This window comes from Protopterus annectens, chromosome 12.part0 (assembly GCF_019279795.1).
Source record: "Protopterus annectens isolate FY-2018-M chromosome 12.part0, PAN1.0, whole genome shotgun sequence".
Lineage (NCBI taxonomy): Eukaryota > Metazoa > Chordata > Ceratodontiformes > Protopteridae > Protopterus > Protopterus annectens.
The window spans coordinates 1,415,271,607-1,415,415,785 of NC_056746.1; the positions used below are offsets into that span (position 1 = coordinate 1,415,271,607).

The 144,179-nt window shown below is 39.8% G+C and overlaps 1 protein-coding gene across 1 annotated transcript; it reads right to left on the reverse strand.

Annotated features, from left to right (window-relative positions):
- Positions 1-15,050: 15,050 nt before the first annotated feature.
- Positions 15,051-88,440, reverse strand: LOC122816291 (testis-specific serine/threonine-protein kinase 4-like). The gene is made up of 4 exons (XM_044089026.1): positions 88,192-88,440; positions 86,324-86,538; positions 66,992-67,307; positions 15,051-15,263 (listed from the first exon to the last, which is right to left on the reverse strand). Exons 1-4 carry the CDS (start codon positions 88,438-88,440, stop codon positions 15,051-15,053), a joined length of 993 nt encoding a protein of 330 aa, XP_043944961.1.
- Between the last annotated feature and the right edge of the window lie 55,739 nt (positions 88,441-144,179).

Genomic DNA, 144,179 nt, shown 5'->3' on the forward strand with positions numbered 1-144,179 from the left:
GACTGGTTTAACAGGGCTCACAGTTAGCTGATGTATTTGTCTAAGTTTTATTGTTATATACCTGTTTGTATCATCCATGGGATTATCTTCTTTCCATAAATGTCATTACTTTTCTTAGATTCATCACCCACAGCCTAATTAATTGCTGAACCCAAAATAGTCAATTTATTTAGAATATCCAAGGATAATATTTATGCTTTATGCATAATGTGTTTTCTCAAGTTCAGCTTTTAATAAAGTCCCTGTCTGTACTGCATACCTTAGACTTCCACACCTGTTTCCCTCTCCAGTGTTAAATTCATACATTCCATATATGGAGTCAACATTACAACAGCACTGAATTAATTTTCTGAGGACACTGCAATACATAATTTTTCAGTTCTTGCTCATTACATCCCACATTGATCTATGTTTTCCTGTTACCAAATATTTTCAAACATTAAGTACTGCAGGAAAGAGCCCAAATGAAGAAAGAAGCAGTATGAGGCAGCAGTATTACTAACTGTTGCATTATTGTGCTGCTTCTCAAACTGAGTCTATTCTAGCTCTACTAGTCCTGCTAGTACTAAAACTGTTACTAGTGCTGCTACTACTACTACTGTTGATACTTTTCCTACTAATACTAGTAGCAGAAATACAAATACTAGTATTCCTAATACTATTATTGCTACTACTACTAACAATACTAGTACTCCTGTTACTAATAGTACTTTGTTGCTACGACTACTATTATACTACTACTACCAATACTAGTACTACAACCTTTACTGCTACTACTACTAATGCTAACACTACTAATAATAATAATACTACTACTAGTACTACTACTACTGATACTTCTACTACAACTACTACTACCAGCAATATTAGTACTCTGACTACAACTGCTACCAATACCAGTACAACTGAAACCAATATTAGTACTGCTAATGCTGCTGCTAATATTAGGACTAATTCTGCTACTTGACTACTAATACTGTTGTTATTAAGACTATTGTTAACTAGGGGATACAAGTGTGAGTGAGAACAGAAGAAAAGTATGCTGTATGCAGATGGTATAATTGTAACCATTACTAAATGAGAGGAGTATGATAAGGATAGACTTTGTCCAGTTTTGAAAGGTTTGGGGGAGAATTCAGAGTGTAAATGTGTAGAAAATCAAAACACTGTCATCTGTGTTAGCATGTCTCACAGGAGATTTGTGCATATTCTCAGACTGACTTGTATTGCATGCCAGCATGTCTAATTGTGAAATATAAATGGGTTTTAAAATGCTGAGGGAATCTGTCAGTGTTTGATGCATTTCAAACTGCGCATGTTTGATAGGGAGTTTCTAAAGTTCTGTGGAGAATCAACTGAGCAGTGAGTGATGTCCTTAGAATTTTCCTGGTTACTAGGTGAATTTTTGACAGGAAAAAGACCTTTTTCAAACAGCTGTTATTTTTTAAAATAAGACAGGTGAGACTGCAGTTTGTCATATGCTGAGCAATTGTTGAAGTACTGTCAGTTACAGTGCTATGCAGTCAGTGGATACTCAAGAAAGAAAACCCACCAAAAACTGTAAGCATGCTTTTTGCCTTGCCGTTATGTATTAGATAAGATCACAAACAGTATTCTTTAGTTAGATAAGGAAAGCTTAGTTATTAAGATAGAGTTTTTTCTAGAATAATGAACTCATATCCTGTAGTTTAATTTTACATTTCTGGTGATTGAGTTCTGGTGCTTATTGAAAGCTATTGATTTATGTTCTTGTAATCATTTTACTTATTATTAAATGTTTTTTATTACTTTACATTGTAGCTGGAAATTTGTGATTTTTTTTTAGAGATTGGAGAGTGTTTGTAGGTGTTTGATATTCCCCAGGTCACCTTGAATGCTTGGTTGCTTATGGTCATAGTTATCATTTACTTTAACATTTGATTTTCATAACTGGACACCCCTTTTGAAGGGCATGAAAACACTCTGATTTGTGGCAGCATTACCATATTATTTCGGGGAAGGGCCACAGCTGGAAATCTGTGTCAAGCTTTCCCAGAAGTGTTTGGATGAGTGAGATTTAAATTTACTTTGAGGGTGTGTGTATCAGAGGTCTTAAACTGGGACACATTGCTCTGAAGTGTGTAATAAGAAAATACATTTGGGGTGGATAGAGGTATAATGTCCAGTCCCATAAAAATAGAGCATGTTCATGTTGTGCTCTTGGAAAACTGTGAAATATTTCTTCTGTTTAAGTGACAGTCTCATATTGGAATTAGTAGTGAGGACTGAAGCTCCTTAGTTACTGATTCAGAATAGTAAGGGACGTCATTTAATTGTTGGCAGTCCAGTGGGATATACTTGGAAGTCACATTAATTGGTGCCAGTGGTGTCAGATTTTTAATTGGATTACAGTAGCTTGTGGGTAGTTGTCATTAAGGTGTGCATTCTTGACAGCCACAAGGTAAACATTCAGAATTTCAATCCACCACAGTTTTATTTATTTTTAGTTAGATAGATGGGCATGCCAACTTGACCAAGGAAGCAATGATTTCAGCCTTGGTTGCACCCATAGCTCAAACCAGCCATTCAGAGGATATCCAGTTTGGTTCTGGTGATGTGCAGCCTGCTGAGATAGGAAAGCCCACATTTTCTTCAGAAGACCTGAGAATCCATCTGGTGTTAAGGAGATTGGAACTGGAGGCCCAATGACTGGAGGCCAATGAGCAAATGCAATGTCTGGAGACTAAAAAGAGACTGTGCCTGGAGATGCAACATCTGGAGGCTGAGGAGAAACAGCACCAATATGAAATGGAGGCTGAGGAGAAATGGCATCAACATGAAATGGAGGCGAAACATCTTGAACTGGAATCAGCGGAAAGACTGACGAGTTTAGAAGCCGATGACAATAAGAGAAAGCACCAGTATGAAATGGAGCTTCAAACCATTCAAGAGGGTGATGGAGGTAATGGGGAAGGGAATAACTGGACCCTAGAAGCCATGCAGATCTGTAAACTTTTTCCTCAATACAGGGATGGAGATGATTTTGACAGTTTTATTCATATATTTGAGAAGGTATGTAGACAATACGATGTTGACTGTGAACTCTGGGCTCTGCTTCTGACTCCCATCCTCCATGGTAAAACTGTTCAGGCTGTAGCAAAGTTAAATGATTTAGATTGATTGAATTATACTAAAATCAAATATTGCTTGCTTGACTGTTTTAAGCTAACACCTGAAGCATATAGAAAAAAGTTTTGTGAACACAAACCCAAGGCAGATGAATGTATACATGATTATATTGCCGACTTAAGTACTTACTTCCACAGAAGAGTGAGTGGGTGTCAGGTCACCACTTTTTAGGGACTGGTAGAGCTTTTCGTCAGGGAACAATACATCAGTACTTTGCCTGATGGGATGAGAGTCTGATTAGCAGACCATGAGCACAACTCTTCAGAGGATTTAGGGAGAAAAGGGGAATCTAATTGGCAAGCAGAGAACCACTGCATAGCCAGTGCTATACATGGATAGAAAGGACCCCATGAGGGGCAAATACGGAAACATTCCTGCAATGGGGCCAGGCCAGGCTCATGGGGAGGATGGCCCTCCCTGTTGTAGAAGTAAGCAGCAGTCCACAAAAACAACAAAAATTGATTAGGCAAAGAAGAGCCATAAAGATGACAGAGTAGACTATTGAGGATAAGAAAGAAAGTATGTATTGTTACATTATGTAAAAAGCCCAGAATTTCCAGACACAAGATATACAAAATGATTAAGAGAGAAATTGGAGGAAAGAAAAATACTTCCACAGGAAAAACTGTCACAAGCTTCAAATAAAAATTTGTGTTCATTAATACAACAGACTTTTGAAAAACAGTATATAGAGCAAGAAACTTTGATCTCTTTGGAAAAAGAAGCCTCTGAGGAAGTGGAAATATTTAAACAACAAAACCTAGAGATATTTGAAAAATATAAAAAAGAAATATGAACATGAGAAAGAAAGAGAGATTTGATATGGTGCAATATTTAAGCAAAGGAGAAAGCCATGTTAACTAATATAGAGAAGGCAGTCTCAAATATATTTGAAGAGAAATGCAGGCAAAGGCATCCATATATGGAAAATTTCACAATAAAAAGATTAATAGCAGAAATATGTAATGTAGAAAAGATGATTAGTAAAGCAGAAGTTAAAGAAATAGAAGATGAAGTTATGGAGTGCCCGAAAAGTGAAGGATTTAATGTAGAACGTCTAAAACAGACTACATCACAGCATGATGGAGTGAGTCCCCAGAATAAGTAAAAGCAAGCAGATCAGGAGACATGTGAATAAGAAATATGGACATGAGAAAGGAAAAGAGATTTACTAAGGTGTAATATTTATACAAAGGGTAAAGCAGAACTAACTAATACAAAAAGAGCAGCACTAAAGATATTTGAAGAAAAATATAGGCAGAGGACTCTGGATATGGAAAACTTTACAATGCAAACAATAAGAAGACTAAGAGGAAAAGTAGAAAAAGTGATTAGTAGTGGAGAAGTCAAATAAATAGGAATTGAGGTAATGGATCAACTGCAAAGAGAAGGATTCAGTGTAGAAAATCAAATGCAGAAAGCACCACAATAGGATAAAGCAATGGATATCCAAATTAAGGGGAAGCCAGTGGAACAGGAAGCAACTGGTCAGGTGCCATATCAAGATATTTTGGAGCTTCCACAGGAAACCAGTACAAACATTCATTTGAAGCTAGACATCAACAGGAAACTGTGGAAACTCTGATGCAGTCAATGTTGAGGAGTGCTAGGCCAGTGAGTTCCCATATGACAGAACAACAGATGACACAGGATGAAATTGAAGAGAATGTGCCACAGGAAGATGTTATAGAAGTTTTTATAGAATGCTCGCAGGAAACGGAAAACAAGGGATGTGCCCTCAGTATGGAAGAAAATGAGTTAAGAGAAGAGTTGCTTGATTTAATAGACAAAGACAGATATATCAAGATCAATGAGAGAAATAGACTGCAGAAGGTTAATAAAACCTCAAAAGTCAGAAGCTTGATAAAACAAATGAACACAGTAATTAGGACTGTCCATAGAGATCCATACGATACAATAGAAGTAAGCAGAATATATTACTGTGCTGCTAAATTAGTAACCGATAAAGTTCTACCATAGGAACACAGAGTAGCGAGGAAAAAAAACTGGGCAAAAGTGAATACCATCATGGAAATATCGAATAGAGAAAACTATAAAGCAGCTAAGACAAGAAGTGCCATTGTTAGAAGAGTATAGATGAGAGAGTAGATCAACCAAATACTAGGAAAGATAGATGTAATAAAAGCAATGTGAAGTATTAGAACAGACCAGGATCTATTATGCACTATTGGAGATAACAAACTAAAAATTTAAAAACAGGCGGAAAGACTTAGAAGATACAAAGAGAAATATAAGGGAAAAGCACAAAATAAGCAATTTATTGATGACCCAAAAAAGTTTTATAGAGAATTGGCAAATAAGTTAAAAGGAATTGAAAGATCACCAAAAAAGAGGAAGTCGATACATTTTGGAGAAGTATCTATGAAGATCCTGTGGAACACAACAAAGATGCTAAGTGAATAGAAAAAATAAAAAAAAGAATAAGAAGTTTAAAGGTACAGGATATGAAACGGGATGAAATAACATCCAGAGAGATTGAAACAAAGTTAAGAAAAGCTTCTAACTGGAAAACCCCAGGCCCAGATTCAGTATTTAACTTTTGGATTAAAGTATTAACTTCTCTGCACGAGGATCTAGCCATGAGTAAGAACTATTTATATGCACACCCCGAACAGACACTGCACTGGTTAACAACAGGAATAACAACGCTCTTACTTAAGCGTGAACCTGCAAGCTACTCTAAAAATTATAGAACAATAACTTTTCTTCTGACGACGTATAAACTATACACGGGAATTGACGCTGACAGAGTTTATTTAGAAAAAAACTCAATTCTGACAGTAGAACAAAATGGCGATAAAAAAAGTCATATGGAACAAAGGATCATTTGTTGTTAAGCAAAGTTATAGTGGAGAACTGTAAGAAGAGGAATAATCTAAGTATGGCATGGATTAATTACAAAAAAGCATTTGATAGTATCCCACATTCATGGATAAGAGATTTCTTAAAATGTATAAGATGCACCCTACACTGATTGACTACAGTACAGTAACCATGAAACAGTGGCAGACCACTTTGCAATTAAGCCATGATAAAGGACAGATTTTTGTCCTAGGGATAAAAATCCAAAGGGGGATATTCCAGGTTGACTCTCTGTCACCATTCCTATTCTGTCTTTCCATTAATCCATTAAGCTGTTTACTTAACGGCTTAGGCCATGGCTACAATTTGGCTTCTAGAAAACAACAAAGTCTAATGACTTTTCATCTTCTCTTTGTCGATGATTTAAAACTGTATAGCTCATCAGATAAGGAACTGAAAGCACAGCTACAGGTTGTCAAAACTTTTTCAGATGATATTGGAATGTCATTTGGTATTGATAAATGCGCAGGAAAACTGCAGCACCAGGAAAACATTAGTTTGGGACACGAATGTGATATAAAAGAACTTGAGCAAGAGGGAGTGTATATATACTTGGGAACTGATGAAGAATCAGCAATAAAACATGAACAAAGGTGAATAAAGCTCAGTAAGGAGTGCTTTTTTAATTCTGGAAACAGCATTGACATCTAGGAACAAGATCCAAGCCATAAATCAATTTGCTCTTCCTATCCTAACTTATAGTTTTGGAGTGATTGACAGGCCCCAAAAAGTGTTGGATAGATTGGATATTAAAACAAGAAAAATGCTTCATGCTCACCAAATGATTTTAAAAAAATCAGTGTATACCAAGATTATATATTCCCCATTCCAAAGGAGGGATGGGCCTCCTTGAAATTGATTACATGAAGAAATCTGCAATCATGGGACTCCACACATATCTGCAGACCTCATGGGATCCAAATGTAGTGAAAGTTTTGAAACATGAGGAGAATAAATCAAAGATGACATCTCTGCTTAATTTAGCAGAAGCATATCAATGTCAAGCAGGAATGGAAATCAAACCAGAATTAGATAAAAAAACAAATAGGCAGAAACTGAATGTGTTAAAAAACAAAAGAAGGAATATACAGTGAAGGACCAAATAAGAAGGCAAGAAATGTGGAAAAACATAAATATAGTTGCACGAATAGAAAACTTCTGGAAGAGCCTCATGTTGATCAAGAACGAACACAGGAATGGTTAAGGAGAGCTGAATTCACATCAGGAAATGAAAGGTTAATATTGGCAGCTCAAGATAGTGGGCTACGTACATGCTGGTTTACAAAGTCCATTGAACATGTGGGAGAAACAGACATATGCAGGTTTTGTAAAACCTAATTGGAAACAGTCACACACCTTATTGCTGGTTGTGATGCACTAATGGCAGAGGGACTGTATACTGAAAGGTATAATAATGTGGCGAGACTGTTACACTGGTGGTTGTGCAAACATAATGATATTGAAGTGGCTGAAAAACACTGGAAACATGAGCCACAAATAATCATAGAAAATTATGAAGTTTATATCACATGGGATCACCCTATACCAACAGTTCAAAAGACAGATACTAGAAAACCAGATATAGTGGTCCAAGAAAAATAGACAAAAGTAGCATTGATCATTGAAATTGTCACACCAAGTGACTACAGTGTATTGCGTATAGAGAGACACAAAATCATAAAATACCTTGATCTGCAGACAGAAACGAGAGCCATGTGGAAAAAAGATACCTAGACAGTTCCAATAGTAGTAGGAGCAACTGGTCTTATAAAAAGAATTTACAATCATATTTAGATATGTTACCAATTCATGTAACACGTTACAAATTCCAGAAGGAGTCATTACTGGGCACATTGTGGGTGCTGCTTAGAGCACTTTTGGCTAACATCAAAGAGTGAATCAATACTAATTTCATGAACTTTAATCATACTTTGACTTAGGAATAGGGTCCATTCCTGTCATGATGTTAGAAACCCAAAAGACTTGGAGAAATTAAAAACGGCAGTCTAAACCACTCCAACAGAGTACACCAGTAACAGGGAAAACTACTAGTCCAAGTACAAGGTTAGAGATTAGATGTTTCAAGTGTAACCAGAGGGGACACATAGCAGTCAATTGTCCATTGAGGCAAGGTGAGAAACAAAAGGTGAGGGAGCCAGCAAGTGGTGATTACAAACTGCCAATGGTAAGTTGTTTAGAAACAACTGGGGTGCTAAATTATCACCTCAATTTCTATCTAATCTTAGTAGATGGTAAACAGGTAACTGGTAAGAGGGACACAACTTCTGATATAACCATTGTGAGGCCTGCAGTGATTAAAGAAGAGGAGTACTTGCTAGGGCAGTTGACTCCAGTCTGACCATTGGGAGGGACTCCATTCTATATACCTTTGGCTAGGGTTCATCTTGACTGGGAGGGTGGAAGAGGAAGCAAGTAAGTAGGTGTGTTCAAGGATATTCCTTCAGATGTCCTGGTAGGGAATGACTTTGATGATGCAGTACCTTGCATACATGTAATGACATGCAGTCAGGCTTGGAAAAAGGCATGTACACCCGGTAGTCTGGGATAGACCCAGAAAGATCTCATACCTGAAGCTGGGACTGACATGGTGGCTGTTTCAGAGAAGATGCTACCTGGTAGTAGCAAGTCTGAATGTCAGCCACAGCTGCTTGTCAGTACTGATGTTCCCTTGGACAAGGTGACTGTGAAGACAGAGAAGAGTGGTGGTACCCACAGTGACAGTGAGGTGGAGCTGTCAGAAGTGACTGGGCTTCCTGTAGAAGGGGAGCTGCAGAAGATCATGAAGGTAGAGTTGAGACAGTCTCAACTTACATATCCTATGTTACTAAGCTTGAGGGAGATGGCTAAGAAAGTACCTGAGGCTCAAGGAAGAGTGGAGTCTGTTTACTGGAACAAAGGTTTGTTGTATAGAAAGTGGAGTCCTGGTGATGGGCTAGAAGGTGAAGTAATATGGCAGTTGGTAATGCCTAGAGCTTACCATCTGCCCCTTTTAGCCATAGCACATGACATTCCTTTCTCAGGTCATATGGGCATAAGACGTATTAAGAGACATATTGTGCAAAATTTCTTTTGGCCTGGGATTGTGACGGATGTGATAGGATATTGTAGGACTTGCAAACAGTGCCAAAAATTTGGTAAAGCAGGGGCAAGGGTAAGGCTCCATTAATGCCTTTGCCTGTTATTGAAGAGCCATTTCTGAGAGTGGCCCTGGATATTGAGGGGCCCCTGAGTATTCCAAGTTCTACAGGAAAGAAATACATCTTCTTGGTAGTAGACTATGCTACCAGATCTCCTGAGGCAGTGTCTCTGTTGTCTATTGAGGCAGAGAAGGTGGCAAATGCTTTGCTATAAATCTTTAGCAGAGTAAGTTTTTCACATGACATACTGACTGAGGTGTCAACTTCATGTCAGACCTGCTCTCTTTTTTGTGGAAGTGTTGTGGAGTGAAATGTCTAAATACCACTCCCTACCATTACCAGACTAATGGTCTTGTGAAGAGCTTAAACTCTACATTGAAGACTATGCTATTGGCATTTGCAGACCAGTTTAAAAGGGAGTGGGACAAGTATTTGCCCCATCTGTTATTTTCACACAAGGATTTACCACAGGAATCTACAGATTTTTCACCCTTTGAGTTGTTATGCAGGCATAGGGTGAGGGGGCCTTTAGATTTTATTCGAAACAAGTGGGAAGTTGAGAGTGAATCTCACAAAGAGTGTTGTGGCTTATGTTCTCAACATTTGGACAAGACTTAAGAAGCTCATGGGTTTAGCTCAAGAGAACCTAGCAGTGGCTCATCAACAAAAAAAGGAGGTGTGGTATGACAAGAATGCTTGAGCCTGACAGTATGCTGAGGGACAGATGGTGATGGTACTTGTTCCTGTTAGACATATGAAGTTACAAGCAGCTTCAGGGGGACCCATTGATGTGGTGAGGAAAACAAATGATATGAACTAAATGGCAAATTTGGTATGTAGGAGACAAGATCACTAAATGTACCATGGGAATATGATGAAAACTTATCACAAAAGGGAGGCCCTAGTACTGAGCAATTATAGTGGATGACATGAGGAGTCTGAAAGGGATATGGTAACCTATCTTTTGGGTAAGGCTAGGATTAACACCTCTGTGGAAGAGATGGCCATATCGCAGCAAACTCCTAATCAAGTCCAGGAGATGAAAAGATATTGCAGGAATTCGGGGATATGTTCACAGGGAAACCTGGGTGTACTGACTTAGTGCAGCATCATGTGAACACAGGACCCCAAAATCCTATTAAGCAGGTTCTTTATAGAGTACTGGAGAGAGTGAAACAGACTCTGAAAGAAGAAATAAGGGAAATGCTAGAATTGGGGGAGATTCAAAAGTCCAACGGTCCTTGGGCTTCCCCAGTAGTGCTAGTGCCAAAGAAGGCTGGTAGTATGAGATTCTGTATAGACTACCAGAAATTAATGAGTTGCACAGAGGCAGATGCATACCCCATGCAAAGGACAGACAAAGCCCTAGAACAGCTAGTTGGGGCTGGGTACCTGACCACTACTGATATGACTAAGGGGTACTGGCAGGTACCTTTGACTTCTGCTGCTAGAGAAAGGTCAGCCTTTTTAATCCCTTATGGATTGTATGAATTTACTAGGATGCCTTTTGGAATGAAAAATGCCCCAGCAACTTTCCAGAGGCTGGTAGGCCATATCTTTGTAGGAGGATGGGAATATGTTCTAGCATACTTGAATGACATTGTTATTTACAGCCACTCCTGGCAGGAACATCTCCAACATGTAAGGGAGGTCTTGGATAGATTAAGTAGGATGGGATTAACCATTAAACCCAGTAAGTGTCAAGTGGGTATAGCAGAGGTCACTTACTTAGGACACAGAGTGGTAAGTGTTAACATTAGGGCAGAAATGGTCAAGGTGGAAGCTATTCAAGCATGGCCAGTCCCTGTTACTAATAAACAAGTGACAGCATTTCTAGGGACAGCAGGATGCCTTACTGACCTAACTAGGAAGAATAAACTGGAAAATGTAGTGTGGACCACAGATTGTGAACAGACATTCCAAAAACTAAGAGATTGTGTTAGCCAACCCAGATTACAATAAAAGATTTATTGTACAGGTAGATGCTTTAAATTATGGGGTGTGGGCTGTGCTCAGCCAAGTTTCCGAAGAAGAAGAAGAGAATCCAGTAGTTTATCTGAGCTGTAGATTCCAACCTGGAGAAGAGTGTTACGCAGCTGTGGAGAAATAGGGTTTGGCCATAGTGAGGGTATTGCAAAAGATGCAGAGCTATCTTTATGGGAGAAATTGGGAAAGCTATTTATTGGACCAATAGTTAGTTTTTGGAGATGTGCTTTGAGGAAAGAGGTACATGGACCCACCTTTTCTAGAGTTCATGAAATTAGATAGACTTATAGAAAAACTAGGAATGACTTTAGGAAAATTGAAGCCAAGTATAGTGAGATTGAATAAAATAATTTTTTAATTGATATTGGCACTAAGAAAAATGAGACAAGATTGATTAAACATCTTGTAAGTATTAGAAGATTGAAAACAAGAAGGTGGTGCACAAGCCAAAAGTTTAGGATGTCAAAAAGGGGAAATTAAAGCTCCAATAAAATAACAATCATTTTTATTGCATTGCAGTAAAGATATGACCTTGTAACTATTTCAGATGATAATATGGACACTGTAGACATGTGTAATTCCCAGTTCTGGTTTGTTGCCAATGTTGGTAATAAAAGAGGACAATTAATAACTAAATGGACAATGTGAGTCAGTCACTTGGAGAATAACAAAAGTGCACCATGCATAAAGATTGCACTTTGTGTTGTATGGTATTAAAGCAGATGGATATTGAAGGGCATATTAGCTGCTTAACAAAATAAAACAAAAAGACTATTGCTACTAATATCAGTGCCATTCCTCTCAACCTGTCAGAGCAAGAAATTTGGACAAACCATCAATAATGGGGGGCAAAGACCCAAAAATAGGGACACTTTTTAAATATTGCACTTATAAACTTAGAAAATTGATAGAATAACAGATTTTGCATTAGTTTGAATTTTCTGAAGGGTATGAAGTCTGACACTCAAATGACTGTCATTAATTTCTGACTTTAACCCTCAATGTTCTGCCAGAAAACCACAAGTTTATGAGAAATGGACTAAAAATATAAGGCAAAAATCTGGACATTCTGCAAAAATCTCTACAGTTGAGATGTATGTTCAGTACTACTACTAATATTAATACTATCAGTAATGCTGCTAAAACTAGTAGCACTACTACTGCTAATACTTCTTCTACTACTGCTATTATGACTTCTGGTATTGACACCAGCACTACAACTAATACTGATACTAACACTTTAAAATGAGGTTGATGCTGCTATATGATATGATGTGGTATGATATGAACATACTTCTTTTAAACCCCCCAACTGTTTGCTAAGTTAACTGCCTCTGGAAAGGAATGAATCTACAATAGTCACTTGCAGCATTAAGTCACCAACCAAAGTGTCATCTGATCTACCTTTTGAAGATCTTTACTTTAGTGGTGGTGATACAGTAAGTACAAGGCTTCCTTTGAAGGATTTTTATCATAATTATACTGATATGAGCTTTTGTCCCTGGGCCTCTGTTGAAAATGAGTTTCTGATCTAGTTGGACTTTTCTGGTTACCAAATGTCAATAAATAAGTATATATATATATATATATATATATATATATATATATATATATATATATCCCTCAATAATTATCCAGAGAGGAGTTCTGCAAAGCTGGAGAGGATACCAAGGCATATTTTAGGCATGTTCTCCACTTAGTAGGGTGTAGAATACATCTATACATCTTAGGAATAGGCTTCTTAGAAACAGCTGATGAAGGGGACAATCTTGTCAGTGATGTGGAAACCAGAGACACTTAAAGTTTAAGCAAAACAGAAGTGTCTGTTTGTTCTTGTTTTTACCATACATTCACCCATAGCAACTCTCTAATTGATTCTATAGGTCATTACAGAAAGGATTCCAGTAGGTTGCCTACTGAAGTCAGTACAGTGCTTTGGGAATGTGTCATTCTGCTGACACCACTTCCTCTGAGTCCTGTTTCAGTGCAAATATTTGCTGAATCACTTTCAGCAATGGTGGTGAATTCCCTTTTCTCCACTATTCTGTGACTGTGGAGTAAGTATATTTAAGTTCGGGGTTTGGGGGGCTTATCACTATCAACCTGAATCCAATTGTTTTTTTAGAGTGGCCAGAAAAAGAAGAGCTCTTGAAGAACTGGCTATTACAGTGAATACTGGTACCAAATATTCTATCTTGAGGTTTACTAGAAATGATAGTCTGTGTACTTTAAACAAGCAGTCACCACAGATCCTGATAAGAGCTATTTTTCATAGGAGCAGTCTAGTCTGAAAATGTTATGCTATAAATTGCTATTATTTTTTTTTCTAAAAACACATTTTAATTATGTTTTACTATTTTCTTGATAGTATACAAATCTACCTTTGTATTTAAAAAAAAATAGAAATAAGGTACTATTCACATCACTACAACTGTTCCCATCAATATACCTAACTGATCTTTAAAACAATATATTTTCTGCAAAATATTATTTTTTCTGCATGAGTCTATCAAGTAAATTCTAGAATTTCACTCAGTGTTTATTTTTCATTCATTCATGCATTCTTGCTTGACTGAGACAACTACATGAGTACTAGATTCCTTTTAGCACCTCACTCAATCTAACATGTCTGGACCAGCCCAGGAAGTAGAAACCAGCATTTTTTAATGTCTTTCTGACTATACTGCAGTCCTTCCCTTTGGATATATAACATGTGTTCTGTAAATGTTTTCAGCACAATTCATAACCAGCATACATCTGTCCCTGGAGGCTTTACTAACACTTGTACTCCTAAGAAGAAATTCAGGGGACAGGGATATCATATTTAATTGCTGTGTGAGGGAGATTAGTTTGGAGAACACACTTACACTAAGAGCTAAGCAAACGAAAGACAAGGATATTTGACAGGAAGTCATTGCTGTATTACTGAAATAATTTTGCATATGTTTATTATTTTATTTTGAATTTTTGTATAAGATTTTGCTACCAACTGTTAATACTCTACAAATGATCAATATGAGATGCTGTTAATACTGCTTTTGGTAAAATACCTGTAAATAAAATGTGTTTACCCCCCAAAAATAAATAAATAAAAAAACATGCATGCACATAAATCATGCTTGTATACACACACACACACACACACACACACACACACACACACACACACACACGCAAACGCACACACACACGCACACACATACACACACATATGCACATACGCACTCACACACGCATATGCAGAAACATACACTTCCCCTATAGAAAGCATGCATTTACAGTTTTTCTGTGAGCTTCCGATATATTCATATCTGTCATTAAGCTGCTGATACCATGTTGTCATGCCCACAAAATATATCAACACAATTTTAAGCTTACTCATTGTGCATTTAGATCTAAGATATTCCAATGAAAATGATAGTTTCTGCACTAAAAATCATCAAATCATCATTTCCCTGGCCAACACAGAGGCAGAGATTTGGCCCATTTTGAATTACAGACGTAATGGATAAAGAGTCAAGAAATCATGGTTACAGCCTTTATTGTTGCTGGGTTCAAAATCTAAAACGTTCCCTTCCAGACAGATATGTTGTCTCTGGCCTGTTCCTAAAGTCAGAAACCATTACATATTTCCTCCCATGTGATCTGAAGCAGCATAGCACATAGAACGATTTCCAAACTTGAGATAAATCCATCTGAGTCAAGTCCAGGTGAAATGTTGGAGTCCAGAGTTTCTCTTGTTATGAAAAGTTTCCACCCAGTGTTAGGGAGGATGTTGGTTATACTGAAGGTATGTAATCATCTGTTGAGGAACAGCAGTACAAGTACTGCTGAGTTGATTTGTTATGTTATAAATTATTCAAATGCTAGTGTCTTCAAAATGTAAGGTACTGCAATCGAAATGGAATTGTCCTTGTCATGGAAAAATAAGAGAAATGACATGACAGAATATGATGGAGTATAGAAAAGTGTTTCATAAATTCCAGAAATGGTACTGCTTGAATATGTAGCTGCTGGTGCCAAAGTAAGTTTAATTCTACGAACATGTAATATGTGTATATTGCTGAGCTGCACAAAGACAAATGAGAAAAGGGTTCCTTAATGAAATGTCAACACTCATACTGCTGAGTGTTGACAAACCAAAAAAGAATAAAAAACATAGGGAATGCATTAGAAAAGTGAATGCCGATCATCACTCTTCTTTAACCTTCTTTTCTGCAGGGGAGCAAGCCTCCTGCACACCCGTGAACATATAAATATCTATATCTATATCTATGTATGTATCATATCTATTCTCAAATGGACAAACTTAGACATTTGCTAACTATTTCAGTTAGTTGAGTGATTTGGTTTTCAATTAGTCTTTATATATTAATGGCAAAAAACCTTATACTTCAGAGATTACAAGTATGTTCAAGATAATACTAATAAATATTACATTAACATTTGAGTGTTTTCATTTATTTCATGGTTACAGATTGAACTTCTTCAGAAATGTGACTCAGGTTGTGAGAATACAGAGTTTTTTAGAACAATAATTGGGTGTGTGAAGATAGGGATTGCTTGCATGACTTCCTTCCATTTAGTGAGCATCTTATATAAATTATATAAAAAAAAAAACTATCATACCTTACAAGACCAGCACAAACAGAATCCTAAACATTTCTGGAGCTCAATCAGCAGACTACTATCCCTAGGATCATAACAACAATCCCTGTCCAAATCCAGAAAAAAACCTTACTGAAATAGCCACACTTTTCAACACATATTTCATAAATGTCATAGCTGATCTCACCACTGGCTTCCCCTCAAAATCATCCCAATTTCTCTGACCCTCCATCTACAAATACCTGCACCCCCAACCCACACAAATTCTCACTATCACCTATCCCTACAGCCACAGTAAAGAAGCTACTTCAAAACTGAAACCATGCAATAATGCCGCTGAAAACTTACCCCCAGAATTCCTTCAAAAAGCCGCTAAATCCATTGCCTACCCAGTCAGTATCCTTCTTAATAGGTCCATTCAAGAGTCTTATGTCACCACCATTTGGAAAAAAAAGCATTAATCCTCCCACTGCACAAAGGCAGAAACAATAATGACATTTCTAACTTTAAACCCATTACCATTCTGTCCCCTATCTCTAAGGTTCTAGAGAAATGTATTCACAGCCAACTCCTTACCTATATAGGAGGCAAGAACCTACTGTCAGCAACCCAACATGGTTTTAGACCCAGGCATAGCACCAATACAGCTCTTATATCCTTCTGTGACTCTGTCAATTGGTCTCATGAAGCCAGGAATCTCATCTCCTCTCTATTTCTTGACCTTTCTAAAGCCTTTGATACTATCTCTTACCCTCTCCTTCTCAGAAAACTACCCAACTTAGGATTCTCTACCACAACTCTTCACTGGTTCCCTAACTACCTCACTGATAGGCAACAAGCCACCAAATGGCAACACTCTTTTTCTCCTTTTCTCAGTACCACTACTGGTGTTCCCCAAGGATCCATCTTAGGGCCTATACTTTTCAGCATCTTTATCAATGGCTTTCACTCCTATCCCACTAAAAGCTCAGTCATCGTCTATCATCTGCACTGCCAACTGTCCACCCAAACTCCTGAAACTTACCTAATCTGCCCTCAGCTCCACAGAAATATAGATAGCTAACAACCACCTTGCCCTAAACCCTAAGAATACTAAGCTTATGCTATTCACCCCTAAGAGGTCCTTTACTATAAACAAAGACTCTTTCTGTATTCTCTCCCAAAATAATACTACCATTGAGATTGTCACACATACTGCACTCCTAGGTGTCACCTTAGATGAACACTTAACTTTTGACATGCATATTCTCAACAACATTAAAAAAGCACACTAGAATCTAGGAATGCATTACCATCGCAAAACATTCCTCAACTACTCCTCAAAACTATCCCTTGCCTCCTCCTTCCTGCTACTGTCCCTTCCCTATGGTGCTCCTCTCTTCATACACATACAGGCCAGACTCAAATCCAAACTAGACTCATGCTGTAACAAAATTGTCAAGTTTGTCACAAATGGAAAACACCTATCCTACCACTGTATCTCTCTTCGACTACTAAACTGGCTAGAACCTCCTAATAATCTTACATATATTCAGCTAACAACTGCCCATAAACTAATATTCAATCCATCCAGCTGCCCTGCACTTACATCTGTATTTACAGTTTACCACCCTAATAGACCGCTGTGCTCTGAAAATCAAACACTCTTGCTAATAGAAAAACCTAACCTCGGTCGGTTGCTACACTCCTTTTCCACAGCTAGCCTTTAGAACTCACTCCCACCTTCACTTAGATCCACTGCTAATACTTCTTTCTTTAAAATATCTTTGAGATAACATTGTTCCTCCCAATAGCTATGCTCATGTGCTAGCTGCTCACAAACTATAACCTGACTATTTCTCTCCTACTCCTACCCCCACCTTTCCTACCTTCTTCGTATATGCCCTTCAAAAACCTCCATCTTTCCTGGTTACAAACTAATTTCTGTACCTTGAAAACATCTACTGTCTCCTGACGGATTTATGTACTGCCACTTTGCCTTCTAACTCGGTGGAAAACTGCATTCTGTTCAAAACTTTGTTAAACTTTGTCTGCTGTTTAAAACTTGTGTTGTAGCTACTTAGTTTGTTATTCAAATGTATGTATTATATTTCATTGTGGAAGCTTTCTTCCCGAGCCACCACTGAAAATGGGTACTTTTGGCCCAGTGGACTTTCCTGGTAAACAAATGCAAATACATAAATAATAAATAAATAATATGAAGGTCCCATGTGAAAGCTAGGGAATGCTTGCATTACTTCCTCAATTTTAGTCTGCACCTTTTATTAAGGTTCCCATTAGGACCTATGTGCATGTCTGCTTTAAGCTTAATTTGACACCGCAGTTATTTTACCTCTAGCATATATATATATATATATATACATATATATATATATATATATATATATATAGATGTTTTCTTTATTTGAGACTGAGTGTTTTCTTGTTCTTTTATTATTTATTGTTAAATATATTTAAACCCATCATTGTGGCTGATATCTGTGAGACATATTTAAGTTCCGGGAGTACTTGCATATTTATTTGGTAACACTGTGGGCCACTCCTAATAGCCTTGCTCTTGGTCAAACTACCATTTAGATTAATAGTAACATTACACAGTAAGATTGGCACCATTTGTTAAGGGCCTTAAAGTAGATGATAAGGAGTGGCTGGTTACAGTCAAAACTACCGTATAGCCTCAGCAAAAGGGGACATAGCTAGTGAACCTGTGCCAGCCTTTCCCAGGTGTGTGTGTGTGTGTGTGTGTGTGTGTGTGTGTGTGTGTGTGTGTGTGTGTGTATAAATCAAATCTCAAAGAGTGTCTGTGTCAGTTACATGGGCAGAGACACAAAGCACTGGTTGGACAAAGACGGTGCTGGATGTCTTGTTTTGGCCACTCAGCTGAGATATCAACTCTATAGCTGTGCGAGTGGGGAGTCTTATTGGGCATCTGGAGAAAGAGGGAGAAGCCAGCCCCAGGCACACTGTGATCTTTGTGTGCTCTTAAGGGAAATTGCACTTTACCGTGTGTGTACTTGTCCCCGGCATCCCCATCTCAGTAAGTGTATCTGAAAATTGTTATGGTATAAATTGCTATTAATTTTTTTTTTCTAAAAACACATTTTAATTCTGTTTTACTATTTTCTTGATGGTATACAAATCTACCTTCGTATTTAAAAAAAATGGAAATAAGGTGCTATTCACATCACTACAACTGTTCCCATCAGTATACCTAACAGATCTTTAAAACAATATATTTTCTGTAAAATGTTAGTTATTTTTTTCTGCATGAGTCTATCAAGTAAATTCTAGAATTTCACTCAGTGTTTATTTTTCATTCATTCATGCATTCTTGCTTGACTGAGACAACTACATGAGTACTAGATTCCTTTTAGCACCTCACTCAATCTAACATGTCTGGACCAGCCCAGGAAGTAGAAACCAGCATTTTTTAATGTCTTTCTGACTATACTGCAGTCTTTCCCTTTGGATATATAACATGTATTCTGTAAATGTTTTCAGCACAATTCATAACCAGCATACATATGTGCAAAAAGCAGAAACCTGATCAACGCGCGTGTAGTTCAAAATGACGGTTGCTGTTAAACAGGTTTATCAAGTCCACAATTCAAAAAAGTTTTCGGCAGCCGTAGCATACATATGTCCCTGGAGGCTTTACTAACACTTGTACTCCTAAGAAGAAATTCAGGGGACAGGGATATCATATTTAATTGCTGTGTGAGGGAGATTAGTTTGGAAAACACACTTACTGTAAGAGCTAAGCAACCAAAGTCACGGATATTTGACAGGAAGACATTGCTGTATTAAAGAAATAATTTTGCATATGTTTTTTGTTTTATTTTGAATTTTTGTATAAGATATTGCTACCAACTGTTAATACTCTACAAATGATTAATTTGAAATGCTGTCAATACTGCTTTTGGTAAAATACCGGTAAATAAAATGTGTTTACCCCTAAAAAATAAATAAATAAATAAAATATGCATGCACATAAAACATGCTTGTATATATATATATATATATATATATATATATATATATATATATATACACACACACACACACACACACACACACACACACACACACACACACGCATGCACGCACACACGCACACACATGCACACATATGCACACATGCACTCACACGCATATGCAGAAACATACACTTCCCCTATAGAAAGCATGCATTGACAGTTTTTCTGTGAGCTTCCGATATATTCATATCTGTCATTAAGCTGCTGATACCATGTTGTCATGCCCACAAAATATATCAACACAATTTTAAGCTTACTCATTGTGCATTTAGATCTAAGATATTCCAGTGAAAATTATAGTTTCTGCACTAAAAATCATCAAATCATCATTTCCCTGGCCAACACAGAGGCAGAGATTTGGCCCATTTTGAATTACAGACGTAATGGATAACGAGTCAAGAAATCATGGTTACAACCTTTATTTTTGTTTTGTTCAAAATCTAAAACGTTCCCTTCCAGACAGATATGTTGTCTCTGGCCTGTTCCTAAAGTCAGAAACCATTACATATTTCCTCCCATGTGATCTGAAGCAGCATAGCACATAGGACGATTTCTATACTTGAGATAAATCCAATTGAGTCAAGTCCAGGTGAAATGTTGGAGTCCAGAGTTCCTCATGTTATGAAAAGTTTCCAACCAGTGTTAAGGAGGATGTTGGTTGTACTTAATGTATCTCTAATTATCTGCTGAAGAACAGCAGCTCAAGTACTGCTGAGTTGATTTGTTATTTTATAATTTATTCAAATGCTAGTCTCTTCAAAATGTGTGGTACTGCAATCAAAATGGAATTGTCCTTCTCACAGAAAAATAAGAGAAATGACATGACAGAATATGATGGAGTATAGAAAAGTGTTTCATAAATTCCAAAAATGGTACTGCTTGAATATGTAGCTCCTGGTGCCAAAGTAAGTTTAATTCTAGGAACATGTAATATGTGTATACTGCTGAGCCTGCACAAAGACAAATGAGCAAAGGGTTCCTTAATGAAATGTCAGCACTCATACTGCTGAGTGCTGACAAACCAAAAAAGAATAAAAAACACAGGGAATGCATTAGAAGAGTGAATGCCGAGCATCACTCTTCTTTAAACTTCTTTTCTGCAGGGGAACAAGCCTCCTGCACACCCGTGAACATATAAATATTTATATCTATGAATTTATCATATCTATTCTCAAATGGACAAACTTAGAAATTTGCTAACCATTTCAGTTAGTTGAGTGATTTGGTTTTCAATTAGTCTTTATATATTAATGGCAAAAAAGCCTTATGCTTCAGAGATTACAAGCATGTTCAAGATAATACTAATAAATATTACATAAACATTTGAGTGTTTTCATTTATTTCATGGTTACAAATTGAACTTCTTCAGAAATGTGACTCAGGTTGTGAGAATACAGAGTTTTTTAGAGCAATAATTAGGTGTGTGAAGCTAGGGATTGCTTAAATGACTTCCTTCCATTTAGTGAGCATCTTATATAAATTATATAAAAAAAACACTATCATACCTTACAAGACCAGCACAAACAGAATCCTAAACATTTCTGGAGCTCAATCAACAGACTACTTTCCCTAGGATCATAACAACAATCCCTGTCCAAATCCAGAAAAAACCTTACTGAAATAGCCACACTTTTCAACACATATTTCATAAATGTCATAGCTGATCTCACCACTGGCTTCCCCTCAAAATCATCCCAATTTCTCTGACCCTCCATCTACAAATACCTCCACCCCCAACCCACACAAATTCTCACTATCACCTATCCCTACAGCCACAGTAAAGAAGCTACTTCTAAAATTGAAACCATGAAATAATGCCGCTGAAAACTTACCCCCAGAATTCCTTCAAAAAGCCGCTAAATCCATTGCCTACCCAGTCAGTATCCTTCATAATAGGTGCATTCAAGAGTCTTATGTCACCACCATTTGGGAAAAAATGCATTAATCCTCCCACTGCACAAAGGCAGAAACAATAATGACATTTCTAACTTTAAACCCATTACCATTCTGTCCCCTATCTCTAAGGTTCTAGAGAAATGTATTCACAGCCCAACTCTTTACCTATATAGGAGGCAAGAACCTACTGTCAGCAACTCATCATGGTGTTAGACCGGGGCATAGCACCAATACAGCTCTTATATCCTTCTGTGACTCTGTCAATTGGTCTCATGAAGCCAGGAATCTCATCTCCTCTCTATTTCTTGACCTTTCTAAAGCCTTTGATGCTATCTCTTACCCTCTCCTTCTCAGAAAACTACCCAACTTAGGATTCTCTACAACAACTCTTCACTGGTTCCCTAACTACCTCACTGATAGGCAACAAGCCACCAAATGGCAACACTCTTTTTATCCTTTTCTCAGTACCACTACTGGTGTTCCCCAAGGATCCATCTTAGGGCCTATACTTTTCAGCATTTTTATCAATGGCTTCCACTCCTCTCTCACTAAAAGCTCAGTCATCCACTATCATCTGCACTGCCAACTGTCCACCCAAACTCCTGAAACTTACCTAATCTGCCCTCAGCTCCACAGAAATATAGATAGCTAACAACCACCATGCCCTAAACCCTAAGAATACTAAGCTTATGCAATTCACCCCTAAGAGGTCCTTTACTATAAACAAAGACTCTTTCTGTATTCTCTCCCAAGATAATACTACCATCAAGACTGTTACATATACTAAACTCCTAGGTGTCACCTTAGATGAACACTTAACTTTTGACATGCATATTCACAACAACATTAAAAAAGCACACCAGAATCTAGGAATGCATTACCATCGCAAAACATTCCTCAACTACTCCTCAAAACTATCCCTCGACTCCTCCTTCCTGCTACTGTCCCTTCCCTATGGTGCTCCTCTCTTCATACACATACAGGCCAGACTCCAATCCAAACTAGACTCATGCTGTAACAAAATTGTCAAGTTTGACACAAACGGAAAACACCTATCCCTCCACTGTATCTCTCTTCGACTACTAAACTGGCTAGAACCTCCTAATAATCTTACATATATTCAGCTAACAACTGCCCATAAACTAATATTCAAACCATCCAGCTGCCCTGCACTTACATCTGTATTTACACTTTACCACCCTAATAGACCGCTGTGCTCTGAAAATCAAACACTCTTGCTAATAGAAAAACCTAACCTCCCCGGTGGTCGGTTGCTACACTCCTTTTCCACAGCTAGACTTTGGAACTCACTCCCACCTTCACTTAGATCCACTGCTAATACTTCTTTCTTTAAAATATCTTTGAGATAACATTGTTCCTCCCAATGGCAATGCTCATGTGTTAGCTCCTCACAACCTATAACCTGACTATTTCTCTCCTACTACTACCCCCACCTTTCCTACCTTCTTCATATATGCCCTTCAAAAACCTCCATCTTTCCTGGTTGCAAACTAATTTCTGTACCTTGAAAACATCTACTGTCTCCTGACGGATTTACGTACTGCCACTTTGCCTTCTAACTCGGTGGAAAACTGTGCATTCTGATCAAAACTTTGTTAAAACTTTGTATGCTGTTTAAAACTTGTGTTGTAGCTACTTAGTTTGTTATTCAAATGTATGTATTATATTTCATTGTGGAACTTTTCTCCCTGGGCCTCCACTGAAAATGGGTTCTTTTGGCCCAGTGGACTTTCCCAGTAAACAAACGCAAATAATAAATAAATAATATAAAGGTCCCATGTGAAGCTAGGGATTGCTTGCTTCACTTCCTCAATTTTAGTCTGCACCTTATATTAACGTTCCCATTAAGACCTAGGTGCATGTCTCCTTTAAGCTTAATTTGCCACTGCAGTTCTCTTACCTCTAGCAAGGTATTGTACTCGCCAAAACCTGTCTGTGCTTTCCAATAATAGGAATTTGAACTGAGGGTTGTTTGTGCAGGTAAATGTGTGCATAGCTAGAGCATTAATCTCTTCTCTCTTTCTTATTTCCTGTCTATGTTCCTTTATTCTGTCACTGTGTTTTCTGATGGCTTTGCTGTTACAGAAGGAATTGCAAGAGAAACAAATAGCTAAGCAAACCAGGTTCATGGAGTGGAAGTTGTAGGAGCTATTTACAGAAATAGTGGTGTTTCTGCTAGACAGCCTGTATTCAGAGCATTCAAGTATGGAGAGGCAGCAGCAGCAACTATAGTATTTCTTCATGCCTCTGGGTTTGTGGGCAAAGTTAATGATAACATTGTCTGCTTTCTCTAACAAAGACTTCAGGGAGATGGTGTTTTGATAGCAAAACTCAGGGGTGTCTCCTAGCACTCACCCTAGTTCTTGGCTGTCTGTAATGAGATCCCAGTTTTTCTCTATAATCCCTCTAAGATTCATAGTGTTTCTTGAGATAGGAAGGGGGAATCTGAGGTGAGTTCCTCCACTTACCTGGGTTTCATGGTGAACCCTGCTTTTAGGATGGGGGAAATTTGGAGTGTCTGTGGGAGATGATTTCTTTTTCCACTGTCTGCAGTAGGTGTGGAGGGAAATGCCTTTCTAGGAAAAGTTATTTTAGTATCTGGCTTTCTTTGAGGAAGGACTCATCCTCACTGATGCATCTGCTAAGTCTAATGTACTGGCCCCCGTCAATATTCCTTTTCATGAAGGGAGGGTGCTGGCTGTTATTGTCCAAGTAGTTGTTCCTGAATGACCCTTTCCCATAAATGTTGGAAGTGAATTTCCTGGAGGGGGGTCTAGGTCAGGGAGATGTCTAGGAACTGCACCTCACATCCATTACCAGACAATGTAAAATCAAAGAAAGGAATGCTTTCTTTCATAGCCCTTATGAAATCTTTCAGTTCATTTTCTGTGCCTTGCCACAGAAAAAGAAGATATCGTGTATATATATCCCTTATATGGACTTACTTTTTCAAAACCTTATAGGTGTTTAAGTATATCACTGTCCCAGCTGCAGAGAACCAGATTCTCATAAGCAGGGGCCATTTTGCCTCCCATAGCTACCCCTTTCTTCTGCTGGAATATTATACCATTGAAAGTAAAAAAGTTATTGTGTAGTTCAATATTGACCAGCTCCCATATGATGCTGATTTTCTTCCTGCTTAGTGTAGTGTGTTTTCTCAGGTAATTAGCTGTGAGGGTGATAACTTCCTTGTGAGGGATGTTAGTGTGTGTGTGTGTGTGTGTGTGTGTGTGTGTGTGTGTGTGTGTGTGTGTGTGTGTGTGTACAAATCAAATCTCAAAGAGTGTCTGTGTCAGCTACATGGGCAGGGACACAAAGCATTGGTTGAACAAAGACAGTGCTGGAGGTCTTGTTTAGGCCACTCAGCTGAGCTATCAACTCTATAGCTGTGCCAGTGGTAGTCTTATTGGGCATCTGGAGAAAGAGGGAGAGACTGGCCCCAGACAAACTGTGATCTCTGTGTGCTTTTAAGGGAAATTGTACTTTACTGTGTGTGTACTTGTCATCCTTCCCAGTGTGTATGTCCCACACTCTTGCCAGTGGTGAGAACTGAGGGTCCTAGATTCCTGGGCCAGTGGTGGGGCGTCACATATTAACAGGTTAGCAGTGGTGGGATATCCACATATTACGACTGAGTACTGTGGATATTGAATTCCTGTAGCCTGCAAACACTGGTAACTAAGGAAGGTGTTTGTACTCTCAATCAGCCACACAGTCAACATTCAGAGTTTCATATCACAATAGTTTTATTTTTTTGTTATCTTAGTTAGTCAGGGATTGCAGGCAAGGATATCAGCAGAGGATATGGAAAACTGACAAGCAGCCATTTGGCTGTGGTGTGCCAAGCCAAAGGACAGGGGCATGCAAACCTGACTAAAGCAGAGATTATTGTGGCTTCAGTCACAACTGCATCACAGACCAGCAACCAGGAGGACAATCAGACTGGCCTTGGGGAGGTACAACTCTCAGAAAATGGACAGTTTATCCTTTCCACAGAGGACTTAAAATCCATCTGGACTTAAAGAAACTTGAACTGGAGGCCAAACGTTTGGAAATAGAAGCAGCAGAGAGACTGAGATGTCTGGAAGCTGAGGAGAATGAGAGGAAGAGGCAACATAAAGGAGAGCTGACTCTTCACCAGAGTCATGGAGGTAATGGGAATGGAGAAACTGAACCCCAGAAGAAAGAAAGTTCAGTAAATTTCTTCTACAATTTACACAGGAGGATAATTTTGATAGTTTTATTCATCTTTTAAAGGGTATGTCAGCAGGATAATGTTGACCAAGGACTCTGGGTATGGTTCCTGACCCTCTTACTCCCATGGTAAAGCTGTAAATGCTATTTCTAAATTGTCTGATACTGATTGCTTAAATTATAATACTGTTAAAAATTGTCTGTTAGAGTGTTTTAAGTTAACACCTGAAGCTTATAGAAAAAAGTTTTCTGTCCATAAATGCAAGGCAGATGAAAGTGTGTGTGAATATATTGTTGAGTTAAACACTTATTTCCATAGGTGGGTGAGTGGGTGTCAGGTCACCACTTTTGAACTGCTGGAGACCCTCTGGTGAGGGAACAAGCCCTTAGCACTTTGCCTGAGGACATGATAATCTGGTTAGCTGATAGGCAATGCAATAATGTAGATGAGTTGGGGAAGAAGGGAGACCTATACCAAGCAAACATCACTGCACAGGAATGGGATACCCAGTGCTGCTCATGGGTCTAAGGGAACCCATGGTGGGCAGCATAATCCACCCAACAGAGTCCACCAGTAACAGGGGAGGCCACTAGTCCAGGTAAATGTCCAGGACCAAGGGTTAAATGTTTTAAATGCAACCAGTGAGGCCATTTAGCATATAGATGTCCATGCAGGCAAGGTGGGGAACAAAAGATGGGAGAACTAGTAAGTGGGAATGACAGAATGCCAGCAGTAACTTGTCTGGAGACAACAAGGGTACAAAACTATCACAAAGGGTTATGTTGTATTTTAGTAAATGTGAAACAGCCCACTGCTAAGAGAAACACAGCCTCTGACCTAACCATTGTGAAGTTGGCAATGGTAAAAGAGGAGCACTACTTGCTTGGCCAGTCTCCTCCATCAGTGCTTTAGGAGGGACGCCATTCCTGTTACCTTTTGCTAGGGTTCACCTTGACTGGGAGGGTGGAAATGAAAGCCAGCAAGTAGCTGTATTTGAGGATATCCCTGCAGATGTCCTGATAGGGAATGATTTTGATAATGCAATACCTTATGTGCATGCAATGACTCGCAGTCAGGTTGGAGACAAGCATATGGATCAGTTAGCCGGGGGGGACCCAGACAGACTGCAGACTTGAACCCAGGACTGGTGTGGTGGTTACTTCAGGGAAGGAGCTACCCTGTAGCAGTGAGAGTGAAGGGGAGCCACAGCTGCTTGTGGGTACTGATGTTCCCTTGGACACAATGACTGCAAGGGCAGAGGTGAGGAGTAGTACCCAGGCTGACAGTGAGGCAGCACTGTCAGAGGATGCCCGACTTCCTGTAGAAGAGGTGCTGGGAAGGGTTACAAAGAGACAGTTGTGACAGGTTCAGCTCTCACACCCTACATTACAAACCCTGAGGGAGGTAGCTAGTGAGGCACCTAATTCTCAGTGGAAGCAGGTATCTGTATACTCGGGCAATGGGCTACTGTACAGAGAGTGGACCTCTGAGGGAGGGCTAGAGGGTGGGAGAATACAGCAGTCAGTAGTGCCCAGAGCCTACTGTCTGCCACTTCTGGCCATAGCCCATGACATTCCTTTGCAGGTCATATGGGTATAAAGCATACAAAGAGACATATTATGCAGAACTTTTATTGGCCTGGGATTCCAGAGAGGTAACAGGGTACTGCAGGTAGCAGTAACAAAAAGTAGGCAAGGCCTGGGTGAATGTCAAAGCTCCTTTGATGCCTTTGCCTGTGGTTGAGGAGCTATTTCACAGGGTAGCTATGGATATTCTGGGGCTTCTCAGTACCCCAAGTTTCACAGAGAAGAAGTATATCCTAGTAGTAGTAGATTTTGCTACCAGAGACTCCGAGGCAGTGGCTCTGTCCTCCTTTGAGGCAGAAAAGGTGGTAAATGCTTTGTTAGGGATTTTCAGCACAGTCGGTTTCCCCAAAAAAATACTGACTGACAGAGGTGTCAATTTCATGTCACACCTGATGACTTGTCTATAGGAATGCTGTGGGGTGAAGCACCTAAAGACCACCCCCTAGCATCCCCAGACTAATGGTCTGGTTGAGAAGTTGAACTCTATATTCAAGGCTATGCGATGGGCATTTACAGACCAGTTTAAGATGGACTGGGACAAATATTTGCCCCATTTATTGTTTGCTTACAGGGAGGTAGCCCAGGAATCCACAGGTTTTTCACCCTTTGAGTTGCTGTATGAGCATAGGGTGAGGAGTCCTCTAGATTTGATTTGAGATGAGTGGGAGGGTCAGTGTGAATCCCTCAAGGAGATAAGGAGTCTGTTGTGGCATATGTCCTAAACTTCAGGACAAGGCTCAGGAAGCTCATGGGCTTCGCCCTGGAGAACCTGACAAAAGCCCAACAGCAAAAAATGGTCTGGTATGACAGGAATGCTCGAGCTAGAAAGTATGCTGTAGGGCAGCAGGTAATGGTTCTCATTCCTGACAGACACAACAAAGTGCAGGCAGCTTGGAGGATCAGTGATGTTAGCTAGAACTGCTAGGCAGGAGACAGGGGCACAAACTGTACCATGTTAACATGATGAAACCTTACCATGCTAGGGAGTCCCTGCTGTTAAGTATTTGCAGTACAAAGCAGGAGGAGTCTGAGGGAGAGCTATGGCTACAGGGTGCCAGCCAGCCAATTCCCAAATTACTCTGGTGGAGCCTAGGGTTACAGGCATATGATAGGACAGTGCAGCACTGTACTCTGGTCAGCAATGCCAAGGCAGCCGGAATCTCAACACAAGGTATGAGATAGTGTATTTCCAGATAGGCTCTCCCTCTCAAGCAATGTTTTTCAAAGGTCACTTGAAAAACTAGCTTGAGTCTTCGGGGGATGAGAAGTGTGACAAAAAGAAATATTGCCAGCTTAGCTATCTGGAATTTTGTAAATAATTATATGTCATTTATGAATATTAATATGAGTTATTCAGAAGTGTGACAGAAGGAGATGCTGCCAGCCCAGCTCTCTGGAATTTTGTAAATAATTATATGTCATTTGTGAATGTCAACTTGATTCATATGCTTGTTTTACAAATATATTAGAACTGCATGTTATGTGTATATCAAACTGCTGGTACAGAAGTGTGTGTGTGTGAAAAGGGTTTGTACAGTAATGAGTTTAGAGGTGTGACCACATTGTACTCTGCTGGATTACAACAGAAATGTATATACACTATTGTAACTGTTTGGCTGTATGTAGTTTGATAGTGGAGGCTGGAACACAGGAGGTTATTTTCAGAAAAATAGCTGAAAATCTATATTACATCATGACCATGTAATAAAAAGAGATGTTATCTTCCAGTTTCAGTGCAACAGGAGACATAATGTCTAGAACTAGAAGTTTTTTGTATTGTCTTTAATTTTGGAGGAATGTGAGTTATTTTACAAATTCCACCATTTGCCAAAAGATCTGAGGTCTATGTATTTTCACAGAGAGATGCTAAATGTTGCCAGCTGCAGTGGGGGTTTTCACCTGGGATAGTCAGATGACAAGAAGTGATGCCATGCTGCAAGTATCCCAGCAGCAATATTTGAAATATTAATTTAAGAACTCTCTGAAACAGAGGGCATTTTGTATTTTGTCTTTGACCTGACAGCTTCAGCTGGAAAACCCACTCACCACATTTGTCTTGCCTGGCTCTGTAAATAAGTTAACTAAGGTTCAGTAATTTCTCTTAGATACAGACAGGAATATACTGAAGTATAGCTTAGATGCTTTCTTTATTTATCTGAGACTGACCTGCAATGTTGTTTTAAGTATTTTCTGTGATTTTTAACTCTGATGTAACTGTGTTTATTTACTGAGTATTTTCTTGTTCTTTTATTATCTATTATTAAATATATTTAATGCATGTTAATTAATGCATTTAATGTTTGCATATCTGTAGTACGGCTGCTAAGCTGGAATGTGTTATTTTTTACTAATCTTTTGCATTGCCTTGTATACAATACAATCTTGCTAATATCTATTACATTTTCTATCTTCAAGAAATTTGTGCTGTTATTTGTGGTCTTACCTGCTGCTGTGTACATAAAACACTTTAAGGCATTTTTGATTATGGTGCTCTGAAAGCTGTACTGTATGAGGAAATTGCAATTTGTGTATTCTAAATCTGTAATAGCCATACAGTTTGAAATGCTATTGGGTTTGATTGGCCCTAAGATGGATCCTAAGAATACTAAGCTTATGCAATTCACCCCTAAGAGGTCCTTTACTATAAACAAAGACTCTTTCTGTATTCTCTCCCAAGATAATACTACCATCAAGACTGTTACATATACTAAACTCCTAGGTGTCACCTTAGATGAACACTTAACTTTTGACATGCATATTCACAACAACATTAAAAAAGCACACCAGAATCTAGGAATGCATTACCATCGCAAAACATTCCTCAACTACTCCTCAAAACTATCCCTCGACTCCTCCTTCCTGCTACTGTCCCTTCCCTATGGTGCTCCTCTCTTCATACACATACAGGCCAGACTCCAATCCAAACTAGACTCATGCTGTAACAAAATTGTCAAGTTTGACACAAACGGAAAACACCTATCCCTCCACTGTACCTCTCTTCGACTACTAAACTGGCTAGAACCTCCTAATAATCTTACATATATTCAGCTAACAACTGCTCATAAACTAATATTCAAACCATCCAGCTGCCCTGCACTTACTTCTGTATTTACACTTTACCACCCTAATAGACCGCTGTGCTCTGAAAATCAAACACTCTTGCTAATAGAAAAACCTAACCTCCCCGGTGGTCGGTTGCTACACTCCTTTTCCACAGCTAGACTTTGGAACTCACTCCCACCTTCACTTAGATCCACTGCTAATACTTCTTTCTTTAAAATATCTTTGAGATAACATTGTTCCTCCCAATGGCAATGCTCATGTGTTAGCTCCTCACAACCTATAACCTGACTATTTCTCTCCTACTACTACCCCCACCTTTCCTACCTTCTTCATATATGCCCTTCAAAACCTCCATCTTTCCTGGTTGCAAACTAATTTCTGTACCTTGAAAACATCTACTGTCTCCTGACGGATTTACGTACTGCCACTTTGCCTTCTAACTCGGTGGAAAACTGTGCATTCTGATCAAAACTTTGTTAAAACTTTGTATGCTGTTTAAAACTTGTGTTGTAGCTACTTAGTTTGTTATTCAAATGTATGTATTATATTTCATTGTGGAACTTTTCTCCCTGGGCCTCCACTGAAAATGGGTTCTTTTGGCCCAGTGGACTTTCCCAGTAAACAAACGCAAATAATAAATAAATAATATAAAGGTCCCATGTGAAGCTAGGGATTGCTTGCTTCACTTCCTCAATTTTAGTCTGCACCTTATATTAACGTTCCCATTAAGACCTAGGTGCATGTCTCCTTTAAGCTTAATTTGCCACTGCAGTTCTCTTACCTCTAGCAAGGTATTGTACTCCCCAAAAAACCTGTCTGTGCTTTCCAATAATAGGAATTTGAACTGAGGGTTGTTTGTGCAGGTAAATGTGTGCATAGCTAGAGCATTAATCTCTTCTCTCTTTCTTATTTCCTGTCTATGTTCCTTTATTCTGTCACTGTGTTTTCTGATGGCTTTGCTGTTACAGAAGGAATTGCAAGAGAAACAAATAGCTAAGCAAACCAGGTTCATGGAGTGGAAGTTGTAGGAGCTATTTACAGAAATAGTGGTGTTTCTGCTAGACAGCCTGTATTCAGAGCATTCAAGTATGGAGAGGCAGCAGCAGCAACTATAGTATTTCTTCATGCCTCTGGGTTTGTGGGCAAAGTTAATGATAACATTGTCTGCTTTCTCTAACAAAGACTTCAGGGAGATGGTGTTTTGATAGCAAAACTCAGGGGTGTCTCCTAGCACTCACCCTAGTTCTTGGCTGTCTGTAATGAGATCCCAGTTTTCTCTATAATCCCTCTAAGATTCATAGTGTTTCTTGAGATAGGAAGGGGGAATCTGAGGTGAGTTCCTCCACTTACCTGGGTTTCATGGTGAACCCTGCTTTCAGGATGGGGGAAATTTGGAGTGTCTGTGGGAGATGATTTCTTTTCCACTGTCTGCAGTAGGTGTGGAGGGAAATGCCTTTCTAGGAAAAGTTATTTTAGTATCTGGCTTTCTTTGAGGAAGGACTCATCCTCACTGATGCATCTGCTAAGTCTAATGTACTGGCCCCCGTCAATATTCCTTTTCATGAAGGGAGGGTGCTGGCTGTTATTGTCCAAGTAGTTGTTCCTGAATGACCCTTTCCCATAAATGTTGGAAGTGAATTTCCTGGAGGGGGGTCTAGGTCAGGGAGATGTCTAGGAACTGCACCTCACATCCATTACCAGACAATGTAAAATCAAAGAAAGGAATGCTTTCTTTCATAGCCCTTATGAAATCTTTCAGTTCATTTTCTGTGCCTTGCCACAGAAAAAGAAGATATCGTGTATATATATCCCTTATATGGACTTACTTTTTCAAAACCTTATAGGTGTTTAAGTATATCACTGTCCCAGCTGCAGAGAACCAGATTCTCATAAGCAGGGGCCATTTTGCCTCCCATAGCTACCCCTTTCTTCTGCTGGAATATTATACCATTGAAAGTAAAAAAGTTATTGTGTAGTTCAATATTGACCAGCTCCCATATGATGCTGATTTTCTTCCTGCTTAGTGTAGTGTGTTTTCTCAGGTAATTAGCTGTGAGGGTGATAACTTCCTTGTGAGGGATGTTTGTGTGTGTGTGTGTGTGTGTGTGTGTGTGTGTGTGTGTGTGTGTGTGTGTGTGTGTGTGTGTGTGTGTACAAATCAAATCTCAAAGAGTGTCTGTGTCAGCTACATGGGCAGGGACACAAAGCATTGGTTGAACAAAGACAGTGCTGGAGGTCTTGTTTAGGCCACTCAGCTGAGCTATCAACTCTATAGCTGTGCCAGTGGTAGTCTTATTGGGCATCTGGAGAAAGAGGGAGAGACTGGCCCCAGATAAACTGTGATCTTTGTGTGCTCTTAAGGGAAATTGCACTTTACCGTGTGTGTACTTGTCACCATTCTCAGTGTGTACATCCCCCACTCTTGCCAGTGGTGAGAACCGAGGGTGCTAGATTCCTGGGCCAGTGGTGGGGCATCACATATTAACAGGTTGGCAGTGGTGGGATATCCACATATTAGGATTGAGTGGTGTGGATATTGAATTCCTGTAGCCTGCAAACAGTGGTCACTAAGGAAGGTGTTTGTAGTCTTAGTCAGCCACACAGTCAACATTCAGAGTTTCATATCACAATATTTTTATTTTTTTGTTATCTTAGTTAGTCAGGGATTGCAGGCAAGGATATCAGCAGAGGATATGGAAAACTGACAAGCAGCCATTTGGCTGTGGTGTGCCAAGCCAAAGGACAGGGGCATGCAAACCTGACTAAAGCAGAGATTATTGTGGCTTCAGTCACAACTGCATCACAGACCAGCAACCAGGAGGACAATCAGACTGGCCTTGGGGAGGTACAACTCTCAGAAAATGGACAGTTTATCCTTTCCACAGAGGACTTAAAAATCCATCTGGACTTAAAGAAACTTGAACTGGAGGCCAAACGTTTGGAAATAGAAGCAGCAGAGAGACTGAGATGTCTGGAAGCTGAGGAGAATGAGAGGAAGAGGCAACATAAAAAGGAGAGCTGACTCTTCACCAGAGTCATGGAGGTAATGGGGAATGGAGAAACTGAACCCCAGAAGAAAGAAAGTTCAGTAAATTTCTTCTACAATTTACACAGGAGGATAATTTTGATAGTTTTATTCATCTTTTAAAGGGTATGTCAGCAGGATAATGTTGACCAAGGACTCTGGGTATGGTTCCTGACCCTCTTACTCCCATGGTAAAGCTGTAAATGCTATTTCTAAATTGTCTGATACTGATTGCTTAAATTATAATACTGTTAAAAATTGTCTGTTAGAGTGTTTTAAGTTAACACCTGAAGCTTATAGAAAAATGATTTCTGTCCATAAATGCAAGGCAGATGAAAGTGTGTGTGAATATATTGTTGAGTTAAACACTTATTTCCATAGGTGGGTGAGTGGGTGTCAGGTCACCACTTTTGAACTGCTGGAGACCCTCTGGTGAGGGAACAAGCCCTTAGCACTTTGCCTGAGGACATGATAATCTGGTTAGCTGATAGGCAATGCAATAATGTAGATGAGTTGGGGAAGAAGGGAGACCTATACCAAGCAAACATCACTGCACAGGAATGGGATACCCAGTGCTGCTCATGGGTCTAAGGGAACCCATGGTGGGCAGCATAATCCACCCAACAGAGTCCACCAGTAACAGGGGAGGCCACTAGTCCAGGTAAATGTCCAGGACCAAGGGTTAAATGTTTTAAATGCAACCAGTGAGGCCATTTAGCATATAGATGTCCATGCAGGCAAGGTGGGGAACAAAAGATGGGAGAACTAGTAAGTGGGAATGACAGAATGCCAGCAGTAACTTGTCTGGAGACAACAAGGGTACAAAACTATCACAAAGGGTTATGTTGTATTTTAGTAAATGTGAAACAGCCCACTGCTAAGAGAAACACAGCCTCTGACCTAACCATTGTGAAGTTGGCAATGGTAAAGAGGAGCACTACTTGCTTGGCCAGTCTCCTCCATCAGTGCTTTAGGAGGGACGCCATTCCTGTTACCTTTTGCTAGGGTTCACCTTGACTGGGAGGGTGGAAATGAAAGCCAGCAAGTAGCTGTATTTGAGGATATCCCTGCAGATGTCCTGATAGGGAATGATTTTGATAATGCAATACCTTGTGTGCATGCAATGACTCACAGTCAGGTTGGAGACAAGCATGTGGATCGGGAAGCCTGGGGGTGGGAGGGGGGGGTGACCCAGACAGACTGCAGACTTGAAGTCAAGACTGGTGTGGTGGTTATTTCAGGGAGGAAGCTACCCTGTAGCAGTGAGACTGAAGGGGAGCCATAGCTGCTTGTGGGTACTGATGTTCCCTTGGACACAATGACTGCAAGGGCTGAGGTGAGGAGTAGTACCCAAGCTGACAGTGAGGCAGCACTGTCAGAGGATGCCCGACTTCCTGTAGAAGAGGTGCTGGGAAGGGTTACAAAGAGACAGTTGTGACAGGTTCAGCTCTCACACCCTACATTACAAACCCTGAGGGAGGTAGCTAGTGAGGCACCTAATTCTCAGTGGAAGCAGGTATCTGTATACTCGGGCAATGGGCTACTGTACAGAGAGTGGACCTCTGAGGGAGGGCTAGAGGGTGGGAGAATACAGCAGTCGGTAGTGCCCAGAGCCTACTGTCTGCCACTTCTGGCCATAGCCCATGACATTCCTTTGCAGGTCATATGGGTATAAAGCATACAAAGAGACATATTATGCAGAACTTTTATTGGCCTGGGATTCCAGAGAGGTAACAGGGTACTGCAGGTAGCAGTAACAAAAAGTAGGCAAGGCCTGGGTGAAGGTCAAAGCTCCTTTGATGCCTTTGCCTGTGGTTGAGGAGCTATTTCACAGGGTAGCTATGGATATTCTGGGGCTTCTCAGTACCCCAAGTTTCACAGAGAAGAAGTATATCCTAGTAGTAGTAGATTTTGCTACCAGATACTATGAGGCAGTGGCTCTGTCCTCCTTTGAGGCAGAAAAGGTGGTAAATGCTTTGTTAGGGATTTTCAGCATGGTAGGTTTCCCAAAAAAATACTGACTGACAAAGGTGCCAATTTCATGTCCGACCTGATGACTTGTCTATAGGAATGCTGTGGGGTGAAGCACCTAAAGACCACCCCCTAGCATCCCCAGACTAATGGTCTGGTTGAGAAGTTGAACTCTATATTCAAGGCTATGCGATGGGCATTTACAGACCAGTTTAAGATGGACTGGGACAAATATTTGCCCCATTTATTGTTTGCTTACAGGGAGGTAGCCCAGGAATCCACAGGTTTTTCACCCTTTGAGTTGCTGTATGAGCATAGGGTGAGGAGTCCTCTAGATTTGATTTGAGATGAGTGGGAGGGTCAGTGTGAATCCCTCAAGGAGATAAGGAGTCTGTTGTGGCATATGTCCTAAACTTCAGGACAAGGCTCAGGAAGCTCATGGGCTTCGCCCTGGAGAACCTGACAAAAGCCCAACAGCAAAAAATGGTCTGGTATGACAGGAATGCTCGAGCTAGAAAGTATGCTGTAGGGCAGCAGATAATGGTTCTCATTCCTGACAGACACAACAAAGTGCAGGCAGCTTGGAGGATCAGTGATGTTAGCTAGAACTGCTAGGCAGGAGACAGGGGCACAAACTGTACCATGTTAACATGATGAAACCTTACCATGCTAGGGAGTCCCTGCTGTTAAGTATTTGCAGTACAAAGCAGGAGGAGTCTGAGGGAGAGCTATGGCTACAGGGTGCCAGCCAGCCAATTCCCAAATTACTCTGGTGGAGCCTAGGGTTACAGGCATATGATAGGACAGTGCAGCACTGTACTCTGGTCAGCAATGCCAAGGCAGCCGGAATCTCAACACAAGGTATGAGATAGTGTATTTCCAGATAGGCTCTCCCTCTCAAGCAATGTTTTCAAAGGTCACTTGAAAAACTAGCTTGAGTCTTCGGGGGATGAGAAGTGTGACAAAAAGAAATATTGCCAGCTTAGCTATCTGGAATTTTGTAAATAATTATATGTCATTTATGAATATTAATATGAGTTATTCAGAAGTGTGACAGAAGGAGATGCTGCCAGCCCAGCTCTCTGGAATTTTGTAAATAATTATATGTCATTTGTGAATGTCAACTTGATTCATATGCTTGTTTTACAAATATATTAGAACTGCATGTTATGTGTATATCAAACTGCTGGTACAGAAGTGTGTGTGTGTGAAAAGGGTTTGTACAGTAATGAGTTTAGAGGTGTGACCACATTGTACTCTGCTGGATTACAACAGAAATGTATATACACTATTGTAACTGTTTGGCTGTATGTAGTTTGATAGTGGAGGCTGGAACACAGGAGGTTATTTTCAGAAAAATAGCTGAAAATCTATATTACATCATGACCATGTAATAAAAAGAGATGTTATCTTCCAGTTTCAGTGCAACAGGAGACATAATGTCTAGAACTAGAAGTTTTTTGTATTGTCTTTAATTTTGGAGGAATGTGAGTTATTTTACAAATTCCACCATTTGCCAAAAGATCTGAGGTCTATGTATTTTCACAGAGAGATGCTAAATGTTGCCAGCTGCAGTGGGGTTTTCACCTGGGATAGTCAGATGACAAGAAGTGATGCCATGCTGCAAGTATCCCAGCAGCAATATTTGAAATATTAATTTAAGAACTCTCTGAAACAGAGGGCATTTTGTATTTTGTCTTTGACCTGACAGCTTCAGCTGGAAAACCCACTCACCACATTTGTCTTGCCTGGCTCTGTAAATAAGTTAACTAAGGTTCAGTAATTTCTCTTAGATACAGACAGGAATATACTGAAGTATAGCTTAGATGCTTTCTTTATTTATCTGAGACTGACCTGCAATGTTGTTTTAAGTATTTTCTGTGATTTTTAACTCTGATGTAACTGTGTTTATTTACTGAGTATTTTCTTGTTCTTTTATTATCTATTATTAAATATATTTAATGCATGTTAATTAATGCATTTAATGTTTGCATATCTGTAGTACGGCTGCTAAGCTGGAATGTGTTATTTTTTACTAATCTTTTGCATTGCCTTGTATACAATACAATCTTGCTAATATCTATTACATTTTCTATCTTCAAGAAATTTGTGCTGTTATTTGTGGTCTTACCTGCTGCTGTGTACATAAAACACTTTAAGGTATTTTGATTATGGTGCTCTGAAAGCTGTACTGTATGAGGAAATTGCAATTTGTGTATTCTAAATCTGTAATAGCCATACAGTTTGAAATGCTATTGGGTTTGATTGGCCCTAAGATGGATCCTAAGAATACTAAGCTTATGCAATTCACCCCTAAGAGGTCCTTTACTATAAACAAAGACTCTTTCTGTATTCTCTCCCAAGATAATACTACCATCAAGACTGTTACATATACTAAACTCCTAGGTGTCACCTTAGATGAACACTTAACTTTTGACATGCATATTCACAACAACATTAAAAAAGCACACCAGAATCTAGGAATGCATTACCATCGCAAAACATTCCTCAACTACTCCTCAAAACTATCCCTCGACTCCTCCTTCCTGCTACTGTCCCTTCCCTATGGTGCTCCTCTCTTCATACACATACAGGCCAGACTCCAATCCAAACTAGACTCATGCTGTAACAAAATTGTCAAGTTTGACACAAACGGAAAACACCTATCCCTCCACTGTATCTCTCTTGACTACTAAACTGGCTAGAACCTCCTAATAATCTTACATATATTCAGCTAACAACTGCCCATAAACTAATATTCAAACCATCCAGCTGCCCTGCACTTACTTCTGTATTTACACTTTACCACCCTAATAGACCGCTGTGCTCTGAAAATCAAACACTCTTGCTAATAGATAAACCTAACCTCCCCGGTGGTCGGTTGCTACACTCCTTTTCCACAGCTAGACTTTGGAACTCACTCCCACCTTCACTTAGATCCACTGCTAATACTTCTTTCTTTAAAATATCTTTGAGATAACATTGTTCCTCCCAATGGCAATGCTCATGTGTTAGCTCCTCACAACCTATAACCTGACTATTTCTCTCCTACTACTACCCCCACCTTTCCTACCTTCTTCATATATGCCCTTCAAAACCTCCATCTTTCCTGGTTGCAAACTAATTTCTGTACCTTGAAAACATCTACTGTCTCCTGACGGATTTACGTACTGCCACTTTGCCTTCTAACTCGGTGGAAAACTGTGCATTCTGATCAAAACTTTGTTAAAACTTTGTATGCTGTTTAAAACTTGTGTTGTAGCTACTTAGTTTGTTATTCAAATGTATGTATTATATTTCATTGTGGAACTTTTCTCCCTGGGCCTCCACTGAAAATGGGTTCTTTTGGCCCAGTGGACTTTCCCAGTAAACAAACGCAAATAATAAATAAATAATATAAAGGTCCCATGTGAAGCTAGGGATTGCTTGCTTCACTTCCTCAATTTTAGTCTGCACCTTATATTAACGTTCCCATTAAGACCTAGGTGCATGTCTCCTTTAAGCTTAATTTGCCACTGCAGTTCTCTTACCTCTAGCAAGGTATTGTACTCCCCAAAAAACCTGTCTGTGCTTTCCAATAATAGGAATTTGAACTGAGGGTTGTTTGTGCAGGTAAATGTGTGCATAGCTAGAGCATTAATCTCTTCTCTCTTTCTTATTTCCTGTCTATGTTCCTTTATTCTGTCACTGTGTTTTCTGATGGCTTTGCTGTTACAGAAGGAATTGCAAGAGAAACAAATAGCTAAGCAAACCAGGTTCATGGAGTGGAAGTTGTAGGAGCTATTTACAGAAATAGTGGTGTTTCTGCTAGACAGCCTGTATTCAGAGCATTCAAGTATGGAGAGGCAGCAGCAGCAACTATAGTATTTCTTCATGCCTCTGGGTTTGTGGGCAAAGTTAATGATAACATTGTCTGCTTTCTCTAACAAAGACTTCAGGGAGATGGTGTTTTGATAGCAAAACTCAGGGGTGTCTCCTAGCACTCACCCTAGTTCTTGGCTGTCTGTAATGAGATCCCAGTTTTTCTCTATAATCCCTCTAAGATTCATAGTGTTTCTTGAGATAGGAAGGGGGAATCTGAGGTGAGTTCCTCCACTTACCTGGGTTTCATGGTGAACCCTGCTTTCAGGATGGGGGAAATTTGGAGTGTCTGTGGGAGATGATTTCTTTTTCCACTGTCTGCAGTAGGTGTGGAGGGAAATGCCTTTCTAGGAAAAGTTATTTTAGTATCTGGCTTTCTTTGAGGAAGGACTCATCCTCACTGATGCATCTGCTAAGTCTAATGTACTGGCCCCCGTCAATATTCCTTTTCATGAAGGGAGGGTGCTGGCTGTTATTGTCCAAGTAGTTGTTCCTGAATGACCCTTTCCCATAAATGTTGGAAGTGAATTTCCTGGAGGGGGGTCTAGGTCAGGGAGATGTCTAGGAACTGCACCTCACATCCATTACCAGACAATGTAAAATCAAAGAAAGGAATGCTTTCTTTCATAGCCCTTATGAAATCTTTCAGTTCATTTTCTGTGCCTTGCCACAGAAAAAGAAGATATCGTGTATATATATCCCTTATATGGACTTACTTTTTCAAAACCTTATAGGTGTTTAAGTATATCACTGTCCCAGCTGCAGAGAACCAGATTCTCATAAGCAGGGGCCATTTTGCCTCCCATAGCTACCCCTTTCTTCTGCTGGAATATTATACCATTGAAAGTAAAAAAGTTCTTGTGTAGTTCAATATTGACCAGCTCCCATATGATGCTGATTTTCTTCCTGCTTAGTGTAGTGTGTTTTCTCAGGTAATTAGCTGTGAGGGTGATAACTTCCTTGTGAGGGATGTTTGTGTGTGTGTGTGTGTGTGTGTGTGTGTGTGTGTGTGTGTGTGTGTGTGTGTGTGTGTGTGTGTACAAATCAAATCTCAAAGAGTGTCTGTGTCAGCTACATGGGCAGGGACACAAAGCATTGGTTGAACAAAGACAGTGCTGGAGGTCTTGTTTAGGCCACTCAGCTGAGCTATCAACTCTATAGCTGTGCCAGTGGTAGTCTTATTGGGCATCTGGAGAAAGAGGGAGAGACTGGCCCCAGACAAACTGTGATCTCTGTGTGCTTTTAAGGGAAATTGTACTTTACTGTGTGTGTACTTGTCATCCTTCCCAGTGTGTATGTCCCACACTCTTGCCAGTGGTGAGAACTGAGGGTCCTAGATTCCTGGGCCAGTGGTGGGGCGTCACATATTAACAGGTTAGCAGTGGTGGGATATCCACATATTACGACTGAGTACTGTGGATATTGAATTCCTGTAGCCTGCAAACACTGGTAACTAAGGAAGGTGTTTGTACTCTCAATCAGCCACACAGTCAACATTCAGAGTTTCATATCACAATAGTTTTATTTTTTTGTTATCTTAGTTAGTCAGGGATTGCAGGCAAGGATATCAGCAGAGGATATGGAAAACTGACAAGCAGCCATTTGGCTGTGGTGTGCCAAGCCAAAGGACAGGGGCATGCAAACCTGACTAAAGCAGAGATTATTGTGGCTTCAGTCACAACTGCATCACAGACCAGCAACCAGGAGGACAATCAGACTGGCCTTGGGGAGGTACAACTCTCAGAAAATGGACAGTTTATCCTTTCCACAGAGGACTTAAAAATCCATCTGGACTTAAAGAAACTTGAACTGGAGGCCAAACGTTTGGAAATAGAAGCAGCAGAGAGACTGAGATGTCTGGAAGCTGAGGAGAATGAGAGGAAGAGGCAACATAAAAAGGAGAGCTGACTCTTCACCAGAGTCATGGAGGTAATGGGGAATGGAGAAACTGAACCCCAGAAGAAAGAAAGTTCAGTAAATTTCTTCTACAATTTACACAGGAGGATAATTTTGATAGTTTTATTCATCTTTTAAAGGGTATGTCAGCAGGATAATGTTGACCAAGGACTCTGGGTATGGTTCCTGACCCTCTTACTCCCATGGTAAAGCTGTAAATGCTATTTCTAAATTGTCTGATACTGATTGCTTAAATTATAATACTGTTAAAAATTGTCTGTTAGAGTGTTTTAAGTTAACACCTGAAGCTTATAGAAAAAAGTTTTCTGTCCATAAATGCAAGGCAGATGAAAGTGTGTGTGAATATATTGTTGAGTTAAACACTTATTTCCATAGGTGGGTGAGTGGGTGTCAGGTCACCACTTTTGAACTGCTGGAGACCCTCTGGTGAGGGAACAAGCCCTTAGCACTTTGCCTGAGGACATGATAATCTGGTTAGCTGATAGGCAATGCAATAATGTAGATGAGTTGGGGAAGAAGGGAGACCTATACCAAGCAAACATCACTGCACAGGAATGGGATACCCAGTGCTGCTCATGGGTCTAAGGGAACCCATGGTGGGCAGCATAATCCACCCAACAGAGTCCACCAGTAACAGGGGAGGCCACTAGTCCAGGTAAATGTCCAGGACCAAGGGTTAAATGTTTTAAATGCAACCAGTGAGGCCATTTAGCATATAGATGTCCATGCAGGCAAGGTGGGGAACAAAAGATGGGAGAACTAGTAAGTGGGAATGACAGAATGCCAGCAGTAACTTGTCTGGAGACAACAAGGGTACAAAACTATCACAAAGGGTTATGTTGTATTTTAGTAAATGTGAAACAGCCCACTGCTAAGAGAAACACAGCCTCTGACCTAACCATTGTGAAGTTGGCAATGGTAAAAGAGGAGCACTACTTGCTTGGCCAGTCTCCTCCATCAGTGCTTTAGGAGGGACGCCATTCCTGTTACCTTTTGCTAGGGTTCACCTTGACTGGGAGGGTGGAAATGAAAGCCAGCAAGTAGCTGTATTTGAGGATATCCCTGCAGATGTCCTGATAGGGAATGATTTTGATAATGCAATACCTTATGTGCATGCAATGACTCGCAGTCAGGTTGGAGACAAGCATATGGATCAGTTAGCCGGGGGGGACCCAGACAGACTGCAGACTTGAACCCAGGACTGGTGTGGTGGTTACTTCAGGGAAGGAGCTACCCTGTAGCAGTGAGAGTGAAGGGGAGCCACAGCTGCTTGTGGGTACTGATGTTCCCTTGGACACAATGACTGCAAGGGCAGAGGTGAGGAGTAGTACCCAGGCTGACAGTGAGGCAGCACTGTCAGAGGATGCCCGACTTCCTGTAGAAGAGGTGCTGGGAAGGGTTACAAAGAGACAGTTGTGACAGGTTCAGCTCTCACACCCTACATTACAAACCCTGAGGGAGGTAGCTAGTGAGGCACCTAATTCTCAGTGGAAGCAGGTATCTGTATACTCAGGCAATGGGCTACTGTACAGAGAGTGGACCTCTGAGGGAGGGCTAGAGGGTGGGAGAATACAGCAGTCGGTAGTGCCCAGAGCCTACTGTCTGCCACTTCTGGCCATAGCCCATGACATTCCTTTGCAGGTCATATGGGTATAAAGCATACAAAGAGACATATTATGCAGAACTTTTATTGGCCTGGGATTCCAGAGAGGTAACAGGGTACTGCAGGTAGCAGTAACAAAAAGTAGGCAAGGCCTGGGTGAAGGTCAAAGCTCCTTTGATGCCTTTGCCTGTGGTTGAGGAGCTATTTCACAGGGTAGCTATGGATATTCTGGGGCTTCTCAGTACCCCAAGTTTCACAGAGAAGAAGTATATCCTAGTAGTAGTAGATTTTGCTACCAGATACTATGAGGCAGTGGCTCTGTCCTCCTTTGAGGCAGAAAAGGTGGTAAATGCTTTGTTAGGGATTTTCAGCATGGTAGGTTTCCCAAAAAAATACTGACTGACAAAGGTGCCAATTTCATGTCCGACCTGATGACTTGTCTATAGGAATGCTGTGGGTGAAGCACCTAAAGACCACCCCCTAGCATCCCCAGACTAATGGTCTGGTTGAGAAGTTGAACTCTATATTCAAGGCTATGCGATGGGCATTTACAGACCAGTTTAAGATGGACTGGGACAAATATTTGCCCCATTTATTGTTTGCTTACAGGGAGGTAGCCCAGGAATCCACAGGTTTTTCACCCTTTGAGTTGCTGTATGAGCATAGGGTGAGGAGTCCTCTAGATTTGATTTGAGATGAGTGGGAGGGTCAGTGTGAATCCCTCAAGGAGATAAGGAGTCTGTTGTGGCATATGTCCTAAACTTCAGGACAAGGCTCAGGAAGCTCATGGGCTTCGCCCTGGAGAACCTGACAAAAGCCCAACAGCAAAAAATGGTCTGGTATGACAGGAATGCTCGAGCTAGAAAGTATGCTGTAGGGCAGCAGGTAATGGTTCTCATTCCTGACAGACACAACAAAGTGCAGGCAGCTTGGAGGATCAGTGATGTTAGCTAGAACTGCTAGGCAGGAGACAGGGGCACAAACTGTACCATGTTAACATGATGAAACCTTACCATGCTAGGGAGTCCCTGCTGTTAAGTATTTGCAGTACAAAGCAGGAGGAGTCTGAGGGAGAGCTATGGCTACAGGGTGCCAGCCAGCCAATTCCCAAATTACTCTGGTGGAGCCTAGGTTACAGGCATATGATAGGACAGTGCAGCACTGTACTCTGGTCAGCAATGCCAAGGCAGCCGGAATCTCAACACAAGGTATGAGATAGTGTATTTCCAGATAGGCTCTCCTCTCAAGCAATGTTTTCAAAGGTCACTTGAAAACCTAGCTTGAGTCTTCGGGGGATGAGAAGTGTGACAAAAAGAAATATTGCCAGCTTAGCTATCTGGAATTTTGTAAATAATTATATGTCATTTATGAATATTAATATGAGTTATTCAGAAGTGTGACAGAAGGAGATGCTGCCAGCCCAGCTATCTGGAATTTTGTAAATAATTATATGTCATTTGTGAATGTCAACTTGATTCATATGCTTGTTTTACAAATATATTAGAACTGCATGTTATGTGTATATCAAACTGCTGGTACAGAAGTGTGTGTGTGTGAAAAGGGTTTGTACAGTAATGAGTTTAGAGGTGTGACCACATTGTACTCTGCTGGATTACAACAGAAATGTATATACACTATTGTAACTGTTTGGCTGTATGTAGTTTGATAGTGGAGGCTGGAACACAGGAGGTTATTTTCAGAAAAATAGCTGAAAATCTATATTACATCATGACCATGTAATAAAAAGAGATGTTATCTTCCAGTTTCAGTGCAACAGGAGACATAATGTCTAGAACTAGAAGTTTTTTGTATTGTCTTTAATTTTGGAGGAATGTGAGTTATTTTACAAATTCCACCATTTGCCAAAAGATCTGAGGTCTATGTATTTTCACAGAGAGATGCTAAATGTTGCCAGCTGCAGTGGGGTTTTCACCTGGGATAGTCAGATGACAAGAAGTGATGCCATGCTGCAAGTATCCCAGCAGCAATATTTGAAATATTAATTTAAGAACTCTCTGAAACAGAGGGCATTTTGTATTTTGTCTTTGACCTGACAGCTTCAGCTGGAAAACCCACTCACCACATTTGTCTTGCCTGGCTCTGTAAATAAGTTAACTAAGGTTCAGTAATTTCTCTTAGATACAGACAGGAATATACTGAAGTATAGCTTAGATGCTTTCTTTATTTATCTGAGACTGACCTGCAATGTTGTTTTAAGTATTTTCTGTGATTTTTAACTCTGATGTAACTGTGTTTATTTACTGAGTATTTTCTTGTTCTTTTATTATCTATTATTAAATATATTTAATGCATGTTAATTAATGCATTTAATGTTTGCATATCTGTAGTACGGCTGCTAAGCTGGAATGTGTTATTTTTTACTAATCTTTTGCATTGCCTTGTATACAATACAATCTTGCTAATATCTATTACATTTTCTATCTTCAAGAAATTTGTGCTGTTATTTGTGGTCTTACCTGCTGCTGTGTACATAAAACACTTTAAGGCATTTTTGATTATGGTGCTCTGAAAGCTGTACTGTATGAGGAAATTGCAATTTGTGTATTCTAAATCTGTAATAGCCATACAGTTTGAAATGCTATTGGGTTTGATAAGTGTAATTAGATATATGTGCTGTTTCTACTGTCATGTCTTCCACTGCCTAATATCACTTTAGTTCCATCCCATTTTAGCTTTATCCCAAACTACCTGACCAGTTAACCAACACCAAGAGTGTACGGCCCAAAGCATCAAAAGGGAATCAAAAGAACCCTGTTCACACAAGATCTAGTAATTGTATGCCATAGCTTTGTAATACAGCTATTCTACTCTGTTAGTCTTGTAAGTTTTCAAGGAGCATGCTGCTATAGAACTTCTGAAAGGGCCACCCCCCATTTTTGGTTTCCTACATATTTGTTGGTCTCCCTAATTTTAAAAGAGTCTTACCCCACTATATGCCTCCCCAGTTCTTAAAACATCCCTCATCCTGTTGTAGTAGTGTGCTAACATACTCTATAAATCTGATTTTTAAAACATTTCTTGTGTTTTTTTCCTTTGCCCAATATACTGTTCCTCCTACTTTGGCCTTCTGCTCGTGGTGATTTTTTTCCCCTTCACTACACTTGTAACCCAGTGCAACCCACTCCGGGCTCACTCCACTCACCTACCCCACCCCCATTCCCACCCACCCCCCCAATTTATCTATATTTATACTTCCTGAAATACCACCCCCTCGTTTTTTAACCAACACTGTAGCCCACTTTCTAACTGTCCCCTCCCCCTACCCCACCTCACCTTCTCTAAATACTCAACTCCACCCACTCACCTACTCTTGATATCTTGATACTATCACACATTTCCTCCTAATTTAACTATGTATCACACATCAGACCTTTCGTCTCTCTTACTCATCCTTATTTCTCTACTTCTAATATTATCTGTATCCACCTCCACTCTCTATAAAATAGATATTTCCCCCCCACAATCCACAACACTTAACACTCACTCACATGCTAGCATAAGTAGTTACTCTAACATCTGTCCATCCCTACTAGTACATAACACCCTATGCTCAGCCAAACCACACCTCATCCCCACTACCACTAAACTGAAATTAACACTACATTACCCACACTTACCATCACTAAAAAATCACCAGCCACACACTCTACTCCATCTCCTCATAGTATTACCCCAATGTGGAGATGTTCACCCCAACCCTGGACCTGAGAACTTACCTAAACTTTCCCACAGCCCTAAAGCCTATGATTTATACTTTGTAACTATTAATGCTCAAAGCCTTTGCAACAAGATTACAGAATTCCAATCCGTGCTCAGCCACCACTCTCCAAACATAATAGCAATAACTGAAACATGGCTTAAAGCACATATACTAGACTCAGAAATCCTTCCACCAGGCTACAACATTATACACAAAGATAGGCTCCAGAAAAAAGGAGGGGGTGTAGCCATTATATATAAAGACTTCTTAACAATAAATATACATCCAAACTCAGTCCCCACTTTTGGTTGTCTGGAAATCTTAATGGCAACCTTCCATATAAACCCTAACAAACAACTCTGTATTGTCTCAATCTATATTCCCCCCGGTCTTAAAATCACCCATTTAGAAGACTTCCTAGAATGGACTAACCATACCATCCCCAAGAAACTATCATTCTAGGAGATACTAACATTAAATGGCATAACATAACCTCCAAAGCTCCTAACACTAGCATTAATCTCCATAGTTTCACTCAACTTGTCACTGAGCCTACACATGCATTAAACACCCGGGCCAAAGCTATATTAGACTGGATCCTAGTATCCCATCCCCACTACTATACCAATACTGGTACCCTCCCCAACACCCTAAGTGACCACCTACCTGCATATACCCTCAGAACCCATTTACACATGCCCAAACCTCACACCTATAAATATACCAGGAACCCTGTTCACTTTAATCAAGAAAAATTCATAACTACTCTTCAAGCTCATAACTGGTCCCTATTAAAATCACTGCCCCTGGATGATGCTGTACAGTACTTCAGCAACTTCTTCCTAAACACACTAAATAACCTAGCACCTCTTTCTAACAAATGCTCATTTTTAAATCTAGTTCACTATCTTTTTAGCCTCCCTCCTTCCTATGGTGTTTAGGTTACCGTGCTCAACAGTAAACCAGGTATAGTTTTCCAATATTTGCTTATATTCTGTAGAAACGGTGTTTAAGTGACTGTTATAATATCATTGACGTGGTTTAGCTGTTAAAATGTACTCTACACTGTGGTTTAACTGTTAAAATATACTCTAAGCTGAACTAGATTACTTAATACTAGTGCGTGTTCTCTGTACATGTGTTCTCTTGCACGCAAGACACATTGCTCGGCACTGTTCTCACTTTTATTCTGCTGGGGTCATAAAGTCAACTAAGTTACTTTCATGCTGAATGTTTTTTGCTTTCCAACATTGTTCACTCACAAAAACAGTGCTAAGCACTGTTCTCTGATTTATTCTGCTGCAGGATATATTGTTCACTAAGCCACTAAAATGCTAAATGTTGTATAGTTTAATATATGAATCTCTTGCATGATACAGAGCTAAGCACTGTTCTCAGCTTTATTCTACTGAAGCTATAAGGCACTAAGCTACTTTTATGCTAAATGATATGTGTGTTACAGTGATTTAATATAAAACTATACGACTTGAATTGCTATCATTTGAGAAGTCTCTAGCAAAGACATTTTAGCAAGGCAAAGATGGACAATATTGTGCATTTGTTCAGAACTGTATTTTTTACTGCTTAGGTTAGTTATCTCTTATGTATAACTCAATAGCATTGAATGTTGCTACAATCACAACTATAGCTTCACGTAACCTTATTTGTTTTCTGCTCTTCCCTTTTTCCTCCTAGAATTCTATCCAGTAAATCTGCATTTTTCCACCTTAATTGAAATACAGAGTATCCTGTCCTACAGCTATATACTTAGATCTCCTCCCCCAGAAAACAGCAACAGAATACTACTGCAAACAGTCTGAAACAAAGTATGTTAGATGTTTCTGTAAATTCCAAACCTGTTACAATCTATTAAACTGTCCTGTTATTTAGGCAGCGTACCTAGGAAACCCTGTTGAGCACTATACCTTAAACGACCAGCTGAACAATTCCCCTCTCTTCCAGAATTTTTCCCTTCTCTCCTAACTATTGAAACCCTATGCAGAACACTTAATTATTTTTATTAAACCCTGTAGTGCTCCTACCATCTCCCAGTACTCCATAAGAGCTCAAAGCGAAAACGCCACAGAAGGGTCTACCCTACCTTGTATTATGGTTGTATTTTACTAGCTTTTTCCCTGATTCCTAAACCTACTGATAGTCTTCCTTCATCTATTGCCCGCTATGCTCCCCTCCATGCCCCCAATTCCCACCCGCCCTAGTGGTCCTACCTTTATTACAAACGGTAACCACTCCCACCTTTCAAACAACCTATAACATCACTACACCTATACTTCCTCCTACAGCTTCTCACTAATAAATATCCCTCCTACTCAGCTAAGATGTACAAGCATGCCATACCTATACTCACTGCATTCACACTCCTTGCATACATCACATCTTACCAAACCTCCACCATTCCCACACTCAACAACTACCACTGTACCACCACACACACCACCGCTCATATCCCACCTCTACTCTGCTAATCTCCCATCAGGTCAACAACCTTCCCGATACACCCTCTATATAGACTGCAGACCACAATACCTAAACTAAAAGCAACCCCACAACTTAACATAACCCTACCACCATACCTATTACCCACAGAATACAATAAAAAAACGTCCCTTATAAGTAAGCATATACAGAAATTGATAAAACTAATAATCTCATCCATATCCAACCTAGCATTCAGTGGAGACATCCATCCCAGTCCTGGCCCCTCAATCTCCAATTCCTCCTCTCATAATCAGACTACAAACCACATCTTCTCCCAAATCACAGCCAATAGAAAGCCAACCGACCTCCTTCTGATAAGCCTAAATATTAGAAGTACATGCAACAAGGTGCATGAATTCCATGCCACCACAGACTTCTACTCCCCTGATGTAGTGATCCTTACAGAAAAATTATTAAAACCACACATTACTAATGAGCAAATTCTCCCTATCGGTTACAATATACTAAGAGTAGACCGACTAAACAAAAAAGGAGGTGGTATAGCTATAATATTTAAACAGCATCTAGACATCCAGATCTTAAAGTTAGCAGCTCCCTAAATAGGTAAGGAAGAAATAATATATACCAACCTTAAAATAAACCAAAATAAAACCCTAAACATAATAGGTTGCTACTTCCCACCTGGCCAAAACATCCTTCCACTTGAAAACCTCCTCAGCTGGACTACCCACCACCTACCCCAAGAAACTTTAATTCTAGGAGACTTCAACACTGACTGGCAATCCTGCTCTAGCAACCACCCAACCCATCATGTAAATCTTCATGGCTTCACCCAACTAGTCCAGTCACCTACTAGGATAAATAACCCCAACAAACACACTACCCTTGATTGGATACTAGTCAATAAGAGCCCCCAGTGATATATAGCAGGCTGCCTATCTGACAGCATCAGTGATCACTCCCCAACCTTCCTAAGAAAACACCTTTATAAAGCAAAACCCATTATCTACCATCAAATACACAAAAAAACTAACTTCAAACCTCTCTCATTCAGCTCATCCCTAAAAGACTGCAACTGGCAACCTCTAAAATACCTCAAACTAGATGATGCAGTTGATTACTTTAATAAAACATTCCTAAGCATCCTTAATTACCATGCCCCCATAAGACGTTCCCGAACTAGACCCCAACCATCCTCATGGCTACAAAAAAACACTAAGTCTGAAATGAAAACCAGGGATAAAGCCTAGGACAACTGGCGCAAAACCAAAAACTCCTCTACTAGGCAAAAATACATAGAACTACACAATAGAACCAAAAAGCTTATAAAACAGGACAAAATCCAATATTACCAGTCTGCCCTTACCTACTCCCAGCATAACCCCAAACAATTCTGGTCCTCAATAAACTCCATCCTCCACCCAGGTAAAGTAAGTGCTCCCAATCCTAACTTAACTCACTCCTCCGAAAATATTGCTACCTCTTTCAACAATCACTTCACACAAACCGTACTATCACTAGCTAGACAACACAACCCCCATAAATCCACACCATCAACTACAACTAACAATCTCCCCACTAGCTTCTTTTTCTCTCCTGTTCCTACCTGCAAAATAAAACAACTATTAACTAAACTTAAACCCACCAGATTAGCAGCAGACAACCTCCCAAGTGAATTAACTTCACCTTGCAGCTGACACTCTAGCCTGCCCAGTATCACTCTTGATTAACAGATCTCTGTCAGAAAGTTATGTTCCCGCACTATGGAAAGTCTCACACATAATTAACAGATCTCTGTCACAAAGTTATGTTCCCACACTATGGAAAGTCTCACACATAATTAACAGATCTCTGTCAGAAAGTTATGTTCCCACACTATGGAAAGTCTCACACATAATTCCCCTACACAAAAGAGGCCCCTCCACAGATCTAACCAATTACCATCCCATAGCTATTCTCTCGCCACTCTCCAAAATACTAGAGAGATGCATTCATTCTCAAGTCTCAGACCACCTCCTTGCTAACAACCTCCTCTGCAACACACAACATGGTTTCCGACCTAACCATAGCACCACCACCACCTTACTCTCTTTCTCTAACACTATCCTACAAAATAAAAATGCAGGTTATCTCTCCTTAGCTACCTTCCTAGACCTCTCTAAAGCTTTCGACATGGTCCTACACAAACAACTCATCTCTCTTCTCAATAACCTATCCTTCTCTCAACCAGTCATCAACTGGTTTCAGAATTACCTATCTGACCGCCAACAAGCAGTTGTTTGGCAGGATGACCTATCCCCCCAACTAACAGTCTCCATAGGGGTTCCCCAAAGGTCCATCCTGGGACCCCTACTCTTCTCTATTTCCACCAATAATCTAGCCTCAGCCACAACACATGGCACACTCATACAATACGCAGATGACTCAACCATAATCTGCACAGCCCACTCCCTACACGAACTGCAAAAAGTCACACAGGAAGCATTTTCCTCTGTTGAAACTTGGTTATCCAATGCCCAACTAATACTTAACCCAAACAAAACAAAATTACTAATCTTCCAACCTACCAAACTTACCCTAGACAGCTCTCACTTTAACATCACAGCAAGGAGAACACCACCATCCATCCTACAGAACACACCAAATTACTAGGAGTAGAAATAGACAGTAAACTGAACTTTGACATTCACATTTCTATGACCATTAAAAAGTGCACAAAAAACTAGGAGCATTATGTAGGAATCAGCAACTACTTACCAAAGCAGCTAAAATTTCAGTAGCAAATTCTCATCTTATCTCTACCCTACTCTATGCCTCTCCAATATTTACTAACCTTAGACAATGCAACCTAAATAAACTCGAAACCTGCTACAACAAAATCACCAAATTGGCCACAGGGACTTCCTACCGTACTCACCACTGTCTCTCACTAGCAGAACTGGGCTGGCTAGAGCTCCCCCACCTCCTTCAATGGTACCAACTCGCACTCACCCACAAACTAATAAACCAACCACTAAAAGTCCCATCTCTCCAGAATCTACTCCAACCCTACATAACCAAGAGACCACTAAAATCCAGCCACAAAAAACTACTATAGGTCACAAGAGCCAATAACTATGCTGGAGAAGCATTATTCTCCTGCACTATAGCCAAACTCTGGAACTCCCTCCAGTCCTCAATTGCCTCTGTAACATCTTGCACCCACTTCAAATCATTACTAAAATCACACTTAAAAACTTGCCAGATATGCCCTTGCAACCCCCCCACCCAATACAATCCACTCCACCCACACACAACCTCTCTCGGTCCCCTATCAACAACCTACTCTTAGCAAGCTTGGCTACTCATATTCCCAGCTACCTACCACATAGTACTAACGTCTTGTAGCAACAACTGCTAATGGCTGTTATGTACCTCAAAAACAGATTGTATCAATTGTTCACTGATGAATTTCAACTACATTTGTTACCATGTTTAGCATATGTCACCATATTTTAAAATTGTACTATGTTCTACAGCTGTTTTACATCTATGTTTTATTCTTGTCTTACGTCCTCAGCTGGACTAATGTTTATATTTTAAATGCTATGTTTTTAACTGTATAATGTCAGTAAAACTTAATGGGAGCTTTTCTCCCTGGGCCTCCGCTGAAAATGGACCTGTGTCCAGTCGGACTCTCCCAGTCAAAAAATGTAAATAAATAAATGAATAAATAAATAAATGAATAAATAAAACCAAGTCTTGCCCCCTGGTTGTCAAAACATGCCAAACAAACCCTCTTATCCAGAGAAAAAGCCTGGCAAATTTGGAAAAAATATAGAACCACAGAAAATGAACTAAACTATAAAAAACTTAGAAATGCCGCAAAAAAATTATCATAACTGATAAGAAAACCTACTTCTCCTCTAAACTCTCCTCCCAAAATACTTACTCTAAAATTCTGGAAATCCATATCCTCCCTTGTGAGTCCAGGCAACATTCAAAATACATCACCAGCACCTGAGAAAAACCCTCTCCAGATAGCCCAAATATTCAATAACCCCTTTATTGACACCATCCAAAAACTAATCAAGGACTCACCCTCTAAAACAAATCCCATCTCCAGCATCACCTCTACAGACCCCCTATTCCGCACAAATAATTCACTAGTCAATCCACCTCTCTCACTCCAACCTGTGCCCACATCCCTAGTTCAAAAATTACTAACCAAATTAATACCCTGCTCACTCTCTGCTGATAACTTACCACCAGAATACTTACAGCTAGCAGCCAAGGCTATAGCTTACCCAGTCAGCATTCTTATTAACCGCTATATCAGTGAATCACATGTCCCCCTACTATGGGAAAAATCCATTATTACCCCACTTCACAAAGGAGGTAACACCCATGATCTCTCAAACTATCGGTCCCATTTCCATTCTCTCCCCACTATTAAAAATCTTAGAAAAATGTATTCAGACCCAACAACTCAACCACCTCATCAACAATAACCTCCTATCTCCCACTCAACATGGCTTCTGCCCAGACCATAGTACAACCTCAGCTTTACTCTCCTTTACTGATTGTGAATAAAGCTCTTGATGCTTGTCTACCCTCTTCTGTACTCCTGCTAGATCTATCAAAAGCCTTTGACTCAGTATCTCACCGTAAGCTTCTTCAACAGCTAGAGAAACTTGGTTGCACTCATAGTGTAATAACCTGGTTTTCCCCCTACCTAAACAACAGACAGCAATCAGTTAAATGGCAAAACCAACAATTTGATTACCTAGCAAACAACACATGTATCCCACAAAGATCCATTTTAGGACCACTACTCTTCAATATATTCATCAATGATCTAAATAAAGCCTCCCACCAAAGCATAATAATTCAATATGCAGTTGACTCGACTATCATCTCATCCTCCAATAATTTCTCTAACCTCCAGAAAATTACCAAATATGCCTTCTCATCTATAGAAACTTGGCAGACTGACTCCTAACTAATATTTAACCCAAAAAAAACTTAATTATTATTCTTAGCAAATCCTCCAAATACAGAATTCAAAATTTTCTCCCATAACAAAACTGAACTCAAATAGGCACAATCCGCAAAACTGCTAGGAATTACTACTGACAATAAACTCTCCTTTGAGCAACACATCCTCAACACAGAAAAGAAAACTCATTTCATACTGGGCAAATTATATCGACACAAACTTTACCTTGATAAACAAACCAGGATCAAATTAGCTAACACCCTGCTTATTCCAACCCTCACATTTTCACCAACCTTCATACATCCCTCATTAATAAGCTACAATAATAAGATAGGAAAATTCGCAACAAACTTGTCAAACCGCTCACACCACTGCAGTGCTCTCTTGAACCTATCCTAGCTTGAATTTCACCACTATCTCCAGTTTACTCAGCTAACTACTGCTCATAAATTACTCTTCCAACCCAATAGCTGCCCAGCTATCCAATCCATCTTGCACACATACACCACTACTAGATCCCTCCGCTCTTCAGAGAGAACCCTTCTAAGCATAGCTAAAGTCAACAAAAGAGCAAAACAATGCCTGTATTCATACAACATAGCCAAACTACGGAATACCTTCCCTCTTCCATTACCCAACTAGATTCCCTGAAGTCCTTTAAAGCTGCACTAAAAACCTACTTTTACAAAATCCAAGCTGTACATGTGAAATACAATTTAATCCTCCTTAACCCCATAACTTATTTCAACAAGAATCCTGCCTTCCTAACACCTCTGATTCACAATGTACTCCACTGACTGGAAATACTTTATTATTGTCCATTAATTTCTGCCTATTCTCTATGATATAGCTTACCTGTGATATGATGCTTGTATATTAACTTGTATAGCTTGTATAGCATATGTTCTGCAGTTATGTTGTTCTGTGATATTATTTTTGTTGTAACTGTGGAGTCCTTCTCCCCAGATTGGTATTATTAACTGTACAATATTTTGGTTTGGCTGTTTGTGTGACTGTTGGAGCTTTTCTCCCCGAGCCCCCACTTAAAATGTTTTTTTTGCCCAGTTGGACTTTCCCGGTCAACAAATGTCAATAAATAAATAATAACATAAATATTAAACCTATCATTGTGGCTGATATCTATAAGACATATGTAAGTTCTGGGAGTACTTGCATACTTATTTGGTAACACTGTAGGCCACTCCTAATAGCCTTGCTCTTGGTCAAACTGCCATTTGGATTAATAATAACATTACACAACAAGTTTGGACACCCTTTGTTAAGGGCCTTAAAGTAGCTGAAAAGAAATGGCTGGTCAATGTCAAAACTACCTTATAGCCTGGGAAAAGGGGGAATAGTTGGTAAACCTGTGCCAGCCTTTCCCAGGTGTGTGTGTCTGTATGTGTGTGTGTGTGTGTGTGTGTGTGTGTGTGTGTGTGTGTGTGTGTGTGCGTGTGCATGTGTGTGTGTGTGTGTGTGTGTGTGCGTGTGTGTGTGTGTGCATTTATGAATGTCAAATCTCAGAGAGTGTGTGAGTCAGTTACTTGGGCAGGGACAAGAACCACTGGTTGGACAGAGAGGGTGTTGAAGGTCTTGGCTTGGCCACTCAGCTGAGATCTCATCTCTATAGCTGTGCCAGTGGGGAGTCTTAGTGAGGATTGGGAGAAAGAGTGATAAACCAGTCCCGGACTGACTGTGATCTCTGTGTGCTCTTAAGAGAAATTGTCCTTTATTGTGAGTGTGTATTTGTCATCCTTCCTAGTGTGCACGTCCCCCAATGTTACCTTTGGTGATGATTGAGGGTCCTTGATTACTGGGCCAGTAGTGGGGTGGCACAGCTTCCTCCTTGTCTGCTTTCATAATTCTAATGTTGTCTTTCCTAAGTTCCCCTAATGTTGTTTTTTCTTTGGTGGTCAGATTGTGCCATTTGGTGGGAGGGTTTCTGCTAAAACTATCCATGAGTTCCCTTTCACACACCCTGGAGAACACATTTACTGTACTGTTAAGCACTGGGCTGTATATAATTCTCATTTTCAACATGCCTACATCATTTACTGTGTTTTTATCAACATCTAAGCACTATCCATTTCATCATGCATTAAGACTTTTAAGTTCAGTCTCCTAATGTAGAACTTTAAGTCTAGCACTGTGTCTGTAATGCTACCCCTTTGGGCTGGTATGAAATTAAGTCCTTTTCTAAGCAGATCAGTAGCTCCATCATTGAAATATTTTTAGTCACATTAAACACTGAGAAGCCTAGGATGGGGGAAATCCCCTAGTCTTACCTTTGGTTTCTCCGTCTGCCTTGTAGCCTTCCCCACCTCTCCCTAGGTTTCCCGGGGTTGAGTTGTACCATGTGGCCTACTTAGGAGGATGGGATAAAAAATAATTCTCATGGATATTTGTGTAAGGGTCATTATTAGCAAACTTAATAGTCAGTCAACTAAATGAAGTAGTTAGCAACTTTCTAAGTTTGTCCATTTGATATACATACATCTATATCTATCTATCTATGTATATATATATATATATATATATATATATATATATATATATATATATATATATATATATATATATCTATAGTTCATTTTTTCAGCTATTTGGTCTCCGTATTACAGCTAAAACAGGCATTTCAAATAGTTTCTTGAACAATGATCTGTCAGACACAATGTGCCCTCATTAAGAACTGTTTCTGAATTGTAATGATGGCTTTGAGACCCAAATAATGGTTAAGTCCCTTTATAGACACAGCTACATTATCAACAGCATATTCTGCTATATGACTGGCTATGCTGACATATATGTCCTGTGCTCCAAATAAATTCAGACATGACCTGGAAATGGATAATCTGCCATTGCTTCTTCTTTTGGCTTCCTTTTTTTGTTATGCATTACAAATGGCACATGCTCTCTTCTTTTTCTGGATGTATTGGCCAATATATTATTTTTCTTCCTGTCTATTTTTTTCTTTTTTTCACTTCAGTCACCACATATCTGAATGTGTGTCTAATCAAGCATTGTTTTGGAAATAAAGCCTTTCTAAATACTTTTTTTTATTCCTTGAAGGGAAATTCCAACTGGATTTTTTTTCTTAATGTCAAGTTTTGCTCTGGACCTCCTTTGAGTGCAGCATCTTTCAGCAATATATTTCTAAGTTTTCAGTGTGAATACAGGTCTGAAGTTTGTTTTCTTTTTCTTCCATCATCAGCAAATTAACATTTCTGAAGGAATCCATCCATTTTTTTGAAGTTGCATACACTTTGTAAAAAGCATTGAACAAAAGTTCAAGAAATGGAAACAGTTCAATAATCTTCATGCCATAATTCTTATGCATAAGGTAATAATAATAAAGGTTGTCCAGTACTCCTCTGCAAGACATGTTAGTCATTTTTTGAATGTTGTGTGACCATTACATTTGGTCTAATCCCCAAACTGTAAGATTTTTTGCTTTGTTTAGGGAAACTGGGGGCCTTAGAGGAGGTCGTGGTTTTAAGTAGTAACCCTCAGCAAGCTTGATTGGGTGCCTTTCAGGAAGACATTGTTTTGGGTGCCGGAGTGCAGGTCGAGGTGCTTTTTGACATTTGTTCTCAGCAATCAATCTCTCTTGGTAATATTTTTGTACCCATGGCTGTTTCAGTATCATCTGGGATGTGATGCGTTTTGAAACATCAGTGAGTAACTTTGCAATGAGTGCCTAAAAATGAAAAACATTACAAAATGTTATACCTTAGTTGACATTTCATTGTTTCCTTTTAAATGTTGAATATTTAAACACTGTGCTTTTCTTCAGCTTTACTATAGATTTTACAGTGGTTACGGAGACGTTTTACCACATTTGAACATTGATTGCCTCAGATCAGTAGGACTTTATCTGTGTTGTGCTGCAGGATGTTTCTTGAGTTTGGGGGGATGACACTGGGCTAGCTGCTCTGTCATGGCTCCTTAAAACTTCTTACAGCATAGTACAGCTTTACTTATATTTGGCACTTGTGAGTTAACCTGACTGGTTTGACTTGCTTTGATGTGCTACCACTTGGAAGAAAGTTAACTTCTGCATTCATTATGATGGAAAAACAGAAACACTACTGCAGCCTGTATACTGTGTGTAATAGTTTAAAAAAATGTGCACCAACACAAAGCAATCAGTCACAAAACAAAGGACTTAGTTGTTTAGTGATTTATCTTTTAATTCAGGGCTTCATTAGAAAGCAAAACCTAAAAGCTGCTAGTTTTTACTCATAAACAAAACCTGAACAATAGGCTAAGCTTGTCCATTTACATGCAACCAACATTTCTTCTCTCTGCATTTTAGCTATAAATACTAATTTGAAACCAAGCAGCTTTAGTAACAGTCAACAGTTTTGAATGAAATCTAAATTCTTGGCCATAGAATTATGATCCCAGAGAGCTTAAGAACTTAGTTTTATTCCCAAAGCATACAGATTAGGTTGCAAGTAGAAGATGTACTCAAAATTTCTATAATGGTGGCAATGAAAAATGTTGGCAGAAACCAGTCAGTTGTCTGAGCTCAATATCATCAGTGCTGTGTAAGATGACAGCTAAGTTTAAAGCATATTGGAAAAAAAATGTTAGTTCTGTACAGATTTGTCATCTTTGTAGTTCACGTGACAATTCCCAAATTCACAGCAGCTTCAGGGTCTCACTTGTAACAAAAATAAAAGAGAAGCAGCTTGTCCAACGAAGCAATAAAGCCAAGAACAGTACGATTTGGAAAAACACTCCGGGCAGCTCGATACACTTAACTCAGCTTTAATCCACAAAAAACATTAACGCTCAACAGTACGTTTTTGTTTCCAAAAGAACTTCTTCAGATGTGGGCTGTGTTGTAACATAAAGCCTTTTATACTTAAAGGTTCTGACACCAGTCATTGGTCTCAGTGAGGTCTTTCTGTAGGATGTCAACATCACTTGGGGAGTTAATAATAGCTTCCAACCTGCAATCGTCTGCGAACTTTGTCAGCCAGAGTCCCTTCGTGTTGGCCTGGACTTCAGAGAAGTAGATACCAAACAGGAGAAGACCCAGGACTGAACCCTGTGGGACTCCACTCATGACAGATTGGCAGTCTGACTTGGAGTCAGCTACTTTCACACTGTGGGTTCTATCTGTGAGCCAGTTTACAACCCACCTAGTGATATAGGGGTTGATGCCTAGTTTAGTGAGTTTTTCTATGATTCCTGAGTGGGGAATGGTATCAAAGGCCTTGGCCAGATCAAGGTAGGCTATATGAACCACCTTGCCTTCATCCACAGGTCTGGTGACTGACTCAACAAAGTCAACCAGGTTGAGCAGGCATGATCTACCCTTCACAAATCCAAACTGTGTGGGCTCCAGAGTTTGGAGCTTCCCTATAGCCTTGTTTATTAGGTTCATGATGATGCGTTCCATAACTTAGCATATCAGACTCATCAGGCTAATGGGGCAATAGTTCCTGGGGTCTCTAGTCACTCCTCCTTTGTGGAGAGGGATGACTGTAGCAGTGCGCCATTCGTTAGGGACAAAGCCTGAGGTGAGACTGTGATTGAACAGGGTACACAGGTGAGGTGCCAGTTCACTCTGTAGTTCATGAAGAACACAGCCAGGGATATTGTCAGGTCCCATAGAAACTGTATTCTTGGCATTGGACAGTGCTGTTTTAACCTGTGCAGCAGTAATACTGGGTGCCTGACAATCTACTGGTATTGTGATTGGTCCTTTGGTGGGGGAGAGAGGGATAAAGCTGGAACTGAATCTGTCAGCCAGTATATTGGCAATATCTGTTGGCTCGGTATAGGAGGTACCATTGTGCAGTAGCTCAGGGCAAACATGGGTATTGCCTTAGAGATTATTTACATAACTATAGAGGGCCTTGTGGTTGTCTTTACTATCTGCTGCAATTCTGTTTTCATATCTAGCTTTAGAGGATTTGATGAGGGATCTCAACTTTTTGTTGAGGCTGATAAGGGAGTTTTTCCAGTCTTGGGACTTCACCTTATTGTGCATCAGTTTCCTCCTTCTCTTGTAGAGTTTGTTTATGTCAGGGGACCACCAGATTGACTTCCTTGTTTTTGCAGGAGAACATCTTGGTTCTGCTAGGTATGGTGAGATCAATGCATTTGTGTACGTGTTAGTACAGTGCACTGGTGTATGATTCGGCGGTCATGCAACTATTCTCCATTTGCATGGGTGCCATGAAGTTAGCCACCTCTGTTTTTAGGAGACCAAAGTTAGCTTTAGCGAAGTTATTCATGGTGGTTACCTTTGCAGGGGGGGGTGGATGTGGATTTCCAAGATGATTAGTTTGTGGTCGGATCTAACCAGGGAGGAGTTGACTATTGGTGTAGAGCAATGGTCACCCGTGTTAGTAATGACTAGGTCAAGGATGTTGCTACCTCTAGTGGAGTTAAGAACGAGCTGGTCCAGGGCATTGCAATTAATGAATTCTAGGAAACATTGGGCAATTGTATTGGTACATGAGTAAGTTTCCCAGTTAATGTAAGGGTAGTTGAAGTCACCCAGTATGAGAGTGTTAGGTCTTACCCTAATATTCTTCAGGGTGCTTAGGAACATGGAGTGTGAGTCTTGGGACATGGCTGGTGACCTATAGCAGGTGACGACCTGAATAGCTGTCTTACCCAATGTTAGCTGCATCTGAAGTATCTTTGATGCATTATGTTGGGCTACAAATCTGGAGGTGTGTGCATCCTTTATGAATATGGAAACACCACCACCTTTGGAGCTTTGGTCCAAGTTCTGGGGCCGAAAGGTGTGGAAAGAGTTATAGTTTGGTAGTGCAGGGGTGCTTTCTGCTGCCTTGATCCAGGTCTCTGTTACAGCACAAATGTCAATGTTCTCCATTTTAATGAGTGCTTCGAGTGAGTACATTTTGAGATTTAGACTTCTAGCGTTGAGCAACATGACCCTCAGATTGCATTTGTTTGTAGCTGTTACAGTGGTAATTTCGTCTTTGGTACACCACCTAAAAAGGGCACTATAGGATTGGCAAGAGCCTTGGCCAGTATCCAGAAGCCCAGGGGTGACAGATGCAGGCCATCTCTTACAAAGCATCAAGGTCTGTCAATCATGTCATCCCAGGCAGACAGATACTGGATCCCCTTAGAATGACACCAGAAACTTAGGCAATTGTTGAAATCAATCATTTTCTGCTTGTAATGTGGTATCATTCTGGGTGACGGTAGAAGGCTGCTCAGGGCTAGGGTCATACTCACCTGGGCTACATAATCTGAGAGCTCCTCCATGTTTCTTTTCATGTAGTCCAGGGAGTTACATCTCAGGTCATTCACACCCACATGTACAATGACAGAGTCATATTTGTACCTGTTGTTGAGGGACCTGAGTGCATGCTTTGTGTGGTGGAGCCTGACACCTGACAGGCAGCTGACTGTTACTTTCTCCTTATTCAACCTAGTGAGTGGGACAGCAGTGTGCTTCACTATCAAGTCACCTATGACTAGTGTGTTGGACATGCTGTTTTGCCTTAGGAGCTTTGGTTGAATGGCACACTGTTTAGGAGAGTTACATGTCTCATGATTAGTGTTGTGGTGGTCAAGTGTGTTTCTGCCTTGGAGGTCTCTGCTGTTTTGGTAGATTTTTATTGACAGCCTCTGTGAAGGTCAGTGGGTGGTCTGTGTTTTTAAGTGAAGGCAGCGCTGGTGTGTGTTCTGGAGGGCTATGTGTTGCATGTGGTATGGTGCCCTTCTCCTATTGGCCAGCTATTCTGGTCTTGGCTGGAGAGTGCGTGCCTTCCAGTTTAGATATATAAGTGCATCTCTCACAAGCCTGAGTGTTGGGAGTTAAGAGGAGATGGTTGTCAGTGTATATGAGGAAGTTGCTACATTGCCTCAGGATGCCCAAGTTCACCAGATTAATAGGAGAAAGCAAAGAGAACTGACCTTTACACATCCCTGGAGTGGTGGGCATTAATAATAAGTACTGGAGCTGTTTTCTTGTAGAACATTTAGTGCTGGAAGCAATTTTGTGTACTACAATAATTGCTACAATATGTCTGATAAAGTGCTAGAACAGGCTAGAGAATGGTGAGGATGCAGGGAGTAGAGGTGGTGAAGGTGGATGAGTTTAAATACTTAGGATCAGCAGTTCAGAGTAATGGTGAGTGTGGAAGATAGGTGAAGAGAGTACAAGCAGGGATGGAGTGGGTGGAGAAGAAAGTCAGGAGTGATTTGTGACAGTAAGAGTGAAAGGGAAGGTCTACAAGAGGGTAGTGAGACCAGCTATGTTATATGGGTTGGAGACAGTGGTATTGACAAAAAGGTAGGAGTCTGAACGGGATGTGGCAGAGTTGAAGATGTTAAGATTTGCACTGGGTGTGATGAGGGTGGACAAGATTAGGCATAAGTATATTAGAGGGTCAGCCCAGGTTGGAAGGTTTGGAGACAAAGCCAGAGAGGCAAGATTACGTTGGTTTGGAGCTGAGTAGGGGTGCAGAGTAAATTGGGAAAAAGATGCTAAGGATGAAGCTGCCAGGTAACAGGAAAAGAGGAAGGCCTAAGATAAGGTTTATGGATGTGGTGAGAGAGAACATGCAGGTGGTTGGTGTGACAGAGTAAGATGCAGATGACAGGAAGAAATGGAAACAGATGATCTGCTGTGGCGACCCCTAATAGGAGCAGCCGAAAGAAGAAGAAGAAGAAAGTGCTAGACTAATAAGCTAGTAAAAGTGCAGGTGAGGAAAGAACTAGCAGATCTGAGGGAAAAAATTGAAGAGCAGACTTTTTGGCACCACTCAGAAGCTTACAAACAGTCCTAGATACAGCAAATCTGCATCTGGACTAGTCTAGTTACAGGAAAGTTGGGAAACAAGTGCAAATGCAAGCTTTTAAACCAGAAAGTTGAAAGAGATGGAAAAAACTGCCCAAACGGTCAATAAACTACAATTTATGGGCCAGAAACCACTCCTCTTGTGGTAGAAAAGACTACCTAGTGCTTACACTCGCCACTGATAAGCTAGAAGGCTTCCCTCCAACACCGAAAGGCTTGGGGGCTCAGAAGCTTACATACAGTCCTGGATACAGCAAATCTGTATCTGGGCTAGACTAGTTACAGAAAAGGTGAGAAGCAAATGCAAATGTGGGCTTTTAAATCTGAAAGTTGAAAGAGATGGAAAAAACTGGCCAAACAGTCAATAAACTACAATTTATGGGCCAGAAACCACTCCTCTTATGGTAGATAGGCTACCTAGTGCTTAGCACTCTGACTGATAAGCTAGGAGGCTTCCCTCCAACACAGAAAGGCTTTGGGGACTCAGATGCTTACAAACAGCCCTAGATACAGCAAATCTGTATCTGGACTAGACTAGCTACAGGAAAGGTGGGAAACAAGTGCAAACACAGGCTTTTAAATCAGAAAGTTGAAAGAGATGGAAAAAAATGCCCAAACGGCCAATAAACTACAATTTCTGGGCCAGAAACCACTCCTCTTGTAGTAGAAAAGACTACCTAGTGCTTACGACTTCCACTGATAAGCTAGAAGGCTTCCCTCCAACACAGAATGGCTTAGGGGCTCAGAAGCTTACAAACAGTCCTGGATATAGCAAATCTGTATCTGGACTATACTAGTTACAAGAAAGGTGGAAAACAAGTGCAAATGTGGGATTTTGAACCAGAAAGTTGAAAGAGAATGAAAAAAACTGCCAAACGGCCAATAAACTGTAATTTCTGGGCCAGAAACCACTCCTCTTTTGGTAGAAAAGGCTACCTAGTGCTTTCCACTCCCACTGATAAGCTAGAAGGATTCCCTCCAACACAGAAAAGCTTAGGGGGGCTCAGAAGCTTACAAACAGTCTTGGATACATCAAATCTGTATCTGGACTAGACTAGTTACAAGAAAGGTAGGAAACAAGTGCAAATGTGGGCTTTTAAACCAGAAAGTTGAAAGAGAAGGAAAAACTGTCCAAATGGCCAATAAACTACAATTTTGGGGCCAGAAACCCCTCCTCTTGTGGAAGGTAGACTACCTAATGCTTACCACTCCCACTGATAAGCTAAAACGCTTCCCTCCAACACAGCAAGGCTTGGGGGCTCAGAAACATACAGACATTCCTGGATACAGCAAATCTGTATATGGACTAGACTAGTTACAGAAAAGGCAGGAAACAAGCACAAATGTGGGCTTTTAAACCAGAAAGTTGAAAGAGATAGAAAAAAAGGGTCTATAGTACTAGAACGAATGGTTAAATGTTCAAATCTGTAAAGGTCGACCTTTACAGATCGAACACTTAAATGTTCGAAATAGTAAAAAAGTATATAAAAAAACAAACAAACATGTAGAACGGGTTTAGGCAGGGGGCAAGCCCCCTTGCACCCCCTCACACCCCCTGCTACTTAAATATATCAACTCTGAGATCGCACTTCAGTGAACTACCCATGCGGAAATGGGATATTTCCCACTCCCTACACTGTAGCGTGATCTTGGAGTTGGTATGTTAAAGTAGGGGGGGGTGTAGGGGGTGCAGGGAGGTGCAGCCCCCCTGCTTAAACCCTTTAGTTTTTTTTTCTATTGTGTATTTTTTTTTAATTTTTATAAAATTTCAATCGCTTAACTATTCGATCTCTAAAGGTCAACCTTTAGAGATTCGAACATTTAAGCGGTCAAGCATCTAATATAGACCCAAAAAAGCTGCCCAAACGGCCAATAAACTACAATTTCTGGGCCAGAAACCACTCCTCTTGTGGTAGATAGGCTACCTAGTGCTTAACACTCCCACTGATAAGCTAGAAGGCCTCCCACCAACACAGAAAGGCTTGGGGGGCTCAGAAGCTTACGAACAGTCCTGGATACAGCACACCTTTATCTGGACTGGACTAGTTACAGGAAAGGCAGGAAACAAGTGCAAATGCAGGCTTTTAAACCAGAAAGTTGAAAGAAATAGAAAAACTTCCCAAAGAGCCTATAAACTACAATTTCTGGGCCAGAAACCACTCCTTTTGTGGTAGATACACTACCTAGTGCTTACCACTCCCACTGATAAGCTAGAAGGCTTCCCTCCAACAGAGAAAGGCTTGGGGGGCTCAGAAGCTTGCAAACAGTCCTGGATACTGCAAATCTGTATCTGGACTAGACTAGTTACAGGAAAGGCAGGAAACAAGCTTAGATTTTTTTTTTACAGAAAAGCAGCTAAAACAGCACTAAAATAATTCAAGTACAGTGCAAGCTAGCACACTTGCATGTGTAGCAATATTAAAGCAAATCTAGTTTAAATAAATGCAATTTATTCAAACTGTATTCTGAAGTGAATTAAATTATTGTTTTATCCAGCTCTGAGCAGTTAAAATGTGCCAAGAAGTACACTCAGTCAGAACACACAAGGAGATTCTAGCAAAGTTTTTTTTTTTTTTTTTTGTAAAGTGGAAAGAGAGAAAGTAGGAACAAAAGATAATTTAAGGTTAAGAACCTAAGTGAGTTGGCCTTCTCAAATGTTCTCTCTGTATTAGGCAGAATGAGCTAATGACACTAGACTGGGATGAGTGTCCCAGATCAAATTTACAGTAAGGGCAGGCAACAGGAATGCCACAAAGTAAGCTATGAAACCAGCTGAACAGGATCTAGACAGTGACCAGAAATATCAAGCAAATAATAACAGCACTACAGTTTTGCTAACTATCAGTAAAACAGAAAACAAAATACAGACACCAAGAAAAGCAATCTCAAGCAAATTAATAAATGCAGCAGTTTAGTTGACTATCACTGATAACAGATTAAGTGCCCAAAATATACTTATAGGCTTTCTGTATCCAGATGTCTATTGAATCAGTCACAGCTAGGCCATAAAGAGCAACTAGATACTGATACTGTCTCACAGAATTGTAACTCCTTATACAGTAGTATAAAGGAAAACTTAAGAGCCTCAGGCAATCAGATAACACAAAAAGCTATGCCTCACGCCTTGGAAGGCTGGCTTCAATAAAAGGTAGACAACTCCCGCTACAAAACCTATTCAGACTCCTGATATATATGGACTAGCTAAGATCAATAAGAGCTTAACTCCCAGTAAGACCTATTGTTATAGTGGAAGCTTCAACAGCAGAATTACTTGTTAGTTTTATTGAATTCAAATTAAAAAGAAAACTAGAAGCTTTTATCACATATTGAAAGATCCGTTGCAATGTTTACATGAATTCAAAAAGTGGACTTATTTATGAATGCCATCTTAGTGACTATTCACAATCTACAAATTTTGAGAGGTTTGTGATTTTAACTAACAGCAACAATGTGCATGACTTCAAAAAATAAATCCATACTAATTGCAGAATAATTTATCATTCTTAGAAGAATAGAAAGACATTAGGTTTCTCCCCTAAATTAATTTATAAGAGAAGGGTGAATATCAGAAACATACTGGAACATAACACTGAGACCAGTTTAAAAACTAGCACAGAGCAGGGCAGAACCAGTAAATCTGTACACTGCAGGTTATATAATTTTATTAATGTCAACAGGCACTGTGAAATATTGAAACATCATATGTTAACATTTAGACATGTCCGGGTAAATTGTGAGACTACAACAGTGGTTTATTTACCTAATTGCTCATCCTATGACCAATTCTACATTGGGAAAGCTGAATGCAGCATAAGGAAGGAATATATATGCATGTTTACAACATCAGATAGGGTCCCACTGGCAACACATTAACTAAACAATGTCGGTTGCTTCAAAAGGTTTGCTAAGTTCACTTTCTTGGTGCTACAAAATCTAACATGACTTCAGGAGGCCGAATAGGTAAAGTTTTTTTTCCAATATCATGATTTACTGGTAGCTCATACTTAGAAGAACAAAGGAAAACAGGAGGAGAAAAGAGACAATAATAACTTACCTTGCAGTCGTGTGTAATAGTCTTTCCAGATGGAAACTTGAGTTTCTTATGCATTTTCTTATAAAGCTTCACCACATCTTGGTCTGGAAATGGCAGTTTTCCGGTTATGAAATGATATAGGATAACTCCCATGCTCCACACATCAAAAAGAAAGGGGCTATAATCCTCTCCTCGCAAAAGTTCTGGTGGCTGATATGCAAGCGTTCCACAGCATGTGCTAGTAAGATTCTGAGGTTCAACTGATGTGGCAAACCCAAAATCAGCAACTTTTAAATTTCCTTCTTTGTCGATTAGCAGATTTTCTAACTTCAGATCTCTGCAAAATAAAAAAAAATGCAAAAATAACTAACTAAAAAAACAAAATAAAAATCAACTGACAGGTAATGTTTTCTTTGACTATCAGTAGAAGATGTTAATGAGAGTTATAAACATATTCTGGTGTGTAAGTGTTACTTGAAACTGTTAAGTGTCAGTCGTCTGAAATAAATTGTTATACAATAATAATTAAGCTCTTCCAGTTTAGCTTTATGCTAATGTCTGTCTGTATACCATTCTCTAAGTTACAGTATTAGTATTGCTCTCTATCTTTCATGTGGATACAAGGATTCAGTAGTTAAGTGCAGTATATATCTTCATAAGTCATGAAGGTAATTAGATGGGGTGATTAATATATTTTTGAAAAAGACATAATCATTTAAATACTAAGAACCAGATTCCAAAAGAGTTGCTTTTAGTGCAAGTCTAGAATCAAACTGCAAACAAACTACTGAAAAACAACAAAAAGTAGGCAGGCAACAGTAATTCTTAAACTTTTATGGTTAATGCTTTTGTCAAGTATTCTTACACTCAACTTCATCAGACTTTAGTTAAAAGAATGGTAGCCATATTTAAAACCAAATTCATAGTTACATGATCAGTCACCTCACATGACACCATGTCACCTGATACAATTCTCTATTCTATAACACATGTACCTAAACATTGTATAAACAGTTGTGTAAAAATATATATACGCTTTCCTATTGACTTAATACTCAAATTCATATGTACATATACAAAGAATACATAAATATACATGATAAAGCCAGCTAAAAAATCCAAAAAAACAATATTTGTTATTATGTACATAAAAATTGTTACATGTCACTAATCAACCTGAATAAATTTCAGTTGAATGTCATAAATGCATGTACTTGTGCATGAGGGGGGGGCGGGTAGTTTATGTGTACATAACAAATGCAAAGAGTGCCCCAAATTATATGTCTATTCACCTGAGTATTAGCCTTGTGTTAACGTTTTAAACTCCTCAGTTTCAAGACACATGCCAAAGAGCATACACCGTTCAACTCTGATGTCACATAGGCCCTGGTTCTAAGCTGCCAAATCAGCTCCTTCACCTCTGGTTTTAAGCCTAATGGACTACCCCTGATGTCAAATTCAATTTGGTCGATCACGCTGAATGGGAAGGAATGACCAGGGTTTTATAGCATATGTTTTGCGAGAGTATATATATATTTTTTGCACAACTGTTTATACAATTTTTAGGTACATGTGTTATAGAAACGAGAATTGTATCAGGTGACATGGTGTCATGTGAGGTGACTGATCATGTGACTATGAATCTGGTTTTAAATATGGCTACCATTCTTTTAACTAATTTCTGATGAAGTTGAGTGTAAGAATACTTGACGAAAGCGCTATTACTGTTGCCTGCCTATTTTTTGTTTTTTAGTGCAAGTCTGCCTGGTTATGAAAGACTTGCTATCAGTGTAAGTGACTTAATTTGGTGTAAGGCCTGTCTACAGATTGACTTACTATGGGGACCACATTCCAAAACACCTGATCTAAATCTACCCTCCATGTCAGTGGTCACTTACACAGAGATCAAGCCTTTTGGAATGAGGGCCTAAATATATCACTGCTACTGGTTTCACTGTGTATGATATAACATACTGAATATCTTCTTCTTTCGGCTGCTCCCAATAGGGGTCGCCACAGCGGATCAATTGTTTCCATTTCTTCCTGTCCTCTGCATCTTGCTCTGTCACACCAACCACCTGCATGTCCTCTCTTACCACATCCATAAACCTTATCTTAGGCCTTCCTCTTTTCCTGTTACCTGGCAGCTTCATCCTTAGCATCTTTTTCCCAATATACTCTGCATCTCTCCTCAGCACATGTCCAAACCAACATAATCTTGCCTCTGGTTTTGTCAACAAACCTTCCAACCTTGGCTGACCCTCTAATATACTTATTCCTAATCCTGTCCATCCTCGTCACACCCAGTGCAAATCTTAACATCTTCAACTCTGCCACATCAAGCTCTGACTCTTGCCTTTTTGTCATGGCCACTGTCTCCAACTTATATCACATAGCTGGTCTCACTACCCTCTTGTAGACCTTCTCTTTTACTCTTACTGGTACTCGTCTGTGACAAATCACTCCTGACACTCTTCTCCACCCACTCCATCCTGCCTGTACTCTCTTATTCACCTCTCTTCCACACTCACCATTACTCTGAACTGTTATTCTCAAGTATTTAAACTCATCCACCTTCACTACCTTTACTCCCTGCATCCTCACCATTCCTCTATCCTCCCTCTCATTCACACACACATATTCTGTCTTAGTCCTGCTGACCTTCATTAGTCTTCTCGCTAGAGCATATCTCCACCTCTCCAGGGTCTCCTCCACCTGTTCCCTACTCTCACTATAGATCACAATGTCATCTGCAAACATCATTGTCCATGGGGACTCCTGTCTGATCTTGTCTGTCAACCTGTCCATTACCATTGTAAATAAAAAATGGCTCAGAGTTGATCCTTGATGCAATCCCACCTCCACCTTAAATGCATCCGTCACTCCCACCCCAGACCTCACCGCTGTCACACTACCCTCGTACATATCCTATGTCACTCTTACATACTTCTCTGACACTCCCAACTTCCTTATACAGTACCACAACCCCTCTCTAGGCACCCTGTCATATGCTTTCTCTAAGTTCACAAAGACACAATGCAACTCCTTCTGACCTTCTCTGTACTTCTCCATCAACACTCTCAGAGCAAACATCGCATCTGTAGTGCTCTTTCCTGGTGTGAAACCATACTGCTGATCACTAATCATCACCTCCCTTCTTAACCTAGCTTCCACTACTCTTTCCCATAACTTCATGCTGTGACTGATCAGTTTAATCCCTCTGTAGTTACTACAGCTCTGCACATCACCCTTATTCTTAAAAATTGTTACCAAAACCCTTTTTCTCCATTCCTCAGGCATCCTCTCACTTTCCAAGATTTCATTAAACAATCTAGTTAAAAACTCCACTACCGTTTCACCTAAACACCCCCATGCTTCCACAGATATGTCATCTGGACCAACAGCCTTTCCATTCCTCATCCTCTTCATAGCTATCCTTACCTCCTCCTTGCTAATCCACTGCACTTCCTAATTCACTATCCCCACATCATCCAACCTTCTCTCCCTCTCATTCTCTTCATTCATCAGCCCCTCAAAGTACTCTTTCCATCTGCTCAACACACTCTCCTCGCTTGTGAGTACGTTTCCCTCCTTATCCTTTATCACCTTTACCTGCTACACATCTTTACTAGCTCGGTCCCTCTGTCGAGCCAATCGGTACAGGTCCTTTTCTCTCTCCTTAGTGTCCAATCTTTCATACAACTCTTCATATGCCTTATCCTTAGCCTTCGCCACCTCTCTCTTTGCCATGCACCTCATCTCCTTATACTCTTGTCTATTTTCTTCATCTCTCTGACAATCCCACTTCTTCTTCACCAACCTTTTCTCTGTATACTCTCCTGTACTTCTTCATTCCACCACCAGGTCTCCTTGTCCTTCCTCTTTCCAGATGTCACACCAAGCACCTTTCTAGCCATCTCTCTTACTAGCTCTGCTGTAGTTACCCAGCTATTCGGTAACTCTTCACTGCCACCCAGTGCCTGTCTTAACCCTTTCCTGAACTCCACCTCCCAATTACCATTTTTCAATTTCCACCATTTGATCCTTGGTGTTGTCCTCACACTCATCCTCCTCTTCTTGATCACCAATGTCATCCTACAAACCACCATCCTATGCTTCCTAACTACACTTTCCCCTGCCACCACTTTACAGTCTCCAATCTCCTTCAGACTGGCCCTTCTATTTAAGATATAATCCACCTGTGTGCATCTTCCTCCACACTTGTATGTCATCCTATGCTCCTCCCTCTTGTTAAAATACGTATTCACCACAGTCATGTCCATCCTTTTTGCAAAATCCACTACCATCTGACCGTCTGCATTCCTTTGCTTATACTGAATATGTACACCTTAAATCAATTTGCAGTTTTACAGAGGCCCTGGTGGTGCAGCAGTTAGTGTTATCACCTCACAGAAAGAGGTTCACTGGTTCAATTCTCAGGTGGGGTGCCTTCTGTGGAGAGTCTGCATATCCTCCCTGTCGTTGCATGGGTTTCCTATGGGTGATCTGGTTTCCTTCCCCATTCCAAAGACATCCAGTAGGTGGATTGGAAACTGTAAATTGGCAGTGTGTGTGAGTGAGTTGTACAGATGGACTGGACACCCTAAATTGCCTGTGTGTGCAAGTGAATTGTACAGATGATCTACTGCTGCAGGGCTAGCCACCAAGTGGTAAAAATCTTGGCTTGTGATGAATATCGCTGTTGATGTGACACCCTGATCCCATGTGTGAAAAAGGGGTTATGTGTGGATGGATTTACTAATTGCATAGGTGAGCTTGTGAAATGTCTATTTCAGCTATGACTCAGTCCTAAAGAGAAATTACGGTGCAGTTTTGATAATAGGAACATTTCATGCTCGATGAAGTAACAGCAAAAGAGATCAGTAGTTTAATAAAAACATTTATATTAGTTACAGTATAAACAGTGACATGAATTGACATTTTGTTTTAGTTATGAATGAGTAGCATGATTCTCTCCCCTGACAAACCAATCAATGGTTCTGTGTCTTGCAATGAATAAAGCACTCCACAGTATGTGTCGCCTTAATACATTACCTTGAGTGTTTCTCTCTTTCCAATTATTTTCATTTTATCGCTGCATAATATGATATGAAGAGTATGACCTTGCATTTTTTAATAAGACAACATACTAGTAGCATTAGTTTTAGTTTCAGCTGATACTTCCTACCAAGACTGCTGTTGTCCAGGTTCAGTACTTTGAATTATTCTGCACTGAACCTCAAATGCCATCTTTCCTCCTCTAAATTCTTCTCAGTACTCCACTGTGTGGTCATTAGTATGTGGAACCTGTTCCCTATTCCTTAAGATATGCCTGACAAGGGCACTCTGAGGATTGACAGCATTTCTTTATTCCTGACTTCATTCGTCTTACTACAACTCTCTTTGTGCAATAATGCATCCAGTTCCTGATTCATAGTATCTACTTTCAACCCTTCCAATTATCCTGTCATCCTCCTATGTGGGGTTGAGTTGGACATTTTGAAGAAGCCCAGGCAGTCCACATCTGTTGGCATCACAATTCACCTATAAACCACTCATAAAAATGTATCCCATGTCAGATTCATAGTCACTTCTGATCAGGAACTAATTTTAAAATGTGTCCTGGGGACTATTGACCCTCTAGAAATACTGCCAGCTTTCCCCTCAGAATTTATCCATGGCTTACATTGCTGCATTATTTCTGCTTTCATACATGTAAATGCATAGCACATTTGTTTTCCTTCAGGCATCTATTATTTGTTTATTTTTTTTACCAGGATAATCTGACATGGGCATCAAAAGCAAATCCCCTCTCAGTGGAGGCCTGATTAGGAAAGCCCCACACATCAATATGAAAAGGACAGAATAAACAAATAGAAAAATCAAAGTTGGAATAATTTTCCTAATATGGCAACATAATAAAGAGTAAAATAAAAATAAAAATGTAGCAATCGAGGTGGCTAAAAGTAGATATATTTATTGCAGGTACAAGTTAACGCTTTCACATCAATGATACTTCTTCAGACCATGAGCATCTCACTTCACTGCCTCTCTATTTATACACATAAATTCATCAATTAACAAATTATCCAATCAAGTTCTTAAAGTCAACACCATACTATCTACTTACAAATGTATGCATACATATCAAAACCAAGCATGAATACATAACTAAAATGACATTCTAAAAACTATATATGTATATGTATATATATATATATATATATATATATATATATATATATATATATATATATATATATATATATATATATATATCTATAAATAGGGTCTATATCACCGTATCAAAAAGTAAAATGTCGAACGTTCACAATAGCTAAAGTGCCGAAATGTTGAGGATCCGTTTTTGAGATCGCTGTACAGTGAAGATTGGGATATTTGCCCTTTCCTCACTGTAGTGCGATCTCAGAGTTGGAATATATATTTAGCGGGGGGTGTGGGTGGCACAGCCCCCCACAATAACGAGTTAAATTTTCGGCATTTTCTCTCTTGTGAGCGTTCAACATTTTGTGTCTTCAATACAGTGATATAGACGCAAACAAATATATATATATATATATATATATATATATATATATATATATATATATATTAATACAATAGTGCACATAAAATATATATACATTCGATTTCAAAGGTCTACCTTTTAAATAAGGCTTAATAGAAGGCCTATCATTAAGACCCGGGAATTTATCAGCTTGCAGTTCAAGTATCCACTTCATTTCACATTGCTCTGTCAAATTTTTTAAATCCCCTAGTCTTGGACTTAAATGTAAACACTCTATAACTCTAAAACTAAATACATGTGTATAGCTAAACATAGCTGAGTGCTTAGCAAGAGCACTTCTCTCTACATCCTTATTTCTAATTGCTGCTAGATGCTTTCTAATGCATTCCCTTAATGTCCTATCTGTCATGCCCACATAAAATGAGCTACAAAAATTACAAGTGGGTAAAAAAATGTAATTTTTCATTGTACAGTTAGCTGATATTTTAAATTCATATTTTTTTATTTGTCTTAGGGTGTATAAACTCATTATTTAATGCTAATACATTACATACACTACAGCTGCCACATTTGTGTAGCCCATTAATACTTATGTCATTATGATTATGATTTGTAACATAATAGTCTTTTAAGACTCTTTTTATTCCTATAACTAAATTGTGGTTTATTCCTTATTACTTGACTTATATCAGTATCTGCTTGCAATATGAACCAATTTCTTTCAATAATTTGTCTTACACAATTCACATTATTAGAATATTCCAGTGTGAGTTTTACCTCACTACTGCCATAATTAACTCCAAATACATTCTGTAAATTTAATGTCGGTCCATGCATATAGGGTCTTGCTCTGTCTTCCCTGAGTGTTTGTACTTCCTGTATCCCTTTGTATATTTCCTCATTATTATATCCACGTTCAGATAATTCTTCACCAAATCTATTCATATCTTCTTCATATTTCGTTTCATCATTATCTAACCTTACAATTCGCATCCCCTGCCCCTTTTTTGGAATAATAAAGAGTAAGCATATTAGCAAACAGTAGCAAAGGTAAGTGCTAATCTAACAAGTGTACAACTGCATTGTTCATATTTCACAATTACATCTACAATGCAGATTCACAGTAGATCAGTTTTAAAAACCAGTCCCATTCATATACAGATGCATAGCAGTAACAGAGCACCATAGGATAATAGTTAAAATGCAGGCAAAAGCTTAAATTTGTATAGTATTGTGGAGTTCTCGTGTAATAGATTGTGTATAGAGCAGGTAATGGGTGAGGAGTCTAGTTCTAGACAAGTTAGAGTAAGTGGATTTCAGAAAGAAGAGACAGCATGATAGTAGAGCAGGAGAGGAAAGGAGCAGAATAAAGTATTCAAGAAACATTCCAAGAGTGGAGTCTCAGTAAATCTAGAACAGGGGAAATGAGAAATAGAATGAAGGAAGGTCTCCCGTAGGTTACATCTGATAGTTGTATAAAATATCATGTGAGTGAGGAGAGAAGAGAGGACAAGCTGTTTAGGAATGTGAATGTGGTGTAGGGTTAGCCTGATATGGATCTGTGAGTGATCTATTGAATATTATTAATCCAGGGGTCTGCTGGCAGTCTTGCCAGATTTGTGAGAGTTCCTGGAGATAGTACATGCAACCCTTGATCTGTACCTAATCTAAAGACAGCTAGTTCACTGTGCAATTCCACCTAGAGTATCCCTGGAATGGTCTAGTGCTGTCCGCACTCTGATTATCCACCAATCATGATAGCCTACTCATGTTCTCTTTGTAATGGCTGAAGAGAAATATAATTCATTGTGCAGTTCATTTTATTTTATAGTCTTCTGTGAGCTCCTTCCCATATTTCCATAGACTGACCAAGCATTCATCTTTCTTCTTTTTGCTACATACCTAAAGAAGTCATTAGTTCACTTCTTCCATAGTTGTCATTTTTACCCTCACATCCTTTGTTTCATTTCTGCTTGTTTCCTTTCCTTACACTGTATCTCTTCCACCATTTTGTGCTGCCCTGTCTTTGGCATCATTAGCAAGTCATAGCACCTTGCAGTCATGATGGTCTTCTTATGTCATTTGTCTTCTTCATATCTTTGTCCATGGCCTTAAGCACTGTGTCCCTTACACAGAACAAAAACATACATGAAACACACTGCAAACTGATAAAGCAAAAACAGAGGAGGACGAGAAGGTGAGGCCCCTCATTTTATTCACAAATTAAGCGCATTTGTCCTGGTACTGTTTTATCAGTGTGTCTCTTGCCTATTCTCACGCTTGTGTACTAACTTAATATTGCCCAGTTTCCTAACTTATCTTTAACCCTCTCTCCCATTTCATCATAATCTGTGCCCACAAAATTCCATACTATGCTGTTAGCATTTGTCGTCGTATCTTTCTACCTCTCATAGCAGCACAGTGGCATCATCAATATTGCCCTTCTCCACCTTAGTTACAACCACATTAGGACAACTTTTCAGTCTGGCTCATTGATGCACTACCTAGCTGAACACATTTGTTCTGCCAAAGTTACAGTCCAGTAACTGTACTCTTCACCTTAACCAATCAAATTTCTCACAGTTTGTAGGAAAGACTGTTAACTTGTGACATCTCTATAGATTTCAAATGCTCCTTTGAAAATGATAAGCACTACATTCTGTAACTGAGGCTGAGTATTTTTGTCTTCCTTAAAGAAATGGTATTGTGGCATTCATGCTACTTCTGAGGGAGAATGTTTTGGGTTCAAGCCAATACCTCTCTCTTTATTGCATAGGAATGTTAACCAGGGGTGTCACTCAATGCTCTTTTGGGAGCCATTTGTTCTCCCTATTTATTAATGACCTACCTTTTAATGTACTGTATCCTGACTATGGTCTATCTATTAATAATGCTGTTAGAAAAAGACCACACATACCAAGTGTTCAGGTAAATAGTCAGCATAGAGCATCTTTTGTTTGTTATGGAAGTAGGTAACTGACAGCAAATTATTTTTTTTAGACCTGGCGTACTGAAGTTAGCCAAAACAAAGCCTTACCTCTCAACCTCTTAGCACAAGAAATCTGGGCAAAGCCTAAAATAATGGTAGGACAAAGGCCCATAAATTGGAACAGCTTTGAAATATTGCTCTTATAAACTTAGAAAGTTGCTAGAATAACAGATCTTGTTTTATCGTACATTTTCTGAAGGCTATGGATTGAAACTGAAATGAATTATCACTATAGTAACTTCAATCTTAAAAGATTTGCCAGGAAAACACACATTTTATGACAAACAGACCAAGATATGATGCAAAAATCTGTATATTCCAGGAAAATATGGCCAGTTGAGAGGTATGTATTGAACTTGATGCAGGTTATGTAAGAAATGTTTGTAGAGATGCAGTATTGTGTTTGCCTGGTTTGGAACTTTACCCCCAGATAGAAAATGAAGGAGCTATGCCACAACAGTCAGGAAATCCTTCTATGTAGCACACCTCATCACTAAGGGCTTTTCATCCAGAAAAAAGGAGGTCGTTGTCCCACTGTACTCATCCCTCATTAGACCCATTATAGAGTACAACACCCCGTTTGGTATGTACCTCACAAGACATCTGCAACAGCTGGAAAGGCTGCAGAAATACCTCACTAAAAGAATCACAGGCCTAAAGCAGATCCCCTATGCTGACCGTCTAAAAGGTCAGGTGACATATTTCACTTTTTTCTTGTAATATTTTTTCTTTATGTATTTATCCCTTACTGAATACCAACAATTAGTTCTTTGGAATTAATCAGCCTATTGGTTACCCTATGAGGTAAGAGTTTATTTGGATGGCCATAATTTAGGTAGCCTTTAATAGTTTACGATTTATAGACCTACCATTTCATATTCAGTGGCTCAGAGCACCCTGATGGATATGGGGGGCCTGAGGTGTCTTTCCCTTTGGGTATGCACATCCATGCACCTACCATGTGCAGACTGTCATAAGAACGTGGCTTGTCAGAGCCGAGCCAAGTGCAAACCCTGGTTCATCTGCATGCTGAGTATCTGCCTATGTGTCCGTTAGATGCAGTAATGAAATGAGTCTGACATCCTCCCACAAGAGATAAGTTGGCTTTGACCACTCAACTCCCATACTGCACCACCCTCGCCTTCCAGCATTGTTGTCATTAACTGACCTTTTTTCAATCGGTTCTTAGTAAAGCTTTCATTTCTCTATCCCACCAGACAGACTAGTGCATATTATAGCTTCTGTTAGTGTATGGTGGAACTAGGGACTCCATGTTGTACAATAAGGACATTTTTAGCCTTTCTTTACTGAAATGATACAAGGCATAACAATCCTGCCTTACACAGAGTACCTTAAAGCCCTTATCCTATACTCAATCTCCTATCGATTGCTGATGGGTGATCTATGTCTGATTTACAAGGTATAGGTTCAAAGGTGTTTACTAGGCTAATGACCACAAGGGCCTTTTTAAACATAGCCATGCATCCCAAATCTCTAACAAGTTCTAATGCCCTTAATTTGTAAGCAGGGGTTTGGGTGATGAAACATTTACAAGCAGGGGCCTGGGAGATGAACCATTTACAGGTTGCCTGTGCCCATTAGAGACATAAGTGGCAAATCAGGGGTGACTTACCTGTTCCCCATCCAACTGTCCAAGTTGCACTTGAATTGGGTTAGGGAAGAACTCTGCTACACGTGGATAGGGAGCCTGTTCTATAGATGGGCTAGTCTCTGGGATATGTACCTGTCTCTCCAGCAGGTCCTATTTATATCACAAGCAAGGTTTAAGTCTTTAGAATGGGTAATTCTAGTGCTGTTTATTTTGTGGATATGCAGGAGGTCTGTCAATGCCCTGTATGCCAGGCATAGACATTCAAAAAAAGCCTGTGGAAGACAGATTGCAGAGATATGGCCTTGAGGTGGACTGCATAGGACATTTTACTTATGCCCTTTATTCTATTATTGAGGAAGTTCTGTGGATGTTCCAGTTGTTGGATATGGCTGGTTAGGTGCATACCAAAGGGGGCATTGTACTCAATGATAGGTCTGATGTGTGCCAGATACAGTGGAACAATGATTTCCTTGGACTTAGATGTCATACCTTTGTTTATAAGTTGTGTAATATAGAATGAGTTTCTCACTACTGTAGACATGTGATTGTCAAAGGCTAGATGACTATCTATGTGTGCCCCTAAGTCCCTACTGGGTCAGTGTGGGGTGTGTTGTCAATATGATAGTTAACATGCATGGATGACTTCAAAAAGGATACTGTCATGCATTTCTTTGCATTTAGTTTTAGTGCATGGCTTGGGCACCAGTTGTTTGTCTGTGTCAGCCCCTCCTGGAGAGCATTTGTGTCAGTGTGGGACTCAATGACAGCTCCTAATTTGCAATCATCTGCAAATTTAGTCAGCCAGAGACCACTGATATTGGCCTTGACGTCTGAGAAGTAAATGCCAAAAAGGGGCTGTCCAAGGACTGATCCCTGTGGGACTCCACTTGTGACTGTCCTCTTTGTAGAGGTGGACTCCTCAATTCTAAATTTCTGGGTCCTGTCTGTGAGCCAGTGGGCTATCTACCAGATGAGATACAAGTTTGTACCTAACCTCTTGAGTTTGTCAACAATGCCCAAGTGGGGTATTGTGTTAAATGCCTTGGCCAGGTCAAGGTAGGCAGTGTGAACCATTTTCCCTCATCAAATGCTTTGGTTACCTTCTCAAAGAAGTCCACCAGGTTGAGTAGGCATGATCTGCCCTTGACTAAACCAAACTGAGGTGGGTCCAGTGTCTGGAGGTTTACTATATCTCTATTGATCATTTCCATGATAATTCTTTCCATGGCTTTACATATAAGACTAGTGAGACTTATGGGTCTGTAGTTTCCAGGGTCTGTAGATGGCCCACCTTTGTGCAGAGGGATGACTGTTGCTGTTCTCTATTCATGAGGCATGAAGCCTGTTTCGGGCTACAGTCAAATAGTAATTCCAGAGGCCCTGATAGGTCATGTTTTAAGCTATTTAGAAGGTATTCTGGGATATTGTCTGGGCCAACTGATGCAGTGTACTTGTTCTTAGAGAGATCATTAAGGACCTGCTCCCTAGTGATAGTAGGGAGAGTTATGTCTGATGGTATTTCCTGAGGGAGGGTTGAGGGGGAGAGAGGGGTAAAGTTGAAGCTGAAGTTATCAGCAAGGAGGTTTGCTATATCTTCTATCTTAGTATAGGTGGCTCCATTTTCAATGAGGTCTGCACAGTTTTGTATTACATTTGAGGTTGTGGACATAGCTAAAGAATGCTTTGTGATTGTCCTTGGCCTAGAAGGCCAAACTTACCTCAAATGTGGCTTTGATAGACTTTATTTGTCCTCTGAGTTGTTTGTTTAGTTTGATGAGAGTACGTTTATCCTGCTGGGTGCTGCACCTCCTAATTTGTGCCATGATTTTCTTTCTTCTGCCTATTGATTTCGTGATTCCACCAGGGTGGCTTGCTTTTTAAGTTAGTTCCATACTTTTTCCTACTGGGTACAGCTGCTTCTATGAAGCCATTAACATGGTTGTACAGGGTTTCTGTGAACAATTCTGCATAGGCAGCAGTGTTCTCATAGTTTATGGGGGCTTTACATTTTACCAGGTTATAACTTAATAGAAAGAGGTTAGCCTTAGTGTAGTTTCTGAATATTCCAGGTTTAGCTGGGGTCCAGGTTATATTTTTGGTTCAAAGGAGACAATTTTGTGGTTTGACCTTACCAGGGAAGGCATTACAGTAAGGGGTGTGCAGCAGTCTCCCATATTAGTGAGGTCCAGATCCAGTATGATTGCATCCCTGGTTAGTGCATTGACTATCTGGTCTAGGGAGTTTGTGTTTGCAAAATCCAGGAATGTCTGTGCATGTACGTTTGGTGTCATACAGGATTCCCAGTCAATAGTGGGATAATTAAAGTCACTCATGCATATGGTATTGGGCTGGATGGCTAGTGTTTCTAATATATTTAAATACATGGTATGGGTTTCCTGGGTCATAGAGGGGGACCTATAGCTTGCAAGGAAATAGGATTGGATTTTGCATATGGTGATTTGAACATAGAGCAGCTCAAGTGCATTGTCCTGTGTGACTAGCCTTGAAGTATATTTATTTTTGATGTATACAGAGACATCTCCACCTTTAGTCACTGCCTGTGAAGTAGCTGGTTTAAATGTGTAGAAGGCATTATAAGCTTGTACTGTTGGTGTGCTGTCCGCAGCTTTAAACCATGTCTCAGTGACTGCACAGGCATCAGCATTCTCTAGGGAGAAGAGAGCTTCTAGGGAGTGGAGATTTTTGTTTAGACTCCTAGCATTGATCTGTAATACCTTTAGATTTTCTTGGTTTTGATTTGCTATGTCAGAAGTATTTTCAGTTTGGCATTAACTTAAAAAAGCACTATGGGGGAGGATAATGTTGCAGGTAATATTCAAAAATCTAGAGGGCAGCGGTTCAGATCACCTCTGGTTAAGCAATGTGGTCTGGTGACCATTCCCTTCCATGCTGACAAATATTGCATCCCTTAGAATGACACCAGAAACTAAGCCAGTTATTAAAGTCAGTCATCTTTTGTTCATATTGTGGCATCATCCCTGGAGTAGGTAACAGGCTGCTCAATGCTATGCACATACCAGCCTGAGACACATATTCTGAGAGCTCCATAATTTATTTATTTATTTGACATTTGTTGACCAGGTTAGTTGTTCCACTGTATCTGGCACACATCAGACCTATCATTGAGTACAATGCCCCCTTTGGTATGCACCTAACCAGCCATATCCAACAACTGGAACATCCACAGAACTTCCTCAATAATAGAATAAAGGGCATAAGTAAAATGTCCTGTGCAGTCCACCTCAAGGCCATTTCTCTGTATTCTGTCTTCCACAGGCTTTTTTTGAATGTCTATGCCTGGCATACAGGGCATTGACAGACCTCATGCATATCCACAAAATAAACAGCACCAGAATTACCCATTCTAAAGACTTAAACCTTGCCTGTGATATAAATAGGACCTGCTGGAGAGACAGGTATGTATCCCAGAGACTAGCCCATCTTTAGAACAGGCTACCCATCCACGTGTAGCAGAGTTCTTCCCTAACCCAATTCAAGTGCAACTTGGACAGTTGGATGGGGAACAGGTAAGTCATCCCTGATTTGCCACTTATGTCTCTAATGGACACAGGCAACCTGTAAATGGTTCATCTCCCAGGCCCCTGCTTGTAAATGTTTCATCACCCAAACCCCTGCTTACAAATTAAGGGCATTAGAACTTGTTAGAGATTTGGGATGCATGGCTATGTTTAAAAAGGCCCTTGTGGTCATTAGCCTAGTAAACACCTTTGAACCTATACCTTGTGTGTGCAGTTGAGGGAGGAGTTAAAACAGTAGAGTTACCAGGTGGTGATAACGGTGGAGGAGGGTTGAGAGCAGGGAGGAGGGAGATTGGAGGAGGTGAAATGAGGGTTGGACCTCTTGGGATAGTGGTGTGGTAACCAAGAGAATAAAGGAAATGATGTCAGGATGGGTGAGAATGGGGGTAGGGTAGGGTAGGGGAGTGGAGTGAGCCAAAGCATAGCGAGGGTGAATAGAGCAGGTTGATCCAGCAGAACAAGGTTAATGGGAGGCACAAAAAACTAAAACAATTGTCAATCTGTAAGAGAAACTGTGATTCTGTTCTATGATGTCTCTCTTCATAGAGTCTAGGGAGGTATGTCTCAGGTTATTTAATCCCACATGGACTTGTTGTCTAATGACCTGAGTGCATGTGTAATGCTGAGGATCCTAGACCCTGAAAAGCAATTGACCATGATTTTCTCCTTATTTAGCCTGGTTAGAGGGACATCAATGTGCCTCATGATGGAGTCTCCAATGACTAGAATGTTGGGTTGTGTGGTGGCTTGCCTTATGGGCTTAGGGGTAGAGGCTCCATTGTGTTTGCATGTTCGAAATTCCATGATTATATTTATGCCAATCTACTCAAATCGAGACTGATCACCAACCTTTGGTTACTATTTTGAAAAACCCAATGCACATAGCTCCTATGAGACTGAAATGCATGATATTAAAATTGCAAAAGTACATTTTTCACTTGGTTTACACAAAAGTCAGTCTTCTTTATTTTGCTGATACTTTATCCCGTTTGCCCAGAAAAAACAGTGAACAGCATGAAAATGAGAAACCTGATTTTGAAGTCACAGAAGTGAGAAATTTTTCTTCCACATGTCTTGATTAGCTTAGAACTCACACAGCTTCAGATCCAGTTCTCAGAAGCTCAACCACTTTATCAGTCGGGGATGGCTGTCAAAGTAATCTTGTTTACTAGTAGATGTGGAGCAGCATTTTCCTTACTGAGATAAGATTTTGATGGAAGATGATATCATCATGAAAGGTCCAAAGTGATTTTTCCAAAATCCTTGCAACAAGAGTATATTAAAATCCTGCATAATGGCCACGCAGGAACTGATTCTACCAAAAGAAGGGTGAGAGGGCTAGTATTTTGGTCGTCTATGTCAAAAGATATGTAGAGGGAAATCTCAGCTCATTCTGTTTGCAATAGTCCTAAACTGCATTAACAAAAAGAATTACTTCAGTTAAGCCAGATTCTTGGTTGACCATGGTTGACAGTAGCGACAGATATTTTCGAGTGGAATGATCAAGTAGACTCTCTTTCAAATTGGTTCGAGATTGACCTGCTTCCTAACCTAACTTCCTGTGCTGTTATTAGGAAGTTGAAAAGACATGTTTCTATCCATGGTAGTCTGCACAAAGTCATTTCTGTCAATGGTGTACAGTTTACAAGTCAGGAGTTCAAAAGATTTGCTGAAACATAGGACTTTGTTCATGTTACTAGTAGTCCTGTATACCCACAATCAAATGGCTTAGTTGAATGTGCAGTTCAAAGTGCAAAACAGCTGTTGAAAAAATCCAGACTAGACAATATTGATGTTTTTCTTAATCTGCTTAATCTCAGAAACATTCCTTGCAACAATTTACTTGATTCACCTGCTCAGAGACTTATGTCAAGACAATCCAGAACCAGACTACCAGTCAGTAAGAATTTGTTGATTCTGAGTGCTAAAAACAACAAAGCAGTAAAAGCTTAACTCCTAAAAAAGCGTTTGTCTCAAAAGTCCTACTATGACAAAACTAGCAAGCCTCTGAATCAGTAAAAAAGAAGGAGAGATAGTGAGGATGCAGACAGCAAAAGGATTTGACCAAATATGACTTGTGAAACATTTCTGTGATGAACTGAGATCATACATCACTGAGTCACAAGGTATGGAATTCAGGCAGAATCGGAAACATTTGCTACTAGTATCTGAGCCAGTATTATGGCATATTGCTTGTAATGGAGACTCTAGTTCTCAGAGTGATTTGTCCAATTTTCCTTTTCCAGAGCACATTCCAACATCTGTTCCTTTTGCTGAAAGTGTCCCTGAAAGTCCTGAAGAATAAGATTTCCCAGTGACTGTCTCTGTTGCTAAACCCAGTTATGATTATTACATTAGGTCAGGTAGTATCTGAAGACCTAGCCCCAGATACTCAGTAGCCTGGACACAATTGTTATTGTTTGTATATGTCTGTATAATTTGCAAGCTCATCTAATTGTCATTTTCATTTGCATGACAGAATAGTTAAAGAGGGAGGATATAGATAAGAGTGCGTGTTGTATCTTTAAGAGCCATTCCAGTCTACGGGCACATGCATATAAGTACTGAGCACGTGCAAGCAACAATACCATTTTGAGTGGGCATCAGCCAGTCAGTTAGTTTGTTTAGGTTTTATGTTTCAGTCATCCATCTTGATGTGTTTGAACTTAAACGAACACCCAAGCTTCATTGTCTTATTTGAATACACAAGAAGAGCGACAATGAGATGTGTATCTATGTGTTGATGTGGGTGTTGTTTTGAAAGAGTGCATTTGGGGCTGTTGAGGGTATTTGTTATGTGTATCTCATCTAGGAGATCTTTGTGGTTTAGGAAAGTTACATTTAAGTGCCTCAGCATATGTGGGTCTGTATGTCTGCTTTGAATTGTGTGTGATGAATGCAGTGTGTAATACTGAGAACCTTATTGACATTAGAGGTACTTTTATGTGAGAGCTTTGCCAACAGCGATATTGTATAAATACATCTCTCATATACCATATCACTTTGTTTGAAAATTAACTGGTTGTCAGTAAACATGAGGCAATTTCTAGACTGCCTCAAGATGTCCATATCCACCAAGCTGGTAACAGAGACAGTGGGAAAGTTCATATCCATAGCAACAGACTCTTTTTTATGGATTAGACAGTTGCAGTGAGAATATCAATCAATGTCAGGAGTATCCGGTTTGCAACTATGCTGATAGTGCTTGTCACTGCAAACTAGTTGTCTTGTGTGCAACTAGGTATTGGAGAAATTTCAATCATGCTTTTACAGGAAAAATGTCACTCAAGGAGTCTGAATCTGTACACAGCACTGCCAAACACTTCATGCAAAACTAATACATAGACCCTGAAAATTTAAGGATGAAGTATTTAAGCAGATATTCTGAAGTAAGAAACAAATCAAGCAGTACTTACAGAAAACAAAGAATTAGCTTGTCAAGAATGATGAAAGGAGGGGAGTCACATGAATGGCTACAGCTAGTTTCACTGCACCTTCACTCTGCTGGGATACAATGCTCCTTTGCTTCTTCTCTCATCAGAAGCAAAATGTTAGCACCAATCCCAAGATAACAAGCAGGCCATAAACCACAAACCCTATACTTATGAATCTCCTGCATATTTGTATGCCAAACAGTACCAGAAATATAAGGTCAAGGGACATGAATTTTGTTTGTGACTTAAACATAACATGTTGGAGAGACAGATAATGTTCCCAGAGACTGCCCCTCTTATGCAACAGGTTTCCCATCCATGTGAAGGTGAGTATGTTTATTACCTAATTTAAGTGCAACCTAGACCAGTGGATGGGGAATAGGAAATTTACATTGGGCCTGGCAACCATGTCTCTTATCGACAGAGGTAGTTTATAAATGCCCGGCTGTCAGTCTCCTATTTGGATATATGGCATCAATATTTTTTTGGGAAAACCAGGCTAGGCTTAGAAAGACTCCATAGGTCATTACCCTAGTAACAATCTATGAATCTACAGTATGAGCATTATGATTATTTTTCTGTGTGACATGGGTAACTATTATTTCCACTAGTTGAAATTCCTTTAGAGCAATAAAATAAATGCAGATGATACACTGTTTGGCTCTGTGGGACAGAAAACATAAGCTGCAATCACTCAACTACCTTTTTAGTGGAAGGTAGAGTAAAGCTAGAGTGATTCATGCTTTGATGCTTACCTTTAAAAAAATGACAATAACAGCAGTGTGATAAAGCAAAAGAAATAAAAAATATGGTATGGACAACCTGGTGCCTCGGCAATGAATTATAAAAGTACTAAATCATATCCCATTAAATAGCAACTACAATTAAATAACAATAATTCAATAGAAACATCAAGAAACATCAACAGACACATTATGATTCCAGCATTTCATTCCATTGAACTAAATTATTTACTGAACATTCATACAATGCTAACAAGTACTTAACTTTTTTCATAAAAAATTCTGTGACACCTCTTTTCACATTGGTTATATTAATTTCTTGGTTCAAATCATTGGGTAAAGGTTAAATGCCTAGTGCCAGACTGCTAGGAGTATAATAAACAGTTTTCCATTTGTTCATATTGTGTTTTTCCTTCTTTCTCTTTGTTGGTCATTTTACAGTGATAATTTTGTCAAAAGCATTGTAATGAGTCTGAAGTGCCATACCTGTGTGCAATTCCGTGCTTGTGCATATAAGCCACCGCTTCACTCATCTGAGTGAACCACTTTTTAGCGAGAGCCTCTGGACAAGGACCATGATTAAAAATCCAGTCAGCTGCATCTCCTTTAGTTGCAAGTTCTTCTACTAAATATATGTAGCTTGATGTCTCGATGCTTTGATATAACTTAATAATGTTCTTATGTCTCAGGGTTTTCATAACCTGGGAAAAAAAACACCAGTGAGTATTATGCAATTCAACGTCAGGTTCTTACCAGTGGCATAACTGCACACAAGAGGAGTTCATGTAGTTATGCATGCAAACATTCAACATTTTAATGTGTCACACAGGACTTTTCTTCCAACCGATATGTCTTCTTTGCCTTAGTATCTCTAATGATATGTCCTCATTCATTACTGCTAGTAATTTAGAGCTTTGGACTCCACCACTCCCACAACTTTAGTTTGTTGCGCTTTTAGCTACTTTGTTTTCTTTGATAATTTGTCTGCCATTTTTTATGCATCTTTCTGGAGAATGACATCCTACTGGCTGTTATGATTGCACATATATCAACACTGAATTGGATTGGTCAGTTTATTATTTCAAAGCTTGTTTGTAATTATGCAAATGTGGTTTACAGAAGGAATAGAAAAGTAAGACAAACATGCTTGTTTGAAACTGAACCTCATTATGCAGTACTGATATTGAATTCTAGCAGGATTTTGACTTTAATAGTTCCTAACAAAACTATGACTGTTTTCATATGACCCATCACAAATAAGATCAGGGTTATGCTTGCTCTTCAAAAGCAAGGAGAGTTACTCCTGTATCTGTCGCTTTATATGCTATTTGACACACCCCCCCACCATTGTTTGTAGTAACACTGTGACTGCACTGACTTCTAGTATTATATCTGCTGGGCACAGTTGCAGGGACATCCTTGCCTGCTCCTCTGCTATTGCCTGCTTTCCTCCTGTAGCCTCACTACCTTTTATAGATGGGAATAACAGATCATTTGCCCCCCATGCAAATTCACACAAAATATTTTGGTTTGTTCATATAATACAGAGCATGTTCTATCAACATCTTATATCCCACCCTCCCCTCTCACTGCTAGTATTCAGTTCTGCTATGCCGTACTCCTCACTCGGGACTTAAAAATTTTATTGAAAACTGGATACAAACTGAGATGCATACTATACCATATTGTGTTTTTTCAGTTTCCATTTATTTTATTGAACATTTGCACTCAGAACCTTAGCCTGTTCCTTTTAGTTTTCTGGCACATATTTTCAGTATGCTATTGATATGAGTCCATCCTACGAAATACTGCATTAATATGACATATCTCCCAAAGACCAGTTTGCAGTACAGTTCATCCCAGTTTAGTTCATTAAGTGAGGTTATAAGATGAGCATTTTGTTAAATCTGTGACAATAATACTAAACCCATAACTTACAATGTGCTCTGTCTGAACATATTTGAAGATCATTTTCCTCAGTTAGGAAGTATACCAACAAGTTTACAGTATAGTATTAATACAATACAATTCTACCCATCGCTTCATGTAGATATACATGGATGTTAGGGGTAATTGTTGCTGCTACCAGCCATTGGAAGATAAAGCAATGGGACAGACTCTTCTAACTGGAAAAGTTATATTTTTCCAAGGCATTTTCTTCAAACTACGTCCTGTACATGCTTCAGCAAGATCTTTATTGCTAGAAATCATTTTTATATGTGAAACAGTAATGTAATATTTTCCAAGAACAAGAAATGGTATCATTAGTTGTGACATATTTTATGTTTATCTATCTGGATAGCTAGCTACACATGTGCACACATACACGGCTACATATAGAAGGAGAAAGATACCTGGAGTTCCCTGGGTAGAAATTTTCTCAAGTAATTCTGAGAGACTTGCTTCTTGGAAATTATTTTCACAGCCACATTACACTGCCATCGCTCAGCGTATGCTTCATGGACTGTGCTGTAAGCTCCTTCTCCAATCTTCCTAAGAAGTTTATAACCACATCCTTCCAACACTCGGTGATGCTGCATTGCTTTGTTAGCAGCAGTTGTCTTATCTGACAAAGTAGGTGATGTTTTTGTACAACCCAGCATAGTTTATGCTCTAAAATGGCACGTTCTGCAGCCAAAACCTGAAGTATCAATGAAAAAATCTGAGAGAGGTTTCAAGGTAGGAATTACCTACTTCCAACAATAGGAAATACCAGAATTCACTTTTCTATAAATATTTGTTGTAAAATATCAACACTCCTCAGTAATTCAGCTCGATGACCCTTATTCACAATCTTTTAGATATGCACTTTGAATGAGGAAATACACTAACTCTACCACTGCTTTGTTTCTCTGGGAAAACATCTTAGTCTGTTCTAGAATGGTGCTTGAGTCCTGTGATGTCATCTGCAGTTTCATCTCTTTGTGATTTCATGGAAATGTCAGCCAGTAAGGTTGCCGCTAGTTGAGAGATATTATAGTCAGTGACATCAGTATTAAAAAGTTCTGTTAAAGAAAAACTCTCCATTAAAGAGACACAGAATATGGAGTAGGTTACAGTACTAATCACTACCCTTACTGTGAAGGGAACAAATCAACAATGATAAAAAATCCGACTATAACTCTCCCAAATCAACTGTAAATCCAACCCACAAAAATTCTGGTCCACCCTTAACCGAATTCTCCATCTGGGCTGTCTGTACACTCCCTCCCCTATACCAAATAAATCTCTAGAAACTGCTATCCTTCTAAATAATTACTTCATTGATACTGTCCAAAAACTAACCACAAGACAAATCTCTCTCTCCTACTCCTTCCAACCCACAAAACAGAAATCTCTACCTTACAACCTGTTCAACTGCCTGCATCACATCACTCCTGTGTAAGCTCAAACCCTGCTCTCCCTCCATAGATAACCTTCCCCCTATCTTCCTCAAATTAGCAACCAAATCCATAGCCTACCCTGTATTCTTTCTAATCAAGAGCACCATTCAAGAAGCCACAGTCCCTGACATTTGGAAATCTTTCTTCACCATCCCTTTGTATAAAGAGGTCAGTTCTACTGACCCATCCAACTATAGGCCCGCAGGCATCCTTTCCTGTCTCTCTAAAATACTTGAAAAATGCATTCATACACAGTTGCTCAATTTTCTCCTCCAGGAATGCATTCTAACACCAGCACAACATGGATTTTAGTTAAACCACAATCCTGCAACAACACTCTTATCATTTACTCATACAGTAGCTAAGGCCAGAGATAACAACCAACTTGTATTCTGTCTTTTCCTCAACCTCTCCCAAGCCTTTGACACTGTCTCTCACCCTATTATTTTATCTAAACTTGCTAACCTCAGTCTCTCTGCTCCCTCCTTTAACTGGTTCTCTACTTAACTCTCCAGTAGGCAACAACTGTCAGATGGCTCACTTCCTGCTCCATCTCTCTTCCCATCACATCTGGAGTACCCCAGGATTCCATCCTGGACACCCTCCTGTTCAATATTTTCACCAATGATCTTCACACAGCTTGCAGGCAATCCTCACTTATTCAATACCCTGATGACTCCATCACCATTTCCAACAATATCTCAGACCTCCATGCTCATACCCAAGATTCCTTTTTATCCATAGAAAAGTGGCTGTCTGATAATCAGCTCACCTTAAACCCCCAAAAAACTAAACTCCTACTTTTTCTCCCTCATTCTCTCTGCAATTATAAATCAGTCTTTGTCATCACATCCTCAAACAAGACCACCATTCAACCTGAATCCCACACTAACTCCTAGGTACCATCATAGATGATGAACTAAAATTTAACTTGCATATCCTTCAAAGTATTTAAAAAACAGCAAAACTGGGACTACTTTACTGAAAAAGAAAATGTCTTACTTCAAACGCTAGACTGTCCCTGGCACAGGCTCTCCTCCTCCCCTCCCTCCTCTATGCTGCCCCAATCTTAATTAACATAGAGGCTACCACCTTATCTAAACTCCAACAAACATACCACAAAATAGTTAGATTTGCCACCAGCTATCCTTACACATCCCACCACTGCCTTGCATTCAACTCTCTTCAATGGCTGGAATTCCTCCCAACTGCTCCTACCATCACAATTTCAGATAACACAAGCTATACTGCACCACCCATCCACCTGCCCACCCCTCTCCTCCCTTGTATCCTCTTATACCCCCACTCGTCCTCTCCACACATCCAACCAGCAACTCCTAGATATTTATCAACCTATCAAAATGTTGGTAAACTGTTATATAAATGCTCTGTAACCCAAGCCTGGAATAAACTCCCTTTACATATAAGATACATTCCCCACCGAAACAATTCAAAATGGAACTTAGACTACACCTATTTAATACCAAATCTTGCCCTTGTCAGGACCCTACCTAACCAGCTACACTAATGTATTATCCCTCTTACTACACACACATCTCACTCCACTATATCTTAGTTTTGTCTCTTTACACACACTCTCACTAACTGAATTACACTCATTAGCTTGAGCTCTACATCACATGTATATTATGTATATATTTTTTGCTCTACTTTAAATTCCCCTCTCTGTATTTGAATTATATTCTTTTAAAACAACATCTATGTATTATAAAAGTTATTTTGCTGTATGATATATATACAACCCACAGTTTTATTCTTGTACTAAAAAAATGTTTATGCTTCGCTACTCTAATGTACTGTAGAAAATGTTATGCTTCTCTGCTTTAATGTATTATAGCTTATGTACTGTAATTGTTTTGATACTGGAGCTTTTCCCCTTAGTTGTCCACTGAAAATGGGCTCCTGGCTCAGTTGGACCAACCTGGTTAACAAATGTCAAATAAATAAATAATAAATAAATGAATAAATAAATAAATAGATAAATAAGGTAAATGTAAGGAAGACTGAAGAAGTTGTGATTCGTTTAGTCATTTTATTTTATTTTGCTTTTATGGACTGACTCAAAGCCTTGTCACTATACTCAGTATCCTACAGACTGTTAACAGGTTACTTGTTTTTGGCAAACATGGCATACTTTGACTCATTACTAATGGATTTGCTACACATTACCAAGTCAAATGTCATTAGAAATACTCGGTCTAGGGATCTAAACCTCTTCTGCAATAGTAACACAAAGCTTTGAGGGACAAATGTAGCTTGCAGAGGACACCACTGCTATGGAACAGACTCCCCATCCACATAAAACAAATCCATCCCAGTCCCTTTTCAAGCGCAATTTAGAGCTATAGATGGGAAACAGAAAATTTACCCCAGGACTGCCCACTGTACTACTAATGGACAGAGGCAGCTCCTAAATGCTTTATCCCATGATTGGTCCCTTAGATTATCTATCGTATGATCCCAGTTATTCTCATCAGGGGGGATAAATAATTATCAGCCACAGGATGAGTAAGGTCAATCTAGAGCCAAATGGGATAGGTTAGTTCAAGCACAAAAATGACATTGGCTAGGTTTAAAATGGCCCACAAAGACAGCTAGCCTAGTACTTACCTATCATCCTATTAACCTAAGATTGAGTTTAGTCAAAAACCATTTTCAGTGGAGAACAACTGCAGCATATTGCAAACGTTTTCAATCAGACATTCATTAATTACATGAAGAGACATTAAGAAATATGCATTAACAGCTTCATATACATTTGCTAATTAGATTACATTCATATGAAATTAAGGCAATAATTATACTATAAAAGATAATTATGTTTTTAGTAGATGTTGAACATTCAGCATTAGAACAGGTGCATTAATGGGTTTGTCAGACAAACAGTTGATCTTGTGATTAGTGCTTAGAAATTCAAAGAAATAGTAGTGAGGGAAGGAACTCGGTACTGATATTGTATTTAAGAGGTGGAGTATTAAGAATGTTCACAGATAATTACATATGGAGCTCATATGGTGTATATTAGACATGTAGAGGTGAGGTGCGAGCAGAGTTACAAATATTTTTTTGTGACTTGGAGTTGACAATAAGAATATTCAGGTATTTGGGAAAATTGGCTGTGGGGCATAAAATTCTGAATGAAGAGAAACGGTTTGATGATAATGCAAGCTTAAGATTACAGTGTCATTTATCATGAAGATAAACAGGAGCAGTTGCACTGATTGGATGGGTGAAGTTTTAGTTGTGAATTAAATGCATTTACTTTATGAATCAGTTTAATTGGTAGTGGGATGTGGTTCAGTAGTTTTGTTCTTTGAATACAGAGAGTCACCATAAGTACTGGATGATTTGATTATAGTGCTCAGTGATTTTTTTCTAGCGTGTAAAATTCTATTGAGCATTAGTGGTTTATTTAGATGCTAAGGGCTGGACAATTTTCTGGTTTATACAAGTCTTCATATTGTAGTCAGCCAATAGCTATGAAATGTTCCTAACACTAATGTTGATGGGCAACAGTAACACTCAGCATAGGCGGTATGCTGTGAGAAGGTAGGCAAACTCACTATAGATGGGATAACAACAAGCAAAGAGAGAGAGAGAGGGAGAGAGGGAGAGAGAGATGACTGGAGGAAGAAGCACTCTGTAGGGCATTGTGTCGAACTGATTAGTTTGCCACTTAAAAAAAATATTGCAAATGCCAAGAGTCTACTGAAGGTCATATTTTTCTTGACTAATTTGAATCATTTTCACCCTGAAAGTGATTCTCATGACATCCATACAATCAGAAAAAGGCAGAGTAGGTTAACATGGCTCCATCCATGCAGCATTTATTATAATATAGAGTACCCAAGTCAAAAAAATGTCTGACTGCTTACTGTAAGTCCGTATTTTTGAGCACATTTGTTCTGCAGCTGTTCATGTTTCAGTGGCTTGGGAATCTGTGTTTCTGAAGCACATTCAACTGTTAGTTGCCAAGGTGTTAGCCCATACAATTACTGACCATTTGTTTTGGTTACGTTTGGTCCCCTCCCCTAATTAACTGTCACATCGTAACCATTTTATGTACAGACCCATTACCTCCCTCATGGATAAGAATCCACTCGCCCATTCTTCCTGTAGGAGAGTGACTCAAGCTTGCCATGAACAGTTTTTTATCATGTTGGGGAACTTGGTTTACCTAAAGCACAAACCCAGAAACACTTCTGGGGTCAGCAATGCAGCAGATATTGAATTAGTCTGTCAGTCCTTCTGCAGGTGATGTAAGCTTGTAAAGGACTTGTCCTTTAGAGGCAGATATTCCAGCTATCCCTTTGCTCTCCCCTGATGACCTAACCTAATATACTGGGTATGCACCCCCTCCTGACACTTTTGAAAAAGTGAGCCAGCTCACCGAATCAATAGCAGGTTGCCTGGACACAGGGTTGTATCACTGTATGCCACAGAAGGAATGGTAATTGTATTTTATCCATGCAGGAGTTGAAGCAGTAATGAACCACCCCAGTTACTAGCATTCAATACTAGTAATGAAGAAGATGCATTCACATGTATTCAGTAACTCATGGTAAAAGTGAATTTAGGATTCCCACAATATCCAGAAATGTAAATCCAAAAGATTAGTGAAAAGTATTTTAGGCACTGAAAGCAGTGCTGTCTACAAAAGATGAACTATATTCTCAGTAGTTTGTGTCTTTAATGAGTACTTCTCAGACTAAGAATATTTTTCCAACATAAATTAAGTAGTCTGTCTCAGACCTTTGATTCCTTTCTCAGTATCATATAGGCTATTGGGGGGTCAGCCTGTGTCTCACATACTGAGCATAAACAGATCCCAATCTGTCAGATCTTTACATATTTACAAATCCAATGGTATCATAGACACGCACCCAAAGCATCTCAATCTCTTTTGGAAAATGAATAGAACACATTATAGGGATAGATATCTATCACAGAGAATACCACTTCTGTGGAACTGCCTTCCACTTTAGGTAAAACAAAATACTTCTTTTGCTCTATTCAACCAGATTTAATGAATGGATGGGTAACCACATATCCAGCCCTAGTGCACAATACCTGTCCCTTATGCATGGGTAAATATATACATCCCAACTTTGCATCCTTCAGTATTAACTTTTGAAAAACTATGTAAAAAAGATATCAGGGAATTGTTCAACAGGGCCAGGGGGAGATGATGTAACAATTTGAACACAGTGGAAAGGGCACTATTAAGAGAAATTTATGACAATACTGAAATAAGGGTTAGGAAATCCAACAAAGGCATTGGCCTGGTTATCATGAACTATGACTCCTACATAAATAAAATGTTTACCCTATTATATGGTGATACCTACTGTGAAGTTAGTTTGAATGAGAAGAACATTTGCTATGGCAAGGTGGATGTTATGCTGGAAGAATTGCTCATGAACCAACAAATCTACCCGGAGGAACATCAGTACTTGTTAGATAAACATTCTAAAATACCTACAATATTTGGTGTCCCCAAGTTACAAAAAGACCTTGTAGATCCCCCATTTAGACCCATTGTGGATGCTTGGGCATCTAAAGCATTTCCCATTGCTAAATACATTGACAGTAAATTTAAAAATATTTTGAAGGACTGCCCTTGCATACTTAAAGACTCTTGGGATTTTTTAACTAAAATCAAGAAAGATATGTATACTGATAATCTGATCTTTATCACAATTGATGTCAGGACTTATTCTCTCTCATACCCCATGACACACGTATTGATTGGTTTTACCAATATCTTTGCCAGTACACTACCCTAAATCATAACAACATCTTAACAATCAGTACACTTATGGAACTAGTGTTAGATACCAACATTATTACCTTTGAACAGCAGTTATTTAAACAAGTTAAGGTGGTAGCAATGGGGGCAGCCTGTGTCCCCATCTTTGCGAACATAATACTGGCATTTTTGGAAAAACATATTATTTTTAATTGTCCTTATGCTAACTCATGGACATTTTACGGTCATTACCTGGATGATATCATCATTTTGTGGAACAGTGATATGACAGAAGTAGAAGGCTTTCTTGAATTGCTTAACACCAGCACAGATTTTCTTGAATTTACACAGTCTATTAGTGTTACAGAGGTGAATTACTTAGACATTACCATCAAGAAAGATGTGGTCAATAAACATTTCACCTCCACCATTTTCTGCAAGCCCACTTACTCAAATAGCCTCCTACATTTTGATTATTACCACCCCCTGCACCAAAAGAAGGCTTTAATAAAAGGACAGGGGGTACGGCTTGCCAGGATGATATCTGAATATGATCAATTTATATTGCAAATTGAAACCCTTAAAGGAATGTTACTAGAGGTTATGCAGATAATTATTTAAACAACATCCTTCAGGAGGTAATAAATAAGAGAGCTAGTGGCTATTTTTTCCCCTTCTTGGTACAAGGAAAATCAAGAGACTAAGACTTTCCATAAAAAAATTGCTATTTTCAAGTTCAATCAGCATTTTTACAGCATCAGGAATATTATTGAACATAACTGGAACATTTTTAGAATTGATGAAGAACAGGCACAGTTGTTAGGCCCTATTCCCAACATTGTATATAAAAAGGAATGTAGCATCAAAAATATGTCGTAAAGGCAGAAATGTGATCCTGATATAGGGGCAAGGATGGTTAAATCCTGCTATTGCCTACAATGCCAATATATCATTGAAGACAAGGAGATTTGTATTCCCAATTATGGGAGACACACTATGTGAGGGAAAGTCTCCTGAGCAGTAAAGGAGTGGTGTACCTCGCCCTATGTACCCAATGTCTGAGTTTTTACATTGGTAAAACTAAAAATGCATTTAGAAGTAGAATTTACCAACACTACTATGACATCAGTAGGAAAGAGGTTAAAAATACATTAGCAGGACATATAATAACCAATGAAGGACATGGGTTCATATTCATTATTATTGAGCAGGTTAGGATGGATGAAAGAGGTGGGCCATTCAACGATTACCTATAAATGGATGAGCTTAGACTGCAAATTAGGACGAATGCATTTGAAACACTGGGTCTTAACAGTGCAGTATCCATCAGCTCTGATCTCAGGCTCAAGGCACAATTTCTTATATGACAGTCATCGATACCTACTATTAGGGTGGGATACTAATAAACAACAAATACATATATACTTTCATATGCATAAATATTGAAATCTGTTGCTTTGATTATTTTTAACTTATAGGATATATTTAATTGTCAAGTATCTTTTATATGTTTTTAATCACATTTTTTTTTCATTTTTACTGTGAATGCAATATATATATATATATATATATATATATATATATATATATATATATATATATTGCTTTTTAAAAGTTTATGTCCTTTCAGGACATTATTTTATTAATTAGTTAATGATGATTAATTTGTTGGAATAGCATATATAAGGCTGTTAGTTAATATGCTGTGTTATTCTGAAGAAGTTTCTGTTCAAGAGACGAAAGCGCTCAATAAACGTTGTTTGAGTGGATTGGATCCTGGTCTCCTGCTTTTTAGATATTACAGTTTGTGTGGAGCCTTGTTTTCATAACATCCCAAAATATCTTTATTTGATCCATCTGTGGATTATTCATATGCAAATAAGGGCTAAAAACTATCAGGGGCATGTATGCAAGGGCGCCCGCAGGCAGGTGCAAGGGGGTGCACTTGCACCCCCCTGGAATCGGCTGACTAGTTTTAAAAAAAGTTTTTTTTTTTTTTGTTTTTTTTTTTGGGCGCGTTCTTCTTTAAGAAGAAAAAGTCCAGTCGCGGGTGTGCTGACATCATCGCTCATCGCGCAGTGCTCAAATTTTCAAGTTTGCAAGCGGGAACTTACACAGATGGTTTCGGGTTCGCAAGCGGGAACTGAGACGGACTTCACTGAAGATGGAGGCGGGACACGGACGGTTTCGGGTTCGCAAGCGGGATGGACGGATACTTAGGAGCGAGCGGAAACTGAAACGGACGGAAGATGGGGCACTTTCAGAGTGAGTAGTTGGATGGAAGATGGGACTGTGTGTGTGTGTGTGTTACTATCTCTTAGCAAACACATCCCCTCAGATGGGGCCTCTAAGATACCAGTGCTTATGTTACAAAAGGTAGCGGCAAAGTATGGAGTGTTGAGTGAGAAAGGGAAGACCTGACTCCATAGGAAGATAGAGGTGAGAGGTGAGTTTGGAGTTAGCTAAGGAAGACAGAAAAGAACACAGTTCTCGAAGTACAAGTCAGGGAATGATATGGATCATTCAGTTGTGTTGAAAATGTGTAGGAGCTTATGGTTCTTGTGTGTGCCTTTAGTTTTTCAGTCTAAACTTCAGCAGTCATCCAGATATAGTAACTTAAAAATGAATGCTTCAGTCTGTAGGTTTGCTGGCAGAGTACATTCTAGTATTGTGATTAGGATACCCATTGTAAGGAAATCTTAGCCTACACTGTTAATGACTTGATCACTCTATAGCAAATGGATAGGAGAGTGAGTTTTCTATTTACAGTTTTGTGAAAGTGAGTTGAAAATGTCAGTGCATGTTCCAGCCAAATTCCCATGTATTTACAAATCTGCACAATTTCAGTGGTATTATCTGTTGGTACCTTAAACCACCAGGTGTCTTAAACAACGCTGAATCTCTCTTTGAGTTCCAAATAGAACAGATCTATTCTTACTCAGATTGACCTGTAAGCTGTTTGTTGTAGTATGTACTGTCGGTGAGCCAGGTCTTTTGATAAGTCTGTTGGGATCACGGGCATTGCCCAGATGATCATATCATATAACTATAACAGTTTGCTGCCAATAAGTGTGACTATGTACTAACATGAAAATATGAACTGTAGTCTTTATTGTGAGTGAGTAGGTTTGTTTACCAAATCGATTTCTTCAGACTGTTTTGTTCAAGGCATTCTAACATTACGCAGGTCATGCAGAGAGTGAGGAAATGTACAAAGAGTACAAATAGTAGGTGACCCAAGAGAAAACCTTGGTAACCATATGTTTCATGGCAGAGGGTGGTACTAATATTGGTTAGTAGTTACATAAAAGGTTCTTTGTTTTAGACACCACAAAACTGACTTGACTGAGTTACTCAGACCATATGGTGCAAGTTCATAGAGCTGATGACATATATAGTCAAATGCTTTCACAAGATTAATGAAACGCCTGCAGTTACTTCACCCTCATCTACTGCCTCTGTGATAGACTTGATGAAGAAAAGTAAAGCTGTAGTGGTTGTTGTCTTTCCTAAATCCATGTTGCTGCTGTTTGAATAAGCCAAAGGTTTCAGTATCAGTTTGATTTCTAAATATGCACACAGACCACAATCTTGCACCATATGTTCTAACTGCATGTGCACATTAAGCTAAGATGTTATGTGGGTTTGGCATAATAGTTAAGGTCTTCACCTGATAGACACAAGGCACAAGGTCTGACTCTGTCCTCAGGCCTATTGAGGACAGATGACAGAGGACAGAATCAGACCACTGTCCTCAGGCCTATTGATTAGGCTTAAAATGGTCCTTCAGGGCAGTTAGCCTATTATTCACCTACAAATGTGTCTCTAGCAATGCTCTTGCACTTAGACATACCCAGATGAACTTTAGAAACATCATATTTCTCAGCTGAATGGGTATGATCATGTTCTCACTTTTGAACACAAGTTCTTGGATGCATGACATTTCATCTGTGAATAGAAATTTGACTTTATCAATGGATATAACAGCATCTGACCATCCTGTCATGATGACATCATGGATAAGTTGCATCTCTAGATGATTTCAGGTAGCAGCTCTTGATCCTTGAAGTTTTACAGCAGTTACTAAAATTATGTTACCAACAGTAACACTTAAAAGTCTTTCTCAAACAAATATTCCTTGCTTTCCTTAAAATACACTGAGTATCTGAATATGAGATTTCCTGGCTTGTACTGCAGTTGAAGATCTCTGTGATGTCACAACATTCTGTGTAGTTGGGCAGCCAACTTGTGTAGAAATTTACTGAGCATGTTTTATAGACGTTTATGGTCAGACTCTACAGTAACATGCTTCCTGTACATTCATTCATGGAACTGTGACATCCAAACTCTGATGTAAGCGTTTCTTTTTCTATTACAACATACTGAGCTTGTGCATCTGTTAATGTCTGAAATGCATAATCATCTGGGTTGCATTCCTGCTCCTAACTTTAGTTGACTGGCAGAGCCGGCCATAGACTTAGGCCAACTAGTGTTTGTTCCTCATAAAATTTGTGGTTTTCTAGCAAATCATTTAGGAATGAAGTCACTAAATGACAGACATTGAGTTTCAGACGTCATAACCTTCAGAAAAATGCATGCTAATGCAAGACTGTCTTAAGTTTATACAAGAGCAATTTTTAGTAGTGTTTGTATGTTCCCCCAATATATTTGGCCTTGTCCAGATTTCCTGCATTAAGAGGTTGAGAGGTACGTGCAAATCACTTTGTAGATTAGGAATATCCAAACCTCTCAATTGTCCCCAATTTTGGCTCAAAATGTTGCTCTCCCCTAATAATCCCTCCTCCAAAATGGCAATTTTGGGAGAAAATGTGGAGGGTTTACAATTATATATAACTGTAATGATCAGAGTTATAGATTACTTTTATTTCAGAAATGCATGTAGATGTTCTTATTTTGTTAGCTGCTCAAGTTAACAGTGTTAATACTAAAAAGGTGTCCCTTTTTTTGAAAGGTTCCCAGCTGTATTGTGTGGCAACTTTATATTTTTGCATCACATTTTGGTCCGTTTTTCATAAAATTGTGGTTTTTCTGGCAAATTAGTGGCAAGTCATTAAAGATTGAAGTTAGAAAATAATGGCAGACATTTGAGTTTCAGATTTTATACCCTTCAGAAAATTCGTACTAATGCAAGATCTACTACTGTTCTATTATCTAAGTTAATAAGAGCAATATTTAAAAATTGGCCTTATTTTTGGGCCTGTGTCCCACTTCTAGTTCTATGTATGGTTTTGCCCAGATTTCTTGCTCTGAAGTTGAGAGGTATGAGTGTCAGAGCCATCACTGTCGGCCAGAGACATTTCAAATTATGACATACTTATTGCACCCCACCCCCCATTGTAGTGGCTCTGGATGTGTCCAAGGAAGGCAAGGAGCAGTTATGCAGTGTAAGTGTGCAGAGTATTCCCCCATCCAAGGTAGATCACAAATACGACCGTGGCTTTTCATCTGTCCTTGATTTTGCAGAATGTTCTGATTTTCTATCAGATTTTTATACTGTTGATTTATGCTTCTTATTATTCAGGAACTGCATGCTGTCACAGTGCCCTGTTGCTCTGTTTAAGTAGCCATGGTTTAATGAACATCAGGTAAGCTTGTCGGAGATTGTAAGATGCAAGTAAGCTTTAGTAAGCATACTGTTAAAGAATTACTAGCATTGAAAGCCTTAGAGAATATTTACATAACTAGATAATGTATAAGCCTTGGGTATTGAAATGCATATGACAGTATTTGTAATAAAAGGACAGGATTACAGTATTTTCAGAAGCTCATTACATTTTATTGGAGACCAGTGTCTTATAGCAGTGTCTGTGTGTTAGTACACTTGTAGTTGGGTGGCTTTAATGGTATATGGTAAATAAGCATTGCTACCTTACTTAAAAGCCAAGCCCTGCAACAACTAGGTAAGCTCCACACTGAAGTCAAAACACAATAGCTCTGGTGGGTAAATGTACTCTGTAGTAATCAAAAAAGGCAAATGTTTGAAATAACTGTAGCTTATGTGCAAACACAATAGGTAGTGATGAAACAATGCTCTGCTAAAAATGCTTTAATGCACTACATTGCTGAGCTGCAGATCAGTTATCACTGGCTACCCGGATTTCACCCACTTCAGATCAAGCACGGTGCCGTTCAATGCAACCTTCCCAGAACTAATTCAAGTTTGACCAGAATTATTTGTGTGTGTGTGTGTGTGTGTGTGTGTGTGTGTGTGTGTGTGTGTGTGTGTGTGTGTGTGTGTGTGTGTGTGTGTGTGTGTGTGTGTGTGTGTGTGTGTGTGTGTGTGTGTGTTTCACCCACTTCAGATCAAGCATGGTGCCATTCAATGCAACCTTCCCAGAACTAATTCAAGTTTGACCAGAATTATTTGGGGTGTGTGTGTGTGTGTGTGTGTGTGTGTGTGTGTGTGTGTGTGTGTAAGAGGGAGGTAGCATACCCCTCAGCTGTCCAGGTTTTTACAGAATGTCCAGATTTTTGCCCCATATTCCTCCTAAAAAGGATTGAAGTTGCTAAATAATGAAAGACATTTCAGTTTTAGACATCATATCATTTAGAAAAATGCATACTAACACAAATCCTGTTATTCTTGCAATTTTCTAAGTTTGAGAGCCATATTTATAATCTGTCCCTATTTATTTTAGGCTTTGTCCAGATTTCTTGCACTAAGGTTGAGGCCTTGAGGGGTGTGGTATGTTTGTGTGTGTGAGAGAGAGAGACAGTGAAATGCCCAAGTTAGAGTTAGCAGGTGGAATTTATTTTCAAGTGCATTTTCAAGGAACTGTGAGGTTTAAGGGAAGTGAAGTTTACTGCTGCTCATGCCAAGTCTATTTACAATGTGCAACTGTTTTGTTTAGCAAATGGTATCTCTATTGTGGTATAAAGTTTTAAAGCTATGTTAGTAGCACCACAAGTAGAATACTTGCATCTTAATGTAGAGGCTTGAGGTTTTATTCCTACAGCATGTACATTTGTATGCTGCAGTCCTGAGGATGTCCTCCTTTGGATGAGATGCCTAATAACTATGAACCTGTTTTTCAGCTTGCCATCCATTTTCTATTGCAATATACCAGCTTACCATTTTTTTTTAATTTAACATAGGCAATTTATTCTTTGACGGCAGCAGGCACTGAATTTGTAGATTAAACACTGAAATATACAGTTGTTTTCTAGCAACAACCTCTTCATTAGTTTCAGATATCTTTAATGTGGAATTATTCAGATTACTTTTACTTCGGCAGAGATTGTGTGTATTGACTGATATTGGTGGATTGTAATGAGTGGCCTTTTATGGTTGAAATGTTCTGAATTGGGCAGTTTGTCATTATTGGTTTGTATATTTTGTTTCATTGCTTACTGGAAAAATGTTCAAAACTATAAATTTAAAACACACTCAAGTGTTGCTGTATAATGCAAGGGATATAATTCAATTATATATTATAATTAATACAATCAGGTAAATCAAATAACTTTTGCATGGCCCTAACAGTGTGCAAGGAGCCTATTGCTTGAAAACAGTTCAAAGGTACATAACCTGCCACTGGCCAGATGCATTTTCTTTGAATGTGGGTTTCAATGCTGTTTCATTGAATGTGAGTTTCAAAAGTAAAGACGCTTTAATGCCAAGTCTGTTTTTGTTGTAAGACTATTGCTTTGTTTAGGTTAAGTAAATGTCTATCAGTGTTTGGGTGATAATGTTTGAAATAAAAGTTGTAAATTAAATCCAACTGCCTGTAATCATTGTAGAACTAAAGCATAAAACAATATGCACACAGAGATTTGAACAGTGTCTATGGCAAATGGGGAGAAATAGCCAAGTAATGGGACTCTGGAATGGCTGTGTGGGCGGGGCTTGGGGTGGGTGGACTTGGGCGGGGCTGTGTTGGCAGGGGCGGGGAGAGCTATGTGGGTGGGGCTCTGGGTTTGCACCCCCCTGCAAAAAATCCTGCGGGCTCCCTTGCATGTATGCAGGCTTCTTAAGATCCTGATAGATCAATAGCCACTAAGTTCTTATCAATTCGTGAACCAATAAAGATGAAAATGTTTTAAGTGTTTAGGTTATGTCATTACATTGTAATTTTGTTGTTGTTTTTCATTAGATTCTAAAACTATCCATAGTATAAAAAAGCAACAAATACTTCACCAGGTCTTTTAAAATGTTTTCTAGTCTCCCATGCAAAGCAGATAACACAGTTCTGTTAGGTCTGTTGAATGCAGTTCTCTGATATACAGTTCATTCTGGATTAGGGCAAAATGTTTTAACCATTTACTGAGGAAAAATTTGGAAGGTTTAACAAAGCTAGTTTGCAGTTAATTGAGTCTGAGCATATAGCACAAAACTCTTATCATTTTTTTTTTTGGAAAAGCAAATATTTTAAAACTTGATAGAGGGACTAGGATTATGTACATACATCTCTTTTAGGAGCACTAACATTTGAAAAACATCATTTCAGATAATGTGAGAAACAGAAATATTTCATCTGAGAAAACGTGAGAATACAAATCTTTGGAGGTGGGTGGGTGGGTCATATGGGGCTTGTACAGTTAAAATAAGTTCACTGATACCCAGGTCATGCAGACTTTTGGCAAAAAAAAAAATACTGAGGAATGGATGAGGTGGTTTACCAGGGGATGCATTTACAGTCTGTTGGGTTTGAAGATGTACTAAAAAAACTATTACCGGCTTTACTTGAAAAAGCAAATGTTTAAAACTTGGTAGAGATTCTAGCATGGTGTGTTTACACACCTGCTTTCAGAGCACTAACATTTTAAAACATTCTTTGAAATATCATGAAAAACAGAAATATTTTATTTAAGACAACAAAGCATGTAAAGTTGATACTTGTAATGTTAGATTCATTGCTCATTGGAGTTGTATAGATGCTGAATATAATACATAGGTCTAGTATATGGACAATGCAATTCACTGGCAGCAATATAGCATAACTGCTCTAAGGATATGTTACTCTGCACCATGATGGCAGCTGGAGTGCAGTACTCATGCAACTTGACATGAACACCAGTGCAAAATGAATGCAGAAAGAGATTTAGTGTAACAAAGCTACAGAGGTCTACCAAATGTTCTGTGGCCATTTCAGTTACCTGACCAACAGAGATGGGGAAGCAGTATACGCAGCAGTAGTAAGATTGTAAATGCACACTAATACACAGACTCACAAATGTTAATCACTACAAATACCCTTCAGTGTGTATGCGAGTGTGTGTGTGTGTGTGTGTGTGTGTGTGTGTGTGTGTGTGTGTGTGTGTGTGTGTGTGTGCAGATGTAGTCTTGCACACACATAAACACCTATGCATAACATATTCATGAACAGTCACTAAACACACACACACACACACACACACACACACACACACACACACACACACACACACACACACACACACACACACACACACACACACACACACGCACACACACACACATACGCGCGCACACACTAAATCTGCATACAGTCTCTTAGGGATTCAGAAAGAACCCCAAAACTCATGTTAAGGGCTGTGGTAGAAATGTCTTATTTTTTCAATGTAGTGCTACTTTCTTCATAAATCCATTAACTGCAATGAGGAATGACATCATTATCAGCTAATTTACATGTCTCTGAAGTGCAGCTAATTGCCATGGGTACAGATCAGCACTTTTTTGCCATAGTTTAAAATGGAGGCCAATGCATCATGTTAGCATAGAATTCACCCCACATTCACTCTCCCACTCACAACAGACATATTCAAATACACAAAAGTGTGCACATGCATGTACAGACACACCTTATCTTTACCTGTGTTGTCAGAACATCCCTAAAGTCTCAGTTTACCTGCCCTGGTAAATCATGGAAAATTATAGTCAGTCCCGAATGCCAAATGAGCTTCTCATCTCATGCCCTTCAGAAAATGCATGATTGTATGAAATCTGTTAAACTATAAATGTTCTAACTTTCTAAGAGGGATGCTTAAAATATGTTCCTGATTGCATGACTCTGTCCTACTATTAAATCTGACTGTGTCCATTTTTCTTGTGCCTTGAGGTTGAGCAGTATGTCTTATGGTCCTTGTCCCTCTCCCTTCTAACTCACAAGCTATTGCAGGCATTTGATAATGCCTGAAATCTTAAGAATTTGCGATCTAAAAAAACTTACTGCACTAACTTATTAGTGTAGTGGGTTAATGCTGATTGTGGCTGGATCTGGCACTAGGACACCTAGCTGACCATAAAAAAAAAAAAAAAAAAAAAAAAGAGTATGCACTTCGCTGCTCAATAGAGCAATCTTCCAGCCTTCAGCAGGCCTCTTTCAGTGTCATCCTGGTCTGCACTAAAGTGCCTGATCAGAAATGTGAGCAACCTGCCAGACTTTCAACAGGCTTCTTTCAGTGTCAGTCTTCTCTGTGCAGAAGAACATTTGTTTATCAGTCAGCCTGCTCAGAAGCGGCAGTCTGTTCAGTCACATTTTTCAGTGGAGATTTGTTTTTGGATGTGTTCCTCAGAATGAAGATCATTTTTCAGCGGGAGATTATTTTGGATGTTTTTTGCTTTGCTCTTTGAAATACAGAAGGGAGATAGGGGGTGGTGAATGAGAGACAGAATAGGAAATGAATGAAAGTGCAGGTAGATGGCTTGTCCCTGTTCTGGGGAAATAAAAGTTTATAATTCGTAAGAGGGTTTTTTGATCAGAATTGTAGATAGTGTACCATTCTCACAAATAAGTAGGGTATCTTGGTCTAGATTTTTGAGAGAGAACGATTAGTTAATTTTGAGAAAGAAATGAGGTCATCCCACATTTAGGATAAGTGAGAGACTGACTGAGATAGATTACATCCTTTTTCCTTGGATAAAATGTTAAATCTAGGGCCTGTATTTTTGAATTGGTGGTAGCTCAGTTGAATGGAAAAGATCCCATGGCACCTATCAAAAAGACAAGTTCCCTGATGCCCTTGCAAAATGTCCCCTACTTCTACAAATACCACCTTGGGTCTTCCCTGTCAAGAGTGTACTAGCCTAGAGGAACTAACCTGGTCAACAAAGAATAAATAAATAAAATAAAATGAATTATTTTTTGAATGTGCATAATTTTTTTAAATGGTATGATCTTCCTGTAGCTGGCAGATAGTGAGACATATACTTACACGCTTTGTCCACAGATTTGCTGCTGGTTTGATGGGCTTGAAAGATTTTTTTTAATTCAGGATTGGAGATGCTTTACTGGATTTGTTACCACTGAATCAGAGATGTTGCTGAACTTATGATAGTTTGAGGTTGGTTGAGATTCATTTTTCTAAAGTAATATGATTTAAGTTGTTACTGTATAATTTATCTTACCCATGTTGCTGCATTCATAGAAGCATTTGGATAGGATGAAACAGTAAGTAGTTAGGATAGCAGTGTTCCATTTTTTATGTGTTATACGTCATTGTCACTGTCTTCCTTAAAGATGAGATTGCTGCCAGTAGTGATGCCTAGTTATGTGTGATGTTCTATTGATAAAATAAATTATTTTGATTGGACCCACATCAACTACTTTGCCTTGGTGCCAGGATATTATGAGTTTTATATTTATCCTCATTCAAAATGAGCTTGGAGATGCATAACCATTCTAACTGAGTGGATGTAGATCAGTGAACCTGGGAGAAGAGATACATTGTTAATGGCACTAATTACAAGAGCAGAGTGATCTGCATATTGAAGATGGAAGGCTGAGAGTGTGAATCTGAATGTGGAATGTAAAAACAGGGAATGCAACTATAACTATGTGTGTGTGTGTGTGTGTGTGTGTGAATGTGTGTTTTGTGTGTGCGTGTGTGTGTCTGGGTCTGTTTCACAGCCTTTCCAGAATGACTGCACAGGCTACAAACCTTCCCAATGCAGAATGGATTACAGCCACTAAAGATAATCCAGGATGAATTACAGCCACATCATGATGACAGATTGTAGACCCCACAGGATGACATACTACAGGCCTTCTAGGATGGATTACAGACCCCTCCCAGACAACATACCACCCAAAATGACAGACAACAGACCCTCCAGGATGGATTACAGCTCACCTCCCTCCAGGATGATTACAGACAGAAACCACAAGATAAATCATTGGAGATTAAAATCAGTCATTAGAATGTCATAATTATTGCTGCTAGGAAAATACATAAGCTCTAGCCTTTTTTTCCTTCACCAAGTCACTGTCTTTTTTTTATCCAAGTCCCAGTAGCACTGTCTGGTTAAGTTACTGACTCAGAGTCACACAGTAGGCAAATGGAGCTAGAAAGAGTCAAACCACGTGCCCTTGACAACAAAAAACAACTCATTAAGAACTTTTAGCTGAACTCTACACTGCACTAACAGCCAGATATTCTGAGAATAACAGTCAATAAAAAGAAAGTGATGGAAAATGGGCCTGAATTGCTAGGCCAAAAATTCAGCCAAGTGAGTGGTCAGTGTAAAGGTATAGTCTTCTGGTGGATGATGGAAGAAGTCCTAATCTTGATATGGATGCTGTAAGCAAAAAGGAAGGACAGCAGTGCATAGTCCCTTTATATCCTTGAGGTAAGGTTGCATTTAGTGAACTGGTTATTGATGCAGATGTTTATGTATTTTTCACTTATATCAGTGGTGTGACTCTAGAAACCATCCCTCAGGTGGCAAGCAGACCAATTTGGGGCAGTTTAGCAGATTCAAGGTACACAGTCCCTATCCTTGACATACCCAGTCAGTATACTATTCAGCAGTGGTTGGACTCAAATCCTCCCCAATGCCAGCCTGGTTATATTTCGTGGCAGGTGGTATCATCTGTCACATTTAGCAACAAGCTGTTGGATTCAAGTTCGCCCAGTGCCAGCCTGGTCTCCACATTTGTGGGAAGTGGTGTCTTCTGTCAATCCACATACAAATGATTATGTGTTGTCTTTCTTCTCTTTCTTATTAGACTATGGGCACTCTTTTAGCTTGATTATTTAAATTACTGGTTGCTGGGGTGAGAGGAGCCTTAAAGATGGTGTAAGTGTCTCAGATGATAAGCTATGCTGGTATATTTACTGATTTTGGGAAGGTTCCCTCTTACCTATTTTCCTATATTTGTGCTCGTTTTATTAATAACATTATGAACAGTAGTTCTTATTCTATCCTTCAAATAGCTGCTTTCATCAATTATAACATAAATATATATCCCACCTTTAGTCTCATGTCCTTGTCATATTCATGTATGTTCTGTTAATGCCAGATTTGATTAATTATATTCCAGAAAAAAACAGTTATTATAATGCTACATCTGATTCATAATATTCTTGAAGAAGTGTCAGTATACTATTTATGTCTTCATATGTATAACTTTTTGAATGTCTCTGTTACATGTGGTCATGCCCAAATGAATGAATGAGTGTAAGTAGTGATAAACCATGGGTATATTGTAATGTATTAGAAAATAAAATATTTCAGACTTCTGGTACAACAACTGACCACATGGCAATATTTTAAAATTGCTTGCCTTTTTAACTAGAAAAAATAGCTTTACGTATTGAAGCTTAGCGACACAATTGATAAAGCAATATAAGTTCATAAAAGTTCTGTAAATACATAGGCAAGCAAATAAAGGCTCCTACTGGATGTTTATGAAGTGAAATGGATGCTTGTTTTGTTTGTTATACACCCTGAAAGTCGAACAGTATCAAGAGAAAATGAATAAAATGTAATCTTTTTTTTTTCAAATAAAGCTTGTTATTGCTTTTTTCTCAATACCAACAGACACAGCTGTATGCCTCTCAAATGTCCAGCATTTTGCAGAATTTCCAGATTTTTGATATGTATATGTGATATGTTCCTCATATAATTTGTGGTTTTCTGACAAATCATTGAATATTGAAGACATTAAATGCCAGACATTTGAGTCTCATAGTTATTCTCCTTCGGAAAATGCATGCTAATGCAAAACATGGAGTTCTATTGTTTACATGAATTAGTGTGATACTTTAAAAGGTTTGCACAGCTGTATCTAGTTCTTCAAGGTTCACACCAAAACATGCTAAAAGAGCTTTAAAATGAGTACATAGAGTTATCACTACCATGAAAGCAAGACAATGAAAAGCACACACTAGTAAGAGCGTTAAGCATTTTCTTTACATTTCAGATGAAACGTAGTAGATTTAAATAGCACTGCATGTAAAGCATGTGACATTAAAACACCAATAAAATTACACCAATAGCAAACAAACATTTGTAAATTAAACAAACATCCTAATTTGTTTCTTAAGTATAAAACAATTGCCATAAGATACTTTAAAAGTCTGTGCTAATTTATTTTCTGAGAATGCAGTGTTAATAAATTTCTAATTTAAATGAAGTCATTTATACTGGAAATGTGGAATTTAAACTTTTTTTTTCAATAGGTGAAATTCAGAAACAAATATCACAATGGATAATGACAATTTACCATGGTAACGGCCAGTTGTCCGCTAGTGTGAGTTATCATTGGGGAGCAGGTGCACTTGATCATGCCCTATTTAAGGGAACTTCTGGTGCTCTTGCTTGCAGAATCTGTCAGCAGTATGGGCACCAGAACCATACAGCAAGGGTGGAGGGTCACCCCCACACACACTTTTGCATCCTAAGCAGCTCATCTTATTTAAAAAAAAAAAAGCCACGGCTTAAAAGACAGATGCAGCTGAATACATTTTTTTTTTTTTTTTGTTAGAGCCAGGCAACCATGAATGGCAATGTGAGAGGGAAAACAAGCAACTATACAGCCGTGAATATGGAACGGAAGGTAAATACCTTCCATTGCGTATTTGGAATATTTTCTATATTAAGGTCATTCCCATGTTTAGTTATCCTTTCTCACGCTGGTTGCTGAACCTGCTCACCTGGCTCTGCAGCACTGCTCTAACTGACTATTGGATTTGGAGGGAAAACTAAATTGTTGCATAAACCATGGCCCACCACACTATTGTGTATGTAGCTAGTGATTTCTGCCTTTGTCTTTGTGCAAAGGTAAGATGGATTTTTCCATAAGGTGGGGATGTGACTGTGGCTTTCCTTGGTGTGCAATTTATTACATTAGAGACAGGACAGATCAAGACTTTAGCATGGTGGGACAAGCTGTAACCCTGTTTAAGAAGCAAGACAGCCCTGGGATTTCTATGGTTGGAGAGTACATCTGCAAGTATGCAGTTATAAGACTGCCCACCTTTTCCAGTATCCAGCATGGGGTATTTCTATGGAAAGGTGAATGTTTGCAAGACAACCAGTTTAAAGCACTGTACTGCACTTTTTTTGCGAAATAAAAGCTCACACCTGCAGAATTTGTTGTATGTCTGTTGTTTTGTATAATATTAAGGTATTTGTTATATAAACTACATTTTTATGCAATAATTGTAGGAAATTAGGAAATACTACCCTAAAAAATCATTGGATATTTGCCAGTTTTCTTTTTTTCACAGAACACAATTCCCTAAATAAGGTCTGTCTTATATAAGACTGAGAGGTCATCTTATAGATGTATTTATGCCTCATAATGTGTTTTACTGACCAGATCTCAATCACGTGGTCTTCTTTGGGTTGTGTTTTCTTTAATCCAAGGAGTTTAAATAATATTTTGTCAAGCAATTCAATGCTAAAATGATCTGTTTTATGCACACTGAAGATGCTGTCTAAACCACCCTGTTCTTGTTCTAGAAGAAACTGATAAACCTAAGTTAAATGGTTTAACTTGAACTACTCAATACTTACAGCTATACTTTATCCGGAAATGTTTATCTTCCAGCACAAAATTAGAAGTGTGTATTTGCCATTCTAAATTTACTTCACACCACATTGTTAAAATAACGGTAGTGGATCTGGACAAATTGTAGCAGCTGGGCATAAACTGAAAAGTTGTCTTTGCACAGGAAAGGTTTTTTTGACATCATTAGTACCACCTGATCAGTGTAAGTTATGATTTAATGGATTTATGTGCCGCATTGTCAATAGATAGTTATATTGCATGGCTAAATCTATCTTTATGAATACCAGATGTTTAGATAAAATTTATGATAGAATTTATGATAATGCTCAAAAAAAAAAAAATGCAAACTAGTGGTAATAACCCCTTTTCTTTCTTTCATTTTCTTACAATTTTACTCGAGCAATAAACAATAAAGAAAGTTATGTTGTGAGACTATGCTGAGAATGGGACAAATATGTTAGTCTTGTACATATGTGTTAACATTATAGGTGTGTGTGTGTGTGTGTGTGTGTGTGTGTGTGTGTGTGTGTGTGTGTGTGTGTGTGTGTGTGTGATGTATTCCGCAGATATGTTGCTGGGTGCGAGCATGGTGAGTGTTAGATTTTAGATTAGCTGCTTAATAGTAAATTAGATTACTGGCTGGAAAGAGATTTTATTATTATGATTAACTAGTGAGAGGTGGGAGTTTGGTAAGGAGTTTGGGTTGGGTTTGGATAAGTGAGGTGACTGAATGAAATGGGAGTTGAATTGACTGACAGTGCTTTCTGTTTTGATTATTAAGGGTGGAGGAGGGCTGAGCGCTCTGACCTGGTTTTAATAGTTTGTTTTTAGATGACCAGAAGGCTTTGGCGTTTTCCTGGTTTCCAGTTTGCAGATTGATATAAACTTTGTTTTTATCATGTCTGATCTGATTGTTGGTGTTATTTCCAATCTGTCTGCATTGCTGATAGCCTAGTGTACTAGTGTATGCTTCTGCAACTTTATTTTTTTTTAATTTTGAATAGCTCATATGTCAAAGTTTATTCTGACTAATTGTGAAAGTATGAGGAATGTTTTATCGGCAGGTCCCTCCTGTAAGGAAAAATCTGCTTTGTTTAATTTACTTTCTCCAGTTTCTCAGGTCACTACTTATTATTTAAAGTGCATAACAAGTTTAGTTCCTTAGAGCAAGTAACCCGTGTGCCATTTGACTTGCAGATGTGCATTTCCAATAAAGCAGGGGCATATAGCTTTAAGAGTATAATAGTATATGCCCACCAGCAATGACCATGTTTTCAAAGGTGTTGCATAAATAACTATTAGGAGGCATTGTATTAAAATGCCTTTTCATGTGCATACCTGCTTAGTTATGTGTAGTTCTGTCTGGTCTTCAAAACAGCAGCAAATTTATTAACAGCTTTAACATAACTAACCAAAAGGATTTTTACGCATCTGCAATAAACACAATTTCCCCACCAAAATGGAGTCTACTCCTCTCATAGAACTAAGTTTGCCTCAGTTTGCTATAAGCAGAATTCCATAGTAAACCTACTAGATGGCAAAAGCTTTTTTTTTAGTGTTGCATGAGTATGGAGCACCTTGTTATATCACTTTGTAAACACGGATGAAGAATAGATAACAGGTATTAGAAGAGGAACAAAACAGCAATATTGGCCCCTGCCAGCTGTATTATCCAACCTGATGTAATAAGTGGGGTACTTGTTTTGCAGCTCTTCTGGTAAGTGATATGTAGATGTAATCCTCTCATTTGCTTTTCTAGTTTGGATTATGTAGTATTATCCTACCAACAGTTTTGCAGTTCTGCTGAGACACTTTTTACCTCAATATATGATGGCTGACTTGTATACAAGCTTGTATTGTGTTTTATTTCATTATTGCTTCTTAGACTCCAAACTCAGAAACACAGTATTTTCCCCCACTTTTATTGCTGCATGCCAAGTAGAATATAAGCTGAGACTTTGTGTCTGGCTATTTCTGACCACAGTCCTGGCAGCCCACTGTAACCTTTATTATGAATTAGGAAATACACAAGCTTTAGCAGTACGACAGAGTGCATATTTACAGCTGCACCATATAAAGTATGTACGGTATGTGGTCAGTACTATGGTCAGAAATAGATCCATTGCAGCCCTGCTTACAAAGCTATTGCAGTTCTCTCTATGCAGGTCAAGTACTGCATCAAGTACTTTTGTCAGCTAATTCCTGTCCACTGATAAGTTGTACAGAAAAGGGTAACATACTTCAGAATGGCATGCTTGACTTAACAGCACTGACATTGCTTCTTTAACACATCCCAACTCATATCAACACAGGTTGACTTAATTTCTAATTCTGTAAGAAATGTGCAATTATCCTTAATGAAACTTAGCTTGCATCACATTGATGCTCCTGTAATGGTAGTAAAAAAACACTGTATAGCTATTTATACAATTAATTTATAATAAATTAATTAGATGCAGGAGTAACATATGAGGGGCATAGGGTGAGAATATGGTTGAGAGTAATTTGAGGCAAACTCCTGTATGCTGCTTGTATAAAGTATTTTATTAAACGCGGAAATAAATATCTGGTAACAGCATGCTGCACTATTAAAACATGGGTGACGCAATTAAAACTTTATGTTATGGCATAGTTTATGATTGCTGGAATCTTTATGATTTTCTTACATATAGTTTGTTCTTTATTTCAGTAGGGTTGTTTAATGCAGTTGAAGCTTGCTTTAATTAATTAGGGCAAGCTGGGTGTTGGAAACTGAGTAGTGGGGAGCTTATATCCTATCATGTTTCATAGTTAGCCTTTTGAATTGATGCATCAGTTGTAACGGGGTACATATTTAGGGCAGTAGCTGCATCTCGCCTTTGTGGCAGGTTGATTTATTATGGGGGTAAATTTTGGAGTCTGACTACAGGAAATTCAGTCAAATTTTGAATTTTGTATTTATATTATAGTAGGGGTTGTGCGCAGGATAAATGGTATTATATAATTAATTGTGTGATGGTATCTTGGGTACAATGATTTTATAATAAAGTTAAGGTCAGTATCAAACATTATCATGTTTTAGGCATGGCATTTTGGATAACTGGTAGTATATAATGTTACCTCAGCATTTGTACAGTAGGTTGTACACATCTCAAAATAATCCATCATGGCAGGTAGAACAAGGACCAAAGGAACAGACAACCTCAAACATAGTGAATAAAAACTTTAATCTTCATTTGCGTCCCAAAAAAGACTACCCAAAGGAACAGACAACCTGGAACGGTTTGTTTATCAGAGAGGTATTTGCGTAGGAAGTGTCATGGCATCCTGGAGCCCTTGCAGCAGCTCAGCTAGCTTCAGTCACAGTGGCATTTTCAAAGAAGGAGCAGGGAAATCCCCTGAGGGCTATATATTATAGAACTTCAAAGCAGCATAGCATCCAAGCAGCCCATTATTTCCTTTAAAATAACTGGAACTTTGCATGACTCTTAGTTGATCAGATTTACTCCGCCCCCTTTTAAGTGTGTATCGTGTGTATATTACCTGTGCTGATTCCTTCTGTCTTTCAGATTCAGCTACGGTGCAATCCAAGCCTTGCTAATTGATTTAGAAATGGGGAGGGGGGCAGCTGAACAAAGCCTGAATTTCATATGAGACCTTAGATGAATTTGGAAGAGGCACAGTTGTGGGACCAGATCCAGCTAAGAAGGCTCAGAAATAGACAGTTAGAGATGCCTCCAGCCAAAAGGTCACTCCTTCCTCCTCATATGACATAGCTACAGAAGTTCAAGGTGATATCTCTGTAGGAGCTACAGGACTTGATATTAGTGGTAGGGGTCAATCTGCTGATAATTGTTCACAGGATTTTATAAATTCTTTGCCTGAAGAGGGTAGAGTTAGGCTGTTTGACTTAGCCTTAGAGAGAAACTTTGCTGCCTCCACACCTTTGAGTTTGGCAGTGGGAGCAGATACTAATATTGACTAAGTGGTGCGGTTACGTTTACCCAACTTGTGTGGGGAATCTGAGGTGGGCATGGTTTCAGAGATGGATATCCCACCCCAGTCAGATGAGTGTATCCTGGAATTCCTGTCCCCCATGCCTACCCTCGACTTCACATTTTCCAACTCACCTGGCTGTCATATCACAGAACATGTTCCCTCTAAGTTCAAAGATAAGATTATAAAAGGCGAGTTTGCAGGTATCTTCAATCTAGTAGATAATGAGGGTATGAAGTGCACACTGGATGCTGATAACACGTCCAATAAGGATTGATGGCAGACTTAGCAGCCATCGAGAAGAAGGCATCAGCCAGGACACTTGTGAAGAACTGGGATACTTGGTCTCTGGGTTTTGGGGTATTTATGGGTGCAACCATTGAAAAGGATCCCACCCAACCACTGCCTTTATTAGCTAACTTTGTAGCCATAAGGGAAGCCCACCATGTGAAAGGAGGTTTGAGGTGGTTGAATTATGATCAATGCTTCTTGAAGTTTAAAGCCCTCAATAGTTCCCTCAGGTAGGAGTCTAGGTGCCCTGACATATGAGTCAGTGCCATGATGGACAATGAGGCACCTATGGGCATTGAGAGAGGGGCTGCTAATACAAAAGATGCAAGATTTTACTCGGCATTCAATCAGGGAAAATCCCACTTGCAAATATAACCACTTGTGTTCAGGATGTGGAAAGGGACATCCAGTTTCCAGATGTTTGGGTTTGCTGCCTTAGGACAGGTGGAATTTTTTACATCTCAGGCAGACAGAGAGATTAGTAAGTGGCACAACTCTTTCTTTCATGCCAAGCCACCTTTTCATGGACACGGGGGGGCTTTGGAAGGAGACCTAAATGTACCACATTAGACTTATTGGCTTATTCCCCCATTTGTCTAGATAAGTTATACCATTTGCTAACAGATTACTCAGATCAAAGAGCCGCAGCCACCCTTATTAAAGGGTTTTCCATAGACTTTCCAGTCCACTCCACAGCCCCATTATATTCCAAGTTAGTTAACAGTTTGTCATCCATCTAAGCACACAAACACATTGCTGCCAGGTTAATACAGAAAGAGCAGTGAGCTCGCAGGATAATTGGCCCCTTCTCATCCCTTCCATATTTTTTATTTAAAATTTCCTCTATTGGCCTGGTTCCCAAGAAACAGGAGGGTAAGTTCAGATTTATTCATCACTTATCTCTCTTAGCAGGGGGTTCAGTTAATGATTTTATTGACACCAAACTGACCATGTTACACTACTCTTCTGTGGTCAGGCAGCAGAAGTCATCATGGGCTATATAGACCCCTGGCTCTGTAAGATGGAGATCCAATCTGCTTTCCATCTTCTCCCTGTCAGACGAGATAAATGACATTATTTAGGTTTTCAGTTCAATGGGAAGATATTTTTTGACACTGCAATGCCAATGGAGTTTTCTATGGCATGTGCACCGTTTGAAATATTTAGCACAGCTTTACATTGGTTTTGGCAAAAATGGGCCCCTTGTCAGTCAGCAGTACACTACTTAGATGATTTTGTGATAGTGGGACAGGGTCAGGAAGGTGCTTTGGAAAGTATGTCCATTTTCAAGCAGCTTTGCAGTGAGTTGAGGGTACACTTGGCTGACTATAAGTCAGAGGGGCCAAGCTGACTCCTGACTTTCTTGGGTTTAGACGTAGACACCACTGATAACTCCTTCAAGGTTCTTCTACCCAAACTGCAACAAGTCCTGCAGTTACTTTGGAGATTTTTGCATTCCAGCAAAGTATGGGTAGGAGACATCATGCAGTTACACAGTTTATTAAACTTTGCCTAATGGGTGGTTTCTCCAGGCAGAACCTTCCTACGGTCCATGTTTGACTTATTGAAAGGTAATAGGCCGAAACACCACCTGGTGAAGGTTGACTAGATGGCTTAAAAAGGATCTTTCCTTATGGTTTACATTCTTGAGCCAGTTTAATGGAGTTTCTTTTTGACAGTACCTTGGACCACAGCCACTGACCTTGAGCTTTTTGTTGATGTGGCTGGGGGGGGGGGGTTCCAGTATGGGTTGTTATTTTTTGGGTAGCTGGTGTGCTGTAAGGAGGCCAAAAAGTTGGTCAGTGGAGAGGAGGAGGGAAATCATGCTTCTAGAAATTCTTCCCATTTCAGTGGCAGTGTTATTATGGAAGGACAGATTGCATAACAAGAGGATAATTTTTGACTCAGACAATATCACAGTGGTTCACACTCTCAGAACACATTCTTCCAGGTTCAGGTAGGTGCACTCAGTCATCAGGCTTTTCATTTTGCTGTGTTTACAGATTAATATGTCATTTTTGGGTATTCATGTCCCTGGGCATCTTAATCCTATAGCTGGCAGTCTTTCCTGGTTTCTGTTTGCTAGGTTTCAATTCTTGGGGAAAGATTTAGATCCAAAGGAAACTCCTGTTCCTCCAGGAGTCTGGCTAATTGGAGAAGACTAGCATTATTAGTTTTCACAATTTCTTTGGCCAGCAGCACTAGGAAAGCTTACTTGTCATCTCTCTAGGTTTTCAAGACATATTACAGGTCTTTGATCCCTGGTCCCAGGCCATGGGGAGTACAGTTGTTGCTAGAATTTTTAGTAGCTAGGTTTACAGTGGGGGATTCACCTAAAGCTCTCAGTGTACACCTGGCAGCTTTAGGATGGTTGGAACATGTTTAGGCCTTCAGGCAGTGACAGCACATTGGGTTATACTTAAGGGCCTAGAGAACATGTGGGGACCTTCCCACAATCTCAGAAAATGTATTGGAATGCAACTGCTTCCCCTTGTTATTCAAGTTCTTTACAGGACTATTGGTGAATTTCACTTGTTTGTTTCTACAGATGCTTTGTTCACCTCTTTGTATGTGGGTGCTTTCTGGGCCAATGAACTTATCCTTTACTTTTGTTAGGTGGATCTTAGGGAGTTTATCATGATTTGGTTGAAAAAAATCTAAGACTGATCAAGTTGGTAAAGGTCATCAGGTACATCTAGACAAGACCAGTGGCTTAGTCACTTGCCTCGTGCACTGGGTTAGTTTTCTATTTAATATTACTCCCTTAGAGAAAAGGTCAGGCTTGGTTTTCCTGCAGGCCACCAGCAGGCCTTTTAACCTATCAGAGATTAATGCATTTCTCAGGCATGTCTTGGCAGTGAAAGGAATTCAATCACAAGATTATGCCTCCCATTTCTTTAGGATAGGTCATACCTCAGACTTGGCCACGGAAAGGCAATTTGCGCAGGTCATTCAACAAATGGGAAGGTGGGCCTCTGATGTCTTTTTGTCATACATCAGGCATTAATGTTTTTTTTTATGTCTGTTGCAGGGAAGGAGGTGATTTGGCTCTTGGGCCATTATTTTATTCAGAGAGCATCCTTTTGAGCCTTGACCTGCCCGGTTGGTCGCTCAAGTTCTTTTGATAGCAACTGGTGGACAGTTCATTCTTTTGGTTTCCCAGGTCTTAGCTGGTTTCAGTTTTGGAAAATATGGCATAAGATTACAAAGGAAGTTGTGATAATTCACCTCGGGGGAAGTGATCTGTGTCAAGCCCCTAAAAAGATATTGTTGGCCGAACCTTATCTGATATGGAACACTTGCAGCAGCTATATCTGAAAGTAGCTTTCTTTTGGTCCAGCATCATCCCTAGACTGTATTGGAAGAGTGCTAGAAGGCCTAGTGCCATTGAGAGAGTGAGGCATTTAAATTATCAACCACAGTGGCAAGTGGGCTGCTAGCCAACTTGGTTTTTAGATGATTGAGCACAGTGATATTAACAGACTGGAGCCTGATTTCAATGATTTGGACAATGTTTTTTTTAAATAAAATGGGTTTTGATTTGTTTAATTTGGATATGGTTGTTGCTATTCAAAAATGTTTCAAAGTTTAACTTGTGTTCTTTTATAACCCAGAATTGATTTGCAAGGCCAATGATTTGGGGGGAATGGCATGGCATGCTGGTTTGGTGGAAGCCTTATGGCTTCACCCCTCCTGCGCTCCCCTCTGTTCTTATTCAGCGGCCTCATCTCTCCTCATATTTAATCCAGATTTGACCAGTGGCCACATCAAGGGGCATGTGGCTTGTAAATGTGGGTTGTTTGTTTCTGATAACTTGTTGCAGTTAAACTCTTTTTTCTTGAGGCTCCTTTAGCTGTTTAAAACTTTCATTTAAAGGCTCACTGCTGCTTTTCAGCTGTGAGAAACATTTCTGCAGTTTGTTTCCCATCCTCCCTCCCTGTCGGTATAGCATTTTTATAGTTGGTGGCTTTGCAGTTGCCCGCCCCTAGTGTAAATTTGATCTGGGACCCTCCTCCCAGTCTAGTGTCATTATGTCATTCTACCCAGTACAGGAAGAACATTTGAGAAGGCCAATCAGCTTAGTTTCTGCTACTCCTTTCTCTCTTTCCACTAATAAAAAAAAAAAAAAAATTGTTTCTTAGAACTAGACAGTTTTTTGTTTCAGCACTTGTTCAGAACTTATTGTAAGCACTAAATAAACTACAAATTACTATAGCATTCAACTTTCCTCACTGTCTAGAGGAAAACAGTTTCTAGTACTTAACAAATAAGCACCTATCTAGGCATGTCTAAGGGTCAACCCCCGGTGTTTTCTCCTGTCTATTTGATGAATCTGGGCATCTTGGGGCAATGCAGTAATTGCCTCATGTACACAGACAACCCTCTCCTCCTACCACCCAACACTACAACCTGTGAGAGATGCACTTATATAGCCAATCTGGAAGCAAAGCTCTATTCACCCAAGACTGGACTAGACAGTCAAGAGGAGAAGGTAAACACTTGCACCACACCACACTCAGCACATAGTCCCTCAAAACCTACACCACCAAGACACACACATAGAAACACAAAACACACACCTACATTCATGGAGGCTCTCGGTAAAAACCTGCCCAAGCAACAGGGACCTCCAAAGCAGAAACACAAGCAACCTCCACCCCCCAACACAACTCAAATGACACATAGCCCACAAACTCAGTGTGCCACTCAACCACAGCCCATAAGGCATAACAACGTACCCAACACTCTAGTCATAGGTGACTCTATAGTCAGGCACACTGATGTTCCACACACCAGGCTAAACAAGGAAAAAGTTACTGTCAGCTGCCTGTCAGGTGCCAGGAACCACCACATAACACATGCACTCAGATCACTCCACAAAAAGTACAAATATGACTCTGTCATTGTCCATGTTGGTGTGAATGATCTGAGACGTACCTCCTTGGACTACATGAAAAGGGACATGGAGGAGCTGTCCGATCTTGTAGCCCAGGCAGGTATGACCCTAGCTCTGAGTAGCATCCTGCCATCACCCAGAATGATACCACAGTACAAGGACAAAATGATTGACTTCAACAATTGGCTAAGCTTCTGGTGTCATTCTAAGGGGATCCAGTATCTGTCTGCCTGGGATGACATGATCGACAAGCCACAATGCTTTGCCAGAGATGGCCTGCACCTGTTGCCCCTGGGATTCCGGATACTGGCTAAGGCTCTAGCCACCCCTATAGTGCCTTTTTTAGGCAAGGTTCAAATGACAAATTCACCACCCTAACAGGTACAGGCAAGAAGAATTTGAGGGTATTGCTACTCAATGCTAGAAGTCTAAACCTCAAAATGCACTGTCTTGAGGCACTCCTTAAAATGGAGAACATCGACATCTGTGCAGTGACAGAGACCTGGTTCAAGGCTCCAGAGAGTACCCCTGCATTACCAGGCTATAATTCATACCACACCTTTCAGCCACCTAACCTAGACCGAAACACTAAAGGCGGAGGCGTGTCCATATTCATTAAGGATATCCACACCTCCAGGCTAGTTGCTCAGCATAATGCATCCGAGATTTTCCAAGTGCAACTAACTCTGGGCAAGACCGCAATCCAGATTGTAGCTTGCTACAGATCCCCCACCATGCCCCAGGATTCCCACTCCTCATTTCTTAATACACTGGAAAATATTAAGGTACAACCTAACACCCTAATAATGGGCTATTTCAACTACCCTACCATTAACTGGGAAAATTACTTGTGTACCAACTCTTGTGCTCAACGTTTTCCGGAATTCATAAATTCCAATGCCATGGATCAACTTATCCACACCCCCACCAGGGGCAGCAATATCCTAGACCTGGTTATTACCAACATGGGCAACCGGTACTCCACACCAGAGGTCAGTTCCTCGTTGGTCAGATCCAACCATAAGCTAATCACCCTAGACATCCACATCCCTCCCCCACCCCCCCATTAGGGAAACCGCAGTAAAAAATTTCTCCAAAGCCAACTTCATGCTTCTTAAGACAGAAGTGGCAGACTTCACGACACCCATGCTGACGGACAATAGAGGTATGACTGCTGAATCCTACACAAATGCACTTTATAAGCACTTACATGAGTACATGGATCGTGCAATCCCTAACAGAACCAAGATGCTATCCTCCAAAAAAAGGAAGCCAATCTGGTGGTCCCCTGCCATAAACAAACTCTACAACAGAAGAAAGAAACTGTTGCAAAAAAGAGTAAAATCCCATGATTGGAGAAACTCCCTGGTCAGCTTCAGTAAGAAGCTGAGATCCCTCATAAAATCCTCCAAAGCTAGTTATGTAAACAAAATTGCCACTGACTCTAAAGACAACCACAAAGCATTATATAGCTATGTCAAGAATCTCAATGGCAACACTCAGATCTGCTCTGAGTTACAGCACAATGGCACTAAATATACAGAACCAACGGATATTGCCAACATCCTGGCAGATAGGTTCAGTGCTAATTTTACCCCTCTGTCATCCCGTAAAGGGCCCATCTCTATACCAGAAGAATGCAAAGTTCCTGTAATCATGGCTGCACAGTTAAAAAACACACTATCCAAAGCCAAGAACACAGCATCCATGGGACCTGACGACATCCCAGGCTGTGTTCTACATTAACTACAGAATGAACTGGCACCCCACCTAAGTGCTATGTTCAATCATAGCCTCACCTCAGGCTATGTGCCCACTGAATGGTGCACAGCGACAGTTATCCCACTCCACAAAGGGGGAGCCACCACAGACCCTGGAAACTACCGCCCAATTAGCCTAACGAGCCTGGTCTGCAAGGCTATGGAGCGTATCATCATGGAATTTATAAACAATGACATTGGTAATCTCCAAACTCAGGACCCCACCCAGTTCAGGTTTGTAAAAGGCAGATCATGTCTCCTAAACCTGATAGACTTCTTTGAAGCAGTCACCAAAGCTGTAGATGAGGGTAAGGTGGTTCACACAGCTATCTAGATCTTGCCAAGGCTTTTGACACCATCCCCCACTCTGAAATTATAGATAAACTCACTAAACTAGGTATAAATCCCTATGTCACAAGTTGGGTTGCCAACTGGCTCACTGACACAACCCACACTGTGAAAGTAGTAGACTCCAAATCCAGCTTCAGACCAGTGACAAGTGGAGTACCACAGGGTTCAGTCCTGGGTCCTCTCCTGTTTGGTATCTACTTCTCTGAAGTACAGGCCAACACAGAAGGTCTTTAGCTAATGAAGTTTGCAGATGACTGCAAACTAGGAGCCATAATCAAAACTCCAAAAGATGTGGACATCCTACAGAAGGGCCTTGCTGAGACAGATGCCTGGTGTCAAAGCCATGGCCTCAAGCTCAATGCCAAAAAGTGCATTGTGATTCCTTTTGGTAAAAACTCAGTACCCATGAACTACCACATAGGTGGTAGTCTACTTAACACCGAAAGTGTGATAAGAGCAATTGGGACACAGGTGGACAGTAGTCTCTCCTTTGATAATCACATCCCCACAGTAGTCAGGAAATCCTTCTATGTGGCACACCTCATCACAAAAGGTTTCTCATCCAGGAAAAAAGAGGTCATTGTTCCCCTCTACTCGTCACTCATTAGACCCATTATAGAGTACAATGCCCCTTTTGGTATGTACCTCACAAGACATCTACAACAACTGGAAAGGCCACAGAAATACCTCACAAAGAGGATTACCGGCCTCAAAGAGATGCCCTATGCAGTCCATCTCAAAAAACTGCAGCTTTACTCCATTGCATATCACCTACTCAGAGGCGTTCTCTGCCTAACACACAAAGCTATGTCAAACCCAGAGCGTTTAGACATGCTCAACTTAAAGAAATCCCAATCCCTATGAGCTACACGCTCTAGGGACCTAAACCTCGTCACCACAATAAACAGAACATGCTGGAGGGATAGATTCCTGTCCCAGAGACTTCCCATACTCTGGAACAAACTACCTATCTATATCAAACAAAGCTCCTCATTAGCACTGTTCAAGAAAAATCTTGATGATTGGATGGGAGATAGGAAATTCACCCCGGGGATCACTTCTGTGGCTCTGCTTGACAGTGGCACAGGAAGATAATTTTCTAGGGGGGCAAAAGCCGGGGTACCTTTGGCTAGGCTTATATAGGCCCTAGGGCCAATAGCCTAGTACCTACCTATGAACCTATGAAGTATGAGTTAAACTGGTTTGCTCCCAGGTCCAAGATAGCTGGAATATGCACATGGCTATTTTTAAGGTAGCAGCCGAAACAGGGGGTGTACACCAACCGGCTTGGGGTGATGGTTTTATGGTATTTGTTGATGTTATGTTATGTATGAATTACTTATAACATCACTATTGGTAGTCCTTGTTTGTTATATAATAAAAGGTTGCAAAGTCAATCTGGTGTGTTTTATGACTCTGCTCAGTGGACATAAACAACTTACCGCTGTAACAACACGTTGTCCACGAGTGCAAATTGTCATTGGTGGGAGGGTACAGTCGATCGTTCCCTATTTAAGGGATGTGCTGCTGTTCTTGCCTGAAGAATCCATCAGCAGGCACATCGTCCCTCCCTTCCAATCCAACATGCAGGGTCAGGCAGCAGCTTTACAGCTTCACCCCCTTGTGATTCCCCCTGTTCTTGTTTAGCAGCCTCAGCTCTCCTCATGTTGGACCCACATTTGACTGGTGGCCGTATCAATGAGTATGTGGTTTGTAAGTATGAGTTAAACAGGTTTGCCACCAGGTCTGAGGTAGTAGGAATATTCACCCAGTTTTCTTTGAGGTGGCAGCCGGAAGAGGTGGATGTACATCAACCAACTCGAGGTGATGGTTTGATGGAATTAGTTGATGTGTTGCATATGAATTACTTATGGCATCACTATTGGTTGCCTTTGTTTGTTATATAATTAAAGGTCGCAAAGTCAGTCTGGTGTGTTTTATGACTCTGCTCAGTGGACAAGGTAAAATTGTGCAAAGAGTTTCAATATGGAGGTTGGGGTTGATTCCAAGAAACAGGTAGTACAGTCCTGCAATCAGGTGAAATTTCATGGTCGACAACCAAATAATGATATGTAAATAAACAACATTATGGTCATGAGACCAGCTGTGAATGGAAATGAGGATAATGAATATGAAAGAGTGATATAACGCACATAAAAATTACATGACAAGTCACTTCAGGCAACACATTTTTACACCATCATTTCTTGGTGAAAAGAAACAGATACTATGCTAAAATGACAGGAGTAGCATCTAGAAGAGTTAGTGGTCAGTCTCGTAGGCAGTGTCCATGACAGTGCAAGTCATCACCGTCTATATTTGAGATGGATTTTATTTCATCTAACATATTATAATCCCCATGACAAGGATATAGCTGAATGCTGTAATTTGGTGAGGGACACCATACAGCAGTTTAGAGACTCCTTAGAGGGAGTCCTGTGGGATGCATGGAATACTGGTCTCTGTGGACACTAACATAAGGGTATCATTCACTGTCCTTACTAAAGGGAACTTTCACTGGCCATCAGTGGACATAATGGGTATATCACAGCCATCCACCTCACAAATACTGCAGCAGCTCATTGATGTTACACTGCAGCTTATGGAAGAGACCATGAGGTCCTTGAACTGCAGAGGTAAAAGCCAGCACTATACTGATGGTCTGCAAAATACGACATCTCCTGCACTTCTTAGGACTACTGACTGCACTGCCGACACCATCATCATCATCATCATCATGGCATTGCCTGGTCAACATGGACATTTGCCTGTTAGCCAGAAGGGCTTCTACTCCATAAACTGTCTGGTTATTGGTTAGACTTAAAAATGGCCCTTCACAGAAGTTAGCCAAGTACAGAGTATTGTGTACAATGTATCTATGCACCACCTCAGTAGCCCCCACAGTTCCCACATCTGGCACATCAGTCCTATACAGGTGAGATGTATGGGAGAACCTTTTACTGGTACAGGTGATGCAGGGCATGCCCTGGAGACATGGCTCATGACACCAATAAGCAACACACTGAGTAGGGCGGTCATGACATAACATGCTGACCCATTGTAGAGCTGCTACACTTTTGAGAGTGTGTTCGGATTGCTGAAGGCCCACTTCCATTGTCTCAGTGCTTTCAGTGGTGCTCTGCTGTATGATCCACAGACCTGCAGCAAGATATTTACTGTCAGTGCATTTCTGCACAATAGGGTATGTAGACAGCTAAAGCACAAGATTGACAGAAGAGGATCAGACAGACCAGAGTTAGCAGTGCAAGAGGTGTCATTTGAGGAACCATCAGGGAGAGCACCTTTAGGGGAAAACCATGCATGACAGAGACCAGAACAATATACAGTAGCACTGATGAAGAGACTGCATATGTTCTGCAACCATGAGCCAGAACAGACAATCTAATACATGCAATATAATACCCAGGCTATGCTGTACAGTGCATCGAGTGCCTGTGCTGTACATCAGACATTATTTACCAATGTAACACAGCAGTCATGCCATGACAGAGTTGTCACCATTTGCACAAGTGGGGACGGGCACAATGGAAGTGATCAACAATTGGCACATTGATGGAAGGTAGGACCAAGAATGTGTCAAGGAGTGAGTGACATGGCTAAGTGATTGAGAGGAATTGGGTGTACTGTGCAGAGAGGGGGTGGTGCGTCATGAAGATGCTACCTGTTCAGATGTAATGGGTTCTTGTTCAGTATGAGTTACAGGGGATGCAACTTCTGCAAATATTCCAAAATCAGCAAAGGCCCAAGAACAATCTGCAACACTCCAAAATCAATTTATTTCAAATCTTTAGTGCTTTTCCTCCCTCATAGACTGGACTTCATCATAACTAATTAAATTATACATATTCTGTTTAAATAACATTAATAATCATATGACTAAAATGCAGAAACCAATAAAAATGAAGTTCCTTAAAAACTGAGACAATAGTAAATAAACAAGAAATAATAAAAATATCTTAATAAGTAATGAAAATATGTTTTTATGTATTTAAAAACTTTAAATAACATTTAAAGTTGTTTTACTGAGTCCTGGTTACCTGTCTGCCACTAACAACATTTGCCACTGCAACTCTTTTATGTCTAATAAATTATTCAAGTTACCCCCACAATCATCCATTTCCATATGCTCTATTATAAAAAAATTAAAGCTTTTAAAATTCAAGCATGCTATACTATTGCTCTAGTGTATTAGTCAAATTGATATTTCTTATTGCTTGACATTTCTCATATATTTGTCAAAATAAAGTTTGCATGCTTTTTTCCTATATAGAAATGTGAATAGCCAATATATTTAGCTATGTAAGCCATGCCTATATTTTTCATGTTTACTGATACTCAACACCATAGGTTGGATCCATATGTTCCAAAAATAGAAGTGGTCCAGAAATTGCATTTGTAAATGGATGGCACAGTGGTGCAGTGGTTGTGTTGTTTTCTCACAGCAAGAGGTTCTCTGGTTTGATTCTCAACTGGGGTGCCTTCTGTGTGGAGTCTGCATGTCCTCTGTTCATTTATGTGGGTTCCCTCAGGGTGCCCTGCTTTTTCGCCCATATTACAAAGACATGTATCTGGAGTGTTTCTTCCTGGGCCTCTGCTAAAAATTTATTTTGTTCCAAGTCAGACTTACCTGGTAAACAATTTTTAAATAAATAAAATTTGCACATGCCACACGAGTAAGTTCTGGTTTACTAATTAAAAAATGGCTTCAACCTAAAATTTTCCCACTGCCCCAATAAAAAAAAAAACTTTTACTTAAGTTAAAACCCTGTACTCTGGCCCCTGACAATCTACCCCACACTTCCTTTAGCTAGCTTCAAACCCTATAGCTTATCTCATCAGCATACTCATTAACAGATTGATTAAAGAATCCCTTGTCCCAGACATCTGGCAAAACACATTCATTCTCCCCTAACACAAAGATGGCACCAGCACAAACTTTCAGCCCTTAACAATTCTCTCACCCCTCTCTAAAATACTGGAAAAATGCATCCATGCCCAACTCCTCAACCACCTACTTGAAAATCTATCACCCACTCAGCAGGGTTTCAGACTAGGACACAACACCACTACTCTGCTCCTCTCCTTCCTTGATACAGTGGTACTTTTCCATTAAACCCTTACCACATCTTCGCACTGCTGTGTTTTGACGCTATTTTATCATTCATGCAGGACTGACAAATGTGATGTGAAAACAATAATTTCATTAGGTAAGGTTACCTTTTATTTTTTTATTTCATTTGGCAGGCAGGCAGGCAGTACTGCAGAGATGAATGTCTTGTGTGGTGCTGCACGATCACAGTTTTTACAATCTGGAGAACGACTCCTTTCATTTGCATGTGAGGGCTGACTACAGCTCACAAAATAATCTACAGACCCACAGACTGTCCTTATCTCTTGACACTACTTGGCAAATACCAACCCAGCAGGCAACTAAGGTTCATAGGTTGGTACTAGGCTATCAGCCCTAGGGCCTATACAAGCCTAGCCATAACAATTCTCTGGCTATTTCTTCTCACATTATTTACTTTCCTGGACCCCTGTCTAGCAGGGCGACTGCCGTGATCCCTGGGGTGAATTTCCTTTCTCCCATCCAAACGTCAAGGTTCCTCTTGAAGAGGTCCAAAGAGGCACTCTGCTTGACATGTATGGGCAATCTATTCCAGAGTCTGGGGAGTCTCTGGGTCAGGAACCTATCCCTTCAGCATGTTTTGTTTATTGTGATGACAAGGTTTAGATCCCTGGAGCGTGTGGCTCTGAGGGATTGGGATTTCTTTAAGTGTAGCATGTCCAACAGCTCTGGGTTTGACATGGCCTTGTATGTTAAGCAGAGATCGCCTCTGAGTAGACGATATGCGACAGAGTATAGCTGGAGTTTTTTAAGGTGGTCAGCGTAGGGCACCTGCTTTAGGCCGGTGATTCTTTTAGTGAGGTATTTCTGAGGCCTTTCCAGTTGTTGCAGATGTCTTGAGAGGTACATACCAAATGGGGCGTTGTATTCTATAATGGGTCTAATGAGGGATGAGTACAGTGGGACAATGACCTCCTTTTTTCTGGATGAAAAGCCCTTCATGATGAGGTGTGCCACATAGAAGGATTTCCTGACTGTTGTGGCGATGTGGTTATTAAAGGTGAGACCACTGTCCACCTGTGTCCCTAAGTCTCATCACATTTTCTGTGTTTAGTGTACTGCCACCTATATGGTAATTCATGGATACATGTTTTTTCCCAAAGGGGATAACAATACATTTCTTGGCATTGAGCTTGAGCCCATGGCTCTGGCACCAAGCATCTGTTTCTGTAAGACCCTTTTGTAGAGTATCCACATCATTTGGGGATTCAATAATGGCTCCCAGTTTGCAGTCATCTGCAAACTTTGTTAGCCAGAGTCAGTTAGTGTTGACCTGTACTTCAGAGAAGTAGATGCCAAACAAGAGCGGCCCCAGGACTGAACCCTGAGGTACTCCACTTGTCACTTGTCTGGAGCTGGATTTGGAGTCGGCTACTTTTACAGTGTGGGTTCTATCAGTAAGCCATTTAGCAACCCATTGGGTGACATAGGGATTAATACCCAACTTAGTAAGTTTATCTATGATTCCAGAGTGGGGGATGGTGTCAAAGGCCTTGGCAAGGTCTAGATAGGCTGTGTGGACCACCTTACCCTTGTCCATGGCTCTGGAGACTGATTCAAAGAAGTCAATTAGGTTCAGGAGACAAGATCAGCCATTCACAAACCCAAACTGGGTGGGGTCCAGTGTTTGAAGGTTGCCAATGTCTTTGTTTATAAGTTCCATGATAATACGCTCCATGGCCTTGCAGATAAGGCTTGTCAGATTGATGGGACAGTAGTTTCCGGGATCCAAGGTGGATCCCCCCTTGTGGATTGGGATAACTGTAGCTCTGCGCCACTCAGTGGGCACGAAACCTGAGGTGAGGCTATGATTAAACATGACACTTAGGTGAGGTGCCAGTTCATATTGTAGTTCATGTAGTACACAGCCCGGTACTTCTACTTCTAAAAGCAGAAAAGACCACCTTATCTGATGGTCAACTCCTCCACTCCTTCATCATTGCCAAAGTATGGAACTCACTTTCATCTTTTATAAGAAACACAGGCAGCACCACCACCTTCAACCAAACACTGAAAAATCATCTCAGTTCTTACTGGCTATGTACCTGCTCTATAACCTACCTCTTCATAGGTTCATAGGTGTTTACTAGGCTAATGATCACAAGGGCCTTTTTAAGCCTAGCCATGTATCCCAAATCTCTGAAAAGTTCTGATACCCTTGATAAGTGTAAGCATGGGCCTGTGAGATGAACCATTTACAGGTTACCTGTACCCATTAGAGACACAGGTACCAAACCGGGGATGAAGTTCAGGTTTCCCATCCAATTGTCCAAATTTCAATTCAGTTGGGTTAGGGAGGAACTTTGCTTCACATGGATGGGGAGCCTGTTCCATAGACACAGTGTCTCTGGGATACATACCTATCTCAACAGGAGGTCCTATTTATATCACAGGCAAGGTTTAAGCCTTTAGAAGGGGTAATTCTGTTGTTGTTTGTTTTGTGGATATGCAGGAGGCCCATCAGAGTGGGGTCTAACAATGCCCTGTATGCCAGGCATAGATCTCCTCTCCAAAGCCTGTAGGAGACAGAATACAGTGATAGAGCCTTTAGGCAGTCTGCATAGGGCATTTTGCTTACACCCTGTATTCTTTAAGTGAGGAACCTCTGTGTACCTACCAAAGGGGGGCATTGTACTCAATGATAGGTCTGATAAATGCCAAATACAGTAGGACATTGATTTCTTGGACTTAGATGCCATACCTTTGTTTATAAGTTGCACAGCATAGAATGATTTTCCCACTACTGTAGACACATGATAGTCAAAGGCAAGATTACTATCTATATGTCCCTAAGTCCCTAACTACTGGGTCAACTCTAAAGGGTGTGCTGTCAATATGATACCTTCCAGGGATGGATGGCCTCTCAAAAGATACTATTATGCATTTCTAGGCATTCAGTTTTAGTCCATGGCTAACGACTGGGTCAACTCTAAGGGGTGTGTTGTCAATATGATAGCTACCAGGGATGGATGACTTCCCAAATGATACTATTATGCATTTATTGGCATTTAGTTTTATTCCATGGCTCTGACACCAGTTATTTGGCAGTGTCAGCTCCTCCTGGAAAACATTTGTGTCAGTGTGAGATTCAATGACAACTCATAATTTGCAATCACCTGCAAATTTAGTTAGCCAGAGACCACTGACATTGGCCTTGACTTATGAGAAGTAAATGTGAAAAAGGAGCAGTCCAAGGACTGATCCAGGAGGGACTCCACTTGTGACTAGCTTCTTTGGAGAGATGGACTCCCCAATTCCCACTTCCAAGGTCCTGTCAGTGAGCCACTTGGCTGTCTAGTGGGTGACATACAGGTTTGTGCCTAACCTCTTGAGTTTGTCAACAATGCCTGAGTGGATTATTGTGTCAAATGACTTTGCCAGGTCAAGGTAGGCAGCGTGAAGAGTATTGCTCTCATCCATTGCTTTGGTGACCTTCTCAAAGAAGTCCACCAGGTTGAGTAGGCATGATCTGCCCCTGATGAAACAAAACTGGGTTGGGTCCAGTGTCTGGAGGTTTACCATATCTCTATTGATCGTCTCCATCTTCCTTCTCCTTATAATATAACTAAACTCCTATGCTTTTTGGTATTGCTGACTGACGATATTTTCTCCATAATTATTATTTTGTCATCCCTTGTTGATACTGGTGCAATAATGCTGCTTAATATATCTATGTTTATACCTCTCTGATTGAAATCATCTGGCAACCAACTAAATTCCTGCTTTTATGTATATATTCTGTATATATTACTGTAATCAAACCAACTAAATTCCTGCTTTTATGTATATATTCTGTATATATTGATGTAATCAAACCAACTAAAGTCTTGCTTTCATGTATATATTCTGTATATATTACTGTAATCAAACCAACTAAATTCCTGCTTTCATGTATATATACTGTATATATTACTGTAATCAAAACAAGTAAATTCCTGCTTTTATATATATATATATATATATATATATATATATATATATATATATATATATATATATATATATATATATATATATATATATATATATATATATATATATATATTCATTCTGCATATATTGCTGTAATCACTATGTGTAACACTGTTTCTACTTCTGTACCAATAAATGTTTAATTTTTTCTGTATCTATATTATCGTTGGAGCTTTTCCCCCCAGGCATCTACTGAAAATGGACTCTTTTAGGCCCAGTGGACTTTCCCGGCAAGCAAATGCAATAAATAAATAAATCAATGGGATTAGTTATAATACAAGATTTATCTTTCTTTTGGAACTGCATCCAATGATTCTTGTATGTTTCATTAGAAATTTTTGTCTTAGACCCAATTACAGTTGACAGATTCATATTACCTATAACAATCTTCCATTTACTTGAAATAACTTATTTTATCTTTGAACTATATATTGTCATTGGAACTGTCATACTTTTTTTTATATTTTAAATTATCTTCAGGTATTAATTGCTTATGAGGCAAACCATGAGCTTGAACTTAGTATTTTTATTTTTTTTATTTCATTAGCTAATTCTATCAACATTTCTAAAGATATTTTCTATAAAAAAAAACGTATAAAATCTGCTTGTTGTTAAAATTGACTATCTTTTCTATACATTCTTAAAACCTTAATATATTGCCCCTTAGCTATATTTCATTCCGTGTACCATGGATAGTAACTATTAAAATCTGAATAATCATTAATAAAAGTAGATTCATGAACTGTGTGCATTTTTAAAGATATATCCTAAATAATCTTAATAATAATAATTTCAAATTGAAGCTGCTGACTGAACATTTTAAACAAATCAGTGCAGTCATTATTTATTTATTGTTTAATGTTTCAATTGTATTATGTCTGAAATCTAAATACAAATCAAATTATCAATGAAATGTTTAAAAAAAACAATTAATTTATAGTTCACTAGCCTAGTCAAAAGTACTTTTTTTCCCACTATGCTAGAATTATGTTTGCAAAAATGTGAGCTTCCTTTTTAGGAGTTAATTTTCATTGGTTTATGCATTTTGGTCATGTGATTATTAACATTATTTAAACTGAATATGTATAATTAAATTACTTCTGATTAAATTCCAGTCTATGATGAAGCAAAATCACTAAACATTTGAAATTAACTATTTGTTGTAACTTTTTGGAGTGTTTCAAGTTGCTCCTGAGTGTTTGCTTATTTTGGAGTTGTGATATATTCCTGCAGATACTATTACACTCTGCATATGTGGCTTTGACAGTTATTGTGCGAACTCAGACAGAAACAACACAGGCTGTAAACAATCCTGGCCACAGCTACAGGCCCACTGAGGAATGGTATGGAAATTAGCATCTGCTGACAAGGATAAATTTGAACTACATGGCTGCAAGTGCTTAACTGTGCTATGTACATGACAGTCATGTAAGTACATCTACACAGGTGACCACATTATGCCGTATGATGCTAACAACCTTAGGTGGTGTGGAGAAGACAACAGTATGTGGCCTTGACCCCCCCCCCCCACCAATTTACAGGATGCAACCACAATGGAGAAAGGAGAGTTTTGGCCACAGAAATTACTTCAGCCCTGGTGTATATAGGGAGACAGCTCTATGGAAGTACTGGAAGCAACCAGTTGCCAGTTCAACATGCCAGTCAGTTTCTCTGTGCTTTGAATGTATTCATATACATTATCATCATGCAGCAAGGCATTGCACTGATCACCTCTGCCACAGTGATATTCACCTGTGTCAGGATAACTGTTCTGCACATCCATTGGATAATCACCATTGTGACACCTCGTTCTGACAATAATATTATTGAGAAGAAAAGTTGTTCTGTCTCTGATTGATAGCCAGGTAGTTATACAGTCATATTCGTTTTGATCAGCAAGATTAATGGATATATGGATTTTATTCTCAGCATTTTGAAATATGTAGTTTTGTTGAGCTAAAGCAAGGGTACAGATAAATAACCCAACTTGTGCCCTAGGGAATACCACATATACAACAACAGCTTTGCTGACTTCTCCCACGAAGGAGAATGGAAACATTTTAGGGTACCCAAAGTTAGTTTTGAAGTGTAGCTGACAGCAGTTCAGTGCATTGATACAAGGTAGATTTTGGTCAGAATACTACCTCTCCAGAGAATCCACAACTTCAACATTTTTGTAAAAGCAAAGGGTGATCTTCCATTTGAAATGTGTACTTTAAGTATATAAAATGGTACCAGTATCCAGGCTTATGTCCCTATCAGTGACGATTTGGCTGATTAAGAATATGGCTGTAGCAGTGCAGTATTTAAGCCTCAATCCATACTGTAAATCAGTTACAATATCATACTTCTGTATAGATTTGAATTCTTGGTCACACACAACACTTTCCTGTATTTTGACTAGAGAATAGATATTAGCCCTAATACTAACTGCCACTTCTTCTCATGTTTTCAAAAATGTTGCAGAGTCATCACTCTACACGGTTTGTACAGTGCCTTTATAGTATGTTGCCTATTTTTATTTTTTTCATTAGGGCATAACAATGTTTGTACATTCTTTAATTTATCCTTCAGCTAGTCTTGTCTGCATAAAATGCCTCACACTTACTTGCAAATATCCAAGTACAACATTCCACTGGAAAGACATTTATAATTATACACTACCAATTATAACGTTTCTGGTTTGATTGCCATAATTTGCAGTTGTTCTATATCTGTTCTCCATGGAAATGTTATATATTCTCACATTCTCCCCAAAATTCCTAAATTGCATAAGGATGCATGAATTTTGACTTTGACTCTGTCATTTTCAGCATATCAGTTTGCAGAATGCTAAAATAAAACATTTTACTTTTGTTCTCACCTGTAGCATTTCTGCATAATTTTGTGTTATCAAAGTTTTATCATTCACTGCAGATAATAGCTGCTTTCCCTTGAAAGCTGACCACTGTTATATTGTATCCATTCTATATTATTATATTGCCATTTATGTCAAAAGAAAATACCATTATCTTGTATGTTTTTCTCAAAATTAATTATTGTTTTGCAGCTAGGAGTTAGAATTCTTTTTTCCTTGACCAGATTCTCTAAAGGTCATTGGCTGAGTAGGTGAAAACATAAACATTGAGGTGTCCCAGATGCTGACATTAAATCCATCCTATCTTTCCCATGCAATCCTGCCAGCTTGTAATAGTCATTCGACATGCTTACACCATCTAAATTTACTCTGAAATCCATAATTAAGTGCAGGCAAGTTAGCAATCCTCAAACTACAAACATGTCCAGCCTTTTTTCCCTATCATGTCAGAAGCCAATCGCCATGTAGTTACCATACTCCTGTGAGTCCACTTTTGCACACCAAGGACATGTGTCTCCACACAGAAATTAACACAGGTTTAACTTATAAGCATGTCTCATCCTTGATTTCCATAAATTACCCTAAAATTTGCTCTGCAGGAAGGACAGTAAATATTTGACAAGAAAGAAATTGAGTTTTGTAGTGTGCTAACATAAAACTTCTAAACATGTATATTGCCCACTCACTCTGGGAAATATGGAATAAAGACCTCTTAAACCTAGCTTCTGTGAATGCAGATTTGCATACACCCATGAGTATTTGCTCAAAACACATTGACTGCTCAATGCAAGACCACATGCAGCTCATTCAGTTACTCCCTCGTAAGTTCCTGCATTGGTGGTATAAGATAGAGTCCACAGCATATTGCATACATTATCATTGCAACCTCCTGCTAAACTGTGTCAAGTGGTTGGAAAACCAGTGGCACTGCCACAAATGTACCATTCATAACCCAAGATGTACTGGTTAACAGGTACTAAAGTTTAATATCTGTTGATCTGATATTGTCTTTCCCAGATCACACCTCAGATCCAGCTTTAACCACTTCCAAGCGTTGGCTCCATTGCTCAGGATCCTCCCTCTACTCATAATCCCTCTGTAGAGAGTGAACTACCTAATTTCCTGTTTGCCACCATAATCATTTTATGGATCTTTATTCTCAGGAACATGTTTCAGGAGAAATATTTAAAACAGATAAGCAATTTTCTTTTGGGCTAACTTTTGCACTCCACCTCTCTATCAGAACTTAAGCTAATTGTTCCCTAGCCCTTTTTTTATCCCTTTTTCACTGTTTCTGTCTCACTCCTTTCTGGTGCTTAATCTAAAAAAAATGTGCGTGTGTGTGTGTGTGTGTGTGTGTGTGTGTGTGTGTGTGTGTGTGTGTGTATATATATATATATATATATATATATATATATATATATATATATTTATATATATATATATATATATATATATATATATGCACCAAACTTTAGGTTTTCATTCTAAGGAAATGTCCTTTATTGGTATCTTTTAAGTTTTCACTCTGTTACTCTTTGTTGTCCATGTGGATAGCACATAAACCCTCTGAAATCAAAAATGCATAGCTTGTTCTCACAAGCTGTCAAATATGGACACAATCAATATAGATGTTAATTGTCTAGGGCCTTCACACTTAGACATTGCATACTCCATCTGTGAGGCTTTTGGACAACTAGCTATTGTGGAAGGATGGGATACGCTTATTCTAAAGGGTGTCCTTCAGTCTACCACAGGAGATAACCTTCTCCATCTTCTTCTACAAAGAAGGCATTTAATCAACCAAAGGAGAAGCAAAAGGAGGTGGAAGCAGTAAGAAAAAATAAATAAATAAATAAAAGGGATCAAAATGAGAAAAAAGAGATCTCTGGATCTGACAGTTTCATCAGCTCCTATGATTATGATTTCAAGACCTTTGGATCCAGTGCTCTTTGGGATCTGATAGGAATCAGGTCAATTACATTGCTTAGATTTTCTCCAGATCATATCTCTCCTAGGCTCCAGTCTACAATTTTGTAGAATAGAGCCAACTACCAGTCCAGTCTACCTTTCTCATCTTCTTCTCTTAGGTAACCTAAGTCCTCTCATAGCCTCACCAAAGCTGACATAGATAAGATGATGAGGAGGTTCCTTCAGAACCAAATTCAATTAAGGGTACTATTGACTCAATCCAGAACAACCACTTATTCCCCTCGCTCCTTAGTAGCTCCTTCTCCAATCTGACCTCTTGAATCGGAGCCCCTGGATGCAACTCTTGCCCTGGGCAGATCTTCATTAGAGCCAAGGCTCCTTACTTCCTTGACTCCAATGAGTTTTCTGATGAAGTCGGCTCTAACAGTCGGAGTATCAGAGTTGAACTTTCAGTGCTGACTCTGATAGGAGCATCAGATCTTGCTAGTTTGGCTCCAGCATCAGTCTTAGATCCCAGATGAATGGCTTTTAGGATTGAGCTACCTACAGGAATTTTGGCTCTGACAGTGAAGCTCTCCAGATCCGTGTCAACCTCGGCATTTGGGACTTTCAAGACAGTACTCTGTCAGCCTACTTTTAGTACAAGATACAACCCTCCCACATATGCTTTCCCTAAGTATGCAGCCTACTCTCCTTCTCCTAGTATGACACACAGTTTCTGGGAGACATGAGTCTGTTCTCCCAAAAGAGTCAATGTCATTTTCAGAGTCCTCTCCTGAGCAACCTACAGAAGAGATTCACAGGAAACGCAAGTGTAAGAGGAGGTTCTTGAATTTCCCCTAAGGAAGCTCCTAGCATTGAAACTAATTTTGATGAGGGAGAAGGTTCAACCAGACCCCCCCCCTTGAGGACATCTCATTCAGAGGGATTCTCAAACTTCTCAGGGAAAAAGATGGTTAGTTCTCCCAGGTGTCTTTAGGGGGGATCAGTTTTTCTTAAGGCTATTCTCAAAAAGCCCAATGAGCCAAAGAGTTTTTGCTTGCTCCCCAAAGGCCATACCCACTGCAGCAGGGGACCCACAGTAGATGCTATGGTAGTGGTGGCAGCCACTATGAAGGAGCTTGTGGAAGAAAGTTCTTCTCTGCATCCAGCAAATAGGCAATTATCTACTTTAGACAGATTTGGGAAGAGTGTTTATGCTTCATCTACTTTTTGGATGAGGGTACTTAATACACATTACTCATTTCCAGGGGGATTTGACAAAGGAAACTATCAAATTTCTCCCAGAGACCTTGTCTGCAGAACAAAGAAAATCCATTGATCTACAGTTGGCTACCCTAAAGTCACTATCTAATCCCTCTATGCATCTTATCTCTAATTCCAGAAATAGTGCTTCTAGAGCAGCTGGTACAAGTATTTCCATAAGAAGGCGTGCCTGGATGTGGCTCTGCAATTTTGTGGAACTTTTCAGATACCCTTTATCAATGCTCCATATAAAGGATCAGCTCTCTTTGATCCCAAAGTTAAAGAGACTATCTGAAGAAGTGAGAAGGATGGTAATTCCTTAGGATTAAATTCTCTATTCCCCAAAGGACCTTCTCCAGAAACCATAAGGGAGGAAAGATAAGTTCCAGGGCTTTACATCTGATACTTCTGGAGAAAAAGCTCTGCAAGGTAGAGGAGAAAACTATTATAATAGATGACACCCAAAGGGCAATGGTGGTCCCCAAAAGCAAGGCTTCTGGGGTCCTTTCTCAGGAGAAGGCTTTCCAGTACTCTTGAATGTTTGCCCAACTTTCACACTCTGGAGGCAGTTGAGTGCCACTTATCCCTCCACCATGGAACCTTGATGTCCATCACTCAAGGCAAATCAATGCAAAGGATCATAACTAGAGGATATTTCATTCTCTCAATACCCTTCCTTTGTGCCTGAAAATAATTCTTAATTTTCCAACCCCACAAAGGGAAGATGCTACATCAGAAATAAGGAAACTACTAAGAAACTGAGTCATCTGAGAGAACCCTCAGACCAGACAGGATCCAGAATTTACTCAAGGTTCTTTTTAGTGACAAATGGGAATGTAAGGCCAATTTTTGACCTAAGTCATTTGAACAAGTTCGTGAAGCAAACAAAACTCCAGATGGTCACATTTCAGTTCATTCTTCCCTTACTGAGGAAGGATGACTGGGTGTCTTCAACAGATCTTCAGGATGCATGCTACCACATAAAGATGGACAGATGATCCCAGAAGTAACTTTACTGCAGGCTGAGAGCCAGTGATTTCCAGTTCAGATCCCTACCTTTTGGTCTCACCACAGCCCCTAGGGTGTTTACCAAGTGTATGTCAGTAATAGCAGCTCATCTATGACTGTAGGGATTCCTGGTATTCCCATATATGGTCCACTGGCTCATTACCACCTCTTTCTGGAATCTATTCATTCATGCCAGACACTCCTTGATTCAATTATGCATAGACTTGGGGATTACAGTGAATCTAAAAAAGTCCAAGCTTCAACCAGTCCAGTCTCTAGAGTTCACTGGCGAACCTTTGGACACAAGACTTCAGATAACAAAGCTCTCTCAGAATTATAGCCCTTCACCAACAAGCTCAAAAGGTCTTATCTCACCAGAAGCCACAGACAAGATTAATTAGTCATGCTTTAGGCTTCATGGCAGCCTTCATCACATTAATGCCACTTGCCAGATTCTGCATGTCAGTTCTTCAATGGACTCTTGCATTTCAATGGTCAGTCAGGTAACAACCATGTCTTTTCAAGCATTTACAGAGGTAACATATAGTGTTGGCTAGAATCTTCACATATTCTACAGGGTTGTCCTTTCATTCTTCCTTCCACCCTAGCCACATTGACCATAGATGCTTCCCACTGTCAGTGTTGGGCATTATCTGGGAAAGACACTCCAAGCCACAGGTCTTAAACAGAGGCCAGTCTTCAAATCAATATATTGGAGATGAGAGCAGTCCTTCTAGCATTGCAGGCCTTTCATGACTCTCTCCCTTTGGGTGTGATATCTGTTCAGATAGTCAACATTGCAGTTGTTTGGTACATCAGCAAAGAGAGAGAACCAGATCTTATCCTTTACGTTAAGACGGCATGACAGTGTGGCAATGGGTGATATCTTCTCAATGCTTTCTAATAGCAGCACATACCTTTAGATATCCAATATCCATGTGGACAGATTGAGCATGTCTCTTCTCCTCCCTCATGAGTAATCACTCAATCCAATAGTAATAGTGTGGATTTTCAGCCAATGGGGATGACTTTGTTGTGACCTCTACACCTCTCCCCACATCACTAAATGCAACAAGTGTTTTGCTTTGATTCCCCTAAGAGGGAGAGTCACTCCAGGACACCCTTATATACCACTGGCCCATGGGACATCTCTATGCCTTTCTCCAATGCTCTGATTTCAAAATTTCTTCAGAAAACATCTGCAATAAAGGTCACAGTCATCCTGATAGCCCCTTAATGGCCTCAGTAAGTCTGGTTTCCCCTCCCTCTGGCCTCTTCTAGTCCACCCTTCCTGGTTGCTTGGCTCAGATACAGATCTTTTATCTTACCCATAGGGTTGTCTTACTTGAACATTAAGTCCCTCAAACTGACCTGCATGGTTTCTCCAATTTCAAAGATGGTTTCATAGTCCAGGTTTTCATCTTCATTTGTCCACATTTTGTCTTCTTCCCAAAAACCCTCTACTAGGAAAATTTATAAGAGCAATTGATAAAAGGTTTTCTGTTTGGGTAATTGAAAAAAAACACATTGATCATTTTTCAGCCCCTATTACAACAATTTTGGACTTTCTCACACACCTTTTTCAATATGGAACCAGCTATTCCACAATCAAGGTGCAGTTAGCTGCAATATCCTCTTTCGATATGGGTGAAAATCATACACCTGTTGCATCTCTTTGATTATCCAAAGTTTTCCTCCAAGGTACCTTTCTACTACATCCTCTGTTTAATCCATCTGTAGGATATTACTATTGTGTTATATGCTTTGACTGGGCCCTCATTTGAACCTGCTTCTAGAGTTGATCTGGAGTTTTTATCATGGAAGACTTTATTTCTAGGGGCTATCACTTCTGCCAGATTAATTTCTGAGTTACATGCTCTGTCTTCAAAATTCTCCAACATATTATTTCACAAGGACAGAGTGTTTCTGAAAACCAACCACATTTGTATTCCTAAGGTAGCTTCAGAATCATCTATTAATCTGTCCATAAATCTTCCAGTGTTCTTCCCAAATTTTTATAACAGGGGTAAATACACTTTGGGTCAGATTCACGATGGCTTACATGGAGTCTAAGAGTAGAGTAAGACTCCATGCAGCCATCATGTCCGATGAGCGATCCAGGAACAGCTTGTAGGGGCATGTAAGAGAGCTCCTAAAATGGCTCTTACACAGACAGGGCTGGGACATGCAAATCACCTCAACTGCAGGTGAAAGGCATGCAAATGAGGTAGATTTGCGATTCAGAAAACCCAAACCTGTCCGAGTAAGAGCAGTGTTATTTGCAGAAATGTACTCAGTTGACAACTGAGTACCATTCTGCAAATAGCAAAACGGAGCCGTAACAGCTCCAAATAAAGGTTGCATCCAGTGCAGGAAACATGCTAATGGCCAAATATATGGCCATTGGAAATGTTCCCTGATGCAAAATTAAAATAAAAATAATTATTTTTTTTTGGCGATTTCTGATGTATAAGTGTAGCACAGCGCCACGCAAACGGGCTGTGCTCTAAAACCCAGAATACTACAAATTAAAACCCACAAATGTGGATTTTATTGAAAGTGGTAATATACAATGCAAGGGAATGGCAGGCTGAAGACAACATGGCCACCGAGTAGAGGTTGCTAAGGCAGGAAGCTCAGTCTAAGACATTTAACCAAGCATTAGTAGGCAATCCTATGTAAATGAGTGTTAGGATAGTGAATCGCTAGTTTACATAGCAAATGAGCACAGTCAGTGGAGTGTAGGAGTAGGATATGGGGAGTAACAGAGTAGAAGATAGGTGACATCACAAGGGGGGTATGTATGAACAAAGTGAAGCTCATTGGAGCAGAGTGGCATGTGTCCACTGTCATTTACACATCATGGAAAGAGGTGTGTCAACAAGTAGGCTAGGGAAAGGCAAGAAATGGAAGGTGTATGCCGTGGATAGCACCAAAGATTCTTGCTGAGCATGCATGCACGTGCGTGTGCGTGCCTGTAAACCCGAGTAAGACAGAGTACGCTCGTGTAAGCGTGAGTGCACATGTTTAAGCCGGAGTAAGCATGTATAAGGCTGTTTAAAGAGTTGTAAGCGCGTTTGCGCTGGTGTGCACACGTTTTAACCAGAATAAGCAGGTTTTAGTCCATGTAAGCATGTGTGCACGTGTGTTAGCTACTGTGCGTGTGTTTGCGCTTAACCTGAATAAGCAGGTTTTAGTCCATGTAAGCATATGTGCGTGCGTGTTAGCTGCTGTGCGTGTTTGTGCTTGTGTGCGCGGCGGTCCCCCCTGAGGAAACAGAAAGGAAAAAGGAAGCACGACAAATAGTAGGAAGCTACCAAGGAGTACTAGCAGAGCTAGCAGGTGAAAACAATCAGAATCAGGCAATTATACAGACAGTACACTAGCCCAGCCCAGCCTAGCACTTAAAACTCTGCCAACAACAGTCCATTATGTTTCTCACAAGAGACACTGCAGTAAGCTAATAGAAGGGAAAACTGAAAAAGCTTTACTGAGAAAAAGAAATGTTAGCGGCTGCCATTGCTGTTATAAGGCGACATATGCAACATGCTGAGGGTGGTGACAATGGAAATGCTGCTGGACAACCCACAATGAGGAGATGGAAAAGAGTGTACAGGCCCAGGGTAACCTACCAGGGGCTACATGAGCTGGAGATAGTGGAGCGCTATAGAGTGGACAGAGACCTCCTGCAGCAAATTGTTGAGCTGTGCAGGCCACGCCTCACACACAGAACCAACAGAGGGGAACCCATCCCAGTGGAAACCAAGGTATGTGTTGGCCTAAGAATACTAGCAACAGGTACCTTCCAGAGACCAAATGGTGATATGATGGGGATATCACAGGCATCAGCATCCAGGGTACTACACCAGTTTCTGGATGCCATGTCAGCACATGTCAGTGATCATGTATATTTTCCCAATTCCTGTGAGGTATTGGCCAGCAATATGTGTCTCGTCCAGCAAATAGCGGAATACCCTGAGGTAGTGGGTGCAATAGACTGCACGCACATATGCATCAAAGCACCAGCCGGTGAGTGGGGTAGGGTCTACTTCAACCACAAGGGCTTCCCCTCCATCAACTGCCAGGTCATGTGTGATGCCCAGGGCATAATACCGAATGTGTGTGCAGGCTGCCCTGGAAGCTACCATGATTCCCATATCTGGCATCTGACGCAGTTGTACCAGACATTTGCCAATGGGGACATCCCACATGGTCACCTAGTGGGGGATGCTGGCTATGCACTGGAGTCGTGGCTGATGACACCCATCAGAAATGCACACACACCTGAACAGGAATGCCATAATGAGGCACACGCACAAACATGTAATGTAATAGAGCATGTGTTTGGGCTGCTGAAGTCATGGCTCCGGTGCCTGGACACATCTGGTGGAGCCTTGCAGTACTCACCAACTACATGTACCAAAATTGTCATGGTATGTGCTATGCTACATAATATGATCCTGCAAAAACAGCTGCAGCAGGACCAGCATAGGCCTGGGCCACACAGCCCCCCACCATTGCCAAGGCCATCACAGGCAGAGCGTGACTCGGAGGAGGAACAACCTGAGCCTGCCCCAGTAGGCAGAAGGAGGCATGCCCAGTATGCTTTGGCCTTGGCGAAGAGGCAACGCATAGCACATACACTGGCTCAGTAGGAACTCTGGAAGTGATACCTCTCTCCAACTCGCACATAAAGTAAAAGGGATGCCAAAGTTGACACTACCTGCTTCCAAACATGTGCAGGGAGTGTAGTATGTGCATCCAACATAGACAGCCCTGCAGCACCACCTAAGGCATGAATGGCATGTGTTAAGCAATATAAAGCAGTGCTAAACAGCAATTACCACCATGTAGTATATGCAAACAAAATCGCACACACCAGCTGGCACAACTGTGGTCAATGTTCAGTAATATTAAGCAATGTCCAGCAATGTTGGTGAATATTGAGCAATTTCGGACAAGCCTGGTCTAAGTAGGGCATAGCAGAACAAAAGCCAACATGCTAATATTTGCTTAACAGGCCCTTAAGCAGTCTGGTCTGCTCAGTATGAAAACACAAAGCAGTGATGGGCCTCGAACCCAGGATACTGTGCACTATAGTCAAAGTACTGAACCACTAAACCATGACAGTACTGCAGTGGTCCACCTGTATGACGGAATGTTGATAAGTCTATGCAAAGTATTCCATGGAAACCCTGCAGGCACAGTATAATCCTTGTTGAGTTATGACACAAAGGTGAGTCCTGCAGTGAGAACAGAACCTGACTTCTGACACACACAGTATAAATGTTAATATTGGTCATGTTCGCACACATCAGCAAATGTAGTGGACCTCAGATAGCAACATACTGAAGGGTCACACTGGGCATGCTCACACACTTGAATAAATGAGACAAATGTCAGGCAACAAAACATGGAATGTCAAAACTGGGCATGCTCACACACTTAGGCCATGTCTGAGTACAGCAGTGGGCCACGCATATCTGGCAGTTGCATATGTTAACCCAGGAACCTGTCACTATACAGCAATCCGCCCTGTGCACACAGTTATATGACAACAGACACATCTATAATATAGTGGAACCCTGTCATAATCAAATATGTTCTGCAAATACTGAAGTTCTTCATGGAAACTGGTAAAGAAAAGATGATAAATACCTGCAAACAGTATCAGCAATAAACATTGTGCATCTTGAACATTAGCATAGGTTCAGAGGTCGATACTAGGCTATCTTCCCTAGGGCATGTACAAGCCTAGCCAGAGTGTGTTTGGCATTCGCAGCCCTGTCAGATTATGTGTGAATAGTAGGTCACACAAGATAGCCCATGTACGTTTATGCTAGTGTGCCTCTGTCTAGCAGGGACAAAGAAGATATCCCAGGGGTAAATCTACAATCACCCATACAGTAGTCAAGATGTCTCCAGTAGGTGGTCAGTGGGTGGCTCTGCCTATGTGAAACTGGGATTACATTCTGTAGTGAGTGGAGCCTCTGGGATAAGAATCTGTCCCTCCAC

Bases quoted from the DNA above. Each gene is read 5' to 3' on its own strand.
- LOC122816291 (XM_044089026.1), bottom strand. From the start codon at position 88,440: ATGCTGGGTTGTACAAAAACATCACCTACTTTGTCAGATAAGACAACT. The intron at 67,308-86,323 runs GTATGGCACTTC...TTTATTTTGCAG, and splicing joins AAGCACGGAATTGCACACAG to AGATCTGAAGTTAGAAAATC. The intron at 15,264-66,991 runs GTAAGTTATTAT...GTCTTTGTGCAG, and splicing joins CTATTACACACGACTGCAAG to CTCAGCAATATACACATATT.